This window comes from Protomyctophum bolini, assembly GCF_963924005.1.
Source record: "Protomyctophum bolini genome assembly, chromosome: 24".
Classification (NCBI taxonomy): Eukaryota; Metazoa; Chordata; class Actinopteri; order Myctophiformes; family Myctophidae; genus Protomyctophum; species Protomyctophum bolini.
The window spans coordinates 13,733,669-13,877,847 of record NC_137885.1 but is presented as its reverse complement, the minus strand read 5'-3'; the positions used below and the strand labels follow the sequence as shown (position 1 = coordinate 13,877,847).

General features: G+C 43.5%; 6 protein-coding genes across 7 annotated transcripts; all 6 read right to left on the bottom strand.

Annotated features, from left to right (window-relative positions):
- Positions 1 to 23,978: 23,978 nt before the first annotated feature.
- On the bottom strand, positions 23,979 to 36,294 carry LOC308311764 (augurin-A-like; the record flags this gene model as incomplete). The annotated part of the gene is made up of 3 exons (XM_080758546.1): positions 23,979 to 24,128; positions 32,008 to 32,165; positions 36,210 to 36,294. 3 exons carry the CDS (start codon positions 36,292 to 36,294, stop codon positions 23,979 to 23,981), a joined length of 393 nt encoding a protein of 130 aa, XP_080614672.1.
- A 4,542-nt stretch (positions 36,295 to 40,836) lies between these two features.
- Positions 40,837 to 43,209, bottom strand: otos2 (otospiralin 2; the record flags this gene model as incomplete). Its single annotated transcript, XM_080758545.1, has 3 exons — positions 40,837 to 41,033; positions 41,156 to 41,182; positions 43,140 to 43,209. The coding sequence occupies 3 exons, from the start codon at positions 43,207 to 43,209 to the stop codon at positions 40,837 to 40,839; spliced, it is 294 nt and encodes a 97-aa protein (XP_080614671.1).
- Positions 43,210 to 52,445: 9,236 nt separating this feature from the next.
- Positions 52,446 to 87,564, bottom strand: LOC308311342 (cytoplasmic protein NCK2-like). 2 transcript variants are annotated; one of them, XM_080758028.1, is made up of 6 exons: positions 87,341 to 87,564; positions 61,952 to 62,274; positions 58,284 to 58,543; positions 57,572 to 57,841; positions 56,998 to 57,276; positions 52,446 to 55,563 (listed from the first exon to the last, which is right to left on the bottom strand). In XM_080758028.1, the coding sequence occupies exons 2-6, from the start codon at positions 62,235 to 62,237 to the stop codon at positions 55,315 to 55,317; spliced, it is 1,344 nt and encodes a 447-aa protein (XP_080614154.1). In that variant the 5' UTR covers positions 62,238 to 62,274; positions 87,341 to 87,564; the 3' UTR covers positions 52,446 to 55,314. The 2 variants fall into 2 exon arrangements, with proteins under 2 accessions (XP_080614154.1, XP_080614155.1); XM_080758029.1 differs by having other exon boundaries at positions 61,952 to 62,271.
- Positions 87,565 to 88,890: 1,326 nt separating this feature from the next.
- On the bottom strand, positions 88,891 to 92,689 carry dph3 (diphthamide biosynthesis 3). The gene is made up of 3 exons (XM_080758290.1): positions 92,468 to 92,689; positions 90,658 to 90,732; positions 88,891 to 90,160 (listed from the first exon to the last, which is right to left on the bottom strand). The coding sequence occupies exons 1-3, from the start codon at positions 92,573 to 92,575 to the stop codon at positions 90,086 to 90,088; spliced, it is 258 nt and encodes an 85-aa protein (XP_080614416.1). The 5' UTR covers positions 92,576 to 92,689; the 3' UTR covers positions 88,891 to 90,085.
- Positions 92,690 to 99,974: 7,285 nt separating this feature from the next.
- Positions 99,975 to 120,049, bottom strand: mlpha (melanophilin a). Its single transcript, XM_080758544.1, has 15 exons — positions 119,995 to 120,049; positions 117,520 to 117,685; positions 114,551 to 114,775; positions 113,403 to 113,515; positions 111,846 to 111,887; positions 110,874 to 110,932; positions 110,355 to 110,447; positions 109,486 to 109,812; positions 109,283 to 109,363; positions 108,810 to 109,055; positions 106,403 to 106,579; positions 104,520 to 104,681; positions 101,658 to 101,717; positions 100,980 to 101,022; positions 99,975 to 100,641 (listed from the first exon to the last, which is right to left on the bottom strand). Exons 2-15 carry the CDS (start codon positions 117,627 to 117,629, stop codon positions 100,592 to 100,594), a joined length of 1,788 nt encoding a protein of 595 aa, XP_080614670.1. The 5' UTR covers positions 117,630 to 117,685; positions 119,995 to 120,049; the 3' UTR covers positions 99,975 to 100,591.
- A 15,863-nt stretch (positions 120,050 to 135,912) lies between these two features.
- Positions 135,913 to 137,677, bottom strand: trim63a (tripartite motif containing 63a). Its single transcript, XM_080758351.1, has one exon. The coding sequence runs from the start codon at positions 137,505 to 137,507 to the stop codon at positions 136,461 to 136,463; it is 1,047 nt and encodes a 348-aa protein (XP_080614477.1). The 5' UTR covers positions 137,508 to 137,677; the 3' UTR covers positions 135,913 to 136,460.
- Between the last annotated feature and the right edge of the window lie 6,502 nt (positions 137,678 to 144,179).

The window sequence follows — 144,179 nt, the reverse complement described above, 5'->3', positions numbered from 1 at the left end:
CCTGTTGGCTGCATAATTCTACTCGGTCTTCAGGTCCCTATATATATCCCTTTCTTGTAAACTTTAGATAGTTTGTATGACCAACATGAAACAGAGCTCCTGCCTCCTGCAGAATATGCACATTACTGTTTGTTGATTGATAATGCAAAAGTCCTGGGTGAAACCAAGACCCTTCAAAATAAAAGCATATAACTTCACAAAAATATATGAAATCATGTTTTAACATTTATGTGACTCAACTATGATGTTCTTAATTATGAGCTTATAGGACTAATACTTATGAAACTTACTACTCTATATTTGGTCATGCCTGTTAAATAACTATAGATGTATGTAAGGCTATGTAGCCTCCTATATGTATCCTATTATGATGGTATCAAGGTCTGCAAATTACCAAAAGAAGGCAATGTTTCTCAGTTGGAACTTGGAAGAAACATGATTGTACAACCCTTGTCAGATGTCAGTGACAGTCACATGACCATTGAAGGCAATGGTCATATTGTCGCTGTTGGGTGGAAATGTATTAATTATTAATACTTTTGTTGCTCTGAAGTTGAAATGTCTTTCCTTCTGTCTGTCTGTCTGTCTGTCTGTCTGTCTGTCTGTCTTTCTTTCAGATACATGGGTAGAGGAGCCAAGGTGTTGCAGAAGGGCACCCGCCTCACCCCCTTCCTCTCCATTAGGGTAGGCAAAATAAGCTTCGGCTTCAGCCTACACCTTTTCGGTGCTAAACTTTACTTTACAATCTGTCTTTAAAATGTAAAAAAGTACAGAAATAAAGTATTCATTCATTCATTATAGTACTGCATGTGGAGGCGAACAAGAACTGTATGGGATGGGTGGCCACCATGCCATGTGTGAAGAAGATGGCATCCTGAGAATGCTGTTGACACCACCAGGAGCTGACTGGAGACGCCACAGGAGGCCTTGTCTGAGGACGAACTAGAGAGAGAGAGCGGCTCAAAGTAGGAACCTTAAACCTTTCCTTTCCTTTTCTTTGCTGCTGCTGCTTGTTGTATGTTGATATGATTTAAGCTGTCATTTGGGTCCCAATGACTGGTATGCTTGGCAGTTCAGTGTCTCACTGACTGTGGCTGTGGAATTTATGTGAATTCTATTCTACAGTGTGTATGTTGTGCTGTTTCTGCTGAAAGTGGTGTTGTCATATTGTGTTATATTATATGTTGTGTACTAATGGGATTTCAGGCTGTTGCTCTATTGCTTGCTGTCCTGTCATATTACTTACTGTAGGCCACATGGTGACTGGGTGGCAATGTATCATGTTCAGTAACATCATGTTTCTGGCTCTTAAATGAAGACTGATGTGATTCTATAGTCTGTGTTGTTGAAGGTACTGTAGTAGTGAGTTGTGTACTGTCTGTACAGTACAGTACAGTACAGTACAGTACAGTACAGTACAGTACAGTACAGTACAGTACATGTCACTTATTGGAGGAGTCCAAGTTGGAGGTTTTGGGCTATGACAGCAGCCGTCAATGAAGACTAGTGTTGTGGACCTACATGTGTCTGTTGTGTTGAAGCTTGTGAGTTGTGACAGGGTGACGGTATTAGTTCATTTGCCTAGAAGAAAGTGCATACTGTCTAAGTTTAATGTATTTAGAGTCTCAAAGCGATATATCATGTTCAATTGAATGCTACCCTTTTATGGTTGTGAGATTAATATATTTTCGTTTTGCATGACTACACGCTTATCTTTTTCTAGCCTGTGTGTTCTGTGTGTCATGGATTTCCAATGGGAGTCACATGGTTTGAAGACACAACCTTGTTGCATGGGGGGGGGGGCAGAAGACAGCCATGCAACAATGTTGTGTCATGAAACCATGAGACTCCCATTGGAAATGCATTGAGGCGGCCATAGCACAGTAAACACACAGAAGACACAGGACACAGGTGTGTCTTAATTGCGTGTGTCTTAGGTGTGAGTGAGGCCATAAACAACAAAAGGACTATAGTCTATACGTTTGTCATACAGGAGTTCGGTCAACTTATATCCACGGACCGCGTCCCTTCATCTCCTGCAGACAAAAATATACATGATTCACACCTACGCAGAAAAAGTTCAAGTTCTAACTGGAAACAAATACTGCAGGTCTGTGCCGCCTTTCGAGCGTGTGGCGCTGTAGTATGGTCTAGTAGGGAGTTATGGGGGGGAAAAAACATGGAGATAAGATGTTTCTGCCCGACAGCACGATACTGTATATATAAAGAATGTCACCATCAACGTCTGCATTCATCCATTCACACACACACACACACACACACACACACACACACACACACACACACACACACCTTGGCTCGGCTCAGTGAACTCACATCTTAAGCGAGGTACAATCCTAGCTGAAGGATAAGGGACGTTTTGATAAGACTTTGGCACCCGTTTTTATCTCAGACAGACAGCAATACAAATGGCAAAAACGAAGCGAACGGCACGGGTGTGTTATTTCACATGGATTCATGTACGCCACGGCTTGCCTGCAGATAAGGTTCTGAGCTAAAGTCCTAAAGCTTTAGGGGCTGCAGCCGGTCCAGCCAGAATCACTTTTATTGTTACTTCCATAATACACTATAGACATACTTGGGAGCAAAATAACGTTCTCCACCACAACTCAAATCATGGTCACACTTAAAAACAACAGACATTAAAAAGAGGCAAATGCATTTAAAACATTACATTAGACTAGAGAGAGAGAGAAAAACCTGACTATTGCAACAATGGCGGCAAATTACTGTCGACCACTCACCTTGCTGATGAAGCAACAATTGTCGTTGCATTTTTTGGGCTGGCTATATCTCTAAAACACTGCTGTTAGCTGTTAACAGCAGTGTTTTAAAATGCGATCTAAAAATAACTAATTGGGGCAGCCGATAATAAATGTTGGAAGGCAGCAGCGTTTAGGTAACATAATGTATAAATATAATCATCGGCAGGCGCAATCTGCCTGCGTCACGTGTCTATAACAGCCTGTCACTCAAGACGGACGTGGGGGCGTGCTTTGGTGCAAGGCCACGCCCTCCGCCAACTTTTGCTGTGCGGAAAAATGACCACTTTCAGGGGAAGTTCAAAACGCTAGAAGCAGTGTTGTTTTTGGCAGTACATGTTGATTTTAGCTTTAGTTGTAGTTTATTTAGTTTTAGTCACATTTTAGTCACCCAGAATGTTTTAGTATTAGTCTACTTTTAGTCAACTCAATATCATAAGATTTTAGTCTAAATTTACAGGTGATTTAGTCGACTAAAATGTATTTTGGCGGGCCTTGATGCCGTGATAATGACTGATTTTACACTTGCTGAAAATAGCAGATCTACAAGCTCATGTGTCACGCTGTGATGCGTTGTGAACTTGTAGATCTGCTATTTTCAGCATGAAATCAAGTGCAAAATGACTTGTCTTTTATTTATAATGGATCTCTTGTCAAATTTTGTTTACAAAATCGACAGTATACTTAGTCATAGTTTTAGTCATCATAGCTTAGTTTTTATTTCGTTTTTATGTAGTTTTTGTCAGTGAAAAAAGGTAGTCGACAAACATTTTTCGTCGTAGCATTAGTCGACGAAATCAACACTGGCTATAAAAGCCCTGATACCTCAGGTCGTGACCAGGCTTGAAGAGTAAAGCCAGGGCCGAGGCTATGATATTTGGAGTCCAATCTGTGCTTCACACAGCTTGAGTGCTGCCCACTGGAGCGCCGGGTTGGGGAGCAGCTGGGGATTAAGTGCCTTGCTCATGCAAGGGCGCGCCAACACATTGCCGAGGCCTGGAAACCGAACACGGGACCCTCCGGGGAACTCCGTCTTCCCAGGCTAAGCAGTCAGCTATACGGCCGTCCCATTTATCTTCCATCCATCCCTGACCCCCCATGCTATACCGAGGAGGACAGGCAATCGGGTGGGCACACAGACATGCTACTGGAGCCGGAATGCATGTGATATATCATGTCGCCTCTGTCGAGGGGAAAGCTCATATGTCCAGGTCAGGATTCATATCCGAAATGTCCAAGATTTAAAAATTCACAGAATAGCAAAAGATCCGCCGCTGCTACTCCACTATCCAACTACTGGCAAACGAGTGGAATGGATTTGATAACTGCCCATCGGTTTGTCATAAGCACACAAGAGTATGTGAAGAAATGTGACTTTGCAGGCGTAAAAACAGCAGCAGACGGCTTTGTGAAGTGCAGGGCGAACGAGCAGTTAGATGAGGGACTATGAGGACACAGAGGTGGAAGTTGCTTTGCCAGACCTGAGACCAAAAAAGAAAATAAATATGCCAGGCGAATCATGTGGTGATGTAACCATGTCAGATGCGTATCAGAAGTACAAGATCACAGTACTGTAACGAAGTGGTCCTCCGTTACTTATATTTAGCACATTTATGCTTATTTTGCACACATATTGTACCAGTGTTTGATTTAAGTATTTATATTTACACAGCATATGAACTTTAGTCAGTTGTATTTGCACACAAAGGAAAAGTCATGAGTTGAACTGGTTTATTGAAAGTATTATGAACATGGGAGTTGTTTCCTATCCGGCACGATGGCCACTCAGCTTTGGACAGTATCACCTGGGGAGAACAGAGGGATGTTTTGTCATGATGGGCAGTGCAATATAGTTATAAATGCAATATGTGTCAGGGCAATATGTACAATATGTCATATGAGACTGTGTTATGGGTAATTGAATACTTACTGCTTCTGTTCTGTCTGTTCCAATGTGTTCGGGCTACCAGAGCACCATATATTGGTCTGGACTGGACCACAGTGAAATGGCCAGGGGGTGTTTGAGTTATGCATTGGAGCTGCTAATAATAGCTGATAATGGGATATGTGGTTTATCTTGCAATAGTGGGCATAATTTATATTTACTTTCCGGGGTAGTGATATAGATTTATATAGGCTCATGTGATGTGGGTTATGTGGGGTTCAGAAGTGTTGCATGTTTAACCGGTAATGGTAGAGTCTGCACTGATTGTTTCAGCTGCCTATAAAAGGCTGCCAGGAAGCACACACCCACTCAGTGTTAGATTCAGTGAGAGGGCATGGTGGAGCTGCACACCAACATGCCCTATTTGTTTGCTGTGTGTGTCATGCCATTTCCCAAGTGTAAACCTTCTTTTGGGAATAAACCACGATGTGGCTGCATTTTACCTCCTGACTCTGTGCTCATTAATTAACTAAGTCCTAATTGGACTCTGCTACAAGTTTCTATTGACACTGTTGGTAACGCAAGTTGCTTGTGAGCGATGCTTCTCCACCCTGAAGTTTATAAAAAATCGACTAAGGAGCACAGCATCACAGGAACACCTCGAGGCCTTTATGCTGATGGCAATTGAAAAGGAGACTCTATACTCGTTGGAAGCACGGGAGCAAACCTAAACCTAACCGCAAGCACGGGAGCAGTGCATGTTCGGACTATGGGTAGTTCCCCATTAATTAAGGTAGGACATAAGCAAATAGTTTAATATTCTATTCTATATCATTTCTATTGGGCATATATTGTGCTTTCTTTTTCTTGTCAATTAACACATAATTACGTAGCATGCTGTTGTGTCACTTGTGTGCGTATACTATACGCAGTGCAATGATGGTGTGTGCGTTAGTGTTTGTTTTTGGCTGCTGCTGTGCCATGCTCTTGCCTCTTTGTCTGCGTGTGAAAGAGTAACTATTCAGGTTTGATGTAATTGATGATTATGCGTAAAGCCATGCTCAGTGGGAGTATGGTGCCTGCTGACTGGATGAAGTCAGCAGGCAGTTGTTGACCGTTCTCTGTGGAGTATGATGAAGCTGTAGTATTAATGAGTACAAGTAGATTTGATTATAGATAAGTGAGTGCTATAAAATGGACTGAGCTGTAGCCTACTGCGCAAAATGGAGTCGGCCGGTGGCCACTGGCCTATTATGCCTATAAATTCACATCATGCCTGTGAATATATAAACATCTAAAATGGTTAAAACATCTAATACTATTTTAAATTGGTCTAGTAAAGTTGGTAACTATTCAGAAGCAGCAACCATGCAGAGTGGAGACTGAGAGCGAGCGTCAGCCTAAACATTTCAAGCCTAGCTCAATGAAATGCAATGCATTTCTCCCATAGGATTTTCTTTAAGTATTTATTTAAAGACTGTTACGCCGCGGCATTTCCTGGGCCACTCGTCGTTCTGAAAGGGGGAGGGACTGCGACGCTCTATATAGACAACTATGTGTGTCCCTGTGTCTATCTGTCCGTCCGTCCGGGTACGGAAATAGCGTTTGTGTCACTGTTGCGCAGCCTCACGCACACAGGGAGGAGGGCTTGTACAGTACAGTACAGTACAGTACAGTACAGTACAGTACAGTGCAGAAAATTGCCGATCTACAACCTCACAACGCGTCACATCTGCTATTTTCACAACTGTTGTGCCGCCTGTGCGACACTTGTAGAAGCACGACATAAATCTATATTACAAAAAAACATTAAAAGAAAGTGATATGGAGATACAAGGTTTCTACCCAATGGCAACGGTATGTTAATGCATGGTATTTCATATAACCCTGGTATTTATTCATTGCACTTGCTATTCAAGTGATAAATCATTTTTACATGTGGGGACTTAGGAGGCTCGATGAAGTTTTAATGCTCTCTCTTCTTTTAGATATTTTTTTCTGTGAGAGATGTGTGTGTATGTGTGTCTGTGCGTGAGTGTGTGCGTGCATGTGTAGTTTCTAGATGTAGTTTCTGAAAGTGGGGTCTCAAGTGGGTTCTAGGGGGCTCTCAGTGAAAGTAGTCAGTTTAACCCTATAGACAGGCCTATATATACACATCGACTATTTGATAACAGACGATCTACACAAAACGTCATGTCAAATCGCGAGCTTGTGGTTGTGCGCTTGGTCCCTGGCTGGCTGGGTATGTCCGTGCACGGAAATATCACAACAAAGTGTCACTGTTGCGCAGCCTAGCACGCACACACACACACACACACACACACACACACACACACACACACACACACACACATACACACACACTATATATGGTGTGATATATTTCGGGTGTGACAGTAAGTACAGTGACAGTGCAGTACAGTAGATGGACCCCCTGGGGACCCCCACACGGTAACTCCGTCATTTCTCAACCGTTTGAGAACTGCTGCTCTAAATATCCTGTTTCATAAAAAATAAATAACATCTTGAGGTTGAAAAGGTTGAGAAAACACGACCATTCCTCTCAAACCCAGATGATTAATGTACAGTAATGTACAGTACATATCATCTGTATATCAAATAAAGCCACGGTTTTAGCTGCATTCTTGCCTTGATCTCTGTAACCCTAACAAAGAAGCCCTCTTAGCATCAGAGCGCATAACATGTACAATATATTGTTGCCGTCGGGCTGAAAGCTTTTTCCTCCATGGTTCAAGATTTTTTTTGCTCTATCCTAGCCTATGTTTCTATAACAGTGGTGCTCAAAACTGTTGTATGCAACTATGCATGTATTTCTTTTAAATAAATTTTAAAGAAAGAAGCAAAGATTTGAGTTAAAAATCATCGCTTTAAAAGAATATATAATGAAAGATTTTCACACATTATCAAGATTTTTCTAAAATAGCAGGGGCTCCATTTTCGTCACCGCTAAACCCCTTATCCCTAAACTTTTTATTTTATTTTGAAAAACATTTTTGAATAGTTCAACTAGCCAATCTACATTGACACGTTGTGAGCTTGTAGACTGGCCATTTTAAATATTAAAAAATGTTTTGCAAAATAGTAAAAAAGGCTAAGAAGTTTATGGGATAAGGGGTTTAGCAGTGATGAAAATGGAGGCCCAGATCTACAAGCTCGCAGTGTGAATGTTGTTACTTTTACTCCACTGCATTTATTTTAAAACCTTAGTTACTAGTTTCGTCCATTTGAAAATAGCAGATCTACAAGCTCACCGGCCCGCCAAAATACATTTCAGTCATCAAAATCAATCAAATCTTCTCTCCTCCGCATCACCAGTGCCCATACCCATACCCGGTTGGTGAAATGGCCTTTCTGTGTGGAGTTGGCATGTTCTCCCCCTGTGTCCCCTAGTATACCCTCACAAAAAACATGCAGTAATCCTGGTCTCTATAGAGGGGAAAGGAACTGGTCGGAATAACGTGTTCCTTCCACTCGCTATACGTCCCGTTCAGGTGAAAAGAGGCAGCTTGGACTCCTCATGCATAGAAGGAAGCATGAGGTCCCCCAGGATTACATTAGATAATTGACACTGGGTGAAAAAAAGGGTTGCAAAATCGTGGGATAAAAATCTATCAAATCAAATGTCATGGCATTTAGTCGACTAAAACACACACACACACACACACACACACACACACACACACACACACACACACACAAATTACTAAAACTAAATTTAATTGTATTCAAAAGACCATAACTATTAAAACTACATTTTTTCTATGATGCAAGAAAGATGTATTTTGGCGCTGCACTGTGGCGACATGGACTAGGGCTACGCTTGCATGCGAGCCCTTTGTCTAAGACAAATTTCTTCCTCGGGAGACTAATAAAGTATATCTATATCTCTATCTCTATCTCTACATCAAATTTGCTATCAAAATTGCCCTGAGGAACAAAGGCTGGGAACGAGGCTCTGTTCCATTCGTGGCTTTATAACCCATTTAGACCTGGGAACGATTCTACAAATGTCTTCTAAATCATGAGTGAAAAACCCTACGTTTGTGTCGGTGGTTCTCAAACATGTTCATGTCAAGGACCCCCAAAAATATATGTAATTGGCCGCCGACCCCCATCTGAAAATATGTTACCAGAAGCAAAGATTTTAGTTAAAAACGTTCGCTCTGAAAGAATATATATTCAAAGCTTTGCACTACATTTTCACGATTTTTCAAAAATAGCATACCTACAAGCTCATAGTGCGGCACTCGGTGCCGCGCTATCAGCGTGTAGATCTGCTATTTTTCAATAGCTAAAGTACTATAACATATAATGCTGAAAACACCAAAAGCGGATTCCGCCCAAATGGGATAAATGGGGGCTTGGCTGGATTGGACCCTATAGGCATAATTTGTCTGCATATTTCCCCTCATATCACGGTGATCTGCAGAGCTGCCTTTAGACGGCGGATTAGCCTCCTTTGCTGCTCTGTCTGCCCATGTTGCTCTTGAACACCGTCCAGGTTGTCTCCAGTGGTGTAAAGTAACGGTCCCCAAACTTTGTTTTTGGCCGTGCCTCCTGACCTAGATGACGCACACCGCCAACGCTAACAAGTCTTGTTGTATTTGGCCGAACATGATACATTTTTTTAAAATGATTATTATTGCAAATAATCACAGAATGACACCGCACTGAGAGACATGCAGCTGCTGTATTACTCCCGGCGCAGCTGCTCATACTGTATACAACTCCTTACAACAAACAGTGGTTTACCGGATTTTGCAGTTTGTGGTAAATAACGCCATAAAACCGCCATTACACTTTTCATGTCACGCTCCCACATGCAGTTAACTACTGTATATTGTTACACCCATAATATTTTGGTCTAGTTTTAGTCATCACAGCTCAGTTATCATTAAGCATTCGTCAGTGAAAAAGGTCAGTCGACGAACATTTTCCGTAGTAGTCGGTCGACGAAACCAACACGGGTATACTATAAACACATGAGCCAAAGATAAGTGCCTTTAGTAACAAATGTAGCCTCGGAAACCCAGACATTTTTATTTCCAGGGAGAAAAAAAGTCTGGGGCCGAGTCCACTTCAATTCGGCATACAGTAGCGCAAACGCTACTGTACTCTCTGCTGATTTCTGATCGTCTGCACCTTTTGTTAAATTCACACACACACACACACACACACACACACACACACACACACACTCCTCTCACTCTCTGTCGCCCTAATGAATTAGTCTGATGTCCAGCAGCTGTGCTTAGTTTCTCCCAGTGGATCCTGCCTATTATATGCCATAAAAAGCATAAGTGAGTTCCAGTCTATAACAAATGTGAGTTAGTGCGTATCTTCCAACACGGCGGGTGGGCTCCTAGCTGTGTGGTCCTCACAGAGTTGTGAAATTCTCAGGTTTTCAATTCAATTCCATTTTATCAGTGCCAATTAAATCACAACAAAGTGCTCTTTCAACTCTCAAGACAGCTAGACCGCTTCACGGCACAGATCCAAGGTTTTCTCTATTGACAGTGGCCATGTGCCGAGGAAAGGAAGCGGAAAAAAACAACATCCACTTTAAGAAAACGTCAAGCAGAATGCCCTCTAGGGTGAGCAGCCACCTGTATGGAACGAGAGAGAGAGAGGAAATGACGCTTCTTATGTTCTGTTATCCTTTCACAGTACACCTATGTGAACATAATCCTGTACCCATGCCTCCTAAGGCCTGGGCTATACCTATATGGAACTTTTGCAAAAACGGATAGTTTCGTCCTCCAAAATCCATGCCCATACAATATTTGCCTCTGACATCTCAGAGGCAAATATTGTATGAGCATGGATTTCTTTTTGTGGAGTAGCAGTAATAGTATTGGAAATTATATTCCAGTAAAGTACAAATACATCAACATTGTACTTGAGTACAGTACTTTACACCACTGTATACACTTACACTGCGTGCAGCAGAAGGCTATGTGATTGTTTACCCTGCCACTCACACTACGCAGGGGGGAGAGAGAGAGAAAGAGAGAGAGAGGGGGGCAGTGTAGTCCATGGACTATAGTCCATAGTCCATGGACTATGGACTATAGTCCATATAGACAGTATCGTGACATCTCGGAACTATAGTCCCCCCCCACACACACACACACACACACACACACACACACACAGTCAGGGATGTGAGCTGTGATGGTGATGATGATGGTGGCGTGATGATATGAGGCTTGATGTCAGCCAGTGTTGTTTTTGGCAGCAAATTTCTATTTTAGTTTAGTCATAGATTTTGGAATGAAACTTAATTTTGTTTTAGTCACATTTTAGTCACTTGGAATGTGTTAGTGTTAGTCTAGTTTTAGTCGACTAAATAGCATAAGATTTTAGTCGACTAAATCTACAGTTGATTTAGTCGACTAAAATGTATTTTGTCGCACGTTGATGCCGTCATAATGACAGATTTTTACTATCGATTTTTACTACCGATCTACAAGCTCAACCAAGTGTAAAATGACTTGTCTTTTATTTATACTGGATCTCTTGTCCACTAGTCCCTTCCTAACATTTTAGTCTAGTTTTTATTTGTTGACGAAATTGTCAATATATTTATAGTCTTACGTTTTAGTCATCATAGCTTAGTTTTCATTTAGTTTCCATTTAGTTTTCGCCAGTGGAAAAAGGTAGTCGACAAAAAAATTTCGTCTTAGTTTTAGTCGACGAAAACAACACTGATGTCAGCCTTCATCATCTGCGTGTTCCGTTTTGCTCCCTCACACTGAGCCAGAGCTTATAGACCAGAGAGAGTCCAAACTAAGGGAAGTACGCAGTGCGCACATCTCAAAACATTCCACAGGTGCTGGATGAAAATTATACGTAGGCCTACAATGAAAAAGGAAAGAAGTCCGCACACTGTGTCTCAAGCTCCCCTAGGCAACTTTATTACTATAGAGAATCAGGATAACAACGTTTCGACCCCACTGGGTCTTCGTCCCCAGTTGCAATATGCAACAAAACACAGCAACTCAAAATAAACCACAAAGAAATAGTAAATTAAAGAGACAATGGCATTACCACCACCACTGCACGGCTGTCAACTGCTCCATCTCCTCAGTACCGGTCCTGTAAGAAGGATATATATACAGTATGTATGATATATATGATATATATCAGCACGTCACAGTGGAAGGTACTGTATTCTCTCCAGCCGGTTGTTGGCCTACGGCCCAGTCTTATCCAAATTACAATGATATAGAATTCAATATAAATATACGAGATATAGCACAATATATGTAAGCCAAGATAATAAGGAGGAATAGATTGAATTCCGAGGGCTACAATAAATGGGCTACAATAAACCAAGGCCCAGATTCAGGTGACCAACGATCCAACAGCGAGGACCACTCGTGGAGTCGTGGCCATGTGATTGAGCCCTCTCAAACACGGCGGTACAAGAGTGTGTGGAATGGTTAACCTCTGCAAAGCAGCAGGTGTGGTGCTGGCCCTGAAAGCACAACGGCCGTATTACTACCCTTATACTAATATTCGCTGAGACAAGAGCAGGGAGACACACAAGGGAACTTACCAGCTTTAATGAGGCCAACGTGCACAGTCGCTGGAAGCCAGGTAAAAACACAACTGTAAACAACAAGAGCCCATGTTTATATTCCCATGGCATCAAAGACACCAAATGAATATAAATACTGCGGAGAAGAAGGACCACCAACCACATACCTGGGTGGCGTGGTGTCGCCAAACAGGACCCAGGAAGCAGTGAGTCAGGGGTAGCCCCGAGGCTAAAAACACAACAAGCGCTCACAGTCAAGTTTACAGTCAACTATTAAGTGCATGCGATTGTAAAAACAGCAATGTGTAGAAACATACCTGCACCGATGTGCGGACCAAACGCGCTGTCACCCGACACGTCGCCTTTTATAACGCCACCGTGCCACTCATCAAGCCCTAATCAGTGGGCGGAGGATGGGCCGTGACAGCTCACGCCCATCCTGCCAACTGTCAATGGTCTTGGATAATGCTTGGCAGTGAAGTAGACCCCCCCTCTTCTCTTGGTGTATAATTGGCGCCTATAGGCTTTTGTGTTGTTGTTTAATATTGTATATGTGAGCATTTGCTTCCTATATATATATATATATGGGTGGTGAACTTGAAAAATAAAGTGCCCCCTTTGAAAAAACTGAAGGCCCCCCTGCTGATTATTCCCTGGAGACGGCACTGTATACTACAGTGGCTTGTACTGTATGTGGGTAGGGAAATACAAGGTTCCCACTCCTATGCCACTTTTCATGTTGGGCTCACCCAGAGCCATAGTTACGATATTGAGGGGGCAGAAACCGAGCGCTGTTCATGCAGCCTGAATTGAGACAAGCTGGAGTTGAAAACACATTGTTTTCAACGAGGGCGGCGCAAATAAGAGCTATTTTAAGCATGTGTGCAACATGACAACTGTATTGTACAGTAACAACTAAAGTCTCTTTAATGTTTATGTTGTACTACTATTACTAAGAGAAAATTACTGGCGTAGCAGACAACCCGCAGCACTCCAGGTTAAAACAAAATCCTTCTAGGTGCAAGGCTCGAAGATATAAGTTGAGGTGAAGAAAATGCCAGCACTCATTGTACGTCCTTTTACATGATTTTATTTACCTCTGAGAATGAAAACGTACGCGTTTCGGCCTGTATGACACAAACGCTGAGGAAGGCCATATACTCGAGTAGATCCAGATTTCAATGCTCTACACTTCTACTCCACTATACAGCAAATGTTGCTCTTTTTGTATACTGACAATATATTTTGACTATATGAAGATAAGTAAGTATCGGTATCAGTCGGTATCAGCCAGGGTGCAGGAAGATGAAGATAGTATCACTTTAATAGTGTACATTAGTATACATTGATGAAAAATACTTCATTTATTGCCATAAATTGATTGACTGACTGACAGACTGAATCAATACTTTATTAGTCAGAAATGTAAACGGCACGTGGTGCAGTCAGACATACATGTAACACAATTTTTCTTTTTTAAACATCCTTGGGACATTTTTCCATTGTGGTGGAATTCATCAACATGGCATACATAATTAACACATGAATACATGTCACGAACGAAATACAAAACACTAAAGGAGAAAAGTGGCAATTTACATTCACCTCCCCCTATGTCTTTTTTCAGGCCAATTCTGAAAGAAACCAGTGTTTCCCAGCCTCTATAGTCTAATCCGATGCATACATGGGCAACTGGCATCCAGCTAGGGGCCACATGCTGCCCCCACCATCACTTAAGACCTGAGATCAGATTCTAAAAATGTCTTCTACATCCTGACAGTTTTCTGAAAAAGCTGTTTCTATCAGTCAGTCGTTCTTCGACTTAAAAAAAAATAGCAGACCTACAAGCTCGAAGCGCGCCACTCGGTGGCACTATGAGCTTGTAGATCTGCTGTTTTGTTGTTAAGTTGGAAATGCATGCCCCACCCAGATATTATGTCTGTGTCCCTTTGTCAGGCATGCCCAAATATGGAGTCTATGCAGACGTCAGAATGATGTCAGAGCAGGCCAGCTCCAAATATGGAGTCTCAGTCTATATGGACCCAAAGCAGTGGCCCTGTCCAGAGCCCGCACAGAGGCCTTTGGGGCGGTTCTGGACAACCGTGGGTCCGACCGTCTCGACACAGGGCACTGCACCCCCTGCGGTGGTGTGCACACGGACAGACTCCATGGTGCATTTATAGATATACGTACAGTAGAGACTTTTCAAAAATTCAAAAATAGCAAAAAAAGAATTCAGGATTTCAATTAAAATGTATATAGTGTCCCTACTCCATCGTCAAAGTTGCCCACCTCTGGTCTAGTGGATGGGGTCAGGGCATACATAGGGCCACAGCACACATTGCCTCTGGATAAGCAGTTGTTGAATTATTGGTGTGACTTTGGTCGGTCTCTCTCTCTCTCTCTCTCTCTCTCTCTCTCTCTCTCTCTCTCTCTCTCTCTCTCTCTTCAGAGTAGCGGTGATATTATGCCTAGCAACTTTGAGCAGGCTATGGATTTTTTCTTTTTTGCTCTTTCACGGCGAGGTCGTACTTTGCAAGTCAAAATGAACGAGGTCAGAAAGAGAGCCTGGTGGGGGATCAAATGCTTGACAGGTGGCCCGTTGTCGCCGATCCGCTTAGATTTTCAAATATCGTCGCTGTCGGGCATAAACCTTGTAACTCCATATACTGCCCACACTTTTTTGCCTCGAGAGCTACTTTAAAAATCACCAACTCAACAAGACCTATACCCACCGAAAAAAAAGTATTATACCATTGCTGAAAATAGTTTAAATGTGTACCTGAGGGGGCTTTGGTGTATATAGCGGAGCTGGCATAAGACAAACGCACTTGGAATGGGAAATAGAGGGGCAGAAATGGAATAGGTATGGTTTTTGAGTGGTGCAACCACTCCAAGGAACAGCTTTGTCCGTGTTCACTGTATGAATGTGACGTTCACATTCAAGTGTCATATAATGAGTACCAGTAGGGGCGCTGTTGCCTGCTAATGAGAGAGAGAGAGGAGTTGCACCACTCGGTTCACATGGGTGTGATTTTTTTGTATTTCATTTGCTACAGACATTTTTGTGCACAGCAACACTCAAGCAACACTTCAAAACAAAATATGTCATTGTGGGTTTGAGCTGACAGGCCCTTTTGATGTCAATCAATCAATCAAGTCACCTTAATTCAAGTGGCAGATGCCAAAAATAGTTTTCTGGCATGTCATGTACGTGATCTACCTGCACAGCCTATGTCCAGAGCCGGTGCAGAGGCCTTTTGGGGGCGGTTCTGGACAACCGTGGGTCCGACCGTCTCGACACAGGGCACTGCACTCCCTGCAGTGGTGTGCACACGGACAGACGTACAGACAGACTTCATGGTGCATTTATTGATATACGTACAATAGATTTTCAGGATTCCAATTCAAAAATAGCAAAAAAAGAATTCAGGATTTCAATTCAAATGTATATAGTGTCCCTACTCCATCATCAAAGTTGCCCACCTCTGGTCTAGTCATCTAGTGGATGGGGTCAGGGCATACATAGGGCCACAGCACACCTCTGGTCTAGTCATCTAGTGGATGGGGTCAGGGCATTCCACATTTTGGTGCCCAGTGCACGGCCACAACACAATTGCCTCTGGATAAGCAGTTGTTGAATTATTGAAACTGACTTTGGGTGTGACTTTGGTCTTATTTTTTTCTCTCTCTCTCTCTCTCTCTCTCTCTCATCAGAGTAGCAGTGATATTATGCCTATCAACTTTGAGCAGGCTATGGAGTTTATTCATTTATTTTTTGCTCTTTCAAGGCGAGGTCGTACTTTGCAAGTCAAAATGAACGTTGTCGGACGAGGTCAGAAAGAGAGCCTGGTGGTGGGGGATCAGAAAGTGCTATTGTGGTCTTTGTACAGTATGTATACTGTATCGCCAAATAAAATCAATAGTCCATTGTGCAATATACTATAGCCTCACACACAGAGAGACAATCCATACCTATTGGAGAGATACATCTTGTGATGACGGGTGCGGTATGCAGGTCAATACTGTCATCTCACTGAAGACGAGGAGGTTGACTGAATGATCATTTTCCAGGCGTTGAGAAAGAAGAAAAGAGGGAACTGACGGAGTCATCCTCTCGGTATGTCGTTATGAGACCTATAGGGATGTTAAAACAAATCAAGGAGAGATACAGTATGAATGAAAATGTGATGAAAATGTGTGCATGCGTGCGTGCAGTCCCAGGCCAGATTATTATAGCATCACAATCACTTCCAACCACGTTGGCTATATATTCAAACGCAGCAGATCTACAAGCTCACACCGCATCATTTTGTGCCACGCTATGCACTTGTAGGTCAGCTATTTTTGAGGAAAATCGCGAGGATTTGTGCAAATCATTTTTTTTAACATAACTATTCTCTTCTGGGGGTCCCTCCCTGGCACAAAACACATGCCTGAAGCCTTGAATTAATGGAGGCAGGGGGGAGCAGGGTGCATCACAAGTGAGACTTCAAGGCAGCAGCACATCACTCATCCATGGGCTATAGACCGTAAGGCTATGAAGCAATATAGAACTGGGCATAACGGGCAACGGATATGGGATCTCCTAAAGGCAATGGCACGTGGAATTGGTTGTAACGTCCAATCCACACCTATGCATAATATAACGGGTGACGGAGGTGTTTTAGGGGTTTAGACAGGTAATCAAAATACCAACTGTAGTGGGGGAACACCCCTTCCCCACCGCTAAATCCCAAAACAGTGTATTTAGAAAGATCGAATGAAAATGGAGCCCTGAGTATCCTATACCAGAGTCGGGAATGCGACAAAAACTGGATCCGCACGTAATTCCGACAGACATTAAGGGCCTTGCAAACGGGGAGCAATAAAAACGTGCCTATAGTTCATTTTCAATGAGACCTGCGTTCCCGTGCTTGAGGTTATGTTAGGGTTTGAGGTGTATAGGTTGTCGTTTGTCAAAGCAAAATAATTATCTCCATCCATTCGAGGCTTCATGTGCTGTGTAACTGATAGAAAAATATTTTTTCGGATTAACTACAATCTTATAGATTAGATACAGTCGATAGATATACGCATAACTTGCCTGACAACATTGATTGATTGATTGAAATATGTATTAAGTTTGCAGAATTACAGTACATTTCAAGCACAACTCAATACAAAAACACAAGTGAGTGGACGACCCAATAAAGCATTACACTTCTTTACAAGAGGGTCCACCTTGTTCAATTCATCAAAACATTTAGAGACAAACAAATAGACACATTCTACTGTATATAGCCAAAGAACAGAACAGAAATTCATCCTAAAGGATGTAAAAAGGGAAAAGAAACGTATGCAGTGAGGGGAAAAGGGGGTGGTGGGGGATTCCGATTTTACGAGGGCCAGTTTCGAATGCAGCCGTCCGTAGGTGCCCTTTGAGAGCGGTTTTGAAGGAGTCATGGGATTTGCATGTCTTGATGACTGTTGGTAGGGCGTTCCACATTTTGGTGGCATAGGAGCGAAAATAATTTAGTCCCTTGTTTGTGCCAAATCTGGGTTGTACATGGTTTGTTGCACTCCCTCTGGTGTTGTGGGTGTGGACGTCGTTAACATTAAGGAAGTATATCTAGACAGGTGCATGGGTACCTTGGTGGTGTATCGAATCTTGTGGACGACCCATTGCAAGAACAAAGCATGGTCTACTGTAGTGTTTGTAATTGAAGAGCATCATTGATTTGCTCGTGTTCCTTTGGGACACTGCAATATTCAATATACAATATTCCTCTTCCCGTTTCCTGCTCATCCATTGGTAATGAGCCGTTCTTCTCTGGCTCAGCAGAACAAGATGTGTGCCCCGTTATTGTTCTCCACAATTGAGGCCGATTCTACAAAAAATACTATGCATTATTTAGAGTAGTTCCAGGGACACCCAGAAGCAAAAAAAGATCTGACCCGTCTCAAGTGAGCTGTACTGTACTGTACTGTACTGTACTGTACTGTACTGTACTGTACTGTACTGTACTGTACTGTACTGTACTGTACTGTACTAGCCCTCCTCCCTGGCCTGTGTGTGTCTGTGTCTGTGTGTTAGGCTGTGCAACAGTGACACTTGGTGGTGAACAAACGCTATAACGCTATTTTCGTGATCTGACATAGCCAGGGACACAGGGACAGACCCAGGAACACAGCCACACACACACACACACACACACACACACACACACACACACACACACACACACACACACACACACATAGCTGTCTATATTTTGGTGCAAAATGTTGCACGACTCAAAGAAAGAATACATTGTCAAGATTTTAAAAAAATAGCTAATTTTTAAGCTTGCATATCCAATATTTTTAAATATCAAAGTATACAATATGATTAACGTGGTTAAAATGACAGCGTTGCTAATTGTAAACGTATCTGTAAAAATCCCTTTGAACCACACACACACACACACACACACACACACACACACACACACACACACACACACACACCCCTCTGACCCATTGCTTCAGAAAGGGATTAGAGCTGAACATTAATGACACAATTAAGAACCATGATTAGTGGCTATATTATTGAGTGTGGAGGATTTCATGCTCTCGTGAATATGATTAATCTCTGTGGGAACTGGAGACTCATAATTAGCAGCACAGTTTGGCTGAGAAGTCTGGTTGCTTCATCGTCGACATTTTTATCTTCCACTAACACTCTGTATCTCTTACTCTGTATCTGTAACAAGAGGAGTATATATAGTTCACCCAGAACAAGTATTTTGGGGGCTTTTCTGAATTCTGTATTTATAGATTTCAGTGTAGATAGATACAATATCTACATAAAAAAACTATACATAATATACTATACTTTACTATACTCAAACCTGCGATGCACTGTGTGGGGCAGCGGTGGCCTAAGGGTCAGAGGAGCGCACTTGTTGCCGAAAGGTTGCCGGTTTGATTCCCCGGACATGCAGGAAAAACCTGGGTCGGGAGGTGATTGGTCATCACTCACCCAACACTGCTGAAGTGCCCTTGAGCAAGGCCAGTGGCGTAAATATCGACGGTGCAACCGGTACAGTGGCCCAGCGCCCGGGAGCCCATGAACGGGGAAAAAAGTCAGGACGACGGTGAAAGCCTGGTTTCAGGGGCTATCGGTCGCAGGAAGAGTAACACCAAGGATTCGACAGTGATGTCACTTCGGTTTATAAACGGCTTAAAGTCCATACTACTTCCGTGTTGTGACATCACTGTCCACACTCCTTGTTATCTTTACCACCTTGTTTCAACGTGTGTGTTACTGTGTTCATGGCGAGCTGCGCTGCCTGTCATCAGCACAACAAGCTCAGCTGTAGACTTATTTTGTCGCACTAATGAAACACTAGATGGGATTATTATGTCATGTCAGCACTATCAGAAGATGTAACCCAGGTAAAGTAATCTGTCACTCTGCAAGTTTAACTAAAGTTTTTCCCATCTGTCCAAAGTCATTTCTGATTCCTACAGATACAGATTGATTGAAAGTGAAACATGCAAATTGATGTAAACATATTGAATGAATATTTTACTATCAGATCGCTTGGGTACAGTTCCAAGACGCGTTTGGTACAATGAAGCGTGCCACAATAATATTTTAGAGGGCCTAAACAAAATATCTGCACCGGGGCCCATTGCCAGGTACTTTCACCCCTGAGCAAGGCACTGAACCCCCAACAGCTCCAGTGGAGCTGCATGCTTAGTGGCCAACAGTATAAGACTGTGGTTGTACTGGTCAGCTCCCAGGTTTTAATGTGTGTTTCTATGGCTGCAGAATATTGTGACTTTTAGATTTGTGGGGAGGGGGGCTTAGGGCCGGGGGGGGGGGGGGCGAAGCTAAATCCCTGATGATGTCACGTGTAATAAATGTAGTCTAGCTCTTGACTTCTATGACATATAGTATTTGGAGTTCATTCATTATCCTCCTACGGCCCTGAAACTGTATACACTCACAACCTTCAGAAAATGACAGCCCAGCAGCAAGCCTTTTTCATATCAAGCACCCCCAAATTGTATCTGGTCGGACCCCCAATCTGTAAATACCTTGTGCCAGGGACAGCCCAGAAGAGAAGAAATTATTATTATTATTATTATTTTCTTCATTTCATCAATTTTTTAAACTTCTGTAAACCTGTGATGCTTGACAATAAAGCTGATTCAGATTTACTCGTGCGGTAAAATACTGTTCAAGCCAGCATTTCCAAATGCACCCCAAGTAAGCAAGTAAATCACAATCAAAACATAATTATTACAGCACCTCAAAATGTTCAAAACCGTCTAACAAAATGGAAAGCACCATAATTCAACAATAAACCTATAATCTAGTCGCTTTGGTGAATTTCTGATCAGTGTTATGTCACGAACAACTACCATGAAATCCTGACATTCTGCATAACTATAAATGCAGGACATGTGCGGTGCAGTGAATGTAGACGGACAATAGTTCTGTCCGCCTCGGCAGGTTCTGTGTTATCGCTGGGTCGGCGGCAGGTTTCAACGGCAGGCATCGCTGTTGCCTATACAGAGCATATACAGAGTACAGTACTGTATTGTATGCATACCCTACCTGCAGGTGAAAACAAGAATCACAAGATTAGCATTTGTATGCCTGATCTCCATGTGTACAGGAGGACAGGCAACGCGATTCAAAATGGCCATTTGATATCTCACCGTTGTTGTGAAGTTGTAAATGTAACTTTTAACCATAACAATCAATGTCATGAGGACGATTAATGTTTCCTCACAATGCTCCCCTTGACCTTGAGGAATAGGCAGTGAGAATACAAATAGAAGAATGTGTTTCGTTCCATCCTATTAGTGCCGGTGCAAATCAATGATTGATTTTTGTGCCTGAGGCGGCATTGGCCGTCCTCACCCCTAGATGCAACCTTTGACTGTATAGTGGACACACACATATGGTGCAAATTAGGGATGTCCTGATACCAGTTAGGGATACAGAATACCGATACCAGTGTCGTGATCTCATGTTGTGTTTATAGCTATCTAGCTATATATCTCGTGTTGTGTTTATAGAAGACTCCTCACTCAAATGTGTTTGGGCAACTACCCCTGCGTCGGATCGACTGGCATATTCGCCGATACCGATATGACCCGGTATGACAAATAAGGGCCGATCCTGACACCGATACAGTATCTGGACATCTCTAGTGTAAATGAATGCCACATAACGTCAAAGTAACTAAGTGCATGTAGCCTACTCAAGTACTGTACTTTTTTCAAAAGATTATTTGTATAAATTCTGAGCTGAAATGGGACATTCTGCACAATGATTACTTTTACTTTTGGTTAAAGGGCTCCATTTTTGTCACCGCTAAACCCCTTATCCCTAAACTTCTTTGCCTTCGGCCTAAAAAAAAATCTTCTCTTCTGGCAACATACACATCAATTTGGGGGTCCTTGACATGAAAATGTTTTGAATTGAACCAGCTGCTTCATGCATATACTACGTCACTATAGTTTTTCTCTCTTTTGGGTGCTGTAGTAACCTGATATTTTAGACGCGTGCGTGTGTGTCGTCGGGGCAGGTCTGTCTGGCGAGGAATGATGATGCGTTGACCTTCTGCATGTTGACCGAGCTGTGAGCCCGGGCTTTGGAAGCAATAATGTACAATCTAAATATTTACCTTGCCAGCACTCGAGCAGCACACTGCCATGTGTGCGCGTGTGCGTGCGTGCGTGCAAACCTACTAGTTACACTATAAATGATACAGCAGATATACAAGCGTGGCATCACTTCAGATGGGGGTTCCGTGATCAAATGTACTATACATCAATTTGTGAGGCCTCTGTACGATAAAGTTTGAAAACTACTGATGAAGAGGTATATGCTTTGGGGGTTGGGGTTGTAGTTACGACCATGCCTGTGTCGTGTTGCAAAAATTGCCGAAAACATGTACACAACTCGGGAGTGTGTACATCTCTGGGGTTAAAAATGCAATTAAAATGGTAGGCTATTCATAAAATTACCGCCCTGACAGCCGTCCTCGCAACTGTAGTAATACCGAACGCACGTCCGTGCGTGTTTGAGAGAGACGAAGATAAGATTGTGGGGCAGAATTCAGCAGAGAGGAAAAGACATGCACAGCTGTGTTTGATTTCTCTTTATCGGTTCATGCCTGATTTTTGTGATTACGTGTGTGTGATGTGCGTGTGTGTGATGTGCGTGTGCGTGCGTGTAATCCAAATGGGTTTGGATTCCAATTTGTACGTTTCCCGTATAATCTTCTTCCTCTGTTTTCTATACATTTATATGTAAATGTCTCTCTGCTCATGCAGAACTCATGCGGATGCCATGTATAACACCGTATGGAAATATATATATATAGCCAATATGTGTGTGTGTACTAGGCCTATACAGTATTTGTATTGAGAGTTGAGTCAATGAATGAAAATTAATTCAATTACCCATCAATTGATTGAATAATCAGCACAGCATAATTTGTCAGTTAAATATTTACTGAAACACCCACATCAGGAACGTGACATCCATGATTAAAAAATGCCAGTCATTTCGTTATATGTCGTAGCTCTGATAGCTGCGGCCTATATGCACATTCTTTTTTTAATTGCGAAGCCTAAAATGCAAACAGAAATTGAATTTCTATTCATAACGTTCATTAATTTCCAATGCCAAAAACACAATTATTTGTGACAATCGACTCAACTTAAATGTGTAATCATGACACAAAAGCAGTGAAAATAGCCGGTCTGACCGGGCTTGTGAGCTTGCACCACTTTTGTTTTTGGCAGCAAATTTAGGTTTAGATTTTTTCCCATATACATTTCAAAAAGTATTTATTTAAGCGTTGTACGAAGCCAACTCGAGCCGTGACAAATCATGACAACAAAAACAAACACAATATTTTGGACCAAACAAATAATTACAAAGAAGAAAAACAACAATTCTTTGTTTGGCCAAAAACATTGTGTTTATAACTTTATTGTCATGATTTGTCACAACAACAGTTTTGTCCGCCTGCGTAAACGTCTTTAAATAAATACGTTTTGAAAAGTCTGAGGAAAATGAACGGGGAATTATTTTCGGGTCTCTTGAGGGGGCGAGACTGCGACGCTCTATATATACACTATACAAATCCACAATCCATCACAGAACGTTGTGAGCTTGTAGACTTTCTATGTCTAATTGTTTTGTCCCTTTGTTTTATTTGTCAAACAACAAAACTCTTAACGTAGTGGTTTTCAACCAGTGGTCCGGGGATCACCAGTGGTCCTTGAGGGGATTCCAGATGGTCCCCAGCTAAATGATGGAGTTGCAAACCCAAATGGACCCATACGAGTCCATTTGGTTTAATTTTTACGCTCTCAAGAAGTATAGAAAATTAGAGAATGTTATTTTTGATAAACGTTTGCCAAAAAACATTAGCCTCACACTCGTTTCACTCCATCATTCCTAAATCGCCTGAACATAATTTTTTAATGTGGCTAGCGATTCAGGTGCTAGAGCCAGGCTAAAAAAAGCATGGCATCTCAGACAAAATCTTATCCAACGACAACAAAATCTTCTTTAAGTTTTGGGTCTGAGAGGCTAAAAATGTCATCAAATGGTGGCCCGTGGGTCAAAAAGCAGAATAAATAATCGGCCAATTGAAAATGAACTGTCTCAACGGATCAAGATCATTCAGAATCCAGCAGCAACAAGGCGAACGTGGCAAGGGGGGCGTGTCCCGCGGGATGGCCATTATCAGTAGTAGTCATAATTGACATTGGCGCCGTGTCGGTAATTGGCGGGATCCCGGGGACCGATGGGAGCGTCCTCGTCGTAATGATGCTGCCGTCCTTGATCACTGGACCGCGAGCGATCCATCCAATAGGAGAGGTCCATCTCCAGCCTCTGTTACGGACGGGGAGGACAGGGACAGGAGGAGAGTCAATGATGTCAATGATGATGCACAGGGACAGACCATGAAGCACGCACGTGTTGAGCTATTTTCATCATTGGCATAATATGTGCCCACACCATTAACAACCATTAACCATTAACAAATCAAAATGTCATCATGCTTTATGTAGCATGTGACATGTCAAACTAGGGGGTTTTGATGATGCTGAATCCATTCCAAGCATTAGTTTTGCACAAAAACACTCGTTGGGCTATGGCTATGGCCGTTTTTAGCCCAAGGAGTGTTTATCTTTTTTACAAAACTAATGCTTAGAATGGATTCAGCATCATGAAAACTCCCTAGTTTGACATGTCACATGCTACAGAAAGAATGTAGCAATGTTTTCCCTTCTAAAGGTTGTTAACACCTTGAGGACCCGGGCCTATTTAATCCATTAATAAAATGTGCCCATCGTCAGCAAGCGCCTCTAGGCGATGCGATCAGTTTTCATAGCACTAATTTGACGGAGATTATCAATCTCCGTCTCGGGCACATGACCGTGCACTTGAACTTGACTGTGATTTACTTCATGGGCCCCAATGGTGTTTTAATGGTGTGGTCACATAGTATGGCATTTATGAAAATTGCTCAACATATGCAAGTTGAAGTTAGCATCCGGCAGTTTCTACATGCTGGGGACCCATACTCAACATTTCTAAAATAAAACCGTGGTGTACTCAGCAGCTCAACATGTCCGGGTTCACAATGGGGTAGTTCCAATGTTTGGAACTATAGCCCATATCTCGCCACTCTCTTACTAGATTACTCTGGTGGAATGTACTAAGTAAATTCACTCAAAAGGACCACTTCACCATTTTTCAACCTATCTTCATAGAATAGGTCCTCTAATCATGATAATATAGCACAATTCTTTTCTACTGGCAGTTCAGAAACCCGTCCACCAGTGACATCATTGTTAGACAGATTATTTACAAAAATGTTTAGATTTTTATTGTTGTGAGAACGAAGGCTTCCATTTTCGCATTGCAACTTTTCAGGACTTTTCAGGACTATAGAATTGTTATGGTGATATAGATGTTCCTCTTGGTTTGGACAGTTGGTTTGGATGGTATATATAGGGTATGCATTGTACCAGTGTTGTTTTTGGCAGCAAGTTTTAGTCGTAGTCCCTTGAATAGTTTTCATTTAGTTTTAGTCACGCACACCAATGGATGCACTTTGCAAGTAACCTGCATGGCGCATAGCCAGACTTCCTCTGCCCCTAATGCATATATGCAAATGCCCCCACGCAGTGCAGCGCAGTGGTATATTAGCATCGCAACGTGAGGCTACTTTGCAAGCGTTGTTCATGTGTTGTTCAATGTTCATCCTTCAATGTTGTGTACACAGTACAGTACAATACGTGTGGGGCCAAGGGAAAGGCCCTGGCCTGTACACACACAGGCATACTAATGAAATACATGTCTTATAATGAGAGCAAAGGTTTATGCCAAAACGTGATGGAGACACAAGCACTCTATCACAAATGTATATCCTTGAACTAAACTCCCACACACCCACACAAACACACCCACACACACCCACACACACACACACACACACACACACACACACACACACACACACAAACACACACAGCCCATTCAGACAGTAAGGTCGGTCTATTCATTGCGTAAGATTGACGTGCGGAACGAGAGCTTTGACGACATTTATTCTCCCCGACCGTGTTTCGTCCACAAAGAATCCACACTTATGCTAAATAATATTCTGACACGAGTGTCATCAACGCTCCAAGGCCAAATCTATAGGCACATTCATACATATACCATACTATTCCTTACACACCTGCTCTCTTTATATTCTGGGTGATCCATCGCCATTAAAACACCTCCCCGCACCTCTAGCTGACTCATTCTGATTCATACAGCATTAATGGTGGGCAGGAAAGTCTGAGGATTTGCCACCAGCACATGTATGGTTCACTCAGTTTGGTATTGTGCCTTTGGTCGAAAAAATAACCCTGGTCGCAATGACTATATGCAATCAGGAAGCTTTGAATGCAGATTGCGTCCCCTAGATGATGTGTCACAGAGACTTATTTTTTTGGGAGCGTTCTACCCATTGCTGGCTGTCTGAATACCAAAATAAAAATATACAAAATAAAGTAATTGAAATTATTATAGCAGCTTTAATGCGTCCCGCAGGTTGTTATGGGAATACTGATATAGTATTGAATTTGATTTCAGCTGTTATACGTGCAAACATGACCCTCTTTAATTACTTTAGTCTATATTATCTTAATGACTATAGTATTAAATTTGTATTGACTTTTGTCCAATATATTTGTTTTCATGTTAACCTATAAGTATAACTAAATGCATTTGAAATAATTAACTTTTCATGATCACAAATAAAAATAATTGCAAAATAATATTTGGGATTCCAATTAGAAAGTAGCAAAAATAGCAGATCTACAAGGTACTAGATCTGTAATTTTTTGCTACTTTTGTGTAACATAGAATGACGAAGTATACAAGGGCATAAATTACGAAAAATAAATACAAATAAAAATACGTTAAAATAAGAGGTTTCTGCCCAACAGTAGGCTATATAGCAGTGTTGTTTTTGGCAGCAAATTTTGATTTTAGTTTTAGTCATAGTCTCTTGAATAGTTTATTTAGTTTGTCACATTTTAGTCACCTGGAATCTCTTAGTGTTAGTCTAGTTTTAGTCGACTAAATCTACAGTTGATTTAGTCGACTAAAATGTATTTTGGTGAGCCTTGATGCCGTCATAATGACTGATTTTACACTTGCTGAAAATAGCCGATCTACAAGCTCACAAGACGTCGCAGCGTGAGCTTGTAGATCGGCTATTTTCAGCATGCAACTAATTGTAAAATGACTTATACTGGATCTCTTGTCCACTTCCTAACATTTTAGTCTAGTTTTTATTTGTTGACGAAATTGTCAGTATATTTAGTCTTAGTTTTAGTCATCGTATAGCTTAGTTTTCATTTAGTTTACATTTAGTTTTCGTCAGTGAAGAAAGTCGACGAACATTTTTCGTCTTAGTTTTAGTCGATGGAAACAACGACCGGAAATAGGCCAATATAACGACATAAAACCGCCCCAAAACGGCCCAAAAAAGCAAAAATTTGATTTACGTGATGTATGTGAAGGGGGGCCCTTCGAGCTTCAGTGCCCAGGGGCCCTCAGAGGTGTTAATCCGGCCCTGAATAATTGATAGCTTGATTAGCCTATAGGCTTGCCGCAACCGCGATGCCCGCAGCTTTGCTCTACGATAATGATGACAGCGTCCTTGTACGTCAGGGGTCTTCATCAAAGGGGGCTTCAGCCCCTGCCCTTCTACCCGTCTGTAAAACAACTGCCCTTTTCCAGACCACCAATGCAGCATTTATATACTATGGTGAAAGAAATGTGAAAGTGCCGCTCCTTTCCATGCCAGCATTCAGGATAATTGCTTTTTTCCCCCCTGAAGTCTCCATACATACATCTCCACTAGCTAAAGAGTGCTGGGTTGCGCCCCGAAAATAGCTGATCTACAAGCTCTCTATTTTTTGTCCAAAAGTGCCCTCATTATATGGGATTTATTTCAGCCCCTGCCCCTCAAACACTCTGCACGTCCCTGCCAAGGACCCCTTAGCTGAGAGAGAGCAAGGATCCTCACTACATTTTGTATAATTTGCATATTAAACATTTTCCTAGATTTCATGAATAGCTCCATATAGACTTGATTTATCCATCAGTGATGGATTCATGTTTGTTGAATGAGTACAGTTCAGCGAAAAAATACTTATTTTCTATCAATTACACACCCCATGAAGCCTTGAATTTGTGCAGATTTGTATTGGTTTTTGCCGCATGATTCCTGAGCCAATAATTGGCCTATTTATTGGTCTCTCATACTGTATATCATACCAGCCGAACGCTTTCTATAAGATCCATACGCTCATGGCCATACCATTCAGGGCCCTCCAGTGCCTTCCTCACTTTAAGGATCTTGCTCCGTTGAGTCGACCCATGAGTCCAGGTATACTTGTAGTCCTTGAAATCCTTCAGAGCAGTGCCTCCTGTTGTTGTCAGAGGTGGATCTTCCGAAGGGATATCGTTGATATAACTTCAGTTTTCTTGGCATTCAGCCGAGGGCCAACCCTGGTGGCACACTCCGCCTCCACTTTGGTTAGGAGTTGCCCTGAGCTTGTTCCACCTGGTCGGAGAGCAGACGGATGTCGTCCGCGTATAGTCCAGGTCTGTTAGGACTGCTGTGGGGTGTAGTCGTCTTGACCTCCTTCATTGGTGTTATGATGAAGTCAAGATTGTGCTGAACAAAATGTGTAGGAAACCAAAAATAAAAAGGACCTATAAAAATGTGTCCACGACCCACAGATGGGTCCATACCCACTGTTTGGGAAGCAGTACTCTGGAGTGTGCGTTGTTGTCATGTCGGAATACGTTAAAAGTCTTGAGCTTGACCCCCGGGGGGCGGAGCTGCAACACAAGTGCCAGCTGAGATCAATGGAACGCAGCTGTCTGTATACAGCCAATCGTCATCCAGTATAGCCTTGGCATGCTGCCAACCCCCCTGGCCATGTATTGTACGCACGCACGCATTTACTATGAAAACCTGCATGTCCGGTCCGTTAGTTAGTCACCCACGCCATATATGGTCACGCCTCGTGGCATCACGCCTCCATAATATATGGTCACTTTATGTATAAAGTAGAGTATTTACGTATAAGCACTCCACACCCACACACACACACACGATGGGTTCCTAAGAATGATTGCGTGGCATTATTGCGCTGACCTTGGTTCAGCGGCTGGCGGCTGGCTCCATACGCAACAGAACAGGCTGACCTTTTCAGGAGGACGTGATATCACGTCACGATTCTACAATCGTCTAAATCCTGACAGTTATCTGAAAAACTGATTCTATATGTGGTTCTCAAACCATTTCATGTCAAGCAGCCCCAGAATTATATGTATTTGGCCGCCGACCCCCCCCCCCCCATCTGAAAAGATGTTGTTCCAGCGCCCTCACCTTGCGTTGGGGCCCGGAGTCATTTGGGGCCCACGGCCGCCCACCTGTCGGACATGCGGTCGAACATGCGCTGCTCCCGTGCTTGCGGTTAGGGTTTGAGGTGTAGGTTGTCAGTCTAATGACAGTCGGACCAATAGTATGTCTAAACTAAAGCCTGTTCCCCTCCGTGCCATCGGTAAAATAAAATAATAAATACCGTACATACTGTGGCATTAACAACTTGTTTTGCAAATTGCAAGTAGTCGACTTTCTACAATGGTAATCTTTAAACGGCCACAGAGTATACAAGTAAGAAAGTACAAGGGGTTTACGTTGCTTTCAGGTCATTCAGTTCCAGGAAATGTACTGTAATAAGTTGAGATGTCCTTGCTGTGTATAATAATGCTATATCTGCTATCGGAGGCGTTGAGGGCAGGCTGGACACTGCCGCGCAGACATTGTGGCTGCTATTCCTATAAGCATGTGTGCTTTATTTTTGCAAAGACAGATGCAGACACAGATACTGCCGTTTCTAAACACGATCGACACTGTCGTGTGGAAACCCTATATTATGTCCAACAGACGGTATTCTTCAAGTGCATAAAGTGAGTGGAAAATCAAGTGGCAAAGTGTGTAGCTAAAGTAAGTTTAATGTTTAACGTTGTTTAGTGCGATCAGATAGGACTTTTCTGTTTGGATGTAATGTATGGGCTGTCAAGGCCAGAAAATAGTTTATTTTCCACTCAGTATAGGCGCTCCCGCATGCACTCCGGGTATGATGATGATGTCACACACATACCGTAAATAAATCGTCGTGGAGCTAGATATTCTGTGCGTGTTGAAAGGTTCGTAAAGAAATGCTCGACAATGTTGACGTACGGTATAGAGCATTCATTTACAGGAAGAAAAATATAAAAACATGAATGGGCGATACAAGGATTCTGCCCGATGGTGAGGGTATAATATGTGCATTATTTGTACAAGGACGGATGCAGTTGTTTGGAGAGACATTGCAGTTCTCGTTTTTAAAAGCACGCATCCTTGGAGGAAGCTGCGTGAAAAAAACTGATTATGATCGGTGAACCACTGTAACCTTTGAGCAGATGCACGCACTGTACACATGCACGCACGCACACATATCATATTTCATGGTCATTATATTCATATCCTATAGCTCAGTCAGCGGGCAGGGCACTAGGCTCTGTCATGAACAAAGTTAAACACTGTGGACATTTAGGATTCAATGCTTATACACAACTTTACGAATCAGGCGTACGGTATGTCCGGTGTCGGACCATGCTTCTGGTGTTTGGGGTTGCCGAGAATATGCAAGCTGTAGCAACGTGCACCATAGAGCTATTCGATCCTTTCTGGGAGTCCATAAACTGACTCCATTCTAAGCAATAAACGGGGATATTGGATGGGAACCTCCAAGCATCAGACACAAATGTGAAATGATACGACTATGGAATAGACTTGTGAAGATGTCTGAGGAGAGACTCACCAAAAAGATCTTTAACTGGGATCTTAGAGGTGGTCACCCCTGGACAAATGAACTGAGAAGTTTATTTTATTCAAATGATTTGTTTTTTATTTATCAAAATAGATTACAATGTAATGTTCAACAAATAATAATAATAAATACAATGTTCTCCAGATACAAAGAAAACTGGTGTAGGGACCTATGGTACAAACCTAAGTTGCGAACCTACTGCCTTATAAAGGACATATACACTGTAGAACCTTATGTGAAGTATAATTTAAACAAAAGACAACGATCTCTTTGTGCTCAAATAAGGTCAGGAACATTACCATTAGCACTGGAGACTGGTAGGTTTAATGCCACCCCTGAAGATGAGAGATATTGTGATCCCCTGAAGATGAGAGATATGTTCTGTGATCTAGATGAAATTGAAAACGAAGTTCACTTTTAGTTTTACTGCTCTAAATACGATGACTTAAGGGATATTTTGGTTAGTAAGATGTCTTCTATACGTGGGGATTTCCTAGATTTAATGTAAAAATGGAGATATGTTTTGCCAAAGGGACTTTCGTTGTAGCAGATTTTATTTGTCAAGCTTGGGAAAGAAGACAGAGTACTCTGTATACATCTGAGGTGTAATATAATGAATTATGTAATGTAAAACATGCTGTAATTGCAAATGTGAAATGGTGTCTTATAAACCCATGGGGGTTGGGCACAAGGTGTGCATGACACGAAAATAAACAATCAATCGATCAATCATGGTTCTAGGGGGGCAGGGGTGGTACGTGGCACCAAAACATGTCTTGCCCATCCAATCAAAGATGTATCATTTCTGATTAATTGGGTGGTCATAATTTTTGAGAAAGTTTTAGACCATCGTTTCAGTAGGCCTACTGTAAACCGGTAATTCGGTTACTGTTGGTCAAAAAGGAGAAGCTAGAATAGAACTGATATGATGATAACAGTCCCTTCTGTCTGTGGTGTTCACATGAGCCTGAGTAGACGATGAAATGAAGGGGTTTTTTTTAAGTGAAATATCCATTTTTAACCCATTTTGGTCAGGAACCCCTTTTGGTGTTTTAAAGCACCCCCTCGCATTATGTTATACTTTAGCTATTGAAAAATAGCAGATCTACAAGCTCATAAACTTGTAGGTCTGCTATTTTTTTTTTTAATCGTGAACATTTTAACTCAAATCTTTGCTTCTGTGGGGAGGTCCCTGGAACAACATATTTTCAGATGGGGGGGGTGGAGGCATATCATTTCTGGGGTCCTTGACGTGAAGCATTGAGCACCACTGATACAGAAACATAAGGTTTTTCAGAAAGATATACCCATACCGCCTCGTCGTAGCCCATGCGCATGACCTGCTGGATCCACTGCTGCACGTCGGGCCTGCTGCGGTCCCACACGGCGTTCCTCCTGGGCCTGCTGCTCCGCGCCACGGCCAACAGGAACTGCTTGGCCCGCTCCGGAGCCACCGCCACCGTATCACGTCCTGTCGCCCCGACTGACACTGACACACACACGCACAAACACACACACACACACACACACACACATGCACACGGGCACACCGACACACCGACAGACAACGCAGAAAGACATGTTCAGGGTAGGTTCAGTCATCAACGTCACCCGTGCGTGACAAATTGTTGCCGTCGGGCAGGAACCTCGTCTCCATATTTTAACTTGTGAAGGGCCGTGTTTCGTGCTGGGGTTTCCGACACGTTTGATGCCTTTGCGTTTGAATCCTGAAAGGTTTTTGGACATACAGTATGAGGCTTACACACCCGACAGACTTTTACATAAATCTTCTCTTCTGGGGGTATCCGTATACCATGGGGGCCAAATCCATATCAATTTGGCAGTCCTTGACGTGGGAAAAGGTTTGAGAGATAGAGATAGAGATATACTTTATTAGTCTCCCGAGGAAGAAATTTGTCTTAGACTTGAGAAGCACTAGCTGCATTATTTATCAGTCGGTCGACATGAAGCCAGCTGCTGCTCAGCAGCGGATTGAAAAGGTGTCACTCGGTGACTTGTTGTCAGTGCAGTTTGGACGTCTGTCCATCAGACAGACAATGCGTCGAGTGAAGAGTATATACAAAGCAACTTGTAGCCTCGCCGCCTCTGGCATGGTCATCTGGTCTATAAAGAGAGGTGTTAAACTCGCCCCAAGCGTTTTTCATCACGAGCAGCAGCAGCCAGCAGGGTCCCGCGGGTCATAGTAGGGGCCACACCGCGACAGTTGGAAGCTGGGAGATAGAATATTGGCTCTATGCACACTGTTTAGTGACAGTTCCCTACACTGCCTGAGAACACCCTTAAAAAAAATGTGTTGTGCAAAAAATGTGAGAATAGGTGTCCAAGATATAGTAAACAAGCATAGTTGTTGTCGGGCAGAAACCTTAAAAAAAAAATTGTTTTGTAAATGTAATACCCTATACTTCATCATACAAGATTGACGCACAAAAGTATAGAAAACAGCATAGGCCCCTATATGTACAAGCTTGCATTGTGGGCTTATTTTTGTCAATTGAGAAAATATTTTTTGGTACCAAAAGTAGTCAAATATGCAGGATGTCCCATTTCAAGTAATCCAATGTATAAACAATCTTTAGAAATTTGTCATGGAGTAAAAGTACAATATTTGCCTCTGAGATGTAGTGCAGTAGAAGTAAAAAATACAGAAAATTGGAAATACTCCAGCAAAATCAAACCTCACGCAAAATTGTTCTTAAATACAGTACTTGAGTAAATGTACTTAATAGTTACTTTACAGCACTGACAGTATATGCCGTGTGATTTTATGAACATGTTCCACACGCTGGCGTGCATGACCCATGTATAAGCATATAGGGCTAAACATTGACCGTTGCACTTTGACCTTGACCGCTCTGAAAATCTGTGGCGCATAGCATGTCCGGACGGAGGCGTCGTCACATCAGATGTGATCAATACAACGGTCAGCGTACCCCGCTGAGACAGACCAGATACTCTAATCAATACACGTTGTACCAACACGATGCAATATGTCATGTAATGAAGTACGCTGTTCTACTTCTTCACAACACTGCTGCTATGCTATGACACCTGAATTATGAATTATTATACTTACTTATTAACTTATTCTAACGTGATCTCTTAGTTCTTATGTATCATAACTTTATATTCATGAGAAAATCTCACCTAAGGCTCTCTCTCTCTCTGTGTGTGTTGAGGTTTCTTTCTAGTTTTCACATCCTCAGATATCTCACCTACACTCCACCCCCCTCCATCTCACTCCTGCTGAATTTGTCTCACCCATTTGACCCCTTACTCTCTCTCTCACACATTCTCAAACCCTTCTCCTTCTCGTCTCACTCTCTTCTCTTCTGTGTATAGACTTTGTTTTGCTGTCCTTGCAGTACAATACATTTATTAAGCCCACAAGAGCTTGTAGATCAGCTATTCTCGGGGCGCAACCCAGCATGCTTTAGCTATAGTGGAGATGCAGTGTATACAACATGAATTTCGACCATTAGTAAATGCTGCATTCGTAGTCTGGAGAGGGAAGTTGTTTTACAGACGGGTGAAAGAGCAGGGGCTGAATTAAGCCCCCTTTGATGTATGTGTGCACGTCCCTGCTCCTCTCCTCCGCTTCCACCTCTCCTCTCCTCCGCTTCCACCTCTCCTCTCCTCCGCTTCCACCTCTCCTCTCCTCCGCTTCCACCTCTATCTCTCCTCTCCTCCGCTTCCACCTCTCCTCTCCTCCGCTTCCACCTCTATCTCTCCTCTCCTCCGCTTCCACCCCTCCCCTCTACCTCTCCTCTCCTTCCACCCCACCCCCTCCCCTCTACCTCTCCTCTCCTCCGCTTCCACCCTCTATCTCTCCTCTCCTCTCCTTCCACCCCCTCCCCTCTACCTCTCCTCTCCTCTCCTTCCACCCCCTCTCCTCTCCTCTCCTCTCCTCTCCTCTCCTCTCCTCTCCTCTCCTCTCCTTCCACCCCCTCCCCTCTCCTCTCCTCTCCTCTCCTCTCCTCTCCTCTCCTCTCCTTCCACCCCCTCCCCTCTCCTCTCCTCTCCTCTCCTTCCACCCCCTCTCCTCTCCTCTCCTCTCCTCTCCTCTCCTCTCCTCTCCTTCCACCCCCACCCCTCTACCTCTCCTCTCCTTCCACCCCCACCCCTCTACCTCTCCTCTCCTCTGCTTCCACCTTACTGAATGATACAGTATGCAATTTGCATATGAATGGATTAATGGATGGAGACATGAATAAGCGAGTAATATAATTGCTGAATCCGGTGTGGATGAAGTACATGTTTTGTACGGCATTGTATAGTGGAGTGAAAGTAGGCTACAATATTTGGCTCTGAGGAGAAGTTGTGCTGTTCCTGCCAACGTGTATGCTGAACCTCAGCTCAACAGTGAGTTAAAATCGAATTCCCCATAGAAAGAACGACAGAATCGTGATGTAAGATTGGTTCATTTACTGGTGATTCTTCTCCTTTTACAAGGTCATGGAGTAAAAACTGAAACAAACAAACAACATGAGATGTTGTCCTGTTCTTTTTACAGTAGCCATGACATGACCATAAAATGCTCTTTTTTTTAACATTAACTTTTTAACTAAATAATGCAAACATGAAATTGTCACAACATGCAAATGATTACATCCATATGAGTTCTAACTTACAGCATTGCCTCCTGGTGAAAGTACGTAGAAGGTGAGAGGGAGAAGCATCACATTAATTTATTGTTGCACACGGAGAAGAAATGGATGCTTCTAAAGCCCTATAACCACCACCAAAGGGTCACGGCGCTTTTAGCGTTGACTGCGATGTGATGAATGTCCTGTTGCACGTTGACCCACGTTGAGCCTAGTGATTCAACGCATGGAATTCAAATGGCCCAAACCACTCCAAAGGGTCGAGACGGTTTTAGTGTTAACTCCTTGCAACCGTTTTGACCCAAGGAGTTGCATGGTGACCCTTTGGTGTGATTAGGGCTTAACACAAAGGGTATGTTTTCAAGCCCACACAGCTGATTACTATCCAGTGCAATCATCTAAACTCACACACCTGCCTTTACTAATGTCACAGTGACTGAAGTCGAGTCAAAACAAATACTAAAACTCAAAACTATGCTAATCAATAACTAATCACTCAAACAAATTAGATTACAGTTACAGTAAGCGGCAGCCCTATTTTACATTCTGTCGTGTAACATATTGCAGCCAAAATAGACGGTCTACAATGTTAAACGTTGAGGTAGTTTTACTTTACTTACCGGATTATTTCCAATTACTTCCACTCCACTGTATACAGTCCAGAGGAAAATATAGTAACTTTTAACTCCACTAAAAATTATTTGAAAACTTTAGTGACTATAGTTACGTTGGAGAATCTTATATTTTTTATTGTAAAGAATATATACATTAACCACTCCATTATGCATTTCGGCTATTTGAAAAGATTGCATATCTACAAGCTCACAATCACGCATTGTTTGTGAGCTTGTACATCTGCTATTTGCACCGATGTTGTTTCGTCTCGTCTTTACCTGAGTCCACGTGGCAGCAGCAGAGCAGCACAGCTGCAGTAATGAGCAGGCTTCTCACACAGACAGAGAGCTGATGCGGAGCCATGTTGGTGTCTGTCTTCTTCTGAGAGAACCAAGCATGTGAATGATGTCATCCTACCTCACTGCTCACTGCTCGGGGTCACTGACTCGGAGAGAATAGGGCCTCCTCCGTACGCACGCACACACACATAGACACACACACACACACACACACAGGCCCTCACACAGCAAACATTCCGATTCCTGCCACTGCTCGTCCAGGAATGCCCTCCTGCGTGTGCAGGAGGGCCTTTGCCTTTGCCCCGGGTTGTTAATCTGACTCCGCCAGATGGGGGCGGTATCGAGTTCACAAGTTCACAATATATACAGCATCCATCTGGGATCTCTCAGGGATTTGGTGTTGAAACCGCCGTCCTGTGCCCGGGTTGAACCAGTTGCAGGCGGGTTGAACCAGCTGCAGGCGGGTTGAACCATTACAGCGTGACTGTCAAAAAGGACATTTCATATACACCCATGGTGCTGGTAAATCATTTTGTTATAAGTTGTTTTGTTTGTGTGGTTTCATGTATAGTTTTGGGTGGGGTAAATAAAGAGCCCTTGTTAACATCAGTTGGAGCGTTGTCTATTCTGCATCAGGTGAAGATTGTTTAGGAGCAGTTTATTTATCATTTATTTGTGGTGGTACTTACATTTGTAGGTCGCGGTTTCCATGCGGACAGAGAGCAGGGCTGCACAAGGCAATCAAGTCTAGATCGGCACAGACTCTCTCTTGAGGCCTTTATAAGCCACTTCCACTCAAGGCTGCTTGGGTTCGGACGGCACTTAATATGGCACAGCCTCGCGTGAACGTGCATATCGAGGGCAAGTGTGTAGGGCGGTTTCAAAAAGGGCCATAGAGTAATAAAAGGATAGAGGCATCACTCCAATATGGTGGCAACGCTTTGTCTATGTAACGTCTCAAACACGCACGTAACATGCACGGTCGCACGTGCACGTGCATACATGCATGCGCACGCGTGCACCCTTAAATTCTGAATGAATACTTACTTACTATTTTATGCTTTGATCCATTCATAAATGTGATAAATAAATGGGCAAATAAATATATTAGAGTAGAATAGGATTAAAACAAGTTCTTGTTTTGTACAGCGTGACTTTGAAATGTTTTTTAAATCAATCGGAAGTTACGTCATCACTCTAATATGGCGGAGGCACTGTTACTATGGTGACTTGGGAGTGTCGCCTCTTTACATAGAATCTCTTTGACTTCTTTGAAGTATGTCCGTCCTCCGTCCCCTTCCCCACATATACACTCCTCGGAGGGCATTATCCCATGCAGAAAATGCAACAAACATCTCCAGGGGCTCAGACAGATGTTGCTGCTGCCCCCCCCCCCCCCCCCCCCCCCCCCCCCTCCAAACGCATTCCCTTTCCTTTAGAGAAAAAAAAAGGAATTAATTTCTTTGCTCTTGACTTTGATGAAGCGTCCCAGAGGACACCCCAGAGGACAGTCAGTGAAAGCATGCAGGGGGATAATCATGTATTGGGATTCTGGGAAGTACACATCAGGGCGAAAAGTAACTGAGGACATTAATACTCACAAGTACTGCGGTTTATTGGGGGCGGTTTGTTGGGTTCATTTATTTCCGTTCTCGTAGCGCGCGGGCGTGTGACGTAGGCCCGTGAAGTAAGCCTGTGACGTAGGCCCGTGACGTAGGCACGTGACGTAGGCACGTGACGTAAGGTAGTGCTCCCAATCTTCCGCCGTAGTCTGAAAAACCCTCCTCTTCAGACTCCATCATGGCCCGTAGCACGACCATACAGGCAGCAAAGGCTCAATTTATGTAACTTAGCTAGCACTGATAGCATTTTACACAGATTTATAGCATTTTATGTAGACAGCACTAGAATAGCATAGCACTTTATAGTATATACAGTATGTACAGTTTCATTATATAGATATTCCACTGTTACGTTCTTAGTTTACGTTTATGTTTCATGATAACTACTTGTTATGTATATGTGATTTTTGCCATGCTTTTTTGTTCTTGCTTAATATAAGTCACTCTGGATTAAGAGCGTCTGCTAAATGCCTAATTTGTAAATAGCAAATTTACAGTGTTAGGCGCAGAGGGCCACACTGCTGTACTACTTAACCACTTAATCCAGGGGATTTCAGCCCCTTTTCCGGAATAATCTGAAGTCAAATTGACACATTTCAAATATCAAAGTATTCTGCGGCATGCCGTCAGTGCACCCCTCTGGACATGCGTCACTATATGCACGGCACCCACTTTGAGAAGTGGAGGAGAGTGAGAGGAGATGTGTGCGTCGCCTGTGGAGCTGCATTCTCGAGTGGGCAATGTTCACTATCACGGTCCATTAGGCTTTTGGAGGGTCCTTCTATGCGCTTCACGCTGAGGGAGGAGAGCTGATACGCCGTCCGTGCATCTGTCAGTGATGAACTAAACGGATGTGCCTGCACAGAACCTCAGCTGTCCCAAGTGTCACACCCCCTGCAGGGCTCCACGGACAGAACACACAAAATCAGGGACGTGCAGAGAGTGGCGGGGGCTTAGATCCCGTAAGAGGGCACTTTTGGACGGAAAATATATAGCGAAAATAGCTGCGACGCGTTGAGAGCTTGTAGATCTGCAACCCAGCACTCTTTTGCTAGTGGAGATGTGGTGTATACGACATGGATTTCTAAACAAATTAGTTCAACGCAAAATGCTATATATGTTCAAGTTCAGGAGACTGAATGCTGCCTTCCGGTACGGCATGGAAAGGAGCCCGGGCATGTGCATTTCTTTAACCATAGTAAATGCTGCATTCGTGTTCTGGAAAGGGCAGCTGTTTTACAGACGGGTAAAAGGGCAGGGGCTGAAGCCCCCTTTGATGTCTGTGCGCACGTCCCTGCACAAAATGACCGGGCGATAATGTTACCATAAAGTAAAGCAATAGGGCATAGCAGTGGTGGACATTTTTTTACATTATTATACTGGTTGAGGGCGTCGCCCCACTAAACCTATAGGCCCCTCAGTCAAGACTGCCAGTTAAAAAATTAAATAACAGCTAGAAGGTCCTGGGTTCGATTCCCACTGGGGACGCTGTGGGTGCTGGGGGGCGTGTTCCCTCCTCTGCGTTCATCAGTGCCCATACCCGAGGTGGGGTTAATTGGCGAAAGGGCCTTTGTGGAGTTTGCATGTTCTCCCCTGTGTCTATCATAGAGTTATATAGAGACTTCACCGGATTTCTCCTCCCATCCACTTGCATTGCGTTGCTCCCACTGTTTATATTGTGTTTAGTTTCCAAGATGGCCACAGCACCAGGAGGGGGTGGGACGGAGGTGAGCGGGCGGGGTCGACATGTGCCCTTACTGAGCTGCATTCAAGACACTTGACTTGTGTCTGACACCTGACTTGTGTCTGAACACAGCTTTGATGGATGTGTTCTGCCCCCCTCCCCCCTGCATCAAACAAAATGTTTGGTCAAAGCATTATGGGCTTCCATTGGAAATGCATTGGAGCGGCCATTAAACACAGACACAAGACAGGCACAAGACAGGTGTCTTGAATGTGTGAACGCAGCCCAGTTGGGCATGTCAACCCCACCTGCTCACCTCCCCCCACCCCCTCCTGGTGCTGTGGCCATCTTGGAAACTAAACACAATATAAACTATTGGAGAGAGGTGGTGCAGAGAAAGGCCTTATTGGTCCTCTCTAATGTTCATGATAAAATACCACCATTTCATTCATTATCATCGAATGGGAATCCAAGCTAATAGAAACAGAAGGCTTTCTATTCCTGAAAAGTGTGAAATGTGAAAATCGTTCTTACAATAATAAAAATCTGCCTAATCATAATGTCACTGGTGGACGGGTTTCTGAACTGTCCACAGCCCTCCTATGAGACACAGACTGAGTAGAAACAAATGGTGGTATTTTATCATAAACATTAGTGAGGACCAAATTATATGAAGATAGGTTGAAAAGTGGTGAAGTGATTTTTTAAGTTCTACTGGATCTCTTTTCCACTAGCCCTTCCCTGACATTTTTTAAATTTGTTGACAAAATTGTCAGTATCAGTCACAGATTTATTCATCATAGCTTCATAGCTTCATAGCTTGTTTTTATTCAGTTTTCGTCAGTGAAAAAAAGGTAGTCGACAAACTTTTTTTTTCTTTTGTCATTTTAGTCGACAAAATCAACACTGATGGATTGAGGAGTACTGGGGTCAGTTGAGTACACCAGTGGTTCCCAAAGTGGGGTCAAATTAACAGTTAAATTAACATTGATTTTACAATATAAATTGGGGTCCCAGAGATAGAAATGCCATTAAATGGGGGTCCGTAGACTAAACTGGAGGGGTCCTTGAAATTAAACGGTTTGGGAATCACTGCTAGAGCCGTAAAAAGCTTCTCTTATGGGGGTCTCTGAGCATGTCTTTTCAAATGGGGCTCCGCGGGATAATGATAGTGTCAATTTGGGGGTCCTTGACATGAAAAAGTTTGGGAACCACTGGAGTACACAGTACTTCTCCAACACGAACCAGCCATGAGGTGGCGAGCTGCGAGAACCGCGCTGCGTCCTCCTCGCTCCCTCCCTCACTCCTCGTCTTCGTGCGTGCCGTAGCCGAGGCCGCCGGCCGACGGGAAGTGGGCCCAGAAGGTCCTCGCCAGGTCCTCGATCTTCTCGTAGCCGCCGGTCTTGCGCAGCTCCTCCACCCAGCCGAAGAAGTCGGACGAGGTCAGAGCCCAGTTGGGGACGCCTCGCTTCTCCCTGGTGGCGGCGGGCCCTGCACCTATAGCAGCAGCGAGGGCGGGATGAGGACATATAGCATTTATTTTAACCCGTTTAGACGATTCTAAGTTAATTAACCACTTCTTGGACCACAGCATGGGGGGAGGGGGGGGCATACTGTACCTTCACTGGCCTCTGTGTCCTCTGCTCCTGAAATGAAAAAAGAAAGAGAAGGGAAATTATTTTAGAAAAAAAAATATATATACATGGGACTGATGCTGACGCAAACGGATTTGACGTGCGGTCCTGCGGACGCAAATCGAGTCACCACCGTTGAAAAATTAATTAAGTGGTGTCTTTTATTCAGTGCTTCACCGCGAGCCTCGTTTGAGTCGCTCAGCATTTATATATCGTTGCTGTCCTGTCGGGGCAGAGAAACCTCTTACCTCCATGATACTCTAACCTTTTGTGTTTTTATGCGTGTAAAATTAACGCCCAACTTTAGCATAAAAGCATAAAGTATAGCACATCCGCAACGCGTTGAAACACGTCGCTTAATTGCGGCTTGAAGCAATCACAGTCACAGTTTTGTACATAATGAGTTTTCCACCCCTGACAGAGAAGATGATACATGAGCAGAAAGATCAGCTGTACGTTTCCTTCAACATTCACAGGTTTCAGGAAAAAAGCACACGGGTCAATTCCCCACACACCACACCTCTCACATACCCATGTGTCAGAGCCTAATGGCCATTGGCGTATCTACAATAAGACTAGGACAGAAATCCATTTCTGCCTGTCCAATTATCCATACACTGAGTAAAAAGAGAGGACAAACACCAGACCTGAGAACTATTAGTGGACAGCGGACTGGCCGTTGCTCGTATTAAGCAACCCACAAATCACCCATTGAAATGCAAATGCATGCCTTTCGGCCTAAAAGCCTATACTCGCCTGGGGCTGGCAGGTTTATCTCTTTGAAAACCTTTAGTGCTTCTGATTGTGCGTGTGGGGGGGGACGGGGTGGGGGGGGACGATGACGACGACAACACACACAACACATCTTGCCTGCCCAACATGTAATTCCTGGAAACTCCTCTGCTAATAGCCCTGCTCCAATGTGACTGACTGACTGACTGACTGACTGACTGACTGACGGGCTGACGGGTAGCTCAGTCGGTAGAGCGCCACAAGCTCATGGGTTTGATCCCGGGCACTGCCAACTCAGCGTATGACTAGCACGGCTTGGGGTCTAGCGCATTGTAACGGGGGCCGACTCCATCTCCCAGGGGTCTTGGTGCATTGTAACGGGGGCAGACTCCATCTCCCAGGGGTCTTGGTGCATTGTAACGGGGGCAGACTGACAGACTCCATCTCCCAGGGGTCTTGTATGTAAAAAAAACAGTTAAGTCTAAGACTTAACTTTAAGACTCCCTTCCATTGAGACATGGAAGGGAAAGGTTGGGCAGGTGGCGAGATATAACAGCGTGTCAGAGCTGAAGGTGACCTTGTAGCGTCACGGACATCATGACACGACAGGGCTAGCTGGCTGTGACACGTGTGTCTGTAAATGGAACATTCATAGACCCGCCATGGGCTCTGTGTGACAGCGTGTGAAAAGAGAGAGAGAGAGAGGAAGGAGGGGCGGGGAAGAAAGAAAGAGAAAGAAAGTAATGTATTGTATCACGAGACATATGTACAGTAGGCCTATTTTTATTATTAAAAGGTGCAGAGTCGCGGCACCGAGCATTGCAAAGTCACCTTCAGTCGACTCAGCGCCGTCCAAAGTTAGATTCAAGACTTTATAGCCAATGTCAACAGAGTTGATTGGAATTTGTTTCAGTGCACTAAAAACAGACATACAAAAAGACAGATATTCACATCACATATTGAGACAGTGGAAAAAGATACAAAAGTACAAAGGACCAATAAATAAGAAGAATGCAAAACGTTACAGTTCATCGTTCTTACAAAGCAGCTTCACGCTGTAAAGTGTGAGTGAAAAGAGGGTCAGCATTCAGGAGGCGAACAGCCTTGGGATAGGTGCTATTCTTAAAGCGGGAGGTATTGCACTTTAGTCGACGGAATCAACACTGCCCATCACCGTGATTTCTATAGGATAATAATTCTCCATTTAACAAGACAACAAAAGGCTCTTCCATCTTACCGGCATGCAGACACAGCAGTCCTAGCAGCAGGACACTCAGGAACAGGGTGCGGAACAGATGGACCTCCATGGCTGTCTGGCTGGCTGGCTGGGGAGGGCTTTTTTCTTATTTATTTACTAGATAACATAGAAAAAGCAACACGTCACTGTCTGGTGGAAACCTTGTATGTGCAAAACAATAAAGTACCAAATACAAATCGCATGAAATTCACACAGAGAAGTCCCTGCCTGGCACGAAACCTTTTCAGCCAGAAATGCCAATGCCAATTTGGGTGCTCCTTTACATGAAATCGTTTGAAAGCCACTCGCATAATTAAACACAGCAAAAATGACATTTCCATTTGATCGGGCAGCTTCTAGTGTTGTTTTTGTCGACTAAAACTAAGACGAAAAATGTTCGTCGGCTTTTTTCACTGACGAAAGCTACAGTAAATGGTAACTAAATGAAAACTAAGCGATGTGTAAGTATTGACAATTTCGTCGACAGATAGAAATTAGACTAAAATGCTAGGAAGGGACTAGTGGACAAGAAATCCAGTATAAGTTATTTTACAATTAGTTGCATTCTGAAAATATCTGATCTACAAGCTCACAAAAATGTGCTGCCAAAAACAACGCTGGCTTCTACAAATAGTATATAGTGTCTATAGTGTTCTCAGTATACAGTACCTGCGTGCGGTGTGTCCCTGGGGGTGTAATAGAATCCTGGAGGTCTGCGTCCTTCTCAGGATGCCAACTGTTGTGTGTATGTATGTATGGTGGAGCCTGGCTTGGAGTCCGGACAGCTTGACGCTCCCACGGATCAAGGCCTGGGTTGACCTGCAGTGTTTGTTTTTTACGCCTACCTTCCACATGCCTGGGACACAGTGAGTGGACACATAGCATACGGGCCCGATCTTGCGCTCCACCCTTATCCCAAAACTTCTTCACAATTTATTTATTATTTAAAAAAAACGTTGACACCATGTCGATCAGCTATAGTTGAACAATTTCAAAATGTTTTTTCAAAATGGTAAAATGTGGATACTATAAGTTTAGGGTAAAGGTTGGGCTCGCAAGATAGGGCCTCATTGGGCCGCCACGAACTCCATCAACCTTGCCCCGGCGGTCATTCCTCAATCCTCGCACCTGTGTGCTGGACGTAGCCCATTCCACGCATGAATCAACGTCTTTGTGTCCAATGCGGAGTGGAGCGACGAAATGTTGCAGTCAAACTGAAATACAAATAAAAGGCTTTACAACAGAGCGAGAGAGAGAGAGTTAACAAACTACCATCTATAATGTGTTAAAACTAACTAAAGGCCTATTGGCACAGAATTAGTATTACCCCAGGGCCCAGAGACAAAATGTTTTTTATAATCGTCATGGGGTCCCCCCCACAACCCCCTGGTACTTTTATTTACAGTTTCACACTAAACTCAAGCGTTTAGGTTCTAAACAATTATTTGTAACACTTTTTAAACGTGTCACAGTGTTTAGATTATAAACAGAAGAGCATGTACGGTCCAACGCGTGGGGCACAGAGGTTTAGAAGACGTCGCGCTCCTCATCTGGTAGCTACTCTTTAAACCAGGCTAGTCGCTTTGGTGAATTTGGTGAAGTGTTATGTCACGAACTACCATGAAATCCTGACACTCTTTGATGTTGTGGTCCACTGCCAGGACCATATGCAAATATCATGGAGGACGTCTGTGTTCTTAATCCCGTGCAAAGCGACCATGTCAGTGATTTGGGCTGTAATAATTAGGCTACAGGCCAGCAAACACCGGGGTCCCTATATAATACTAATCCCGTGCAAATCTACATTTCAGTAATTTGGGGTAGAATTTTCTTGTCTTTTTTCTAGTATTCAGTACAGAGACAAACAATGAACTATAGAGGTATAGAGAATATTGTTGCTGTCGGGCAGGAAAAATGTCCATATTCTAACCGTTTGTATTTTTGCGTAAATGAATGCTCCATTTGATCACAGTGCTGTGTCACATGAAAGCATCCACATGTAGGCGAACTGCACTTGATCCGAGCTTGTGGATCAGCTATACTTTTGTATAGCTGTGTTTGCTGTGTTTTGAATTAGAGTCCTGAAAAGTCAGTTTTGGACTTAATATGAAGTTTCCACAGTCCACACGACGACAGAGACTACAGTATATATATTTTTTTTATCCTTTTGTAGGCTATATTTGTGAATCCTGTGAGTCAGATTACAATGTCATGACGTCTTGTGTTCAATACAGACAAGTATTTCATTCATTTACGACGTCCTTTTGTCGCCCCCAGATACTTTATACGCCTAGACTAGTAGTCTACTGGCATTTGCATTGTCACTACAATGTCACATCTGACGTAAGTATAGTGCATGTCAGTGATCTTCATGGTGTCTCTGTGTGTGTGTAACCTCGCCTCACCAGGCTTTCCACCGCCTCGGAGGAAAGCCTGGTCTCTGTTTCAAAAGTCTGTATGATCCGGGCTTGAGCGGATGATATGGTTACGTCATGTTGTAGTATTGTTTTGTAGTCGCCAGACAGGACACCAGGCGGCGGCAACTTTCTTTTCCCTCTCAATAAAAGCTACAGGCTACGAGAGCTTTTATTAAGAGGGAAAAGGAAGTTGCCGCCGCCAAGGTGTCCTGTCTGGCGACTACAAAACAATACTACAATATGACGTAACCATATCATCCGCTCCCTCTCGGATCATATACCGAAAAGAAATGGTGCCCAGGCTAGTGTGTGTGTGTGTGTGAGAGAGAGAGAGAGAGAGAGAGATAGAGAGACACCAATGAAATGACCTCGGTGCAGATATATTGTATATTGAGTGAATGCATAACATTGAAATACTGACGTCAACATTCAAAAGTTTACATCAGTGTCAAGTAAATACAAGTACATTTACTTAATAAAGTACAATTTATTTAGTACAAAGTATTTGTAATTTACTTGAGTATTTCCAATGTACTATACTTACATTTTAATGCCAATACTTTTGCACTTTTACTCAAGTAAATTTTTAATTCCGGACATTTACTTGTAACAGAGTAATTCTACATTGCTGCATTGATACTTTTACTTAACTAAAACATTAACTGAAAGGTTATACCAAGCTTTCTTACAGTATATGGATGGACTTAAAATGAACTTTCCACAGTCCACACGACTCCTTTTGTAGGCTATATTTAATTAATATTACACGAGAGGGGGTGGTTTATTAATGCATTAATGCATTAGTGCACACCTGCGATGCTGCAGCAACGAAAGCAACGCAGAAGTTAAACCACCCCTTCGAGTGTAATATTGCAATTATACAACAATTACCCTTAAAACTAAGAAAAGAAGAAACAACATACAACAAGAAAAACATATTTTTTTAATGACAGATGTACGTAGGCACTACGACCACAAATGTCCCAAGAATCTAGCTAGCCTAGCCACCGAGTTTGCTGCGCTCTGGGAGAACAGAGGAGCTGAATTCTTTGTTTTGATTAGGTGTGGAGTGGTGCTCGTTTGGCTAGAAGGCTGTTTCAATCAGATTGCTTCCTCGAAACAACCTGTTGTGAATCCTGTGAGTCAGATTACAATGTCATGGCATCTTGTGCTCAATACAGACAGTTGACTCATTGCGAATCGTTGTGTAATTTCAATTTGTCATTGTTTGACTTTCTCTTTGTCCGTCTTTGTTTGGACGTTGTTGTAATTTCCTGGTATTAAGGAAATAAGTACAATACGTATACTATACTAATACCGCAATATAAAAAAATACTCGTAGTAAAAAAGTAAAAAAGCCTGTCTTCAAAATTCTAGTACAAAAGTATACTGCCATCAAAATATACTTAAAGTACTCATTATGCACAATATCCCATTTCACAGCTTTTTCAAGATGTATTAAAAAAACATATTTTGAAAATAAAAACTGATCTAGATCGGAAAATCTTCAAATTGACGGTCAATTTGAAAAAAGTGCCAAGTACACTTTTCACAGTCAGTTTGCAGTCTTCAGACACAGGCACATGATACACAGATCTCCATGTGGGACACCGGCTGACAGTTAAAACGGGTGCTATAACAACGTACTGTATGTCATTAGGTTCCCAAGTTGCATCGTTCCCAAGTAGGCCGGTGGCCGATTGCGACGGGCACGTACGTATGTCTAGTGTACTCAGATACAGTACTTGATTAATAAATGTAATGAGTTACTTTCCACCACTTCCTGTTCTCCTATAACACAACGAAGACCGATCAGGAACGATCGAAGAGCGACTGTTGCTTTTCTTTCCTCCCGGATGAGGGAAATAAATCGATGAAAGGACAATATTGCATTGAGTGTACAATACATGGCTGCTTTCTTGTTCTCGCTCTGCTGTCACAGCCAGTGTTGTTTTCGTCGGCTAAAACTATGACGAGAAATGTTCGTCGACTACCTTTTTCCACTGACGAAAACGAAATGGAAACGAAATGAAAACTAAGCTATGATGACTAAAACTAAGACTAAATATACTGACAATTTCATCAACAAATATATGGATATATGACATTCCATATGTTGATTCTTCCCCATCCATCCTTCCTCTTCGATGTCTTCCTTTTGACTTATATACCTGTCCATTCAAACTATAGACGGGCCCGCCCCAAAGTTATTAGTGCAGCCACGCCCGGCCTGGTCTCAACAGGCACGAAAATTAAGGCCCGGCCCTACCTGGGCCCTCATCAAACCCTGTACACTGAAGAGAATGTCCCCGCTAGGCCGCTACCACCCTTAGATCTCCATATACTGTATGGAGCTGACCTGCTCTGACATTCCATTATGTTGATCTGACCTCATCAAACCCTGTACACTCAAGACATGCTCCATATATGGCCAGTACAGAATTCATTCCATGTTGATCTGCATGACCCCCCCCCCCCCATGCCAAAGCGCCAGTGCTCGCCCAGCAGTCTGCCGTCAACGAGGCGGATGCTTGTGAGGTCGCTTCTCGCCCTCAGGCGTCTTACTGGTTATTATAGTGTGTGTGTGTGTACATGTGCGTGCATGCGTGCGTGAATAATTTCATTAATTTACGTCCTTTTGTCGCCCCCAGATACTTTATAAGCCTAGTAGAGAGACAAAACACACCAAATGACCTCGTGCAGATGTATATTGAGTGAATGCATAACATCGAAATACTGACGTCAACGTTCAAAAGTTTGCAGCGGTGTCAAGTAACTACAAGTACATTTACTTAATAAAGTACAATTTTACCAAGATTTCCTACAGTATATGGATGTATAACTATTTCTGACAGGAAATGCACCAGTGTTGTTTTTGTCGACTACCTTTTTTCACTTACAAAAACGACATAAAAACTAAGCCATGATGACTAAAACTAAGACTAAATATTCAGTTGATTTTGTCATGAAAATGTTAGGAAGGGACTAGTGGACAAGAGATCCAGTATAAGTCATTTTACACTTGGTTGCATGCTGAAAATAGCCGATCTATACAAGCTCACAACGTGTTGTGAGCTTGTGGATCGGCTATTTTCAGCAAGTGTAAAATCAGCCATTATGAGTAGGACGGCATCAAGGCCCGCCAAAATATATTTTAGTGGACTAAATCACCTGTAGAGTTAGTCGACTAAAATCTTATGATATTTTGTCGACTAAGACTAGACTAACACTAAAGCCTTCCGGGTGACTAAAATGTGACTGAAACTAAATGAAAACTATTCATTCTAAAACTAAAATAGACATTTTCTGCCAAAAACAACACTGAAATGCACAGAGAGACAGACAGAGACAAAGAGAGAGACAGAGAGCTCTGGAAAACGCCCTCCATGTATTCGGAGAAAAATGACGTCGTAATGGGCTCGCATGCGCTCCAAAACATCCAATGTCACGCTAATAAATGATGTGACAGTGTAACCTATACACTAGAGGAGAGAACTGGTCCCCCGGCAATGATATATATCCCATTCTTGGCGGGAAGTGGGAACCCCCTTTGGTGTTTTAAGCATTGTTATACTTTAGCTATTGAAAAATAGCAGATCTAGAAGCTCATAGCGCGGCACCAAGTGCCGCGTTACGAGCTTGTAGATCTGCTATTTTAGAAAAATCGTGAAAATGTGGCGCAAATCTTTGAATATATTTTCTTTCAAACTCAACTTTACTTCTGGGGGTGGGGTCCCTGGAAAAACATATTTTCAGGTGGGGGTCGGCAGTCTATTACAAATATATTTTTGGGGGTCCTTGACATTGAAAATGTTTGAGCACCACTGACATAGAAACTGATTTAGAAGGCATTATGTAGAATCGTCATCAGGTCTAAATGGGTTAAATATAGGCTACTGCACTGCAAAAGTCTTTATGTATACAACCTATAACAGACAAACAGAAACCACATGACGGGAACATAACCACCCCATGGAGAGTTTAGCATGCACACACACACACACACACACACACACACACGCACACGCACACGCACACGCACTCACACTAAACATGCACATTTGTATTGGGCTACTATACTTGTGAGGACGTTAGCGTTTTCGAATGGCATTTTCTTTTATACACGTTTACGATAGTGATCGAAGGTGTGTTTTTGTGTTTCTAGTTTATATTCTGGTATGATACATCTTCCAATTCAGTAGCTTAATGCCAGACTTGCCAGTTATCACCATGACCATTGTGTGACCATACATACCATTAACAACCTGTATAAGGCAAAATGTTCAACATTTCATTATGCTTGTAATAGCTCGTAACGTGTCAAACTAGGGGGTTTCCATGATTCTGAATCTATTGCAAGCATTAGTTTTGCACAAAAGACACTCCTTGGGCTAAATTTGGCCTTATAGCCTCTTGCCCAAATGTGCTGACCTCATCACATTTGTGCTGACCTCATCACATTTGTGATGACGGCTATATGGCGTTTTTTTTGTTTGTTTGTTTGTTTTGTTTTGTGTCACGGTATCACCCTGTCATCCACACACAGGATGCAGATTAAACGTTTCGAGGACGCAATCTGATTGGTTGAAAGTCATCATGAGTTGTCCTGTTGTCTGTCTCAAACTCTACTATACTTTGGGGCCTCACAAGTATAGCAGGCCAATGCACATGCACGGATTCAATCTCAGCACAGCTACAGTATACAGGTCTACTGAGAAAACATCTGCGCTCAATCATTACTTTATGAGTTAGTGCTGCGCCTGCAGGCTCTTCCTCTCCGACTCCCCGGGGGGAGAAATGTATATCCCTCAGTGTTAGGAATCGGATTCAAGTGTACCAACCTCTTCCAGTCCTGACACGAGAGAGACAGAGCACGCACGTACACAATCACACGCATGCACACGCACGTGCTCTCACACACACACACACACACACACACATATACACTGACACGTACGTTATCGTCTCTGTGATTCATATACACATGCCTGCCTCTCTTGAAGCGCTTTATGTGTTGTTGTTGTTGTAATCATATACCGGCATTTCTCTGAATACACACAGCCTGTCTTGACTGTTTTATTATGCGCACACGCGTGCAATGGTCTGTCTGTGGGATAGATTTAGTGTTGTTGTCATGTATGCTTATGATATTTTGCAACTGTGACAGACAGACAGACATGAAGCAGAGACATCATGGCCAGGCCATGATGGCCATGATGTTGGCAAATGGCAATAATAGCACAGTAAAGATAGTATAGTTCTTTTTAGATCTAGCCTCTTAATTTGTATGTCAAAGTGCACCAGATTGAAGCATTTTCATTGCAAATTTCATTGTAATAATAAATGTCTGGACCCCCCCTGGCGGGGCAGTGCTGTATACCATTCCCTCATTATTTTCTGAAGCCTGGCTACGGCCCTGGTGGTGGGGGCTCACCGAAAATAGTCTTGCCTCAGTGGTCAACAAATACTCCTTGAAGACCCTAACAGGAGCCCTCGTACAAGGTTTTCTTTGACAGCACCTCAAAGGCCCTTAAAACAAGGCTCCAGACTTCCCGCAAACAAACTGGTCAGGCTCACCCCCCGAACCCACCTCACCCCTGCCTACTTCAACAGGCTGGAATGGCTTTGGGTTGACAACAGAGTACAGCATCTTGCAATGGGTCTGGTCCACAAGATTCGATACACCACCAAGATATACCCATGTACCTAAATACTTCCTTAATGTCATGTGCAACCCAGATTCGGCACAAACAAGGGACTAAATTAATTTCGCTCCTATGCCACAAAAATGTGGAACGCCTTATCAACTGTCATTAAGACATGTGCATCTCTTGACTTGATTTCCTGTGTTTGGCTATATAGAAGTGTATGAATTGAAAACGGTGGACCCTCTTGTAAACAAGTGTACTGCTTTATGGTCAATATGGTGTCGTCCACTCACAGTTAACAGTTTTTGTATTGAGTTGTGCACAACTCAAGCTGTCAAGCATGCTTGAAATGTATACTGTAATTCTTCAAACTGTTAAAATCAATGAATACATTTTACCATAAATACTTCAATCAATGAATCAATCAATTGCATAGGTCTGAGTCCTATAGAACTGGCACTGCATGCCTGTTTGATTTAACAATGCAATATGTAATAAAACATTTGCACCCTCTAAAATCTAAATTGAACCCTCAATCATTTCATCCTGCAGCCGGCTCTGCATGGCCTGACAAATTGGGAAACCTTGTCTTACCAAACATGTCACAGTGTTGAACTTACCAAACTGTTGCATCAGCGTCACAATGTCTCCATCCATATTGTGAAGTAATGCTGCCATCTGCTGGACACTCATGGAACCACACGCATCAACTCTGTTCCATCTTTATTCCTTGCATGACAGCTTCGCTCTCGACTTTTTCCAAGTCAAGGACCCCCAAATTGTCACTAATCAGCCCACGGACCCCCATATGAAGAGATATGCCAAGGACCCCCAGAAGAGAAGATTTTTACTGCTCTAGCAGTGATTCTCAACCCGTTTAATTTCAAGGACCCCCAGTTTGACATGCATTAGTCTACGGACCCCCATTTAATGGCATTTCTATCTCTGGGACCCCCAAATTCATAGTGTAAAATCAATATTAATTTAACTATCAGAGTTACAGACCCACAAGGGTCCATTTGGTTAGTTGCTTTACACCACTGGACAGATCTGATGAGTGATGAGTGACAATGTGGGGGAATAAAGAAAACATGCCACAGATTCCTGTAGGAAAACCTTTAATTTGACAAAAGTATTCCAACTTTCACAGCACAAGCCTATAACCACTCTCCAAGCACAGTACAGTACAGTACAGTACAGTACAGTACAGTACAGTACAGTACAGTACAGTGGCGCCGTGACTGAATTTCAAACATCTTAATTATTCTTTGTTTCTTCCTTTCGCATTAAATAGACATTATTACAGAGGAAATCATATTTAAATAACAGTGCTCAGTAACATTAAGACATCTTTAAAAAAAATGAATAAACAAACAAACAAAAGAAAGAAAAAACGCTGAGGAACTGAAAGGTTACATTTTGCACCTAGTAGTTTTTACGGTATGAACCGGTAAAGCGTCCGACGTCCGTGACCTTTTACATTTTAGCGTTGGCCGTTCAAAAACAGCAGATCTACACAAGCTCGCTTGTACATAGATGCCATTTTTTAAATATTGAAAGTGTGAGAACTAGTGATTTAGATTTTAGAAGGCATTTTGTAGAGTTTAAACTGTAGGGCCGGTCATGCAGCGAGACATTTCCCCGGGGTCGTATAGATGAAGGACTCTTCAAGGAATAGATGCAGAAAACGCACGTACAAGCCGCACGCATATAACTTCCCATTCTGGATGGGAACCCCTATTGGTGTTTAATGCATTATGTTATACTTTAGCTATTGAAAAATAGCAGATCTACAACATCATAGTGCCGCGCTACGAGCTTGTAGATCTGCTATTTTTGAAAAATCGTGAAAATGTGGCACAAATCTTTGAATATAATATTCTTTCAGGGGGAACGTTTTTAACTCAAATTGTTACTTCGGGGGAGAAAGAACAAGGGCCTTTCTGCGTGGACTTTGCATGTTCTCCCCGTGTCTCCTAGGGCAGGTACCCTCACAGAAAAACATGCCATAATCCTGGTCTCTAAACAACCTCCCCCTGGCCAGCCGGTGGGCGCCTTATGGAGGGGAAAGGAACTGGTCGGAATAACGTGTTCCTTCCACGCGCTACGTCCGGCCGGGGAAACTCCCCCCTGTCAGGTGAAAAGAAGCAACTTGGACTCATGCATGGAAGGAAGCATGAGGTCAGTCCGCTGCCAGGTTGGGAGAGGAAGTGTAGCGCGGCAGCGCCCAGGATTACTTATACTTATTATTAGATAATTGACACTGGGTAAAAAAATGGGTTGCAAAATCGTGGGATAAAAAAAAAGAAAGAAAGAACAAGAGGCCGCGAGACAAGAGAGAGCAGTGGTTCAATAAAAAAGACAAAAAAAGAGGAACAAAAAGAAAAAAGAAATGCGTAACTGGTCAAACGTGTAAATCAGTTCAACATCAAAGGCTGGCCTTTCATGCTCCATGGCTCGTGTTGGACGAGAAACCAACGCTGGAAGAAAAATGTGTAATGTGTGTGTGTGTGTGTGTGTGTGTGTGTGTGTGTGCGTGTGTCTTTACAGACAGGATAGGTTTAGCTGTTGGGGTTAGAGTTTTCACTATTGTGCACAAACCGGAAAATAGCCGATTTGCAAGCTTGCAGCTTTAGGCTATTCAGCTTTAGCCTTATCGTTAGAAATGGCAATTTGGAAAATAAATGACATTCGTTAAATCGGCATCATGATGTACATCCAAGTATAGTAAACGTGTGTGTGTGTGTGTGTGTGTGTGTGTGTGTGGGACAGAGGGTGTTGACAAAAATAAACTCACTGGAAGTCAAGGCGTTTGGGCGGATCCGCGGGCAGCAGCAGGCCTCATTGTCAACCCCGTGCCCCGATTTGCACTTAAATGGAACAGAGCCTGAATTAGTGTAATTGGTAACACCTGTGAAGGACGTAATTAAGGAAGAGGCCAAACTTCTTTCCAGTATGACCGCGGCGCATCATCGAGCCCCATTATTCATTCAGTTAGTGTCTATATATTAGTAGGACAAACATGGCATCATTCTTTGACATTATTCTTTGTTCATATGTTCACTAACAGTGTTCACAGTCGTATTGACATCTGAGCCACTGTCACTCCTATTCAGAGGTAACGTTATGTTATCAATCCTTGAGAACTGCATCTATCCACCCCCATCCATCCATCCATCGCGACTCAAGCGCAGCCGTTCTTCGTTGTCTTGCCAGGTGGAGAGATATGTACGTCACACCTCTTCAAAGTTCAAAGAAAATGATGATGATGCACATCCTCCGTCTTTTTGGTGCTGAGCCAAATTGCCAAAAAAACAGAACCATGAAAAAAATAAAATAGAGAGGCTCGCAATTCACTTTTAAATGCTATTTTTTTTAATTCAGGGCAGCGATACGATGTTTCTACCTGTAAGTCACCTTTGCGGTCTGGATTTCTTTCAAAATAGAAGCTCGGGGTGCCAGGAAGATATGGCCGCTTTTACTCTGTAAGCTCCCCCACTTCCGTACCGGGAAAAAAACGGAAACATATTTTTGCTTGCTTACCTTTAAAGATTACGATGAAAGTCGCTGATGATCGCTCGCTTCATATTTTGATCGAGAGGCATGTTGAAGCCAGAAAGAGCTTAGTATATCCATCTGGTCAAAACCACGGAGAGCTCCTTAGATTACGTGCGCTGAGCCTTTCTTTGTGAACGGTAAACAGGGAAGTGAACAGGGAGTCGTACGGTCTGAACCAGTTAAAAAAGATGACGAAGATCAAGACGTCGTATTGTTGAGCTGTCAAGCGTGCGTTTAAGAGTTCTGAGCCTTCCACTTGTTTTTCACACCTCTTTAACCGAAGTGATTATGATTTTTCAAAAATAGCAGATCTACAAGCTCATAGTGTGGCACCATGTGATGCTCTATGAGTGTGTAAATCAGCTATATTTGAATTGCCAAAGTATAAAATAAAAAAACAACCGGAACCAACCTATATTAGCTCAGAGCATACTTGTATTTTAGGCTCTACCGTCGATCCTGGGCCGGTATACATAATTTATATATAATTATGTAAATTCTAAGTGTAATAATTATTGTTTGTATACAGTGTTTTGCTCCTCGTGATCCTCATCAGTGCAGCGGTCGCAGCAGGTACAGTTTGTCTCCGTGCTCGCCGGTGAAGATGGGCGCCTTGCGGTAGTGCTCCACCAGCTCGTCCAGGGTGGAGAAGCGCCGCTGGCCGATGCAGTAGACTCCGCCTACCCCCGACTCCTCCCCCCCCGGACCCTCCCCCGGCTCCTCCCCCTCCCCCAACAGCTGCTGCACCTTGAAGTGCTTGTTCTTGCCCGCCGCCTTCAGCGACACGGAGAAGTCGTTGGGCTGGAGCGGAGAGAGAGAGGGCGAGAGAGGTATGGCAGAGAGAGGGAGAGAGGAGAGAGAGTGAGTAGGGTTGGTGACTCGGAGCCAGTTCTGTTTCAGAACCAGTGTTGTTTTTGTCGACTAAAACTTTAAAGACGAAAAATGTTCGCCGACACCCTCAAATAAAAAAATGAATCTATGATGACTAAAACTATGCTAAATATATTGACAATTTGTCAACAAATAAAAACTAACTAGACTAAAATGTTAGGGAGGGACTAGTGGACAAGAGATCCAGTTTTATGCTAGGTTGCATGCTGAAAAGTGCAGATCTACAAGCTCACAACTTCTGGGGGGGGGTCCCTGGAACAACACATTTTCAGATGGGGGTCGGCAGGCCAATTACATATATTTTTAGGGGTCCTTGACATGTAAATGTCGACTCACATGAGGTTGTTCAGAACACTGTCACCATTTAGAAGACATTTTTTTAATCGTCCTCGGGTCTAAAGTAAGTTCCGGTAAGGAACCGGAACCCTAGACTATCCATAGTCTTTTGAATAAAATTCCATCTAGTTTTAGCCTTGATGGTGTCGTAATGCCTGATTTTACACTTGGTTGCCTGCTGAAAATAGCTGATCTACAAGCTCACAACACGTCACACTGCAGAGCGCAACACCGGAGCGCAAACAAACATAAAAATGACTTATTCAACACTAGTCCCTCCCTAACATTTTAGCATAGTTTTTAATTTGTTGACGAAATTGTCAATAGTCGTACTTTCAGTCATCGTAGCTTAGTTTTTTTTACTTCGTTTTTATTTAGTTTTGGTCAGTGAAAAAAGGTAGTCGACGAACATTTTTCAGTCGACAAGTTTCAGTCGACAAAAGCAACACCGAAGAGAAGGAGAAATGACATTCTGAACAGTGTGAACTTCAGCCAGAACACCAGTGGAGGGAGCCAGGGTTCCACGGTCAAAATTCTAATTGCTTCACCAGCTATTGACAACTTATTTTTCCAGGATGGGTTTTTTTTGCTGAGAACTACAGAATTATGTGGAAAAAGAGAGAATGCTTTCCCAGACGTTCACATGTGAAACATGTGTTCCATTACAACCACAATCTCCAGCAGTGGAAATTACAATTTTCAGATACTTTTACTCCAGAGTATTATTACAGTCTTTTTTTTCCCCTTCAATACTTTACATTTCTACTCCACTCCCAGGCGTGTCACAGGGTATCAGTTAAAGGTCTATAAGTTTCTATTTGGTTACCAAACGGACCCATTTATCAACCTATCATTATCAACCTATCATTTAGCTGGGGACCCTCAGGAACTCCCTCAAGGACCCCTGGGGGTCCCACCACCACGGACCCCACACTTTTTGGAACCACTGGACTAAAATGACTGATCCGGCAGCAACACTGTGACCCCGTGACCCCGTCCGCGACTCACCGACGACTCGCTGTCGCGGACCAGGAAGTCTCCCTCGGCGCCGCGCTCGTTGAGGACGCCCTCGGCCTGCTGCCGCGTCACGCCGCCGTAGTACCAGGCCTTGCCGGCGAACTTGCCGACGCGCGCCGGGCCCGCCGCCGCCGCGTAGAGCGGGGGGGAGGGGGCGGGGGCGGGGCCGTCGCCCAGGACCACCACGTAGTTCTTTGGCACGAGTCCCAGCACGCCGCGGGCGCTCCGGCAGCGCCACCACTCGGGGTCGTTCTCCGGCTTCTCCACCACCTCCGCGATGACAGAGAGAGGCCCACAGAGACAGAGAGAGAGAGAGAGGCAATTTTCAGCATGCAACCAAGTGTACAATCAGCCATTATGACGCCATCGTCGTCATTTTTGTCGACAAAATCTACTGTAGATTTTTTCGCTTTATACTGCTTATTTGTCTAACTTTCCGAAGGAATTTTCACAATACAAAAATGCCCAAAAAAAATAAACTAAATGGAATTTCATTCAAAGGACTATGACTAAAACTAGATCAAACAGTCAACAGAATGAAACACTGATCAACAGAGAGCAGCACCTCCATGACCTCGCCCTTCTCGAAGTTGAGCTCCTCGTCCGTCACGGAGCTGAAGGGGTACAAGGTCTGCACCGTGTGGAGCACCGGGTCCCACGCCACGCCTCCGCCACCGCACGATTGGCCGTTGGGCACCGGCGCTGCTGTCCCGCCCACTCTCTGGTAGGCGGGGTCACCGCCGCCGCCGCCTCCTCCGCGGGTCGACGGCGGCTCGACGGACGCCGCATCCCCGTCGCTCTCCTCCAGAACGTAATTGGACGGGAACCAGCCCACCTGCGACAGTGGAAGAATTAAGCACTTTATACTTTATTCTTCACAATACAAAAATGCCTAAAAAAAAAAGAAACTAAATGCCTGGTCACAACCTAAGGCAGAGAGAAAAGCCTCATGGTCACAACCTACGGCAGAGAGAAAAGCCTGGTCACAACCTAAGGCAGAGATAAAAGCCTGGTCACAACCTAAGGCAGAGAGAAAAGCCTGGTCACAACCTAAGGCAGAGATAAAAGCCTGGTCACAACCTAAGGCAGAGATAAAAGCCTGGTCACAACCTAAGGCAGAGAGAAAAGCCTGGTCACAACCTAAGGCAGAGAGAAAAGCCTCATGGTCACAACCTAAGGCAGAGAGAAAAGCCTGGGGAGTTTCCATTTAATTTTCGTCAGTGGAACATTTTCCGTCTTAGTTTTAGTCGACGAAATCAACACCGTTGAAGACCCACCTGGCCCGCGCTGCTCCCTCGCCACCAGCCGTCGCTGCACTTCTCCATGACGACGACCTTTGACCCCTTAACAAGGGTCAGCTCGTCCTCGCGCTCTGCCACGTAGGCAAACTTGACGAGTGCCGGCACACTGAGGTCATAGACGCGCTCGCCGGCTCCACCCCCTCCGCTGCCATTGGACGACGGGTACGAGTCGGCATCCGCGCTGGCCGTGGGAGAGACGTCCCGCGCACTTGTCTTCCTCTTCGTCCTCCCCAAGCCTGGGAGGGAGAGAGAGAGAGAGAGAGAGAGAGAAAGACTTATAGATCTTCTATTTTCACTAGTTTGGGCAAACGTCTAATCTCTCTTTTGGGTCTCTCTCTTTTGGGTCCCGGACTTGCCCCAGTTTTAATTTGCCCCTGATAATTTTGGGGGGTCCTCCAACTCAAATATGATTATTCTGAGTGGTCCTCCAACTCAAATATGATTATTTTGAGTGGTCCCCAGCTCAAATATGATCATTTTGGGGGGGTCCTCCAGCTCAAATATTATTCCTTTGGGGCTGTCTGTCGGTATTGTGTGATTAGTTCAGAAGTGGCCAGGACTAGCACGGTATAGGTATTGATTATCAATGCTCATTTGCAACAGCTCTGTGTACTACAGCTGGAATACTAATGGATATCTCTGTGGCTATGCATGGTGGCTCTCAAATGCGCCCAATAAATAATAGGCCTTGATGTTAAAAAGGTTGAAAACCGCTGGATGTATTGTGTATATTGTATCTGTGCGACTGAGATTAGAACCACTCTTCCACCTGTCTTCTTTTGTTCTCGATTCCTTTCTCTCTCTCTCTCTCTCTCTCTCTCTCTCTCTCTCTCTCTCTCTCTCTGTCTCTCCCCTGTTCATCTCTCCTGGTCGTTTCTCCTCCCGGGGGAGCGCAGGCAGTGGGTGCTCTTACAAAAAGGTCACGAATCAAACATTGCCCCACCCATCCCCCCACCTCTCCTCTCCTCCAGTGCACGCACGCACACACACATACACCCACACACGCACGCACGCACGCACGCACCCACCCACAGTGATTTATAGAGCAAGGCAAAGAAGAGGTAATTCATAAACTATAGGATGCCCCGGTGATGAATCCGTCTATCATGCTATCTAAGTTACATTTAACCTTTGCATAAGACTGCAAGGTCGTCAGGGCTATACGACGACAACAACTGCTACATATGTTAATAGAATGCAAACGTGTGTGTGTGTGTGTGTGTGTGTGTGTATTAGTGTTCACACATCTGCATTCATGTCAGCCTGTGTGCATGCTATGGGACTGCCATGCAAAGCAGCATGTTCTGCTGAGCACCACACACACGCACGCGCACGCACTCGCTCTGCAGGGATTTATATACAAGTGTGTATTAAAGAACACAGCAAGGCAGAAAAATCTGTAACTCGGTATTAATAATAAATAGGACACATATGCTGAAATAAACCCCTATAGAGCTGAAAATAAATATCAGCTAAATGCATCCGTGAACCGTGCCAGTAGTAGTAGTATTGCTTTAATATGTAGTTGCAACATTTCTGAAAATACACATGTGTCCCTGTTTCATCATGAAAAATGTTGCAGACAGGGTCCATTTGGTTCCATTTGTACACTCGGGGATTCAATAATTTTTGTCATTTTTTACATAATAGGTATAATTAAACAACTAGTAAACTAGGCAATTACCGGTAGTCAACTAGTGTAGTAAAATCCCTAGAAGTGAAGGCCCTTCTACCCTGCAGTGCCTGCGCTCTTGGGCTGACAATAGTTGGTGCCAGTCTCTCATGCACATCAACAGGTCCACAGTCCACCTGAGAGCCTCCGTCTGCGGGGTGGGACGCTATTCTTAGCGTCCGACAGGAAATTAAGCAAAAAAAAAAGAAACGTAATAAAAACCAAAAACAAGTCAAGCTGTGCCTGGGCATACTGAAAGGACTGGCGGCTTAATGACGGAAAGGCCTTTATCCCCAACCTCTACATGACGACTGATGCATGGAGGCTGGGCGCATGCACGCACGCACGCACGCACCACCTCTTATTGTTCTCTGACAGTGTCTTGGACATGCACACTAATTAACCTGGTCTCTCTCTCTCTCTCTCTCCCTCTCTCTCTCTCTCTCTCTACCCCCCATGGCAGAGCGAGGTCTTGACCGTGACAAAGGAGCGCTAATTGCTTTCGGAGCCAAACTGCATCCATCACTAACGCTGCCGAAGAGACACAGCAAAGTGCATCACCGCATTCACACACACAGTTGTTGCTAAGAGACGAGAGAGAGAGAGAGACACCCTGGGTAGGTGAAGCACTTTTTAAAATGGTAAATGCTACCATTATCCAATGCACGTTACAGTCATCCAATACGGCTGTGTTTCTCAAACTAAAAACAAAACAAATTGTTGTTCTCGGGCAGAAACCTCACACACACACGCACACACACACACACACACACACACACACACACACACAGGCCACACTGATATAAAAAGAGTGTCCGCCATAGGATTAAAAGTAACGCACCGATTATGACGTATACCCAATACCACTTTTGTGATGATGGCTATGGCCGTTTTTAGCCCAAGGAGTGTTTTGTGTGCAAAACTAATGCTTGGAATGGATTCAGAATGATGAAAACCCCCTAGTTTGACATGTCACATGCTTCTTAAAGAATGATGAAATTTAAATGATTTTGCCTTATACAGGTTGTTAATGGTATGGTCACATATTACTCAAATTGCTCAACATGCAACTTTTAGCAACCAAGCTGAATTTCATCCATTAGGCCTATAGATAATATTTCTATCATAAAAGTTTATACTAATCACCAGTTCTGGGTTTATAAAAATTCCAGTAGACTGTGGTGCATCTTAACCTGCTCTTCATCAAAAGCATCTTTGCTGTGTTAACTGTCTTTGTATAGGAAGACCAACTCATGTGGATGGAAATCACTCCAGCCTCCTCTCTCTCTCACCCCCATCTTTCTCTCCCTCAATCACTCCCCCCCCCCCTTCTCTCTCTCTCTCTCTCTCTCTCTCTCTCTCAGCTGCGTGCGTTCCATATGCTCTCAGTCATCACCGTCCCAGAGTGCCATCAGGCGTGAAGGAAAATCTTTGCCGCAGCAGACGGAAGGTGACGCTGGAAAACAAGGGGCGCTCAACGCTGAGATCAATGACCAGAGCGCAAGGCACCAACACAGCGGGGGTTAGCGGTTCGGCCGGGTATAGGACAGGTCAGTGCCTGCTGGTTGTCTATTCCTATGAGTCACTATAAATAGAATAACTACAGTATAACAAGAAAACATGATAACATAAAATGTTATTATGTTGTGATTATTGGTGTGATCCATTTGGTGTGGTTTGGGTTTAATGCTCATCATAATTTCCTCTATGATATACAGATAGGCCTAAATATAAAGCTTGTAGATCTGCTATATTTGAAAAATCGTGAAAATGTGGCGCAAATCTTTTAATAAATATTCTTTCAGAGCGAACGTTTTTAACTCAAATCTTTGCTTCTGGGGTGTCCCTGGAACAACATATTTTCCGACGGGGGTCGGCAGCCAAATACATATAATTCTAGGGGTCCTTGACATGAAATAGTTTGAGCTGCACTGACATAAAAACATATAGGTTTCTCACGCGACTGACTCACCCAGCGTGTCCTTGAGGTTGCGGACCAGCGAGGCTCCGGCGCCGCCCTTCCTCAGGCCGTTGCTCCTCCCCCCCCCGCCGCCGCCGCAGCGCTCCACGTAGTTGGAGGGCACGTAGCCCGTGAGGTCGCGGGCGTTGCGCACGCGCCACCACGTCTTGGAGTCGTCCAGGAGCCACAGGCGCTCGTTGCGCCGGATGTCCAGCTCCTGGTCCTGCTGCGCCGCGTAGTCCCACTTGGCCACGACCACCACCGTCGCCGCCGTCGTCACGCCCTCCTCCTCCGTCATGTCCTCCAGTCACCACCCGGGGGCGCCGCCGCTACTGCTGCGTGGAGGAGGAGGAGACACCACGTGCATGGGGTCAAAGGTCAAAGGCAGTGTTGTTCTCGTCGACTAATACTAAGACTGAAAATTTGTTCGTCGACTACCTTTTGACACTGACGAAAACTAAATGGAAACCAAATGACTGAAAACCAAGACTAAAGGTCATTACACACTGGCGAATTGGCGACAATTGAAGTCCATGCAAGCTTCCACATCAGTGGTGAATGTGCGAAAGTGCGGAAATGCGACCTTTTTCGCTCTTTATTTGTTCGCTCTGGTGTCGTATTTTGCAGAGATTCGCAGGCGAACTGCAACATGCAATATTTCGCATTTTCAGATCGCTTATTCGCATCGCGTCGCTAATTCGCCAGTGTGTAATGACCTTTAATATACTGACAATTTCGTCAACAAATAAAAACTAGACCAAAATATTAGGAAGGGACTAGTGGACAAGAGATCCAGTATAAGTCATTTTACACTTGGTCGCATGCTGAAAATAGCTGATCTACAAGCTCACAAGCTTGTGAGCTTGTAGATCGGCTTTTTTCAGTGTAAAATCAGTCGGAGGACGGCATCAAGGCCCGCCAAAATACATTTCAGTCGACTAAATCAACTGTAGATGGTGTCGACCAAAATCTTATGATATTTAGTCGACTAAAACTAGACTAACACTAAAACATTCCGGGAGACTAAAATGTGACTAAAACTAAATGAAAACTATTCAAGAGACTACGACTAAAACTAAAATCGAAGCCACCAATGACCGTCACCAGATGGTTGTTGTCAGTGTCACTGACCTGTCATTGAGGCCATGCATTACACACACCCACACACGCGCACGCACACACACACAATGAGTCATTAAACAGTGGTTTGTTCGACAGAAAGGGACTGAGACTGGCAGCTGTCTCACGGCGTGTATGCTTCAAGATATGTGTCTTACAATTGCATGCCAGACAGCTGTTGTGGGGTATCCGTCTTCATTTCCTCAGGCACACAGTCCCTCACGGCCACTACTTACACTGTGTGTGTGTGTGTGTGTGTGTGTGTGTGTGTGTGTGTGTGTGTGTGTGTGTGTGTGTGTGTGTGTGTGTGTGTGTGTGTGTGTGTGTGTGTGTGTGTGTGTGTGTGTGTGTGTGTGTGTGTGTGTGTGTGTGTGTGTGTGTGTGTGTGCATGCATGCATGCGGCATCATGGATGACGAACGTAGGAAACCTTTTCTCGCTCTTAAGACCCCAGCAGGAAACTACCCACTGTCTTCACACGCCATCACTCTCCTCCTCCCCCCCCCCCCCCTCTCTTTCCCTCACACACACACACACACACACACACACACACACACACACACACACACACACACGCACAAGCCATGCGTGTGTTGCGTGTTTCATTTCCCCATCCATAACGCTGCATGTCGTACTCCTCTCTCAACTGCTATGCATTATGCAGGCCCTTGCAGGGCTAAGCCTATATGGAGCTGTTGTGTGCCTGCATGTCGCCTGGGTTAAATGCACCTATAAACGCTATACCGCATGGAGGAGAATGGAGATCTGTAGTATGACTTTAGTTTAGTGATGCACCGAATATTCGGCCGCAGAAAATGGCTAAGAATGTTTTTTCGGCCTATTCAGTGTCGGCCCGAATAGGCAGAAATAAATATATCACTTAATTGTGTCGTTCCCTGATGTCACCACTAGGGAGTCGGGACACATGCTGGGGATGGCAATGAAGGACCGGAAAGTCTGGCGTGGCATTGTGAAAGAGAGAGGGGGAGAGAAGGGGGAGGGAGAGGGGGGAGAGGGGGGGGGGGGCGTAATGGAGCGGAAGTAGAGATAGATAAAGGAATGCTGAGACATGGTCATTAAACTAATGGTAATAAAACTGCTCGTTAAAAAATGGAAGAGATCAGCTGAATACACAGAGAGAGAGAGAGAGAGAGAGAGAGAGAGAGAGAGAGAGAGAGAGAGAGAGAGAGAGAAGGTGAAGAAGGAATGGGGGAGATATTGAAAGATGGAGAGAACATGAGAGGCATCGCCTCAGGCGAGACAAAACAACAACAGAAGACGAGTTCTCCTCAACTCAGAAGAGGTAAACAACATAAGGTCTAGCCGAGAGAGAGAGAGAGAGACAAAAGAGGGACAGATGGGTGACGTGTGGAAGTGAAAGGAAGGAACACAATGAGTTGCGATAAATAAAGTAAGGTGCAGAAGGAGAGAGGAAAAGAGGAAAAGTTTCAGTGCTGGCACAGAAAGAGAGAGAGATGGAGAGAGATTATATATATATATATATATATATATATATATATATATATATATATATATATATATATAAGAGAGAGAGAGAGAGAGAGAGAGAGAGAGAGAGAGAGAGAGAGAGAGAAACGTAACCCAACACTGATATGGTGCGGAATTCTCCTTTAAGACTGGCAGCCCAAATCTAATGTGTGAGTCTAATCTAATGTGTAATCCAGAGTCTAGATAAAAACAATGTTGTTTTTATGCAGTCACGTTCCATATAGCCTTGTTCAGACTGCATGGAACTGATCTGGTAGCAACAAACTCAGATTTGGGCTGCCAGTCTAAATGAGGCTTTTTAATGGCTCTCTAGCGACCCCTACAGGCCATGCTGCTGCTGCACCCGATCAGACCAGAGTGGTTTGTACAGCTATATACTGTAGGAGTCCCATGTGTTCTCACCTGGTGTGGCTATTAGGCTAAGGTGTTACAGGTGTGCATAAGACTTTGTTGGCTACCAAAAGTGCAAAAACTCATGACAAATGTTTGTCAAACGTTTTGTGAAAACAGCTGAGCTACAAGTTCAGAAGTTGCCGCAGCTGAAGTATTAAATTGGGATTAAATGATTTGAAGAGTTGTGAGCTTGCAGATCTGCTATTTTCGCTATTTCTGTCCAAAAGTGCCCTCTTCTTTATATAGGATTTCAGCCCCTGCCCTTCTAACACTCTCTGCACGTCCCTGGCTCCTCCACTCGTATTTACAACACAATGCTCGCATGTAAGCCCGTCTTATATTTACAGTATAATTCTCGTATGTACGGTAAGCCCGTCTCTAAAGCCGTGCAAATATAGTGCTCAGACATTGTAGACGGATGGGACAATGCCAAGCGTGGCGACTTCCTTCACCATACAAGAGAGCTTACAGCAGGATGTGGCAAGGAACCAACCAGGTGGAGTCAAAAAAGACCTGCAGGTATACGAAATATAAAAAATAAAAATTGTTAAAGAGGTGCTCCTGGGATCAATCGGGGGGGGGAAAAACATCTATAGAAAAGAAAGCGGAGATCTGCACACAGTTAATAGTTAAAAAGGAGGAAAGACTTTATTAAACCAACATGTTTCGACCTATATACACCGGTCTACATCAGGGCTGCAGCAGGATGTGTTTGGTGTTGCCAATGCCTACACACACAGAGAGAAAGAGAGAGAGAGATAGAGATAGTGAGAGAGAACGGAGCAATACCTCTAAGTACATTCGAATGAATGCTGCTCTTTGCCATGGAGGTTTTATACATGCAAAACATTGAAATAATGCTGTCAACTTTCTAAAGTGTACCTGTATACCAAACTAACCTTTTCCTATATGGATGTGTATAGCCATTTCTGACAGAAAATGCACAACTTTTATAGATTGAGTAAGATAGTCTTCCCTCTAAGTTGCAATGTAACGCCTCCCCTAGTATTCAGGGAGAGAGATACAGTAGTTAACTGAAATCCATTCAGTTTCATTCTGCCTTTTTATCAGCATTTGAGTTGGAAACATTCACCGAGCGAACTTCCATGAAATATCTTAAGGGCAAAATAAAACATAAACGCCTCTTTAGTAGTTGTAGAGTATATGGGCTGCTGGGTGCAATAACCGCAATGCGATTCCAAATAAAAATGACAGTGTTTGAAATGATTATTTCCAACCCGATAGACCTACCTACCTAACCTCTAAATGGTCAGTCAAAAGATAAAAACAGTTTTGTCCGACCCGTCCGTCCTCTTTTCGTAAACCTTTCCACAAGCGACCAGTGGTGGAACTGATGTCTCTGGCTCTCTCCTTTTTCTTTTTTCCCTCTCTCGCTGCTCGCAGACACTGCACGAGTGCGGTAATTACCGCAATACCGTCGGTAAGGGACAAAGAACAAAGAACAAAGTTACACCTGACTCTTCCCTGCGCGGAACTCAATCTAACAGAGACCAAATGTTAGCCTTCCAGCTCGTTTTGATGAAAATTGGGAGAGGGGGAGAGAGAGACAGAGAGACAGAGAGAGAGAGAAAGATACAGGCAGACACAGAAGAGAATCAGACATGCTCTGGTTGGCACAGCTGAGCCAACGTGCGCTCAGGTGTGTCAAAGCTGTGCAGTTATTTCAATCAGCAGGGAGGAGCAGATTAAACTGACACACTAAAGAGATGAGGGCCCGAGGCAGACAATACAGACAACAGTCTGCTGATAACATTCCAAAATGAAAGACCTGGCTGAGTTGCAGAAAGATGTGAGAGCGCATGCATGCGCGCACACAAATATAAAAAGCAGGTCCCAATGGGAGAGTGAATGTGAACACGGCACCAGTAGACATTGGACGATCGCGAGATCAGCCGGCGCCCACTTAGGAGAACATTATAGGATTTGTGTAGCGTTTGGCCTCTAGTGGCTCTGATTGGGACGTCCTGTCTTTTTAAAAGAAACATCTTTGCCTGGAACAACAGCCAGAGAGAAGCTCTAAGCTGATACTTCCTCTGTGTCGCTTTTAACTTTCACCAGGGTCCCTGACCACGAGCTGACTCCGCCTCCTGCCACTGCTGGTGTCACATCACGTTGCACACACACACACACACACGCACACATACACACACTATAGAGTCTCACGTGACCGGCCCCTGACCAATGTGACCTCGTCACTGGGAATTTCTTGAGTATTATATCCATAAAATAATGTGTAAAAAACTATACAAACTGTAGGATGCCAGATCAACTGACGCCCCCCCCCCCCCCCCCCCCCCCCCCCCCCCCCTTTCCGGAGGGATCTGTGAAGCAGGAAGTGGCTTGTACACACAGGAAGTGGGTGCCCTGACCTCTGACCTGTGCTGTGTGCCCCTGTTGGGGAGGGGGGGGGGGGGGGGAGCCCAGCCACCATGGAGGCTGTCAAAACAAACGCTGTGAAAAATTCCACAGCAATGTGGAGGAAAAAAATACTGTACTGTCACTGTCACTTTCCCTGTGGGGGGGGGGGGGGGGGGTAGCAGATTTACAAACTGGCAGGCTTATGTGTCAATACAAACTGGCAGGCTTATGTGTCAAACACTTTCTGTGTGTGTGTGTGTGTGTGTGTGTGTGTGTGTGTGTGTGTGTGTGTGTGTGTGTGTGTGAGCTTGTAGATCTGCGCAAATCTTTCAATATATTCTTTACGTTTTTGAGTGGTGCAACCACTCCTACAACCAGCAATGTCTGTGTACACCTATGTATGTATGTTCACCTATGTATGTATGAGCACCAGTATGAGTACCAGTAGGGGCGCTGTTGTGCCATGCAGAGAGAGAGAGACAGTGCACTGTTGCCTGCTAGAGAGAGAGAGAGAGAGAGCGAGAGAGAGAGAGGAGGAGGAGGGGGGGGGAGAGAGAGAGAGGGGAGTTGCACCACTCTGTTCACACGGGTGTGATTTTTTACACAAATCCTTGCTTCTGGGAGGTCCCTGGAACAACATATTTTCAGATAATTCTGGGAGTCCTTGACATGAAAAAGGTTGAGATTGTTCAGGAAACTGTTAGGATTTAGAAGACCTTTTTTTTAATCGGCCTCAGGTCTTAATTTTGTTTAAGTTGATTAATAATAATAATTTAAAAAAAGGTGAGATTCAGCACCCATATCTTCAGCTGCTGTTAACGTCTAACGTCTAATTACACCCCACTTTGAGATCCATATAATATATTATCTCCACCCACCCCAACACGCTGTAACTTATGTTAGGCACTCAGTCACAACCCTTTATGGGCTTCTTAAGAGCTATAAGCAATGCTCGCTTCAATTATGAAATTACCTCACATAAGAGAATGGAGGGCGGGGGGGCAGAGGGAGAGGGAGAGGGAGAGGGGGGGGGGTGATAGGAAAGGTCAAGAGGGATAGGAAAGTAGGGCGAGATGGAAAGAGAGAGAGAGCGAGAGTCTCTCGGACCCAAAACGAAAGAGTTTTTTGTCCACAATTCTACGCTGTATTTAGGAGAGGCAAATGGAAAACAGTCTCGTACATGAAATAGTTCAGAGGTTTAACAATAATGTGACTCTTGAGAGTGTCAAATGTTTTTCGCTCTGAAGAGTTAAAGATCCATAAGGGTCCATTTGGTTACCAACTCTCCGTAATTTAGCTGCATTGGGGACCACCCGGAATCCTCTCACGGACCACTGGTGGTCCCCGGACCACTGGTTGAAAACCACTGGGGTATAGCTAATCAATAAACCAGCCCATGTTATTTTTTTCTCTTCTCTTCTTCCTTGCCTCAAAGGCCCTGGGGGGGGGGTGTCTCTCTCTCTCTCTCTCTCCGTGCGGGTTGGATTGATGGCCTGGATGCGTGTGGCGGTTAACAGAGGGCCCTAGACGCCACTTCTATCAGCTCCAATGTGGAACGGCCATTAACTATACAGGTCTTTATCGTTATCGCTCTGGGCTGCTGCTGTATGGCCGTAGTCGCTGTCAGCTGTTTCTTAGCCAAAAGGCTTCAGTCAGACTTCAGACAGCTATCAGGTGGGTGGTGGAGGGAGAGGATCTCAGTCAGACTTCAGACAGCTATCAGGTGGGTGGTGGAGGGAGAGGATCTCAGTCAGACTTCAGACAGCTATCAGGTGGGTGGTGGAGGGAGAGGATCTCAGTCAGACTTCAGACAGCTATCAGGTGGGTGGTGGAGGGAGAGGATCTCAGTCAGACTTCAGACAGCTATCAGGTGGGTGGTGGAGGGAGAGGATCTCTCAAGAGGAACCAAAACAAAGCCTCCAGAGTGACGTACCAGAGCATGCACTGTTGTTGATTTCGTCGACTAGAACTATGACGAAAAATGTTCGTCGACTACGGACAAGAACTAAATGGAAACTAAGCTATGATAACCTAAGACAATATTAGGTTATATATTTTTCGTCTTAGTTTTAGTCGACGAAATCAACACTGCATGCAGGCCTGATGTGAACCCAGCATGCAGTGAGAAAACGCTTCCGAAATAGAGGCAGCGTTTCCTTTAATCCCCTCGGCCCCATCTGGCCTCCCCAGACCCAGCCAAGAGAGAGACGGCTTTCCCACGAACCCGGCCTGAACCCAGGCGTGTGCGCGCGCACTCACACACACACACACACAGCCAGCTGGACCGAACCAAATGCTGCACCGGAGTATCAAATCACACACACGCATGCACGTGTCGCACGTTGATTATGCACACAGACACATGCACATCACGATACACATCCAATGCGTGTGTGCATGCACGCTCGCACACACACACACACACACACACACACACACACACAGGCACTAATAATGCAAGTGCATGTTTGTACCCAAATGTACGTGGGATACATACACACACTCATGCACTCACATTTCCTCTCACTCACTACACAGTACGCACGCACGCACACACAGAGGGCATCAAGCAAGCAAGCACTCGCACACACACACACACACACACACACAGCGCCTCATGTTACCGTTGTAGGAATACCAATCAACACAGATTAATTATGCATAAGCCATTCACATAGCGATGTGCATTCCATGCTGCCATATTATCTGTTTGATAGCCGAGATGGAAGAAACATCTGACCTAAACACAGCGCAGAGCAGGCAGCAGTACGACAGTATAATTATGGCAAGTCCATCACACATAGGCTATATGGCAGAGGTACAGGGCATTCGTTAAATTACTACAATTTGGGCATTTAGCAGACACTCTTAATCCAGACCGATTTACAATAAGCAAGGACAATTAACACATGGTAATACATTGAAATACATAGAAATAGTCATCTAGGATCATAAGTAAACCAATAGGATGCTCTGTCAATAACGACCTGTCATCTGTCTAAATAACATGCCATCCAAATAGATGTTTTTGCCTTTGCGATGAGCCTGCAATTAAGGTCGAGGTTTTGCCGTGAGCCCCCAGCACCCGGCCGGGCCTGTGAGCACAGAGCACTCGCGTTGTACCACTGCAACATCAAGGCTTGCTCCGTCTCACGCCCAAAAGCAAGTGCTCCTTTTACAATCTGACAGATTTTCTAATCGTACTGTAACATAACATATAGGCATGTTTGTATAGGGTGTGTACTATAGGGGCATGCCTGCTATGTGTGCATGAGAAAGGGGGAAAGAGTATGAAAGAGAGAGAGAATGTGCACGCGTGCGCGCATAGAAGTGAGTGAGAGAGAAATGAAGAAGCAGAGATAAGGAGTAGAAGTCGATATATGGCGGGGTTGAAGAGATGCTCTAACTAACTGGAGGCGTGTTGCTGATCAGCAGAGGAGGGAGAGACAAAACGCTGATTCAAGCAAATTAAAATAAATGATGGACGCTGCAGCGCGTTTTCTCCAGCGCCTAGAGGAGTTAGGAGACGATTGAAGCAGTGTTGGAAAAACTATACTCACATTTTGTACTTCAATAAGTATCAGTAAGTATGCAATAAGTCTAAAAGTACAGATAGACCTACTGCAAAATTGCAGAGTATGGGAATTATGGTTTAATTTGGCGGTGAATTGGATCTGCTTTTTATAGATACTCAGATCAAGCGCATCAGTCCCAACCAAAGGGACTCCGAATCCCCCGTACCTAAACAGCAGATCAAAAACGACGGGTGAGACAGGTGGTAGCTGGGGTGGAGGAGGGTGAGACAGGTGGTAGCTGGGGTGGAGGAGGGTGAGACAGGTGGTAGCTGGGGTGGAGGAGGGTGAGACAGGTGGTAGCTGGGGTGGAGGATGGTGAGCAGCAAAGGTTTAAGCAGATAGCAGCGCTGCAGTATCAGTGTGCAGCAGCAAACAAACAAGCAGGATGAGCAGTGCAGACTTCCAGTTTAAATAGCCGGTGTGAAGTGTCCAATCTGGTGTGATTGGATGAAGTGAATCCCGTGAACGAGAACATGACGCCGGGGCACTGCGTCAGGCACCCAGAACTTGAGGCAAGTCAATTGACCCTATGTGAGCCAAACCAGGGCAAAGCCAGGAGGGGAAAGAAGTGTATATACCACCTATGTAGATGTGCTGCGGCGCGACAGCTTGGCTGACAACACTGCAGAGCTCAAGAGTTGGATAGGAAATTGTACAGGGCAGCGATCCAGGAATCCCGAGTTCGTGTTGGCTAGACCTCACTCTCGCAGCAAAAACATATAGTACTTTTACTCCACTGCTATGTGCCATCTTTATTTACTTACTTTGTAGATTTTGATCAGACGATGCATGGCCCACTTGCAATATCCTCCCGTCCAACCAGTGGGCCCTGGCCCACAGGTTGGAAACCGTCGGCTCATATTTCAAACAAGGCCTGTTTTCCACATCTCTCGTGGAAACAAGTTATTTTCTGCCTAGTTAGGCGGGCAGGCAGGGAGATTAAACCCTGTGTGTGTGTGTGTGTGTGTGTGTGTGTGTGTGTGTGTGTGTGTGTGTGTGTGTGTGTGTGTGTGTGTGTGTGTGTGTGTGTGTGTGAACTCCAGACAATGATAAAAGACGCTCACCACCGGCGTGAAAAATATATGCAGATGATTGCAGCGGCACTGTTCTGTTTTTGTATACTAGACTAGTGTGTGTGTGTGTGTGTGTGTGTGTGTGTGTGTGTGTGTGTGTGTGTGTGTGTGTGTGTGTGTGTGTGTGTGTGTGTGTGTGTGTGTGTGTGTGTGTGTGTGCGCGTGCGGGAAGAACACAATGAGACAGGTAGAGGCTAGAGAGAGTAAAAAAAAAACAGGACCTCAGTCCAGCATGTGCCCTTGAGAGGCACACACACACACACACACACACACACACACACACACACACACACACACACACACAGTCCCAGCATGCAGCAGCAGCAAGCTCTGTGGGCTTTTAATAAGATGTGGGCTGGCAGCAGGACGAGCTAGACTGCTGTGTTACCATCCTCTCATCATCATCATCACTCCACAAAGCCCCACGTACTGCATTGAAAAGAACACATCTATAAGCTTCAAAGTAGAGATGTCCCGAGACTGTATCGGTATCGGCCCTTATCTTTCATATCGGTATCGGCGAATATGCCAGTCTAACCACCGATCCGACACAGGGATAAGGTGTTGACACTATGGCAGGTAAATTAAATGTTGGGGCATGTGGAGTTTGCTTTGGAGTTGCCCAAACTGCAAGTGCGAGTGTGCTACAAACACAACATGAGATATACAGCTAGATAGCTATAAACACAACACGAGATATATAGCTAGATAGCTATAAACACAACACGAGATATATAGTTAGATAGCTATAAACACAACACAAGATATATAGCTAGATAGCTATAAACACAACACGAGATATATAGCTAGATAGCTATAAACACAACACGAGATATATAGCTAGATAGCTATAAACACAACACGAGATATAGCTATACACACAACATGAGATCATAACACTGGTATCGGTATTCGGTATCGGCTAACACATGAATTGATGTGTCAGGATCGGATCGGGAACGAAAAAAGTGTATGGGGACATTCCTACTTCAAAGCTTGTGAGCTTGTATACATCGGCTATTTTCAAATAGCCCATGTTTTGTAATAATAATCAAAGTCCACCAAGTGACTAACTAATGTTGTCAAGTAATTGTAGTGGAGGAAAAACCTACAATATTTGCCTCCGAGACGTAGTGCAGTATAGGTAAAATATTGAACATCTCGGAAACACTCCGGTAAAGTAAAAGCAATCCCCAAAAGTGTAATGAAGTACACAGTAGGCCTACTTGAGTACTACTTTGCACCATTGTTGTTTTTGACAGAAGTTTTAGATTTTCATAGTCTCTTGAATAGTTTTCACTTAGTTTTAGTCACCTGGAATATTTTAGTGTTAGTCTAGTTTTAGCCGACTAAATATCATAAGATTTTAATTGACTAAATCTACACTGGATTTAGTCGACTAAAATGTATTTTGGTGGGCCTTGATGCCATCGTAATGACTAAATAGCCGATCTACAAGCTCACGATCTGCTATTTTTGTAAGTGTAAAATGACTTATACTGGATCTCTTGTCCACTAGTCCCTTCCTAACATTTTAGTCTAGTTTTCATTTGTTGATGAAATAAATATATTTAGTCTCAGTTTTAGTCACCATAGCTTAAACATTTCAAACAAACATTTCTCGTCATAGTTTTAGTCGACGAAAACTACACTGCTTTGCACCACTGGTACACACACACACACACACACAGACTTATTCCTATAGGGACCTTGACTGATATAGCAATATTCAAAACAATCTCGAATCCCATCACAATAAAAAAAAACGAATAATACAATTTATAATAAACATCCTCCCGAGAGCGACAGACAGAGCTGATTTGTGGTATTGCATTTACCGCGTTCGTTCAGACTTCATTATTATTCCCCGCATTCGTTTTTATTACTGAATTATGCCATGCTATCATCATCTGTGAGCATGCGTGCACCTGGCCTCCCTGGTGTACCCCACGTGCACTGAGCCCTGGCTGGCTGGCAGGACACGACCATATGAAGGAATAGGATTATTGAACACGTCGTGCTCACCGCCAGCAATTTTCAATTTCCTTCATTACAAAATCAAAAGGAAATTAAGGCGATTTTTTGACCACAACGCTATAATTAGAAGCCGCTCCAGATAAAAGTGTCTGCTACCGCATGCAGCCAAGGACCCCCAAAATGATATGCAAGGACCGCCCCCGCGCCATGTGCTGTGCCAGGGACCCCCAGAAGAGAAAATGTGTGCAAAACTATTTAAAATAAATATCTTTATTAGCAGTCTACCAGAGGGTCACACAGAGAGCCACTGTCCTCCTGACACAACACAGACAATGCTGCTGCTGCGCCACTCCATGGCTCTGTGTGTGTGTGTGTGTGTGTGTGTGTGTGTGTGTGTGTGTGTGTGTGTGTGTGTGTGTGTGTGTGTGTGTGTGTGTGTGTGTGTGTGTGTGTGTGTGTGTGGTACTATTTATAAACCTACTGTTTTACTGTCTGTACTACAATAAAACCTGAAACATAACATGCTGAGTGAGACAGACGCACGGAAATCGTTCTATTGCTCGCTCTCTTTCTTTGTCCGTCTGTGAGAGAATGAGAGAGAGAGAGAGAGAGAGAGAGAGAGAGAGAAAGAAAGAGAGAGAGAGAGAGGGAGGGAGGGAGAAACTCTTTCTATGTATCTCTCTCTTTCTTTGTCTGTGAGAGACGGAGAGAGAGAGACACACACACAGAGAGAGACAGACAGAGACAGAGAGAGAGACACAGAGAGAGACAGAGAGACACACAGAGAGAGAGAGTGTGAGAGAAAGAGAGAGGGACCGGCGTACAGTCAGTCACACATGTGAGAGACTGCATGTGTACATCAGTGTGTGTATATGCGGGTCCAGAATTGACATTATGAACCATTCCTAACCCTAACCAAGTAAAACGTATTAAACACATGCCTAACTTTAATTATAATGAATCAGTTAAACCTGCACTGTGTGTATGACTGTGTGTGTGTGTGTCTTTTCTGATGTCACTGAGGTGACAGACTCTGCTACTGAATTATAGAATGAGGCAATGAGCGGTAATGACCATGCATCAGCAGGCACGCGCGCACGCGCGCACACACACACACACACACACACACACACACACACAAGATCTCTGTAAACACGGGGTGCTCTGCTCTCAATCAAACCAGCATCTACCCCCCCCCCCGTTCCCCACGCGTATATCTTTTCTACGTCAGAGCATAGACATGGTAACGCCCCGCCTGCCTCTGATTGGCCTACCGACACTGCCGGCTTTACCAGAGTTTCCTCCGAGGTGGAAGATAGTCAAGATACATGATGCATAGTCTGCCGCGAGGTTACTCTGTGGTGGGAAATAAATAAATAATACAAGTACGATATGTCAAGAGAATGACAGCTTGGCACACGCGACAGTAACTTTTGTAGAAGAGGCTAACTATCGGTGACAGACAGATAGCGCCTCATCGATCAGCCAATCAATCACATTCCTCACGTACAGACTAGCATGCTGCTCATATCAAAATGAGAGGATAGAAGGGAGATTGAATTTGACACCGAATGGCACTAGATGTCACATGCAGGACGCATCAGAAATGTGGACCGTCCTCTATGGGGACCTACCAGGGGTCAAAGTCTGAGAGAGACGGATGAGGCTGGCAGGGCACTGCGTCAGGCACCCAGAACTTGAGGCAAGTAAATTGACCCTATGGGAGCCAACCCACGGCAAAGCCAGGAGGGGAAAAAAGCGTACCACCTATGCAGACGTGCTGCGGCGTGACAGCTTGGCTGACAACACTGCACCTGATGTTGGATAGGAAATTGTGGAGGGCAGCAATCCAGGAATCCCGAGTTGGTGTTGGCTAGACCTCACTCTCGCAGTCAACTAACTGTGCTTTTATTATGAAATATCCAAGACTATTATTAAGATATTATGTAAGGTGCTTCTGAACATATTGCTAGTTTGTTTGACCTCTTCAAATTATACTCTAATCTTAAAATAATTGCCTAAAGATTGCCTGTCTTACAAGCCTGATATTGGCCTTCTAATACATGAGGGGGCTGTGTTTTTTCTTTTCTTTTTACTGTTATTTTATTACTTATTTTTAAATAAACGTAATTGAAAAAGCACAGTGCTTTTTCAAACAAAACAAATCTGGATCTTGTCAGAGCAGGGCTATATTATAGTATATGTCCCTACACAATTACACAACAAGTAGGCTACACTACATAAGTGAATGTACTGTAGGCTTACTTAGGTTTCTTCCCACAGCTGTTAGAGAATGCAGAGTTTCCCAAACTGCCTTCTCACACACAGAAGTTAACTCATATCAGTTTTTGTCTGTGTGCTGACAACCTTGCCATGACACAGCAGGGGGGAAAGAAATATATACCGCCCCATACTGCAGTTGCTTTTTAAGTTTAGGAAATGTCTGAATCCTCCCCATGGGGGGTTTGAAGCCTCTCAACTCTTTATAAACATGTCATCACTCAACAATTGAAAAAACAACGTTTGGGGGTGGGAGAGGGGGGGCGGTTGGAGTTTCTTCCAAACAAACTCTGACACTCCAAGAAAAGTCAGTCAGCAGGGAGGATCATTCTTTTGAAGCCTTTTGGAGAAGGGAAATTATTCAGTATGGCATCACATGACCTGGCTATAGCCAGTGCTATACTTCAAATCTTAAGGTAGAGGATTGGGTTTGTGAACTTTACCAAATGCCAAATACTGTCACAGTCACAGACTTTTGTCATTTTATTGTACAGTCTAGGTCTTGTATTTCTATGTGTTGTTCCCTGGTCTAGGTTTCATGGTTCTATGTTTGTTTGCTCCAGCTGTGTCTCATTTTGTAATTAACCCTCATGTGTATATCAGTCTTGTTCCCCAGTCAGTCCTTGTTGAGTCATTGTATCCTGTCACCTGTTTCAGTCTGTGTAGTAAAACTTCATGGTTTTGAACACTACATGCCTGGCTGTCCTGCGTTTGGATCCTCACCTACACGTGACAGATACACATTGTCTGTGTCGGGAGGAACCCTCATATGTCCAATTCAGTCAGACAACTCTTAGAATTAATTTAGTAGAATATATATTTATTTATTTATTTATAAAGCATAGATTGGCGTCAGCTGAGCTCTGTCCCTATTAATTCCCTGTAACATTAACACTTTAGTTAAGTTATAAGCCAAATAGAATTACAGGGAATTAATTAAGACCCCCATGCAGGGGGATCTGTTAACGGAGTCTACAGGTGGATGCTGGGGAGGCGATGCTGGGATTTGCAAAGACTTCATGAGCAGCAGGTTAGCAGCAAGCGAGGCAGGGAGACAGCAGCAGCAGCAGCGACGCACGTCCGCACGGCACGAGAGAAGCCAGGAATGAGCAGGTAGGCAGAGAATATTTTTGAGCTTGTGGATCTGCTACTGTTGATGCTTTCGTCTGACACTATAGTATATGATCAGGTGTGGCGTAATGTTACGATATATATATATATATATATATATATATATATATATATATATATATATATATATATATATATGTACTGTATATGTAGCCTAACACAACATGTTAAAATATAGAGATAAGAGGTTTCTGCCCGACAGCAACGATATCAATGTGCAGCAGTGTTTCTTGACATGAAAACCGACTGCTTTACACCACTGGAGAGGGAAAATGACTAACTATGGCGTCACACCGCCTAGCCGTGCTATGGCAGACTAGCCAGAAATAACCAGCAGCCACAACAGCTACAGTATCATGAATCATTCATTCAACAGAAGTCACAAAACCGTGAATGTACTATTTCCTTAACTCATTCTGTACGGGAAATAGCAGATCTACAAGCTCATAGTGCGGCACCGAGTGCCGCGCTACAAGCTTGTACAGTAGGTCTGATATTTTAGAAGAATCGTGAAAATGTGGCACAAATCTTTGAATATATATTCTTTCAGAGCGAACGTTTTTAACTCAAATCTTTGTTTCTGAGAGGGTCCTGGAACAACATATTTACAGATGGTGGTCGGTGGCCAATTACATATTTTTGAGTGGTGCAACCACTCCAAGGAACAGCAATGTCCATCTTAACCTATGTGACTGTTACTATGAGAACCAGTAGGGGGGAAAGGGGACAGAGGGGAGAGTTGCACCACTCAGTTCACACGGGTGTGATTTTTTGGGGTGTCTTTCACATGATATATTAACTACCACTGATATAGTTGAGGTTGTTCAGAAAACTGTCAGGATTTAGAAGATTTATTTATAAATTTTTCGATGTCAGCCCTAATTGGGTTAAAAAAAGAAATTCCGGTCACATCTCTGGGGGTGTAGTTCTGTTCTTGGCACCGCCGTCCGGCCGTGTAACAGTGTCTCATCCGCTCGCTGCTGTGGGAACAGCCTCCGTGGTGTTTTGGGCGGAATTGTGCCCAAAAAAACAAAGGTTGTGTGACTCAGCAATGACAAACAAATGGCTTGTGGGCAGCAGTTGCCAGATTTGTTGCGAGAGAAACAAGCAGCCAGATCTATGAAAACAAGCCAAAAACAAGCCACTACATGAGTAAATTGTAACGTTTAGCACTCTGAGCTGGAGTCGAAGACCAGTGTTGTTTTTGTCGACTAAAAGTATGACGAAAAATGTTCGTCGACTACCTTTTTTCACCGACAAAAACTACATAAAAACTAAATATAAACTAAGCCATGATGACTAAAACTATGACTAAATATACTGACTCCTCGAGTAGTCCCTCACGTCCCTCACGCAAGGGCACGCTCCAGCGGTCCTCGACACCAATGTAACGTTTAGCATGCACCCTGAGCTAGGAGTCGAACCCCGGTCTCCAACTCAGTAGACGAGGCAAGCAACAAGCCACGCCAAGAGAGAGCTCGGTTGGAGGGAGCAAGTTACGGCCGGGTCTTTTGCAGAGTCATTACAATATGATCTCTCTCTCTCTCTCTCACACTCACACTCACACTCACACACACACACACACACACACACACACACACACACACACACACACACACAATAATACTATAATAGTGGTGTTAAACCTAATCTAATCTAACACAAATTAAATAAAATAAAAACCTTGACTTGAGGAGGATTCTAAAAAGTCATGACACGTTTCTACGTCAGTGGTGCTCAGAATTATCTGTATTTGGCAGCGGATCCCCATCTGAATATATGTTGTTCCAGGGACCCCCCCCCCAGAAGCAAAGATTTTAGTTAAAAACGTTAAATAATAAATATTCAAAGACTTGCGCCACATTTTCACGATTAAAAAAAATAGCAGACCTACAAGCTCTTGTGTGGCACTCGGTGCCCCGCTATGAGCTTGTAGATCTGCTATTTTCCAATAGCTAAAGTACAACATAATGCTTAAAACACCAAAAGGGGTTCCCGCTGATATGGCTGAATTTCTGACACTAAACGCATGAGACATCAACTTCCCTTGTAGATCTTTATTTGACGTGCACTCAGTATACACGGATGCCACTGGCTCACAGGCCGGTCCTCCCAAGAAGCATAACATAACAATCACAGAGTTATACCTTATATACAGTCTTAGTCCCACCCACAAGGCGGACCAGAATGAGAGCAGACAGGATGGGGAGGTGAATGAGCAAAGGACCATTTGTTTACACACAAAGGAAGAGGAAGAGGGGGGGGGGGGGGGGGGGGTGGGACGGAACAGGTGAGACGGGAAGGGGGGGGGAACTTGCTCTCCCAACATGGACAGGAAGAGACGGGGGTTGTGAGGTGGAGGTGTGGAGAGGATGTAAGTGACAACCGCCAAATGTTGCCCACAGGTTACAGCATGGTTCAGTGTTCCAAGGCCCGTCTAGACTAATTTAGTGTATTCAATTACCATGGTACTATAGGCTCATTTAAATGTATTCCAATGAGCTTTTGGTGATGGTAAATTCCTCGTCAAATCCTTCCTCTTGTTAATTAAACAACAGCTTAATTAAACAATTAATTGTGAATTTCCCATCAATATCAAAATAATACATCATAATACATTTGAAGAAAATACATAATCTCACTAGCTGTCACTCATTCTGGGTGAACTGACTTAGGGAAAAATACCCCCTTTGATCACATTTACATCTATAGAACAGTGCCACTGGTTTTGTCAAATAACCCAGAAAACATCATATATTTCAAACAATATTTTCTTTCCAGGTATTGCATTTAGCTTTTTTAGCAATGATATCAAACTGGCATGCTGCAGGTGTCGATTTTCACACCTTACACCTACCTCCCTTAACTGAAGGAAAGAAGTTAACATGGTATAGACATTATTTTCCATTTCATCCTATGAAACCATCAGGTCATCTTTGGTATGCCTGATTTTGGTTAGGAGATTTTGTACTTGGTAATGTTATTTTCTATATAACACAATTTTCACAATTTACATAATGCAACACAGATCAATCCCACTGCCTCCTTGACAGCTGCAATGGGACATCTTTTCCCCTGGCTGCATCGGCGGCCATCTTCTGATAGGGGTGTGTGTGTGTGTGTGTTGAGGCGGTGGGCAAGTCACATGTCTGTAAATCATATGTGAAGTTCAGTCCTCGTCACGTGCTTCCTCTTCCGCTTACTCCCACTCTGCGTGTTTTCAGAGTGTCCAGTTACAAACTCACTCAAGGAAAACATTTACATATATTCCAAACAACATTTTCTTTCCAGGTATACGGTCAAGTAATACCCCCACTTTTTTTTTTTTTTTTTCTTTTTTTTCTTTTTGTCTTTTGTTGGGCTGTCTGCTTTTTTAGCAATGATATCCCCCTGGTTCATTCCTGTGGTCCCCCTCGGAGTCATAATCTTCTTCATCCATGTGGTCCCCCTCGGAGTCATAATCTTCGTCATCCCTGTGGTCCCCGTCGGAGTCTGAATAGTCTCTACTGTCCACTCTTTGCATGTGATGTCTTTTTGACAGCATAGTAACCGCGCTAATCATTGCAAGCTGAAGGACTTCTGCCTTGTTTTTGTCCTGTTTCTTCTCTTTTTTTTTCATCTCGTTTTCGACGTCCTCTGCATGAATTGCATGTTTGATGATTTCTGCCGGATCAGCGGTTCTGTAGCCAATGAGAGATTGTTTCACACGTTTAGAGAGTTTGTCATGCATGTTGCTTATTAGCTGGCTGGCCAGGAATGCTTTTGCAAACGGGTCGTTGGGGTTTTCCCCTCCCCCGTTGGTCAAAATGGATTCCTCCAGGCGGTGGCGGAACTGACTGATCGTTTCATCTTTGCCCTGCTTACAGTTCTGCACTTCAGTCAGATTTAATATCGTTGGGAAGAGTGTCATAACCTTCTCACACACTGCATCCACAGCAGTCATGTATCTGCGATTGTCCTCAAATTGTACAAGGACAGGCCTCTCATTTTGATACATTTGGGCGACATCTAGGACTGCTTGCATTTTCGAAGGTTCCATATTCTTGGCACAGATGTCAAGTACCTCTTTCATTGTAGGTCTGTATGTACGGCAAAAGGCCTGCAGTTCTTTAGTCCAGCGGCATCCTCCCACTTCAGTAGGCGTTTTCAGTGTAGCTGCGTATTGGCCTATGTCGTCTGGAGACCACAGGCGTTGTACCATCATTACATCGCCGTACGGATTGGCTACTTCTATCATGGGGCACTGTATGTCAGCCAGCAGTATGTTGTCCCCGTCCTCCTGGTCCATCCATGGGTCAGAATAAAGTCCATTTGGGGTGGGGACCCCGCCCGGCAGGCGACAGTACTCTGATGCACCCTGTGTACGTCTCGCTGTCCCAGGCCCTCTTCTGTGTGGCGGTGTGCTGCCCTGGGTGATGGTGGCACTGCTGCGATGAGGCGTTGTCCTCCTATGTTGGCCAGGGGTGGACAGATGCATAGATGGGAGCAAGGTCTGTGGTTTTCGAGATCTTGGCTGTGTCGTGCCCGCATCGCCACTGTTGGCCAGCTCTGGGCCAGAGATGCCAGTGCAGGATGGAGCTTCTTTCAATAGGCCCAGTGCAGCAGAAACCAGGATCGTCGTTGGAGTAGTCAGGCTTGTAGTAACATTCTCCAGGCTCAGCGCAGCGGACACCAGAATTGGAGTAGAGACCTGTAGACCCCGACTGGCTTGCATGGGGGACTGCTGTGAGGGAGACAAAAAAGAATTCTGAGGAGCCAGTGGTCTGTCCTCTTCCCTCAAAGAATATTCAGGGGGAGCAAGTAGCTGGCTCTCTTCCCACAAAGAATCAAAGTTTGGTAGTTGTCTCATATCACTTTCTCGTTGTCTAAATTGTGCTTCCTCCATCCACAGTGAAAATACCTTTTTGTGGCGGTCACATTTGTCAAGTTTATGTGTCTTTACTGATTTTTTCTTTCTCAGTTTCTTCTCCGCTTCTTTTAGCAGTCGCTCTAAGGCAAGCAATCTTATTATACTCAAAGAGCCTTGTTCCGGAAAGCCCATGCGTTTCCACTCATCAATGCAGCATAGCGCTTCTGTACCATATTTTTCAAACATGTCTTGCATAATCGAAGACCATCTCTCTTTGTTCTCTGTGGCCGAAGGGGCACTTTTTTTATTCCCCATATTGAAATACTGTCAGATAAATGCTTTACAATACATACAGAGATCTAGTCTATTTAACACGGTTTTCTTAAATGCAACGCGGTATTGTTGTCTTGCTTGACGTTCTTTTCTTTACTTTTAAGCAAGCACTGTATCTTTATGTCATTCTGTGACGACAACAAATTGTATGTTGTATTGTAACAGTTAAACAAGTTGTCTTTGTGCTTTCAACTTAACTTTCTTTGCAAGCACCTTTCTTTATGTTGTTTCAACAAGGTTCTTTGGCTTGACTTATCTGGCGTTCTTTCTTTACTTTAAAGCAAGCACTGTATCTTTATGTCATTCTGTGACGACAACAAATTGTATGTTGTATTGTAACAGTTAAACAAGTTGTCTTTGTGCTTTCAACTTAAATTTCTTTGCAAGCACCTTTCTTTATGTTGTTTCAACAAGGTTCTTTGGCTTGACTTATCTGGTAAGCATGCACGGTTCTTTGTGCTGCAGCTGACTTAATGCAAACAAGGTGTCTTTATGTTTTACAATCTTGACGTTAATTCAAGGTCTCTTTTCTTTTCTGTCCACTAGGCTAGATTTCTGTATTTTGTGAATTTAAGCATACTTGACTATTACAATAGATAGGTTTGGCAAAATATGAGAATTAGCACTTAAATTGTCTGGAAAACTGGAAGGTTCTCACCGTTTCAGTGTAGCCACGGGGTTTTTTTAAATCCTGGCGTTTTGAACTCCGTAGAATGCAGCATTTGACTCTTCTGTAGATCTGTCCGTTTGTTGAGATGATGGATAAATCAGTCAGTTTTGATCTTCCGGAGTTTTTAGACGACAACAGGATCCCACTTCTGACACCAAACTGATATGGCTGAATTTCTGACACTAAACGCATGAGACATCAACTTCCCTTGTAGATCTTTATTTGACGTGCACTCAGTATACACGGATGCCACTGGCTCACAGGCCGGTCCTCCCAAGAAGCATAACATAACAATCACAGAGTTATACCTTATATACAGTCTTAGTCCCACCCACAAGGCGGACCAGAATGAGAGCAGACAGGATGGGGAGGTGAATGAGCAAAGGACCATTTGTTTACACACAAAGGAAGAGGAAGAGGGGGGGGGGGGGGGGGGGTGGGACGGAACAGGTGAGACGGGAAGGGGGGGGGAACTTGCTCTCCCAACATGGACAGGAAGAGACGGGGGTTGTGAGGTGGAGGTGTGGAGAGGATGTAAGTGACAACCGCCAAATGTTGCCCACAGGTTACAGCATGGTTCAGTGTTCCAAGGCCCGTCTAGACTAATTTAGTGTATTCAATTACCATGGTACTATAGGCTCATTTAAATGTATTCCAATGAGCTTTTGGTGATGGTAAATTCCTCGTCACCGCCCAAAATGAGTTATAGTTAAGCCTACATTCCCAATCCAACACAAATAAAATAAAATAAAAACATTGACTTAAAAGAGATGATATAAACTAGGACACTGGATAACTGTGTCAGAGCCTCAGAGGAAGTACATTTTGAATGAATCGAGTCAGACTTGGCTCACCTTGAATACCCTGTTGTCCCTTTTATTTCCAGCCCGCGACAGCTCATTTGGGAGGGGTTGGGTTGAAGCTGTATTGATCTTCTATCCCCTCGTGATAAAAAGATCCTATTTCTGGCACCACCATGGGGCTGGAGAGCCGGAATGCATGTGGCAAAGCAAATGTCTCGTAGCCTACTGCCACCCATGTGGAACATAACTAATGCATGACTCACCACATTGCAATTATCTATTATTCTATCAGCCCAGCTGAAAGTATAGTGTAGTGCTGTGAGAAGGCGCTGAGTTAACCCATTCAGGACAGGAACCTGAAACCTGAAAACACTGGTGTTTTAAGCATTATGTTATACTATGAAAAATAGCAGATCTACAAGCTCATAGCGATTTTTTAAATCGTGAAAATGGGGTGCAAATCTTTGAATAGATATTATTTCAGAGCAGGGGGGGGGGGGGTCCCCTGGAGGCTGGAACAACATATTTTCAGATGGGGGTCGGTGGTTCAATATTTTTGGGGGTCCTATAGACTCATATATGGAACTTGGCCTACCAGTGTTTGCTTAATTGCCATAGTCAACTGAGCTTTTGTTGTTGGTCGTGATCGGTGTGTTTTTGTAAGAACATACAGTAGATGGATAAAGAGAGAGACTGGCCCCGAAACACGAACATAAGAAACCGGGGGGGGGGGGGGGGGGGGGGTTGGTCACATTAGCCTCAAATCAAAACCAAAATCAAAGAACGTGACAAAGTAACAGAAACGCGATAGTCAACGTCCAACAATCAATGGTGTCGGATTACAGGCAGACGCCGGCCGGGGCTTGCCGTCAACGGTTTATTATCGTCGTGTCACAGTGTGTCCGCTTGCAGTCCATTGTGTGATGTGCCCATTGTCCGCGTGCCATGTGTGCCACTGTGTACTGTACTGTGTCACCATGTCACTCGTGTATACCCATGATGTGAATGAAGTGATTCTTGCCTCCCGATGAAAAAGGATCAACTCTCTGGGAGAGTGGGGGACTAAAGTCTGATACAGTAACAGAGAGTATCAGTGTTCTTCTGCAAGTCGTATATCAAAGCAGAGAGAAACTTCATCCTCCCCTTATTCTATCTTAATCTTTTCTCTCTTTCTCTCCGCGGCGACTGCTGCAGTCTAAATATATATATCGTAATGTCCCAGATAAGTCTCAGCCGATGGGACAAGTACAGTACGTAAAAGTGAAAAAAGGAAGCCAGACCGCACACTGATCATAAGCTCCCAGGTAGATCGGGTGCGGACTTGCTTTTTCAGAGAATTGTTTGAGATGTGCGTGCGTTCCCTTTGGATTCTATTTCACAAGTAGGCCTACATGAAAGTAAAAGTATGCACACTGAGCCACGGTCGGACTCGGAAGGAGGTACGAGAAGTCGGTGACCGCGATGCATCCATTACGATGTGAAGATGAATCACGGACCGTGTGTCCTCTCGCCGAAACACACTGGGTTTGAAATTTGAATGCATGCAGGTCACCAGTGTTGCCAGAGAGAAATAACTATAAGCAACATAAATGTAGACATGAAAACAAGCCCCAAAGAAGCCACTATTATAGGCCACAGGAGCCATTTAAACCTCCAATACCTCCAAATAGCCAATGTACAATCTACAAGCTCACAACATGTTGGGCAGCAGTGGCCTATAGGGTTAGAGGAGCGCCCTTGTTGTCGGTTCGATTCCCCGGACGGGCAGGAAAGATCTGGGTCGGGAAGTGATTGATCATCACTCCTCCAACAACACCGCTGAAGTGCCCTTGAGCAAGGCACTGAACCCCCACCTGCTCCAGTGGAGCTGCTTAGTGGCCAACAGTATAAGGCTCCCAGGTTTTAATGTGTGTTTCTATGTGCAGGGCGTTGCTGAAAATGAGCACTTGTGCTCAGCTACTACCCTGTAGCCATGCAACACGTTGCTATGAAGCCACAGAGTCATCATAAGACCTCTGACTAACAAAACAGTTGTTGTTGTTGTTGTTGTTGTTGTTGTTGTTGTTGTTGTTGTTGTTGCTGCTGCTGTCGGGCAGAAACTTAATTTTGAAAATGAATGCCCTACTTACACAACAGCATAATAACTACGGTATATTCGATCAATTGGAACAAAAAACGACAGAGGAGTTGTGCTTCTCGGCCATCCAAATTGTACGACGTCGTCAGGACTTTAGAAAAATCAGGTCACATTTTTATTTTCCATGAATGGAAAAAAGCTTTGTGTGGAATGAAAGGCCTAAAATGAACTGGAAATAGAGTCCACAACACTGTTAAGGGAATAACTCAGCTCAACCGGTTTATGAATTATTATTATTCAACGTTTCGATCACTGGGATCTTCTTCAGGACTCATTCCTGAAGAAGATGCCAGTGATCGAAACGTTGAATTACTACGATGTGTTTCCTCCAACTGCGCCTTGGTCTGCCCCGGGGTCTCCTCCCAGTGGGACGTGCATCGAGGACCTCCCTAGGGAGACGCCCGAGAGGCATCCTAACCAGATGCCCGAACCACCTAAGCTGGCTCCTTTCCAGGAGAGTCTCTCTCGTGTGACTGAACTTCTCACCCTATCTCTAAGGGAGATGCCAGCCACACTGAACAACAACGCGCTGCCACATCAGAGTGTGTATAGAGGCAGTGCACCTGCACAGATTACAGCATCAGTGTGCATTGGTATATAGACATAGGCATACAGGCTGTATGCATACAGGTGTATGGACATACACAGGCTATAACTGTGGATGAAATGGAATATCTCTATATACTGTATAGCCGCTGTTGTGATAACAAGTGATTTCGTTTCAAAGTGATTCACAAACCCAACAAGGTTAGAATGATTATGATGCTATTTTAATAAGGCGAGGAGGACCCAGAGGACCCTGACTTCACGGGTTCATTCACGCGTGTAAATGCATTCCTACGCAAATAATGGCACGATTATAAACGCGTGCTCGTTTTCGTGCGTAAACAATCAGTCTCTCCCTCCCTCCCCTCGCATGCAGCCCCGTGTGGACAAAGAGAATTACAACCCCGTACGCTGCAATAATCCTCTCATCATCATCATCGTCACAAATAAACACACCTCACACTAAAATTATCTGTGGAAACAACATAATTAAGCCGCCAACAAGTGATACATAGCCAGCACGCGCACACACACACACACACACACACACACACACACACACACACACACGCTCAACTGCGCTTTCTTTCTTTCTTTCTTTCTTTCAGCAAATTAACTTTACGCTTACCTTGTGGTGGAGTGTGTGTCTGTCATTCAGCTCAGAGATGAAGTGAGGTTATAGTGTTACATATAGGCCTATAGTAAAGCGGCTATAGTAAAAAATAGTAATCCTTATTATCCCAGGCTGGAGAGTGAGTGACCGTTTATTCCCCTCCTGTTGATACTAGTTGTGTTCAGTTCACACAATAAATACAGACAGGACCAGCATGCATGCATGCAGCTGCGGCGTCTCTCTCCTCCTCCTGACTGTAGCCTACTACTGTACTGTCTCTTTCCCATTATCTCTCTCTCTCTCTCTCTCTCTGGCGGTGACGTCAGACCTGCCATGAGGGAAGACACGCCCCCTAGGGCCCTATAGCTCAGTGGTTCCCAAAGTGGGGTCCGGGGACCCCCAGGGGTCCTTGAGGGAGTTCCAGGGGGTCCCCAGGTAAATGATAGTTTGGAACCAAATGGACCCGATTAACATTGATTTACACTATAATTTGGGGTATCAGAGATATAAATACCATTAAATGGGGGTCCGTAGACTAATGCATGTCAAACTGGGGGTCATTGAAATGAAACGGGTTGAGAATCACTGCTAGAGCCATAAACATCTTTTCTTATGGGGGGTCCCTGGCATATCTTTTCAAATGGGGGTCCGAGGGCTCATTAGTGTCAATTTGGGGGTCCTTGACATGAAAGAGTTTGGGAACCACTGCTATAGCTTATCTAGACTGAGTGTCAGAGCATTGCAGTTTGGACTTTTCTGTTTGGATGTATTGAATCTTGAATCTCAACTTAAAAGCTCAGCCTGAGTAGATGTTAACATGACCCCGACCCATGTTTGAAAGTGAAAAACCCCTTTAAAACAACTTTCCGTCATTTAGGCCGTCATCAGGATAAATGAGCCAAAAAAGAAGAAAAAGTTGAAATAATGTAAAAACAAGCTAGGTTTCTGCCCGGCAGCTTTTCCATGACCAGTTCTGACCACTAATGTCCATTTGAACTACGGCTTTAAACAGACATCAAAGTGCTTGTCTTAAACCTCTCTTAAAGCTTTTTTAGATTAATCAAGCACGGCTGAAGAATTGCACAGTTGTCGAGACGAAGAACCATCTAAGTCCATACTAATTAATTAATCATAATGTATACATTATTGATAAGTGGTCAGGACAGATACTTTTCAGGGAGGGGTCAGAATAAATGATGGACTTAGTTGGTTATTCGCTGGTTAACTTATTTGTGCCAGGGACCCCATGAGAGTTGATTGTCTTCCTTTTTTTAAATTATTATAATACAAAAACACCTGAAAATGTATTCCTGTTAATTAGAGCTGGGGAGACATACCTGTTACTTGTTCAGTGATACATTCAGGTGTTTTTCTTTCCCCTCCCTCCCAAGTCAAAATCAATTATTTCTATGTGAATATAGAGCTTTCACTTAAAAATAATATCACTTACACTACCTTTGAGGAATCCTTTTCTTTGCAGTGCAACTTATCCTTGTCCAAGTGCTCCCTCTGCTGAACACATTCCGCAATTACAATTAAAACCCAAGCAGTGTAATCTGTCTCAATGCAAAGTTTTATTGTGTTCACCACACAAGCATGACGAGTCACACAGAAGATAAAGTTTAAAAGACAAGACCTATTTACATTATGTTGTGCGCACAGTGTTAACGGAACCAACTGCAATTCAAAATAAATTCCAAAAGCAGGGTTTGGGAAACTTGTTGTTGGTACAGGCTGAGGCTGAAACAAAAACTAGCTTGTGTTATGGATATGCATAGGTAGGGTTGGAAGCCACTTCTTTAGGATTTTAAAGTGGTTCCTTAACAGTTCCCTCTTAACGGTCCTATTCCTATAGGGGGGTCCAAGCGGACCCTTACAGGTCTGTAACTCTGTGACAACCTTTTCCACCGGTTGGTTGGGAACCGGTTCAGTTCTTTGTGGTTCTTAGCCAGAGCTCCAAAATTGGAACGTTAATTATGAATTGAGTGGGCAAAACCATACCTATATTAGATTGTTATCACCATAACACTTGACACTTGACCAAGACAATGATTTATTGTATTACAAATTGTATTTATTTTTTAATTTGCAAATGAGGCATTATATAGGAAAATACACAAGAAAATAGAAAATATGAAAATATTAATTTACTTATATTATCGATCCTATAAACAATTTATGTATGGTTTTGCCCACTCAATTCATAATTAACGTTCCAATTTTGGAGGTCTGGCTCATGGACTAAGAACCAAAAAGGAACTGAAGGTTCCATTTGCACACTTTTACAAAATCTACAAGCTCACAATCGCATTGTGACGCATTGGAAGCTTGTAGATAGGCTAATTTATTTATTTATTATGGGTTCTGAGTTCCAGTGTTTCCAGAATTCATGTTCATACCACCGTCTGTGCAGAGGGCCCAAATTAGGTGCTCAGACAACCTAATCTGAAACCGAACCGTAGTGTGGACAAATCCAGAACCCGCAAAACATGTCGACACAGTTCTCTTCTGTTCTTGTAGTCAGGCGAGAAAAAATATTTTTTTGTTTCATTGTCAATGGCGAACAGTGTGTGCGTGTGTGTGTGTGTGTGTGTGTGTGTGTGTTCACAGCAAACATTCCTTATGATAAATAATAAACTGTTTGGGGGGGTTTCTATTGCACCACATTAGTGAAGAAAAGGCCTGTGGGTTTTGGTCATGCATAGCGTGTGTGAAGGAATGCGGCCTGTGACCAGGTGAAGGCCGCAGTGTCCCGTTTGGTCATGACTGAGCCACCTCCAGCTTGGTCTCCATCGACGACGGGGCTTCCACCATCTCTCCGGACATGAACATCTCCTGGAACACACAGCGGACAATACAATGAATGGCAGTATGCCCCTGTCGTAAATATTAATGATAATTTGATAAATTCAATACTTGCTTTGCAATAATCTAAAAGCTTGACTTTCTAGTTTGGCAATTTCAACTATTTTTTTGTTTTTTTGTAAAAAGTTATTAAATTATGTATGTTATTTGCCATATCTGCCCCATGCAACTTTTGTTTACGAAACCCTACAAGCCAAACAAATGTAATTGTCATTCGTAATGTTTAACAGAAACGCAATCGCGACTAAACAGGAAAGACACTAGTATATGCGAATCAAATAAAATAGTCGATCAAATAATTAGAAAGAAGAAGAAAAAGGCAGGTTACAACACTTTTCGTTTAGTTTTTCTTCTTACAAAATTATGTTTATTGTCATGATTTGTCACAACTCGAGTTGGCTTTGTCCGCAGCGTAAATGTCTTTAAATAAATCCATATACAGCCATACAGGTATGTTGATCACCCACCTTGTCATAGATGACTTTAACTATCAGTGAACAGCTGGGACACGTGGCCTCTTCTTCACCGTTCTCCAAGTCCTCCTGTTGAATGGAAGGAGAGCAATTAGGGTGACTAGATCCAAAGTGTTCATTTGAGGGGCAGAAGTATCACTTGTGTGGGACAGGGGGGACGGGACGGGGTTAGCGACTTATTACTTAAAACCTTTGATTCTAACATGTAAACTACATTAAATAAGAAGGTTGCCTTTGGCTATCACATTTTTCAGATTTTTATTCTGGAAAGTTATGCCAAATCTGTCATGTTTTCCTATATAATGCCTAATTTGCATATTTAAATGTACAATTTCAGAAAACTGGGGAAGTTTCATGGTGATAACAATGTCTTAAAATGTGTCATCCAATTCACCTAGGTGAAAATAACAAAAAACTCCTGTGGAAGGGTCATCATACGGTACTTTACTTGAAACAGTAACCCATTTATGCCTGACGTCAATTAAAAAAATGTCTTCTATGGCTTTGCCTACTCATTTGGTAATCTCGTCTCGAAAACTCTTGGGAACCCAGATTAGGTAATCATAGCCCACATTTGGAGCTCTGGCTCATGGACTTCTGTTGGTATTTTAACACCTGAATGCAGCCTGACCACTGACCTGACCAGTAATGTAAACCAACCAGAATCTCAACTGAGAATACAGGTTCTGTTTCAAGCTCCGTCTATAAAGAGACACAATTTGGCCATGCAGTTCAAACCTGTCACTCTGCACTGAGCCACTATAGACCTCATAGACAGCAGCTACAGAACAACAGGAAAGCCCTCAATGCCATTTTAGTGACCAGAATCAGATCCAAACTGATGTCTCACATTTTGTTTTAAATGCAAATTTTGGTCATGGGTGGTATGGCCGACTTGGTACCATAGCCTAGGGCAGTGTTTCCCAACATATTTCTCATGTTATTTTAACAGACATAATAATAATAACAGATCTTGCAGGAAAGAGAGCCAACTATTAGGGGACTAACTATTAAGGCATTTCAGCAGTGAGGCCTGCCAGTCACAATGTGGGACATGGTCTCAATTTGTGGGACATGGTCTCAATTTGTGGGACGCCTGAAAAGTCCTGGCAATGAGGGACTGTCCCACACAAAGGGGGACATCTGGTCACCCTAATTAGACCCTAATTTGCAAGGGTCTTCTTTGACTTGCATCACTGCATTGAAAGAGTCCAGAATGTGTAGTCAGACTCAGAATGTGACCATATGTAACTATGTTGCATCATTCATCACTGCATTAAAGACGTAAAGGTTGCATTAGTATAATTAGTATATTGAAATATATAGTGACTGACCAATAATAGACAGTATTGCATAAGTGAGTATTGCATCACTGCATTGAAGTAGCCTTGGTTGGGTTGGATCTAGCCCCTCTCGGAACCCTCCATAAAGCTTTTATGAAATTTGGATGATCGCTTTAAGTCTACCAAATGCCAGAACTTTAGTACCATTTGGGTTCTGCTTGTGGGGCTAGGTTGGATCAGGAGTCTATTATTTGATCGAGTCTTGACTCGATAAAACTACATCTATGATTTATTACTACTATAGTCAGCATTATCAGCCTTAATTGGACCAAGAAAGACTATATTGTGTATGTTATATAGAGCATTACTTTTACTTTCAGATCATCGATATATTTTGATGAAAACAAAATAGTAGTGGCCAACAAAGAAGCTGTCACTATAAGAGCTGCATTTATACAAACATGTTCTTAAACAATATTGTTTTTGAGAGACAGACAGACTATACCAGTGCCATCACTTACTTTAGTTATGGCGAACCTGTCTCCACAGGGACACGGGTAGTAGTACGTCTCCGTCTCCTCGTCGAACTCAAAGTCCTCTATCTCCACCTCGTCGTGAAACACCGACATGATGATGGGATGGTGATGATGTCCGAACGAAAATTATTGATAATAAACTGTAAATACAGCATTCAATCACATTCAGAAGGAGAGAGAACTCCATGCGCCGCCTGTCAGTGCCTGACTGTGGTGGTGACGTAGTAGGTAGTTGGTTGTCTTGTCGCACATGTTTGACGCGTCCCTGTGGCGCCGCACTTCAGCCGCTAGATGGTGCCGGAGCCACGTTGCCCAGACAGTTTTTAACTCCAGCAGGGAGAAAAAGGTATTAAGCAAGGCGTGGTATTATTATTAAGGCCAGTGGTGGCCTGGACAACGCCAAGTATTACATGATTAAGGTACAACACATTTACTAAAGTATCAGGAGAGTTGAGACGAATTCGAACCGTTTTGTCCATAAAAGATATCCATAATGTGATGAATAAAGCCAAGGGTCAGGACAGGTACGTAGCGCTATAGCCCCTCTCGGAACCCCCTGGGTCAGCCCAATCCGAACCGAACCGGGCTGACCCGTAGGGTTCCTGGTCAAGCTAAGATTTTTCAATGCGATTGTTGGGACGCGGATATACACACACTCATCGTTTAGTCCATCGGCGCGGAATTAGGACGCTTTTTATTGTGTTTGTTTACGGATGTGCGAACTATAAGTACCTTACATACCTCTGATAAAATCTCCTGTGTCGCGGAAGCCGTTAAGTATTTTTAATCCATGTTTGATTAAAAATGTCGCTTTGATTTCTTCTTGTTTATTTACCGTTTATTGTTCCGCCTCCCGATGTGCGGTTGGCTTTGCGGGCTATGTCCCTGCCTTTGATCTGCTCCGTCATAGCTGTAGCACCACTAGCTAGCCAGATAGGCGGTACAATGAGGTGTCAATAAACAAGGTAGGAAGAAGCGACATTTTTAATCAATCATGGATTAAAAATACTTAACGGCTTCCGCGACACAGGAGATGTGTCGGTATGGTATGTAAGGTACTTATAGTTCGCACATTCGTAAGTCAATACATGAATAACCATGGTCAAAGCGCGCAGAAGTCCGTCTCATGGCGTGTTACATTGTATTTGTTTGTGCGTAACTGGCGACAGCCCCACTTGAAGCAGGACCCAATGCAGTAAAGTCATAAAAGTGTCAGACACTTTACTACATTCGGGTTCTGCTTGCGGGGCTAGTAGCGCTAGTACGTAGCCTGCATGGCTGACACTCAGTCTGAATTTTCATTTCGTTTCACTTCGCCAGGAGTAGGACATCTTTTTTTAGACAGGTAAGCCTTTCGGGTCAGAATATATGGTGGACAGTGGACACGTACTGGACTTAAAAAATGATTCTTCGCCTCAACTCTTGTGAAAATATCCAACTTCATGTGTTTATTTAATATTCATAAACTAGTTTATTTTCCACAGCCTGTGTGAACACAGAGATGCATGGCTAACTATATATATGGGTCACCATTTTTACTATAAAACAGCGGGCTTCTCGCTATCAGTCGAAGCAGGCGGCTGTATGGCTGGCGAACAGGTGTTCGGTACTGTATGTATAACAAACAAACAAACAAACAAACAATGGACCTCCTCACTCCAGAGTTACATGTAGCAGAGCACAGGTAGCCCCTTTACCTTTTCTGTATTTGGGGAGACAGAAAATGTAAACAAAAGGAGCAACACATTATGATGTTCCAAACGGGGCTATACTATGATTTATCCTTCAATACATTTACATCACAATTAAAACGTCTCCTGTTCTGCTGCTCGGAACATGACGTAGTGTAGGTAAATTGTAGTAGATGAGTTAAAAAAAAAAAAAGTATTTATTTAATTGAAGCTGTTGTGCTTTGATTTATTAAGTGTAAGTTAGCTAGTCATATTGCCTAAGTGGTATCCTAACACAATAAACAAATAACTGTAATTTACCCATGTGTGCTCAGGGTGGAAGATAGAGTCAAGCAATTAAAGATGGGCCTGACTTTCAAAATTGTAAATGCAACTTTACCCTCCATGCCCTCAGTACCCACTTACTTGTCTAATTACATTTATAAAACAAATATGGGCAAATTCACCTTCCAAAGCACTGCCCAGGTGTGGAATGCCCTCCCCCATCGCTCAAAACAAACAAATCACTGGCTTCCTTCAAGACAGGCCTAAAAATTCCTGTCAGCAAGTCAAAGGGAGAGGAGGTGATCGCATCAGCCGCTTTGTGCGAATAATAATCCCCTTCCGATTAACCTTCGGCCCCAACCTGTGAATACTGTATATTTCATGTTTAGAGGAAATGTATATGTTGCTGTGTTAACTTATTATTCATGTCATGTGTGAGTGAATAGGACCCGAATGGAAACAAGGCTGCAAGGTCTTTCTTCGGTGAAATCCTTTTTTGGACAAAAATGCCTGACTGTACATTGTGCTGTTTGCATTTATGTTGCCTAATAAAGTATTCAATCAATCAAAAGGTGTAGGGAAACGGCTCTAGTGCCCACTCTTTCTAGTGTCCAGTTTCCCTAGTGCCCACTGCCCACTGTTCCTAGTGTCCAGTTGCCCTAGTGCCCACTGTTCCTAGTGTCCAGTTGCCCTAGTGCCCACTCTTCCTAGTGTCCAGTTGCCCTAGTGCCCACTCTTCCCTAGAGCCCAGTCCTTTCAGAAAGTTGGTGCCCATGGAGCCAGCCACCATAGATATGGTAATGGTGCCCACCTTTCCTGCATTCCTTTTAACGATGCCCATTTACCTTAAACGTTATGTGTCTCATAAACAGGTGGTGTGCGCTCTTTCTTGAAGCCAGCCTTCGTAAAGAAACCGAGTGAGATCCAGGATGGCTTCAAGAGCAGCTTAATCACCTCACCTGTGTCCACTGAGGGGGATGACACGGAGTTCACTGACTTGATCAAAGACGTTTCTGCACAGAAGACGGTTAAAGGTAGGAACCGTGTCTGTCTCTGTGCCACGGGATGCTTATTAATCCAACTATTGCTGCTGTATTCTGGCCCAAAGACTGCGTGACAAAAGAGTCATGTCCAGTTCAGTTGTATGACTCTGTTTGTGTCCATGGTAACGAGGGTTGACGACGTGAATCAAATTACTTGCGCAAGAAGAGCGCGCAAGTACTGTGGTCGGCTGGCGGCTGTGTATGCATGGTATGTATGTATGCATGCATGGTATGCATGGTGTGTATGTATGGTATGTAGGCCTGTCCTCGGTGGTCCCTAACTGGCTGTTGATGGTGACGTAACTATGTTTCAATGTTGGTATGGCCAATAACGGGTCTAAAGGTTTAAGAACAGCAGTTGTAATAGACATTAGTTAGTTGCAGTACTTGCACGCTCAGGCGCTCTGCTTGTGTATGGCCATACACATACATACAAGCTTAGTTTGCACCTCGACAGAGTGCATAATTTCTAGTTTAATGTTTAGTGTCACTATTTGTTTTGTGTGTGTTGTGGCTTCTGTGGTGTTTGGAAGGTTTGGAGTTGAGGCAGGATCCATGTCTGTCTGTTCATTGTAGTGGTTTATCAATCACATACTGTAACTACTATGCATGGTATGAAATGTCCACCAGGGGACAACATTTCACACAAGACCCAACAGTGCAGCTTGTGTGTGTGTGTGTGTGTGTGTGTGTGTGTGTGTGTGTGTGTGTGTGTGTGTGTGTGTGTGTGTGTGTGTGTGTGTGTGTGTGTGTGTGTGTGTGTGTGTGTGTGTGTGTGTGTGTGTGTGTGTGTGTGTGTGTGTGTGTGTGTGTGTGTGTGTGTGTGTGTGTGTGTGTGTGTGTGTGTGTGTGTGTGTGTGTGTGTGTGTGTGTGTGTGTGTGTGTGTGTGTGTGTGTGTGTGTGTGTGTGTGTGTGTGTGTGTGTGTGTGTGTGTGTGTGTGTGTGTGTGTGTGTGTGTGTGTGTGTGTGTGTGTGTGTGTGTGTGTGTGTGTGTGTGTGTGTGTGTGTGTGTGTGTGTGTGTGTGTGTGTGTGTGTGTGTGTGTGTGTGTGTGTGTGTGTGTGTGTGTGTGTGTGTGTGTGTGTGTGTGTGTGTGTGTGTGTGTGTGTGTGTGTGTGTGTGTGTGTGTGTGTGTGTGTGTGTGTGTGTGTGTGTGTGTGTGTGTGTGTGTGTGTGTGTGTGTGTGTGTGTGTGGGGAAAGTTGAGAGTTGGCCTCATTAGGCCCACTGGCAGAGCCTGACCAGAGCCTTTTTATTTGTGAGTACAAGTACAGTATTATGCAACATTGTCCACATGAACTATACAGTATGATTCAGAAAAAAAGGGGGAAAAAATGAATAGAGCTATTGCATACAGTATATCATTTCCACGCATAGTTACACAATTTTTATTTGATGCAGTTTTTAATGGCTTTGCTGAGACAATGAGCAGGTATGATGGATTCCTGTTCTGTTCTTTGACTATATAGAAGTGTCTATTTGTACGTCTCTAAATGTTTTGATGAATTGAACATGGTCAACTAGTCGACTAGTAAATCCACTAGTCGGGGGGGTCGCCAAATTATTATTAAGTACACAGAGTACATGCATACACTTTCCTTAATGATTATATCTGGTTTCAGTATTTATTTATGATATATTTTCTCTATTATTAAGATTATTTTTGCAGTCAGTTTGTATTGGTGTTGCGGAGGGGGGCGGGGCGGGGGTCCTGAGACATGGCCAAAGCATTTCCGGGGGGTCCCCAGCCAAAAACGTTGAGAACCCCTGGACTAGTTGATAAAAATAATAATTAAAAAAGCCAAAAAGTTTTTTTCTCACCAGTTTCAATCAGTCAAGATCAGCTAGAATGCTAGATTACACAGTTTTTAAATTAACAAATATATATATTTATTTAAACTTTTTTTTCATAATGGGTAGTTAAACAACTAGTCTACTAGTAAACTAGGCAACTAGTAAAAATCACTAGAAGTGAAAGCCCTATTGTAGACCCCACCAGTGGTCCTTCCAGAGTTTCCAGGTTGGTCCCCAGCTAAATGACGGACACTACAAGCTCATAGCGCGGCACCGAGTGCCGCACTATGAGCTTGTAGATCTGCTATTTTTTGAAAAATCATGAAAATTTAGTGAAAATCTTTGAATATATATTCTTTCAGAGCAAATGGTTTTGACTAATTTATTTATTTTTGCTTCTGAGGGGGTCCCTGGAGAAACACATTTTCAGATGGGGGGGGGGGGGGGGGGGTCCTGTGGCCAATTATATATATTTTTGGGGGTCCTTGACATGAAAATGTTTGAGAACCACTGACACAGAAACATAGGTTTTTCAGAAATCGGTCAGGATTTAGAAGGCATTTGTGGAATGAGTTGGTGTTTTGTGGTGAAAGTCTTGTGATAATAATCAAAATCTACAAAGTAACTAGAAACTAGTTTCCATATACCTATACAGTAATTGTAATAGAGTAAAAGTACAATAGGCCTATTTGCCTCTGAGATGTAGTGGAGCAGAAAGTGCAAAAGTATGGAATATTGGAAATACTCCAGTAAAGTAAAAATGACCTCAACAAAAATGAGACGTAGCCTGCGGAGTTAGTTCAGTCAGACATACTCGAGGAGGTTCATGCCATGCTCAAAGGCGCATACTATACTCAAGGGTTAACATGTCGCATTACTATGTGGGTGTACAAGTGTGTGCAAGTCCAACACGTCATTCGCCGATGCGGCAGTCAGCTGACCAATTGGGTGGGCTACTTAAGCTCACTAGACTGCATGCTCTTCTTGCCTTCCTCTGCATATGGTTCCTGGTTGTATGTGATGTTTTTTCCCACCACCACCCCAGCACCACCGGTGGGTTCTGTTATTTATGCTCCCCACGGGGGTTCTATTGTATATCTATCTACCTGCTCTTAATGTTTTATGATGGTGCTTAATCGTGCCGAGCAGGGAGAAAATCCAGCAGAGCCGAACGCCAAGTCAAATTCACACTCATTACTCATTCTGTAATAAATATTGGTAAATCTATTCGTGACTTGTCTGACTGAACTATAGTCTTTGGCTCATTAGATGAACACTTCAACCCTTGAGTGTATTTTATACGAAGAGGTGATTTGTTTATTTCAAGGCAAAGAGGTGAGTGCTCATGAAATAAAGTCCTGTCTTGCTACGAGTGCTGCAAGTGGACAAATTAAAGGAAGGCATTTGAATCTGTAGTTCTGGACGACATTTTCGGAGACCAGCTGGGTCTTAATCCTCATTATGGTTAAAGGCAGAAGTAAATATTTGTGGGGCGGTGTGTGTGTGTGTGTGTGTGTGTTAATTTACTGTACTTCGGGCGTGTGCTGGGTGCAGATTCGAGGGGGACATGTAGAAAGAGAATAAAATTGCGCATTTCGGCGCGCAGGCCTTCGTCAGTGTCAGAGGCCTGCGCGTCGAAACGTGTTTGTCTGGTCTGACTGCTGCTGCGGATCCTTATTAAATAAGACTCTTACTACAACTGAGAATGCGGATTTCATTCTCTTGCCAGATATTTACACAGACTTCACTGTGTGATCTATTGATGCATAGTGGGAGAACCTCTATATACAGGGTATGCACATGCATAAAGTGAGTGTGAAATCAAAAGGCTACTGGCTAAGTAAAGTGGCAGAGTGAGTCTAACGAGCCCTGGAAGTCATCAGTAACATGGCTCTAAATGCAACGCATTAGAGCTATGGACCAGAGCTAACTGTATAGGGTAGAGTCAGTGAAACCTAAAGATCTAAATAGTCACTGACTGTCATACATTTGCCTCGTCGGGTTAACATCTGGCCTGTGAAATTAAATACTGGACCCCACCAGAACCCCATCGGGATCTCCGCCGGGCCCCACTTTTCAGAACCTTGGTACCCCGTCTTCTTGCATTGTCTTGTGCAGTGCCATTACATTGTCCCTGTGCCACAACTAGCGCACTCCGTAGAAACCTGAGGTAGTCTGAGTAGGCTCCTTGCATACAGTAGCAGCCATATTGTAAATAAATCGGGCCTCTTCCTTGCGTCGCAGTCTGCTACACCAGTGCAGTGTTGTTTTTGGCAGCAAATTTTGATTTTAGTTTGTCATAGTCTCTTCAATAGTTTTCATTTAGTTTCTAGTCACATTTTAGTCACCAGGCTGGAATGTTTTAGTGTTAGTCTAGTTTTAGTCGACTAAATATCATAAGATTTTAGTCAACGAAATCTACAGTTGATTTATTCGACTAAAATGTATTTTGGCAGGCGTTGATGCCATCGTAATGACTTGTAGATTGTAGACCTGCTATTTTCAGCATGCAACCAAGTGTAAAATGACTTATACTGGATCTCTTCATTTGTTGACAAAATTGTCAGTATATTTAGTCATAGTTTTCGTCATCATGGCTTAGTTTTTATGTAGTTTTTGTCAGTGAAAAAAAGGTAGTCGACGAACATTCTTCATCATAGTATTAGTCGACGAAAACAACACTGCACCAGTGGGTCTCAAAGTGTGGTCCAGGCCAGGGACCCTCATGGGTCCTTGATGATGATGATAATGATGAGGATGATGATATAACAATACATTTTATTTATAATGCACTTAACATTCTTGCAAATCTCAGTGCTCCTTGAGAGGGGCTTCCAAATGGCCCCTGGCGGTTGTGTGTAACTCTGAGTGTATACATAACTCAAGAGTTATGGGGGTCCTTGAACTTAAAACAAGGATGTCCTACACTACACTAAATGAAACGGAGCCTTCATTAGTATCATTGGCAAAACCTGTGAAGGAAGTAAGGAAGGGGCCCAATTTCTTTCCAAAATATGACTGCTGTTGCTAGAGCCTATTGCTGCGTTGTGGTTGACATAGCTTTGGGTTGTTGTTGTTTCAAATTGCAATGTATCGCCTTTGAACTTAAAGCATTGTTATGAATTGACTAGTCAAAGTGTACTGAAGTGTAAGTTGTGAATATGTTTCTGCATACGTATACACATCCAAGTATGCTGATTCTGAAAATAGGATCAAAATGCATGGCTGAGGTCTTCTGAGGAGTCGAGACCATGTTGAGAGTACACAATACACATCCAGTGTGTTCGTGCAGCGGTCCGGGGCGGGAGATGAAGTTTGTTAGAAGATGTTGTTGGACTTCCATTGAAATCCTGAGCTGCTGCTGTTTCCTGTGATTTGAATAAGGTATCAGGTTATTTGCAAAGACACGCAGGAAAATGTACATACTTGACTTGGTTTTTTAACCACCAAATCCAAGAGTAGGCTACTCCTATATTTCATTCATTGTGCATGACATTGTGAAAATAGCCCGGTCTATAAGATCACAACACGTTGTCATATGGCACACCGTGAGCTTGTGCTATTTTCACATAAAGTTCAGCTATTTTGACTGAATGTTCATGAATTTCATGGGTCTATGAGTCATAAGATCTGGGTGATCTGTGGTCTGGGTGAGACATTAACCTCACTGCCGTAGGCCCGTGTAGCAGAGAGTTTCAAGCCTTACTTGCGTCAGGAGTAAATCTTTTCCTTTGCTGGGGACCAGACATCTGTTGGAGCAGATGGAGATAATTAATGAAAAACACGATTGCATGTAAATTAAAAACTAGGAATAAAATCCCCAAAGTAATTATTGTTATATCACCACACACACACACACACACACACACATCAAAAACACAGGACTGAGCTGAGCTATTGTCTAACCCCAGTACAGTAGAGCTGAAAGATACTAATCGGCACATCGACTGCAGTTAACCTCGGCATCACCAGGCTTTCCACCTCGGAGGAAAGCCTTGGTCTGTGTTAACAAAATTGCCGTGTGAACCGGTCTGGAGCGGATAATATCGTCATGTTGTAGTCATTGTTTTATAGTCATCAGGCAGGAACCATCATCTGCAACTTCCTTTCCCTAAAACCGGAAGAATAACAATAAAAGCTCTCGTAGCATGCAGCTTTTATTGAGAAAAATTGGTTTGAGGGAAAAGGAAGTTCCAGATTGATGGTTCCTGCCTGAAAACAATGACTACAACATGAGTGACGTAGCGATATCATCCGCTCCCGAGCGGATCATAAACCCGAAAAGGAATGCTGCCCATGAGGCTAATCTACAGTAGATATATCTGTTTTCATGTTATGTTCCAGTGACACAGTCAAATCACATTATATCAAGGATCCAGCTTGCCTTTTTCTTGGACTTGTCCATGGCACTAAGGGCCGCAATCTTATTTTCTATATCGGACACCTGCAACAATGAGAAAATGATGGTACGTTATGGAAGCAAAACTGTCTTAATAAAACAAATAACAGTATAGGTATAGGTTTGCTGCAAGAATCTTCTTAACCCATTTAGACCTGAGGTCGATTCGAAAAATGGCCTATGTTTCTATGTCAGTGGTTCTCAACCTTTTTCATGTCAACTTGTCAAGGATTCCCAGAATTATCTGTATTTGGCCGCGGACCCCCATCTGAAAATATGTAGTTCCAGGGACCCCATCCCCCCCAGAAGCAAATATTTGAGTTAAAACGTTCGCTGTGAAAGAATATGTATTCAAAGATTTGCGCCACAAATTTTCAATAACTAAAGTATAACATACAGTAATGCTTAAAACACCAAAAGGGGTTCCCTTCCTAAATGGGTTAAGCATTGACTATATTCACACACGGCTGCCGCCACTTTTCTCTTACATCATATTTGCGGGTTGGGAAGAAGAAATGACACCCCGGGTGGTACTCTTTAAGTATGAAATAAGTGCAAAATGGCCGCCGTATGAATATGGTGAATTAGAGATGAGATTAAGAGATTCCAAATCTCAGACTGACATACATACAGTAATAGTTACTGTATGTTATGATAAAGAATACTTGTATAGGACTCAGACTTGTTTCTTGCAGTCAAATTGGTATGTTGGCCTGCCCATTATGGTGGTGACACTACATGGTAAATGGTGCATTTATTTATATAGCACCTTTATCCAAGGCGCTTTACATAGATTGTGCATTACATTCATTCACACACACACATTCATACACCGATGGCAGAGGAAACCATGCAAGGCACCAACCTGCAAATCAGGAGCAATTAGGGGTTCAGTGTCTTGCTCAAGGACACTTCGACACTAACTCTGGGGGAGCCTATAGTGATTGAAACTGGGAACGTCACGGTTTTCCTACAGCTGTTCTACCGGCCAGCTAGGCGGCCACTCTATCCCTGAGCCACTGCCGATTTTTATATACATGTTATACAAAACATGTGAACAATGGGACATTCTGCATGAATGAGTACTTTCTGCTTCTGGGTACTTTTAAGTAGTACATTTTCATGCAAATAATTTTGTACTTTTACTCAGGCAAATTTTGAATTCCAGACATTTACTTGTAACCGAGCAGTATTGATACTTTTACTTGAGTAAAACATTGCTGTGCTCGCTGATATCTATTTGGTTGTTCATACAATATTTGTTGCTGTCAGGAGGAAACCTCATAACTCAATTTTTGAGGTTTTAGTTTTTTTTGGCATAAATCAGTGCTATTGAACACCCTATACGTCTGTGTGTTGTTTCGAAAATATTGAACCAATGGAAAGTAGTAAAAAGTGCTTTGGACAAAACCTCTTAACTCCATTGGACCCTCAAAATGTCTGCTAAAGCAACTAACTCCACCACCTCTCCCCCTCATGGATGTAATTGGCAAGTTACGGCAACTTTGATGAGGCTGTATTGCTTTAAAATATAAGGTTTTCTTAATTTCCTGAAAATGTTATATTTTTCATTTCCTGAAAAATTAACATTTTGGAGTTATGAGCAGAGATATGGATACAGGCTTTAGTTCCGACATACTATTGATCCGAAACCTCAATCCCTAACCATAACCGCAAGCACGGGAGCAGCGCATGTCGGACCATCGCATTGCAAGTCCCCGCGCTTCGGACCTTTTGTTGTGTCGGATCTGCGTGTGCACCCCAGAGATATATGGGTTGGTGACCAGTCCACCCACCTCGCTCTCTGGCAGTGGTCATACTATATCATATCTATGGAATATAGAATACCATATGGGTTTTTCATATACAGTATATCATACTGTATCTATGGGTTACTGTCGAGTCCCTCCCAGTGCCGTTTATATGAGAGAGTTACGACAACTCCGTTCACTTCATAGGGCCAGTCTCTTCTACATAGAGTTTACGGAATGCATTCGAGTGCATGTGGGCTCGTGCGAATGACAAACGAGTACCTGAACCACGTGACCGCGCTGTTTTCTGCCCCCTCAATGACAGCACTCTCTCTCTCTAAAAATCTCTGTTCCCAGTGTTGTTTTCGTCGACTAATACCATGACCTTTTTTCACTGACAAAAACTAAATAAAAACTAAGCCATGATGACTGTCTAAAACTATGACTAAATATACTGTTGATTTTGTCAACTAATAAAAACTAGACTAAAATGTTAGGAAGTGGACAAGAAATCAAGGCCAGCCAAAATACATTACACTACACTGTACATTACACTAAATCAACTGTAGATTTAGCCGACAAAGATCCTATGATATTTAGTCGACTAAAACTATAGACTAACACTATAACATTCCAGGTTTGACTAAAATGAGACTGAAACTAAATGAAAACTATATTCAAACTATTCGACTAAAATAGAAATGTTGCTGCCCAAAAACAACACAGGGGTCCTCCCTGCACCTGCAGTGTTGTTTTCGTCGACTAAAACTAAGGCGAAAAAGGTTCGTCGACTTTCCTTTTTTCGCTGACGAAAACTAAATGAAAACTAAGCTATGATGACCGAAACTAAGACTAAATATATTGACAATTTCAATATTGACATATTGACTAAAATGTTAGGAAGGGACTAGTGGACAAGAGATCCACTATAAGTCATGTTACACTTGGTTGCATGCTGAAAATAGCTGATCTACAAGCTCACAGCGCGTCGCAGTTCGGCTATTTTCAGCAAGTGTAAAAACAGCCATTCCAAGGCTCCGCCAAAATACATTTTAGTCGACTAAAACAACACTGGGGTCCTCCTCCCTGCACCCACCTCGCTCTCGGTGCTCTGGACCCGGGCGGCGGTCAGAGCCACCACGTCCTCCAGGTCAGACAGGTCCGAGTCCGTGGTTCCTACCAGGCGGTTCTTGGTGTTGTGCTCCAGCAGCCGGAGCTTGGACTCCAGCTCAAAGGACTTTCCTGCTGTGATGTAGACCTGCCGGGGGGGGGGGGCAAAAGGGACCCAAAAAAGGGTCCATTTGCTTACAAAATGGACCCTTTTATGGGTCCCTTTTTTGCTTACATTTGCACACTTCTCTAGAGTTGACAAATGGAGAGGGTTTTGACTGTGTATAGGGCTGGGTATTATGGGGTGAGTTTTCATACTTCTGACTTGTTAAATGGTGCATTTAGCGTTTTTATCCAAAGCGCTTTACATAGATTTGTGGATTACATTCACCCATTCGGGGCGGCGGTGGCTCAGGAGTAGAGTGGCTGGATGGTAACCGCAAGGTTGCCAGTTCGAAACCGGCCTCCCCCAGAGTTTGTGTCGAAGGGTCCTTGAGCAAGACTCTGAACCCAAAGGCTCATTCTTAGTCTGGATTTTCAGTGGTGAGGTGACCACCGCCCCGGTGGTGAGGTGACCACCGCTCCGGTGGTGAGGTGACCACCGCCCCGGTGGTGAGGTGACCACCACTCCGGTGGTGAGGTGACCACCGGAGCTGAAATAACGTTGAGCGGTGGTGAGTAAAAACAGAGAGAAGGGCTGGGGCGGTGACGGTGGTTTGCTCTTCACCATGGCTCGTGACGTCATGTAGTTCGGTGGTCACCTAATCACCGAAAATCCAGACTATGAATGATCCTTAATTGCTCCCGATGTGCTGGTTGGTGCCTTGCATGGTTTCCGCCGCCATCGGTGTATGAATGTGTGTGTGAATGGGTGAATGTAAAGGTGCTATATACAGTAAATGCACCATTTACCATTCACACATCGATGGTGGGGGAAACCATGCAAGGCACCAACCTGCACATCGGGAGCAGTTAGGGGTTCAGTGTTTTGCTCAAGGACACTTTGACACTAACTTTGGTTAGAATTTGATACTAGTTTGACCGCAGGGTTTATTTAATTATTTTACTGGCCTGCCTAGAACTTCACTATGTGATAGATTAATCGAGATTTGTTTTTAAAATACCCAGCCCTATTTATAACAAATTCCACACAAGGTAGCCATTAAGCACAAACAAGCACTCAAGCACAGGACGGCATGGCATGGCTTAGTTGCAGCTCCAAACGCAAAAGGTCAAACTAATCGTCCAAAACATCCCAAAACTACTCCATAGAACCCAACTCATGCCAGTAAAGCTTGGCGTACTTTTGGGTGCCTGATTTGGCTAGTTTGGGGTTAATTTGTGTACTATATTTACTTGCATGTTTTGGGTAGTTCTGTGTAATTTGATATAGTTTTGGGTTGTTGCGGATGAATAGTATATGACCCAACGGAAGTGAATATTGGGGAGACAAGGAAAAAAGATGTTGTAGAAGTCCCCCCTTTCATTCAACCCGTTTGCTCTGCATTGTAGTGCAGAGGACTCTATTCAGAGAGTTTATAGAATAATAAAGAAATTAGTTGGTTACAGCAAGCACTATAGTTTTCACTTTTCAGCCGAACGCATATCATTTGAAAGTACAATAACATTTATCTTAACTTACATTTTATTGTACAGGTCATAATGCCATGATATAGTACAGTGGGCAAAAAAGAAAAAGACTGCAAATGACTACAAATCATTGACTACAACATGACGAAAGTTACCATCCGCTCCCGACCGGATCATGAACCCGAAATGGAATGCTGCCCAGGCTAGGTAACAAGAAAGCAGCTGGAGCAGTATCTAAAGAGGGACTTCTACACCTGTTAACGTCTGAATTAAGCTTACATTTTCCTCAAGTTCTCTGTAAGTTTCCTCTGCTTGCTTAACGTCATCCACTGATAATAAGTGGGTTCTGACACTAGGCCCAGAGTGGCCGTACTCTTCCACCAGAGCGTTTTCTGTGGCGTTTATGGTTCTGAGCACCTCTGTGGTGAGGTCACAGAGGGCGGTGGCCGTGGATCTCTGAAAGCCATATGGAAAGGGAGGAGGACGCGTGTTAGTGGTGGGTGCTCTGACAGGTGTTGATTTTGTCGACTAAAGCTGAGACGAAAAATGACTCGTCGACTACCTTTTTTCACTGACAAACTAAATAAAAACCTTTTTCACTGACAAACTAAATGGAAACTAAATAAAAACTAAGCTATGATGACTAAAACTAAGACTAAATATACTGACAACTTCGTCAACAAATAAAAACTAGTAAATGTTAGGAAGGGACTAGTGGTCAAGAGATCCAGTACAAGTCATGTTACATGCATGCTGAAAATCTGTCATTTCGACGACATCAAGCCCCGCCAAAACACATTTCGACTGGATCAACTGTAGATTTAGTCGACTAAAATCTTATGATCTTTAGTCGACTAAAACTAGACTAACACTAAATCATTCCGGGTGACTAAAATGTGACTAAAACTAAATGAAAACTATACAAGAGACTATGACTAAAACTAAAATCTAATTTTGCTGCCTAAAACAACACAGGTGCTCTGACAGATGTGCGTCACCAAGTAGCTATAAGTTACGCAATGTAGCTGACGTTTAGTTTTCTCTTCATTTCTCAATTGGAGTTCAGCTATATATTTGCATCGAGCTCATTCCAGCGTATCATAATAGTATATTAATGGTGGGAAAAGTACTCCATTGTTTTAATTAAGTAAAATTATCAATACTGCAATGAATGTAGAACTACTCTGTTACAATTAAAAGTCAGAATAAAAAAGTAAAATGCAGAATGTCCCATTTCAAGCTTTCAAATGTATAATTCATTGTCTTCTGAAAATAGATAATTATCTCCCTTGTAGATCGACTACTTTCAAATAGTATATACTGTATGGCTGAAGTGATTAATGTATGTTTTGTAATAGTAATCAGAATCTACAAAGTAACTAGTAACTAAAGTTACATCTGAGATGTAGTGGAGTAGAAGTAAAAGTATTGGATATAGTGCACCGAAGTCTGACGTCATTATTGGTAGAGGGCGCAAATGCACGGGTTCATGTACTTTGAATTTGCATTGTAATCCCCATAGGGGGATTTTAGACCGCCTCATATAATAACTGTGTTTGAAAAAGAAACATGTCATCCAGGCCGTTTCACTCATATGGATATGAAGAATCAACTGACTGAGAGTAAACGCTATTGTTACTTTACATTTTCGCTGGAAACAGATCACATATCATATATGACTGACTGACTGACTGACTGACTGTCATAAACGATACAGAGACACCTCCCTGACAATAACGCAGAGACAGCTTGTTTATTTTTGGACCACAATATGAAACGATTTTAAGATGACCCCATGTTATTCTCCATAGAGAAATGACTTCCGTGAACAAGGCAGAACCAGGGGATGAGCGAGTGACATCAGGACTTCGGCGCTCTATTGAAAATTCTCAAGTAAAGTTCAAATACCTCAAATGTGTACTTGAGTACAGTACTTAAGAAAATATACTTAGTTACTTCACAGCACTGCTTAGTAAAAGACAGGTTTCCTGAAAGCAAAACTAACCAAGGAGGAATGCTGTTAGCATAGAAGCAGTCAGATTGATTATTGTTTTGTCTTAGTGTAGAGAGGGAAAACACACAAGATTGTTGGTTGTTAATTTGTTTGAAACAAAACAACACTGCTTTCAGAGAAGGGCTGAATAAGTGCGTTATCAAGTTCAGATGGCAAATTGTAAACTTGCTACCCTATATGCCCCAAAACATCTTACATTTCAGGTAAACAAGACTCACCAGGTCAGAGCTGTGTATTTGTAACTGCGTTGTTTACTGTGATAATTAGGTTCATGTAGTAATTTCTATCTCCTGTGAAATTCTATAGTTGTGCTGCAGTTCTAGGGCCCCTGCAGCAAGAGCGACACATTCCCCAGCTCAAAGCCAGCCCAGTCAAACTAGACAGCTCCCCATCAAACAACCCTCTGACCATCCTGAGACTAAAGGTTGTTTTACATTTTGTTTTCCTTCGAGGGAGTTTGCAGGAAAGGGCAAATTCTTTATCATAACCACACGACTTTTACGCAGTGTTGATTTCGTTGACTTAAAACTAAGACGAAAAATGTTCGTCGACTACCACTAGACTAAAATTTTAGGAAGGGACTAGTGGACAAGAGATCTACTAAAAGTAAATGTAAACTATCTGACTGACTAAAACTAAAATAAAAACAACACTGCTCCTATTCGGCCATACCTTCTGGGCGTCGGTCGGCAACTCATCGGCGCTGGAGGAGCTGAGGTCGGGGTCGTTGGGGGTGTTTGTGGTCCTGGCAGGGATCCCCCTGGGCAGGGAGTAGGGCGGCCTCCTACCACCGGGGGCGCCGTCCTCGTCCGAGGACGCGCCTCCCTTGCCCTCGCTGAGGTGTCCCGCCAGCTCGCTCAGCTTCCTCCTCAGCTTCGCCTCCTCGGCCTTGGCGTCGGCGGCCGGAGCCGCGGCGGCCTGCGTGGAGGCGTGGAGGAGGCGTGATGTAAGAAAGACGTATACAGGCTTGGTTGATTGTTATCATTCGGTGATGTGGTGGCTTGTTTTGAATATCAAACAAGCCAACATTTCTTTGATATATACCACCCGCGATTCAGTCTAATGTCCATCACCGCTTGCCATAACAGCGGTGGTCTTTTATTTTGAATAATCCGTGCCAGTTTCTTTCCCTTTCTAATTCTTACCTCATCTGGACTGGTCATCTTCCCCTCCAGGCGGTTCAGAAGGCCCTCAATGGCTGACATGCGCTTGTTCAGCTCAGTAATCTGCAACGTGAATCCCACGAGACGAGACCATTAGATATCATCATGAGAACCGCACACAATGTATTATGTAGTTGGAAACTGTTGGTTACTACCACACAGAGAGAGAGAGAGAGTCAGGGTACCGGCATGGCTTGTCCCAGGTTCTCCTGTGAGGACGCCCGGCTGGGTCTTCGTCGGTAGGCTCCCTGCTGGAACGTGGGCGGGTACCGCTGGTAGTCCTCCTCGTCGGAGGTGTCCACGTACTGCTGTCTGGCCATCGTCGAGCTGATCTTGGACAGAGAGCGAGTGCGCACCATCCTGTTGTCCCCGTGGTCGTCTGCTAGTGAAAGAGAGACCTGGCTGTATCCGGCCAGGCTCTTCCGGCGGCTGCCGCGCTGTGGAAGCACGTCGTTGTGGTGGTAGTCCATGTCATTCCTGTAGCCTCGCTCCTCCTGGATCTGGTTATGGGACTGACATGACGGTGGAAACGGTCTGGTTATGGGACTGACATGACGGTGGAAACGGTCTGGTTATGCGACTGACATGACGGTGGAAACGGTCTGGTTATGGGACTGACATGGCGGTGGAAACGGTCTGGTTATGGGACTGACATGACGGTGGAAGCGGTCTGGTTATGGGACTGACATGACGGTGGAAACGGTCTGGTTATGGGACTGACATGACGGTGGAAACGGTCTGGTTATGGGACTGACATGACGGTGGAAGCGGTCTGGTTATGGGACTGACATGACGGTGGAAACGGTCTGGTTATGGGACTGACGGAATTGAACAGGAAAAATGCGTGTGCGCGGTCGCTGTTGGGTGCAAACCTCGATCATGTCCGAAACTGTTACTTTTGAATATGGTAAAAGTAGCCGATCCACAACTTCAGTAGTTTGCAATACTTTGTAGTTGTGTACGCGAAATGTATGATGCATGCATATGTGTAGGCCTACTGGCGTGTGTGTGTGGGTGCGCGCACTACCTGAACGCGCACGCGTGCGTGCACTACCTGAACAGACTGACGTCGGGAGTGTGAGAAATAGTCCTCAGCGGCATCAAAGTCCATGGGATGAACCGAAAGAAGCCTCTTGTTCCTTCTCGTCTTGAACAACATCAACAAAACGGCAAGAACAACAGAATTCAGATAAACACAATACTCAGTCATTATTACAGTGCAATAGACAAAATTCAGTGTTGCTCTTGCGTCACCTCTTACACCACCCTCTGTTGCATAAGTTTTGTTATTTCCCTGTTTCACATCTACTGCATAAGGCAGCAAGTGAGTAGTTTGCATCATTGTAACACGATGCAAGTTGGCAGCTCGACAGAGTGCATTTCTAGTTCCATCTTGCATTGGATGCATTGTTGATTAAAGCGCTTGAGAGACATGGAGATCTCTGTTACTGAACAAACACTCACACAACAAACACTATCAATGAGTACCTACTATCAGAGTATAGTGTATTTATTTACACTTCATTTAACAGAAGAAAATTATTTTCCCTAACTTTAAACAATTAAGTTTTACCATTTTGTAGCGTTGAGCTTCAGCCTCGCCATGTTCGTCCTCGTGACAGGTATAAACACCTGAGATGAAAAAGGTGACTCCAGATCAGTTACAGAATGACTTTAATTAGGCTAATTGTGTGTGTCTTTATCCATTTATATGTTGGCTATTCAATGATTTACATTTTATAATAAAAATTTCCAAACATTTATTTTATTTTAACGATACTACTGAAACAAATGATGTAAACAATATCGTCTATTGGATACCTCTTACTTTTCAGGATTAAAATAATCATTAAAATAGAAAAAGTATAGCAGATCTACACGCTCCTTTTATATCTGCTACTTGTAACTTGTATGTGACGCTGTCATTATGTTCAAGTAGGGTAATTTACGGAAATACTCCCGATGAGCAGGTGGGCGGGCTGCCTTGCATGGTTTCCTTCACTGTCGATAACCCCTAAGGGTCCATTTGGTTCCATTTCTGTCAGTTACAGTATGTGGGTCCTTGAAATTCTTATTAAAACATTGGAGGACCACTGTGCCACACTAAAGGGAACAGAGCAGGACCGGCCAATCCAATCAGAACTATCCATATAGTATAGGGATACTGGTATAAATATTGTAGACACATTTTAAAACTGGAAGTTACAGCCAAAATGTGAAATGACTCTTTAGTGAGCAACAACTATATAGGCAATGCCTCTCTCATCTAAGATGTTAGCAGAAACTGTAAATCAAGATTCACAAAAGAAAAACATGTCACTTCGAGCTTGTAGATCTGCTACTTCTGAATTTGAATCCTGAAAAGTAACAGCTTTCACCAGACAGACGAGAGGTGTGTGTCTAATAAGCTTATAGAACATGACTCGGCACATTGTAATCACGAATTGGAACTATTGAATTTCGTAAGAGAGAAATATTTGAATGTGATGATTTTAAACGTTTATTCGTGCCTAGATGGGTGCATAATAACATTATAGTTACTCACTGCGAACATCCGGCATGCTTTGAGTGTCTTCGTCACGTCCACCTGATGGAATAAAAAACAAAACATGCATTCATATTTTCCAGTACATACAGTATGTACTTCTCTCTAGTTCATCGTTCAATTTTCCAATTTCTCCTGGACGGCGCCGGCCAGCGAGCCATGTGCATATATACCATGCCACGTGGATAATTGGCCACACGAGTGTGGACTTGTTACTAACGTACTGTACTACAAATAATTAGGTCAAAGGACATAGTTACAACAAATAACAAACATAAAAACAATGCTAAAGTTGAACATTCAGTCGTTGGTCCTTAACACGTATGACTGGGTTTTGTGTCCATCATGCCGTGAATCCGGCTTTGTCGAGTTCGGGGAGGGCGAGGGTGACATCACTGTACGTATTCCTACAGGCTGGGAGGCCTGTCTGTCAGCAGGGAGTGTTGGGTGGGGGGCAGGACTATGACTACGGCTCTGTTAGGTCCTCCCGGTGGGGGCTCCTCACTGGTGGGATTCGAACCTGGGTCTCCCGTGTGGTAAGCCAACTAGACCTGTACGTGCCCGTCAGCCACCGGCCTACTTGGGAACGATGCAACTTGGGAACCTGATAATACCCGTTGTCATAGCACCCGTTTTTACTATCCGTCTGTCCCTTTTGTGCCCATACTTTAGTATGCAATACCTGACCTGTTGTCATACCACCCATTTTAACTGTCTGTCTGTGTCCCACATGGAGATCTCTGTATCTGTCTGTCTGCCTGCGTCTGAAAAGTGCAAACCAACGGTGAAACATGGACTGGTTAAGTAATCTTATTGGCAAGTGTGGGGTTGCCATGGCAATCAATTGGCTGAGGCATAGAGGCTGGAAATTGCACAGGTGAGGGGATTTAGGCTCATTAGGTCCTGCACTGGCAGAGCCTGACCAGAGGCTTTTGTGGTGGTTCTGGACAGCCGTGGGTCCGACCGACTTGACCCCCGGGACTGCACTCCCTGCGGGGGTGTGGAACGTGTGTGTCGAATTTGAAGTTGGTGGGGCGAACGGTTCTCGAGTTACGTGCATTACAACCGTACACACGCAGACAGACAGACACACACACACACACACAGAGACGTGGCGCATTTATTGTAGGATATCTTTCTTGACCACTAAGCCAAAGGGAATTCCCTTATGACTCGGCCTCTCAGCAGGGAGTGTCTATGACTATGGCTCTGTCCTTCCGGTGGGGGCTCCTCACTGGTTTATCGCCCTGAACTCTAAGCAGTCTCCCGCGTGGAAAGCCAACATCTCAGCCACTAAGGCCATACTACAGGGAAATCCCTATGACTCCACGGAGATATTACACTTTTTAGGCCCTCAGGCTGAGGTTGTGAGTTACTCTCCGCTACACTCTGATCGGGGTCACGCCACAAATGCAACGCCCGGGCTTCAAACCCGGCTGAGGTTGTGAACCCACTCTGCACACAACACACAACAGCAGTGTGTGTGTGGGTAGGAATTCATTGGCTAAGTTGGGGAGAAATGGGGGGGGGGAAAGGAAAAGTAAAATCTGTTCTCACCATCTCCGTTCAGCCTCTTGTACAGTGACCTCATGACCTTGGCACTGCCGAAGCGCTTGAAACGCGTCCGCACGTTGTCATGGTACCAGCCCACCGTGCCCACCTTCAACACCCTGCAGAAACACATCACCATACTGTACCTTACACTGGCACAGGTTGACACTAAAGGTCTCAGAAACACATCACCATACTGTAGCTTACACTGGCACAGGTTGACACTAAAGGTCTCAGAAACACATCACCATACTGTACCTTATACTGGCACAGGTTGACACTATAAAGGTCTCAGAAACACATCACCATACTGTACCTTATACTGGCACAGGTTGACACTAAAGGTCTCAGAAACACATCACCATACTGTACCTTATACTGGCACAGGTTGACACTAAAGGTCTCAGAGGCACTTACCCGAGTACAAGTACAGGCAGTGGTGGAAAAAGTACTCAATTGTTTTACTTGAGTAAAAGTACCAATACTGCAATTTAGAACTACTTCGTTACAAGTAAAAGTACGGAATTGAAAATGTACTCATATTGCAAAATGTACCCATTTCACAAGTTCAAACTGTGTACAAAATCTATTGAAAATAGCAGATCTACAAGCTCACAATGCGTCGTGTTGCAACGCATTGTGAGCTTGTAGATCGGCTCAAAGTAACTAGTAACTAAAGTTTTCAAACAATTGTACTGAAGTAAAAGTACAAATGTTGGCTCTGAGATGTAGTGGAGTAGAAGTAAAAGTACTGGAAATTGGAAATACTCAAGTAAAGTACAAATACCTGCCACGCCATCTGACGGGTTAGATATCTGAAGGTTAGTGTTGAGCTTCGGCTGCATGGTATTGATATAACCCTTATACTACACGCCATCTGACGGGTTAGTTATCTGAAGGTTAGTGTTGAGCTTTGGCTGCATGGTATTGATATAACCCTTATACTACACGCCATCTGACGGGTTCGGCGACCTCCGGGGTTAAATCTTAACCCGTCATCTGACGGGTTGCGAGGCGTTGGCGTCCATCGTGTTAAGTGTAAAAAAAAAAGGGAAAAAAAGGCCATTCTCCTGCAAAAAGCAAAACTTAACATTCCATGAAGACATCAAATGCAAGCGTCCGTCCCTCTCTCTCTCTCTCTCTCTCTCTCTCACCTGGTCATGCGGCAGTTGTCGCACACCCATCCGTGCTCCTTCTTGTTGTAGCGGCTGCAGGACTTGCAGGTGTACATCCTGCAGTCCAGACACTGGCGCTTGCTGTTCATGATGAACTTGAACGGCTGCAGGCAGCGGATGCAGTGCGAGTCCGCCAGGCTGCAGGTCTGAGAGCCCAGCAACTCTGTCTTCGTGTCCTCCTTCTCTATCGCCACCTTTAGAGTCCTGGGGAGAGGAGAGGAGAGGAGAGGAGAGGAGAGGAGAGGAGAGGAGAGGAGGACAATTTTATTTGTACCGGTATAGCACATTTCAAACAAGGAAATGCAGTGTGCTTTACACCGAGCATCAAACAATTGAGGGTGACATAATTGTTTAACCCATTCTGGGGCGGGAACCTCTTTTCGTGTTCTAACCCTCTTGGACGGGAAGCCCTCTTGGGGTTCTGTACTTTATGTACAGTATTCAAAAATGGGTTTTTTTTTATGCTGCTATATAAATATTTGAAGTTTTCCAGAAAACTTAGGTCAGGATTTAGAATCGTATTTTTAGAATCGGCCTCAGTCCAATGGGCACAATTACAAAAGAGAAACAAAAAGAAAGAGCTAGAGGAGAAGAGGGAATGAGGGGAATCATAACAGGAACATAACATGGTTGCTGTCGGGTAGCAACCTCTTATCTCCGTTAAAAAAACGTTTTTTTGTACAGTATGGGGAGCAGGGTGACATTGATTAATTCTTGATAAAAAGCTTCTAATATATTATTTAGGCCCCAAAATCTATAAATCTCACGCTATTAGGGCAACCGGACGGTTCCACGCGCTGCACAAGGTGCCCTTTTTTCACAAGAGAGAATTGAAAATCAACATCGTTCTATAACAAGATGACATCATTAATACTAACCCCCGTTAAAGAAGGTTACGCCAACAGGCCTGGGGGTCGAACTCACAGGACCCTCATTCTGAGAAGCACTCAAACTAATGACATATCTCCTGTTTTTCTTCCCTCCATGTGACTCGCAGAATCCAGAGCAACACTTCTAGCCTCAAGCACACACATTAAAAAAACACGAACATTGATTTAGTTTTTTCTATTCCACATGCTTTTTTCCGAATATGCCTGTGTCTCATGAGAGATCCGTCATCGTCAAACCAGTTTGAACTGAGAACTCATTCTTAGTTACAGCAATATAGCCCTGAGTGACTTGCTCAATTCAGTGCAATCTCGTTGTGTCCTTGTTGGTGGGGGGGATTTTAGTTTGCAAGTTTAAAAGGACACAAACCATGGAATATGGACATGACACAGGATGCGTCTACTTGAGTGTACTTCTTGCAGTACGTAGCCCAATGATTATATGGATATAATGTCTGGTATTGCGCAAAAAGCATGGAATACGGTTATGTATATTACAGGAAACTCCCGTTAAACGTATCAACAAACTCCGGTAAACTCTGGTAATGTACCATCACACCTGTATATTACCGTATATTACTGCCTGCTAAACTTGCCTGGTTTACAGGCATATCCAGTGCCCATAATTGCTCGTTAACTCCTCATTTCACGCAGTGCATGCATGGGGTACAACAACTACTGAAAAGGGTTTGACCACTTTTTGGTGTCTAGCAATTCAATGTTTTGACTATTCATTTGACAGAAGGCCGGCATTATGTCCACTTTGCCGAACCAGCTGAGCTGGAAGTTCACTGACCCCATGATGACTCATGGTCTCAAGCATCAACGAGCTCAGTTTCTCAGGAGGACATTGTTAGCTTCTGGGGGTGTGTTGTTTAACGGATGTAGGCCTATCGTTTAATTACGCCGCCTGTTTTTCTCCATGCGGCGTGGAGGCAGCAACAGGCGGCGGCGGGCGGGTGGGGGACAGAGGGGTCTTTATGAGCGCAGAAGAATGGGCCCCTCACGGCAGACACTGGCTCCTCCACTGAGAGGCTCAGTGTTGCAGACGCAGCCTTGTGACCGAGCTGTGATCACCGTGAGGGTGGAGGGAGGAGGAGAGGAAAAAAAACAACTGCAGGCTTTCACACATTCCTCTCTCACGCACACACACAAGGAGGCACCGACATGTAACTTCACCACTTATAGGAACTACACTCAAACAAAATGAATACATGAAAATGAATAATCATAGATCAAGAGCGTGTAATTTACGTGAAATCTTTCACAGACTTTCCTATAGGCTGAGGAATATATCCCACCCTTTTCACATTGGCCTGCTATAGCGCCACCAGGAGGCCATAACCTGACCTGCCCTGGTGGAGACCTGTGCTCCGAGGGACACTTTTTTCTAGTTCCACATGAAACGATTACGCCGATTATGCAAAGAATATTATGTAATAATTAATTATGACACTGTCCTTGTATACTTCTTACTATATGCAGAATATAGGCTATCTTAGTCACTTGGTCTCATGTTTTTGTAACTTAGATTGGCTTTTCTGGAGCACATGTTTCAACCTGATGTTATAGGTTTAGGTTCATTTAGGTTCATGTTTTCTTGGTTTATTTGAGGCACTGCATTGTTCTCTCCCTGCACTCTATACTTACTGACTGACTATATTTACTAAGTATTTACCTTGCGGTTTGTTGACCGTACTAGTGTTACTGCTTACTCTGCTTATTCCAATCATGCACTTGTAAGTTGACATGTCAGGCCGTGACCCTGACAAGCATTTGGAATGTGTATGCATTACATTTAGATTGACTCTGTTCCACAGATATAATATTGTGAAAATAGCCGAACTACAAGCTTGTGTGAGTCGTTGTGAGCAATGTTTGCCTCTTTCTTACGATTTGACATTTGACAATTTGGCCAATTAAAAAAAACGTCTTAAAAGTGAGAAAATAATGTCACACATTACATTAAGCTAATCATCTGGGGACCACCTAAAGTAATTTGGGGTCTGTCTGACCCTCAGTTTGGGGACCGCTGAGTCGAGGTGAATAGAGGTGACCCACCCCAGCCTGTCCTCCTCGGCCTTGCGGAGGTTAAAGTCTCGCTGAATGACGTTCCATACGTGTTTGGCCTCCTCGTCCGTCAGTCCAGCTAGGTCCAGCTTGCCTGCCATGATGGCTCCACACACACACAGACACTCCTCTTCTTATTGGATGACAGACAGGAGCCCTGGGACCAATGGGAGAAGTATCAGGGCAGTTAGTGTGTTAGTGTGTGTGTGTGTGTTGACCTGATCATCATGTCTGCGGCAATTTTCATTTTAAAGATCTACTTGGAATTCCACATTGCGACACTTTGTGAGCTTGTAGATCAGCTTTTTGTGCGTGACACGCTGGCACTCGACTAAGCATGAACTGGGCTTCACAGATCAGTAAAATACCAGCTATTTTGTCATTAATATTATTGATCCCAGCACTCGGCCTTATGGAAAAGCTTGTCAGAACAAAGTAATGTTGTGTTGAGTCTTCAATCAATCAATCAATCAATCAATTGGGGCAACAGTTGGAAGCAATAATGTCTGCTGTCATTCAGCAAGACTTTGGGCCTGTCTACTTTTAATAGAACTAGACCTGTGTACGTGCCCGTCGGCTACCGGCCTACTTGAGAACGATGCAACTTGGGAACCTAATAATACCCGTTGTCAACTTGTCACAGCACCCGTTTTAACTGTCCGTCTGTGTCCCACATGGAGACCGACTCGAGTCCGGGCACTGCACTCCCTGCGGGGGTGTGGAACGCGTGTGTGGAATATGAAGTCGGAGGGGCAAATGGTTCTCGAGTTACGTGCATTACAACCGCACACGCATGCACGCACGCACACATGCACACACAGTATACTAGTCAGTACTGTCCTATAGTAGGATAATAGGATTGGATGCTTTTTGTTACCAGCCAGTTTTAGACTGCATTCTGTACTGTTGCTTGTTGCTGTGGGTTCTGGGTGAACTGGGCCCAAATCTGTATAACCAATGTATAATTAGTATAAGATATGCAGACATCAGACATGTAGTGTCCTCTAAAATTGGTCTATTTTGGTTTACATGGTCCTTTTTAGATGGCTAAACATTGGAGCTAATAACGAACGACAGTGTGTAAATATAAAACCTCAGGCAAATGATTGCAGCCTGTTCTTTTGGATACAATGGATGTACAGTATGGATATGAAATACTGTACGTAGTCAAATGAAGGCCTACTGTAGCTTTGAAGACCTTTGCTTATTTATATGCAAAGACTAAAATGTGATTTAGATAGCATATTTCATAGACATACCGGTATGCCAGGTCATCTGTAGATGGTGTGTAACACTGTGTATAGTTTCAACATACCGGTATATACATATTTATTTATTTTTAATCTTGTGTTGTTTAGACAGATCATAGGTTGAATTGGTTTACCTATGATCCTAGATTACTATTTCTATGCATTTGATGTATTTATTACCTTACCTCATATTTTCTTTGGTTACTGTAAATGGTTCTGGATTAAGAGCGTGTCTGCTAAATGTCTAAATTGTAAATTGAGCAGGCTAACTAAACTTCATCTCATTCTCTCTCTGCTTGAATCCGCACCGTTTTCTTAATGACATCATACAATATTACCTGAGATTATTGTGACACGCTACTTGGCAGTGGTGGAAAGTAAAAGTACATTTACTCAAGTACAATTTTGAGTTATTTGTACTTGAGTATGTCCAATTTACAACACCTTAACTTCTACTCCACTACATCTCGGATCCAAATATTGTACTTTTTCTCCATTACATTACATTTATTTGACAACTTTAGTCACTATAGTTACTTTGAAGATTTTGATTATTATTACAAAACATACATTAACCACTTCAATTTGAAAATAGCCGATCTACAAGCTCACAATGTGTTGCGATGTGATGTTTGCTTGCAAAGCTTGCTAGTTTCAAAATATCTTTTGCGCATTTGAAAACTTGAATTGGGACATTCTGCATAATCAGTACTTTATACTTTTGGTACTTTAAGTACATTTTGATACCAATACTTTTGTACTTTTACTCAAGTAATTTATTTATTCGCGATTTCATTTGTAACAGAGTATTTCTAAATTGCAGTATTGACACTTTTTACTTAAGTAAAACATTTGAGTACTTTTTCCACCCCTGGGTTTTCATTCATTATAAATGATCAGGCATGCATGTAATCCGCTGCATTCTTCCTACAATCTATTGAATTACTGAACCGCACAGTGAAATCCTCTGTGTTAAATTTATCCATTTGTATAACTCGCGAGTGTGTGTGTGTACAACTGTAACCAAATGGACCCTTATTGCCGCCGGCCCAGGTCCATTTTGGTCACATTTGCACACTGTAGTTGGGAGTTAAATGAACACTGATGATTTCACAGTGTGTTGAATGAATCCACATCAGACGGGTTGATAAACAATTAGATTGCGCCGCGTTATGCGGTTAGAATTAAGCCTTTATTTAGTTTTGTTTTCTCTTACCTTTGATCTGCTGTTGATGTCAGACGGCTGGCAGTGTGAGAGGAGAGCAGTCCGGACGGAGCCTGTTAATTCATTTCGACCTGACGTCGATTCTACAAATGCCTTCTAAATCATGACAGTTTTCTGAAAAACCTACAGTATGTTTCTATGTCAGTTATTCTCAAACATTTTCATGTCAAGGACCCCCAAAAATATGTGTAATTTGCCACCGACCCCCCCCCCATCTGAAAATATGTTGTTCCAGGGACCCCACCCTCCCGGAGAGTAGAGTTAAAAACGTTCGCTCTGAAAGAATATATATTCAAAGATTTGCGCCACATTTTGACGCTTTTTCAACAAAATAGCAGATCTCTGAGATATGAGCTTGTAGATCTTCTATTTTTCAATAGCTAAAAGTATAACATGTAATGCTTGAAACACCAAAAAGGGTGTTCCCGTCCAGAATGGGTTAATTCCACAAAACTCAACCCCAGACGAGATGAACTAGAGCTAAGTTAATCACATGGCTGGTATTCAGAGCAATGATCATCATCCCCTCCTCCAGGGCGGTTGGACACACACACACACACTCTCATACGCGCGCACACACGTCGCACACGCACACACGTCGCACACGCACACATGTACTATTAAGACTAGACATTATGTTTTCTCACATGCAGGCACCCATATGATACCACGCACACACACACACACGCACACACTATTAAGACTATAGACATTATGTTTTCTCACATGCAGGCACCCATATGATACCACGCACACACACACACACGCACACACTATTAAGACTATAGACATTATGTTTTCTCACATGCAGGCACCCATATGATACCACGCACACACACACACACGCACACACTATTAAGACTAGACATTATGTTTCCTCACATGCAGGCACCCATATGATACCACGCACACACACACACACACACACACGCACACACTATTAAGACTAGACATTATGTTTTCTCACATGCAAGCACCCATGATACCACGCACACACTATTAAGACGGGACATTATGTTTCCTCACATGCAGGCACCCATATGATATGATCCATGTATATATGGCGTATTATATGCCATAGCGGTGACTGCCATTTTGTGGTTCTATTACACACAGAAAGCCCGTTATTTTTTTCCCCATAGTGGTTTGTACTGAATATATTTACATGAATTATTTGTAAGCCTGCATGAACAAAGTCATCCAGTGAAAAACTGTGACCATAAAACATTTGCGTCTGTGTCAAAATATATATCTGCAAACCGCAAAAAAGGGTACATGTGTACAAATGCACGCACGCACGCACACACTCACACACAGATAGATACAGACTAGTACATTCTTCATACACATAACACATACTGAAGAAGTACTGCAATACCTGGACTGAGTCATACAGTCACATCTACAGTACTACGCCTCGGTCACAGAAAACGGCACTACTCCAAAACAAATATGAGTTCATGTTTCATCAGCCTGTACTTTATGTCAGTGGTTCCCAAAGTGGGTCCTTGGGGGAGTTCCAGGGGGTCCCCAGCTAAATGATATAGTTTGGAACCAAATTGACCCTTGTTATGGGTTTGTAACTCAGAGAGTGTACACATGGAACCAAATGGACCCATTAGGGTCCATTTAGATAGAAATGCCATTAAATGGGGGGTCCGTAGACTAATGCATGTCAAACTGGGGGTCCTTGAAATTAAACGGGTTGAGAATCACTGCTAGAGCCATAAACATCTTCTCTTATGGGGTCCCTGGCATATCTCTTCAAATGGGGGTCTGTGGGCTAATTAGTGTCAATTTGGGGGTCCTTGACATGAAAATATATATGGAGGGCAAGGGTTAGGGTTACCTTTCCGTATTACTTATATGATCTATTATGCTATAATAAATACTACTTTATCATTTTATGTCAATTTCTGCTGCTGGCAGAAATCGGCAGCAATTATAACAATCGGCACCCTTACCAAAAGCCCTTCACCCCATGCACCCCCCTTTTCATACAAGCACACCCAGTGTTGATTTTGACAGCAAATTTGGATTTTAGTTTTAGTCACATTTTAGTCACCCGGAATGTTTTAGTGTTAGTCTAGGTTTAGTCGACTAAACATCATACGATTTTAGTCGACTGAATCAACAATTGTTTTAGTCAACTAAAATGTATTTTGGCGGTGCCTTGATGCCGTCGTAATGGCTGATTTTACCAGCCCGAAACATTACCACCTTTTAAAAGTAAAGAATTATTGGGAGCTGAAATTGGTGTATACCAACCTTTTTATTCTTCTGCAAATTGTTGAATGTACACACTCAAATCTTTGCTTCTGGAGGTGCTTAAATATTTTCAGATGTGGCGTCCGTGGCCAAATTCATAATTTTGGGGGTCCTTGTTAGGATTTAGAAGACATTTGTAGATATTTGCCTTAATGGGTCAAGCTAATCGTCTGGTGGGTCCCGGTTCGTCTGGTGTTCGCCTCACTCCCCTCAGAATCCTCTAGGATCACACCTAAGACACACGCAAGACACACTTGTGTCCTGTGTCTTCTGTGTGTTATGGCCGCCTCAATGTATTTCCAATGGGAGTCACATGGTTTCACGACACAACATTGTTGCATGGCTGTCTTCTGCCCCCCACCATGCAACAAGACTCCCATTGGAAATGCATTGAGGCGGCCATGACACACAGAACACACAGGACACAAGTGTGTCTTGCGTCTGTCTTAGGTGTGAGTGAGGCCATATCACACAAAGATTTGACCTCCTGAGGACCCTCTGGGGGGTCCCGGACCCCCTGTTTAAGAGCTCTGCCCTACACCACAGTCAGCAGCCAATAGACCTGTCTATTTATACCGCTGGTAAGTGGCAGCACTTTAGGAAAACAGTCCAGTCATGAAAGGGCCTCTCTCTGTTGGCAGGGTCGAAGTTTCTGCTCACAGAGGTGTCTCTTTTTACACAGTGGCAGTTTTGTTGGCAGCTAATTTCTATTTTAGTCTATAGTCATAGTCTTTGGAATTGAACTTTAGCCATATTTTAGTCACCTGGAATGTTTTAGTGTTAGTCTATAGTTTTAGTCGAGTAAATGTCGTAAGATTTTAGTCGACTGAATCTACAGTTGATTTAGTCGACTGAAATGTATTTCGGCGGGCCTTGATGCCGTCGTAATGACTGATTTTACACTTGCTGAAAATAGCCGATCTACAAGCTATTTTCAGCATGCAACCAAGTGTAAAATTACTTATACTGGATCTCTTGTCCACTAGTCCCTTCCTAACATTTTAGTCTATTTTGTATTGAATTGTTTGTCAATACATTTAGTCTTAGTTTTAGTCATCATAGCTTAGTTTTCATTTAGTTTCCATTTAGTTTTCGTCAGTGAAAAAAGGTAGTCGACGAACATTTTTTTGGCATAGTTTTAGTCGGCGAAATTAACACTGCACAGTGGTAGACGAAGTACTTTTTTACAAAAGCAAAAGTTAACGTAAAGGTCCCCACACACCGGGCGCGATTTTCGGATTTCTAGCCGCGTTTCTCCATCGGTTTTCCTAAAACTGCGTCCAGTGTGCAACCACCTTTACAGTTTGCAGAGAAAAAGCACAGGAAAGTACAGTTCAATACAAGGTCTGCTATAAGAGGACCAAGAAAGCACTACAATGGCTTGTTTCCATTCGGATCCTGCATACTCAATTCATCAAGGAATACTTGTTACTAGTGAAAGTCCGGTATTCAAAATGTACTTAAATATATGTACTGAAAATATACTTAAAGTACCAAAAGTAAAAGTACTTATTGTGCATAATGTCCTATTTCACAAGAGTAAAAAATGTATACAAATAGGAATATGTATGGCAATGTAGTTAGTGGTAAATGTATGTTTTTGAGTGGTGCAACCACTCCTACAACCAGCTTTGTCCGTGTTCACCTATGTATTCACCTATATGTGTTCATGTGACTATGAGCATCATATAATGAGTACCAGTAGGGGCGCTGTTTGCCAGAGAGAGAGTCTACCAAGTAACTAGCTTTTCAAATAATTTGCCTCTGAGGTGGTATTGGAGTAGACTGCTGAGGTGTCTTTACAAATGACAAGTAGAACGCTACAGTTATTTATGACCAAATATGGTGGAACTAAATTAGGCACACACACACACACACACACACACACACACACACACACACACACACACACACACCATCTATCACCAGATGTCAAGTGAAATGTTATTTATAAAGACATTTGTCACGCGCACACACACACACACACACACACACACACACACAAGCCTTCTGGAAGAATAAAGGACTTGAATGAAACTAGCTTTGGTGTAAAAGTAACGTAGGGTTTTGTACTGGAATGGCAACCGGTATCAGATAACGTAGGGTTTTGCCCCTACTGGTACAGTATAGACTATAGAGCGTAGCAGTCCCTATCAGAATGGCACCGGAAGAGAATTCACCATTCATTTTTCCCATAGACGTTTCAAAAAGTATTTATTTAAAGACCTGTGAGCCTCGGACAAAGCCAACTCTTGTTGTGACAAATCATGACAATAAACACAATGTTTTGGGCCGATAAAATAATCCGTAAGAAAAAAAACTAAACTAAAAGTGTTTTTTTCTTCTTTCTAATTATTTGATCGGCCCAAAACATTGCGGTGTCATGATTTGGCCCAACAAGATTTGGCTTTGTCCGAGGCAAATAGATTTTTAAATAAATACTTTTTGAAACATCTATATGGGAAAAATGAATGGGGAATTCTCTTCCGGGCCGCTCGTTGTGGGCGGGCACTTATATTATTTATTATTTCTTGTCGGTCTGTTGGTCTGTGGGTCTGTCTGTTGGGCGGTGGGTGAATCCAGCCCTATAATCCAGCTGGCCAGCTAACTAAAGCCCTGGCCCCATTCCTCCTCTCTCCCTAATGAGTGCTGTGGTAAACGTGCATCCCCCTGTTTGCGCGCATGCGTGCATTCTTATGTGGACGCGTGCACAGCGTGTCCATTCTTATGTGGACACGTGCACACGGCGTGCACAGCGTGTCCATTCGTCCGTGCATACATAAATGTGCAGTGCGTGTATTGTATATACACACCTATACGCATGCATGTGCAATGTTGTGCACCAGTGTTGTGCTTCTAGTATGTGAAGAGTCTGCCTGTGCAATTAACCTCATTTCGGATAAAATAAAAATCAGTTTATCTCCTCCTCTCATGAACAGTTTATCTTGCCGCCATGACTGTCTCTCTCTATATCAAAAAGAGTCACAAATGGCAGGGGTTCTCAACAAGTTTGTCTGGGGACCCCCGGGAATGCTTTGGCCATGTCGCGCGACCCCCAATCCCCCCCTCACCCCCAATACAAACTGACTGCAAAGATAACCTTAATATTAGAGAAAATATATGTCTTAATACTGAAACCAAGACATACTCATTAAGGAAAGCTTATGCATGCATACTATGTAAAGTCTCCATTTCCATTTTCCAGCCATTCCGTTGCAAAAAGCCCCCCACGGGTTGAGAACCCCTGACATATGGAGATGTCTTTTAATAGTTTTTATAGTTCACATGGGCCTGAGAGCGGAGAGCCTCTGACATAGTATCTCCATACCGGAGCTGATGTTCACTCTTCACTTCACCATGTTTACACGTCGTGTCAGTGCATTGCATCATTATTCACTGTAGAGGGGCTTTACCAGCACATGTGAAACAACTGTTCACTTACCATTTTGCCAAGTGTATTAATTACAAATACTATAAGCTGCATAGTCTAAGACCACATTTAAGGGCATTAGTTGATGCTCTTAACAACACTGACCAAAAAAACAAACACAATGTAATCCTAATCTGACAGTAGTGGGCCTATTACATGCAGTCTAGAAACCATTTAAACCCTCTATACTTAGTAAACTAATACTTATATAGTTGACACTGTGCGTGGTGTACCCTTTCCCCCCTGTTCTACAACAAATCCCTTTCTCGAGTTTGGGTCGTGGGGGAAAATGCCTATCATTTCTCTTGTGGGTCTTGAGGCTAAAACGTTTGGCAACCAGCTGCTCTACGGGGATCTACCGCAGGTCACAGACGAGGTCAAGGACACTGCGTCAGGCACCCAGAACTGGTGGCATTGTGGCAAGCAAACTGACACTGTCGGGAGCCAACCCAGGGCACAGCTAGGAAAGGCCATGGGGGGACGCATTATAGCACACTCTCCAGCAGCACCACACTGCATGACATCATGCAATCACACACACACACCTCATACTGAGTCTCAAGCTTTCATTGCGTTATCCTTTTGATTATGGTGCACGGGTCAGAAGTGACATATAGTCGTAGCATAATTGCATAAGTCATATTATTTAGGATCCCTGGCTAATAAGACAAATATGTCTTAAAACATTATACTTGCCCTCTATAACTAAAATAAACTAAATAAAAACGCCTTGAATATTTTATTTCTTTCATAAATAAAGAATCTTTCACTATCTTTCACAATAGGAACTGCTCCTGTCGCAAGTTGATGGTGTCATATGTCAATGTGTGGTCCAGCCCTATGGAATATATATGGAATGCACATGCTAATAAAAAGCATTTACAATATTGCTTTGATGCTCATATTAACCTTAGGAAGTATTAAAGTGTTTTTATTAGCATATTAGAAGCTTTATGCATTCCATAGGTCGACTCTAGACCATAATGGGCATATGACATGATCATCAACTTGCGACAGGAGCAGTTCCTATTGAGTGAAAGATTCTTTATTTATGAAATAAATACAATATTCAAGGTGTTTCTATTTTATTTTAGTTGTAGAGAGCAAGTATAATGTTTTAAGGCATATTTGTCTTATTAGCCAGGTATCCTTTTAAGGTGTACAGAAGAGGAAAAGAAGGAATGACAAGTCATCTATGAAGCTACAAAAAAGGTTGAGTTGGTTTCAACTTCAGCTACAAAGACACAAAGCTACGAATATGCTGCGTAGCTTTGAATCATTGTGTATTTTGCATCTGCCAGTGTGAACGCAGCATAAAGTTACTTTCAGACAGGCAGCGATTAATGCAGACGACGTCGCCTGGATCAGCGACAGGTCTGCTCTAGGTATTGTGTGCACCAAACGAGCACGCACGCAACAATTCCACGGCACCGTGCCCATGTAAAGTACGCTTGCGTTGTTGTCGCCCCTCGACTTCTCCGGGGCGTACAGAAAAACAACGCAGGTCTCATTGAACATTTAATTACTAGGCGCATTTTGGACCTAAGGACCTTTAGTGTGTGGCGATCCAGTCTGCTGTTGTCCCTTTGCCTTGACCATAGCAGCGGGACGGTGGGGACTTCCCCTGGCTCTCGGCCTGGCTCCCAGACAACCCCCCCCCCCCCCCCACCACCCCCCTCTAAATTTAGACCCATGACTCAGCCTGTGGGGGCTGAGTCTCATGAGTATCTGCACCTCGTCCCCCACGCACCGAAGGACAGGCTGACGTCTGACTTCCACACAACGGAGGCTAAAAGCAGATCTACCAAGTTCAGAGTTAACTTTTGGTACCTTGAATTTGGGGAAATACAAATACAGTATATATAATGACATTTTAATCCAATCATTTAAAAAATAAGTTTCTAAAGAGTGACAAAGTAAAAAAAATAAGACAAAAACAAGCAAGAAAAAAGAAAACATCAAGATGAGAAACATAGGCCTACACAGACATCCAAATGAATTACGTTATGTTTGAACAATCTATTAAAGCAGGTGCATGGCATTGGGAAGCACTCGAAGCAGATTAACATGACGGTGCGCACAGCGCGTAACTAATGTACAGGCTGTGTTTAATTGCCGAGTAGTGTTTGGGTTGACAGAAATACACCTCCGAAACAGGAGAGTGTGTGCTAGAGTTACCACAGCGTCGTAGCACTCGCTAACACATCACGACATGTCTCCGTGAGCAACAACCAGACATACTGTATAGAGTTGGAAAGCTCTACATCAGTGGTTCCCAAAGTGGGGTCCGGGGACCCCCAGGGGTCCTTGAGGGAGCTCCAGGGGTTCCCCTGCAGCTAAATGAAAATTAGGAACCAAATGGACCCTTATGGGTCTGTAACTCTGAGAGTGTACAAATGGAACCAAATGGACCCTAACAGGTCCATTTGGTCCATTTGGTCCAAATGTGCTCCGTTGCTGCAAATCGCTGTGCGCTCTGATTTAATGGTCCTAAATACCCCTGGGCGTTTGATGCCTATATGATCCACTGACCGTTTGATAGGACAGCGTGCAGAGAGCACAGCTAACACCACACTGACCATTAGATCCAACTGACCATGCGTGTTGTCCCAAGTCTCATCTGTTATGATGATGAATACACATTTGAGAATTGAGATGTGTATGATTAGCCAATCAGTTAAAAAGGCCAAAGGGATAGAGAGAAATTGTCAATATATTTAGCCTTATAGTTTTAGTCACCATAGCTTAGTTTTCATTTAGTTTCCATTTAGTTTGTCAGTGAAAAAAGGTAGTCTATAGAGCCGTCACTGAATAAACTAAAGATGACCAACAACAACTCTTGTCTTCTTCACTTCCCAAAATAACGTCATCAGTTTCCGCAGAGACGATAAGAGTGTTTCAGTGGCTACATTCCAAGAAGACAGAATCGTTATTAATATTGCACAGAGGGTGAACTCCCTGACCTTGTCTATTGTAAGTGTCTGGGCTAGACACTCTGGGGGTACAGTGTGAGCATGCTGGGTCCTTCTCCTAATATAGCACAGTGCAGATCACAGCTGTCTTCAAGGCTTGTGTTTCTCCTCTGCCATGCCGAGACAGATTGGGCTACTTAATACACTTGAACACACGGACACGCACAGGTCAGGTGCACACACGCACACACACACACAGACATGCTGCAGCACACACGTTTTTGGCAAAGAGTTTTGCTGTAGAGGAAATACTCGTGGACATGACATAGAAACCTGGGGACCAACTAAGGGTAAAAAGCAGCACTATGTCACTTTTTTAACCCTTCAAAGCCCCGATATGTTCTTCTTGCTAAAAAGAGATTTCAACCTTACTACTACTTTTACTTTTAGTACTAAGCAGAGGAAATTATGTAAAAATAATTGGGGGATATCTTTCACAATAATAAATAAAACATGTTCTAGACATTCTAATGATCACAAAGAAACATATTACAGGCATTTACTTTTTCAGGGTTAAAGGTCAAAGGTCATAGGTTAAACAGTCCAGATATTTTGACGTTTTCTGCCTCTGTGGGGGACCGAAATTGATATGCAAATATCATGACAAAAAATGTACATTAAATTAACACACTATAATTATAGTCTTTGATAACATGCGAATAAATTAACTTATCTACACCGACGGGGGCCGGCCATGAGGTAAAGTCACCGCATGTTCATAAAGTCTCGTGTGTGCGCGCGCGCACACACACACACACACACACAGACACACACTCTCAGAATGTGAGACCCAACCTGCCACATCCAGCCTGTAGGAAGTACATCATCACTCATTCCTACATACTTTATATCCTCTTTTAAAAAAGAGCTAAAACAGTAGATCTATACAAGCTCGGCGGATCTGCTACCTTTGTGTGACGCTGTAATATGATCAGTGTGATCAGTGTTGATTTCATCGACTAAAACTAAGACAAAAAACACTACCTTTTTTCACTGACAAAAACTAAAAAATAACTAAGCTATGATGACTAAAACTAAGACTAAATATATTGACAATTTTGTCAACAAATAAAAACTAGACTAAAATGTTAGGAAGTGACTAGTGGACAAGAGATCCAGTATACGTCATTTTACACTTGGTTGCATGCTGAAAATAGCAGATCTACAAACTCACAACGCGTTGCAATGCGACGCGTTGAGTTTGTAGATCAAAATACATTTTAGTCGACTAAATAATTTTAGTCGACTGAATCAACTGTAGATTCAGTCGACCTAAATCTTATGATATTTATTAGACTAAAACTTATAAGACTAACACTAAAACATTCCGGGTGACTAAAATGTGACAAAAACTAACTGAAAACTATTCAAGAGACTATGACTAAAACAAAAAATTGCTGCCAAAAACAACACAGAGTATGATTCTTTTTTTTTAAGACAACATTTGGAGATGAGAGGTTTCGGGCCCTGACTGACGACGACGATATGTTTGGCATGGACACCTGAGACCACAGCAGCCTGTACGGAGTATGGACGTATAGATTGACCTGCTATTAGCAGCAGGCTCATCAGCTGTCTGCTTTTGTTGGAGGCAAACAGATAAACACATAGGGATAGTTTTTATGCCTTCTGGTCCCGACACGGGTACTGTACCTGCTGAAAGCACACGTGTGGAGGAGTCAGTTTGATTGTTATTTTTGGACTGGGGGCAGGAGGACAGAGGGTGTCCTTCGTTTCCTCATCTGTTGAAGGCCCTTAGAGAGACTGACAGGGATTAAGGGATTATACAAAGACATTTGGAGCGGAGCTACTTGATCCTCATTTGACATTTATCTCGGGGTGTGTGAGCGTGCGTGCTTGTGTGTGTGTGTGTGTGTGTGTGTGTGTGTGTGTGTGTGTGTGTGTGTGTGTGTGTGTGTGTGTGTGTGCGCGTGGGTTTCCAAGGGTTTCCAAACTTTTCAAGCCACGACCCACCAAAAGAATCAAATTTGAACTGAGGAACCCCCCCACCCACCCTGACTGAAATTTTAGGCATTACATTTAGTTTGACTCGGTTTCCAAAGATAAATATTGTGAAAATAGCAGAGCGTTGCGAGCTTGTACATAGATCGGCAATTTGCACAATGTTTGCCTCTTTCTTACGTGATGTGACAATTTGCTCAATTGTAACTTTAGAAATGTGCAAATGCCATGTATTGTATACATGGCATGTACATAATTCACTTATACTGTATGTTGGTTGGTTTACTGTTGAGTGAGAAAACAATGTTGCACATTAAGCAAATCATAATGGGGATGCACGCCCCAAAAGGGCTGCCATTGGATTTTTTTTTTTTTATGTCATATGAAAGCAGGGAATCATAGCTTCAAATTGACATTGGTTGTTCAGTTTGACCCACCAGTTTTGGAGATATGGCTTATAGAGTAATGTCTTGCAGAGAGTTGAGAAAACAGGCTTGAAAGGTTCACTTCTGTGGTCTTTAACATTACACCTAGCTGCATGTTTAAGCATTTATTTCATATTTCCATGTCGATTTCAGCTCTGACACTTATTTCAGACATGCTCTAGTATGTGAAGAGTCTGCCTGTGCTATTAACTAATTTAAAAAAGAAAAACGTTTTTCTCTGGTGAAAAGCTGGAATTTGCGCGATGGCAGGCTCTCAGTCAAATTTGGTCACATATATCAGGCATCTACAGGCGCTATAGTTTTTGTTTTAATCCTGTATTTGTGACTCGTTGTGAGCTTGTAGATCTTCTATTTTCAAAAGACTTTTATCCATTTGAAAACTTGTAAAATCGGGACTTCTGCATAACGAGTACTTTTAATTTTTGTACAAAGTAAGTATATTCTGATGCCAATGCTTTTGCACTTTCACCCAAGTAAATAATGAATACCGAACGTGTACTTGTTAACAGACCAATTTCTACACAATAGGGTATTGTAAAACATGTGATGTGAGTCCTCCTTCCATCACTGTGTGACTGTCATCTTGAGAGAATAGCCTGCGTATAGGACTCTCATAATGTGACAGTTTCTGACCATTGATTTTGACCATTGATTTTCTTTTCATTTTCGCTACGACTGAAACTAAGATCTCAATTTGCTGACATCAGAAAAATAAATAGACGTACAGTAGCAGAGGGAACTGGGATGCAAAACAGCGTGCCGTTCCCTCTCTCTACCTACAAAGTTTGATATTGTCCGTTATTTGTCACAATATTGTCCGAGATCACATCCATTCACACTGCTGCAGCTGATAAGCGTCCGAGACATATCACCCCGTCATCCAATCGCTTTGCAGCATGTCACGAGGGTGGACTTCATAGGCTGACAGCTGACACCTCTTTAGTCGATCCATTTGTATCGCCGTTGGCACGACCAGAGCCTTTAGATATAGACAGAGTTACGCAAACTGCGTTCACTTCATGGGGCTTCAGTCCAATGGCGGCTCTCCTACATAGACTTCTATTGAGCGTGGGGACAACCAACTGGGACAAGTCCTGGACCGGAAGTAGGCAGAAATGAATTGGACTCAGGCAACAGCCCAGCTTTAATGATCTTAAATCCCTTTATTTTAGATTGTTTTGTAGTAATAGTACAACAAACATTAAAGATATTTTAGTTGTTACTGTACAATATTTTAAAACAGTTGTCATGTTGCACACATGCTTAAAATTGCTCTTATTGGCGCCGCCCTCGTTGACAACGATGTATTTCCAACTCCAGCTTGTCTCAGTTCAGGCTGCATGAACAGCACTCGAGTGCTCGGTTTCTGCCCCCTCAATATCGTAACTCTTCTATTAGAATGCTCTGGCCACGACTAGACTGCACCGTTCCCCAACATCTGGGTCGGGGACCCATTTGCGGGTCGCTGGACATTCGGACAAGTTGCTGTGGGTCGCGACTCGCGAGTAAATAAAATGTCCCTTTTTAAATTCTCAAATTTCCATGAACTCAAAACTAATTCAAACATTCCTTTTTAAATGATTTCATAAATACATTCCATTTAGAAAACGGCAGATCTACAAGCATATACACCGCGCATTGTGAGATTGTAGAGCAGCTATATTTTCACTAGTTCCATATTGTGATGGTTCTCTACATCAGGAATTCTTAACCTTTTCAGGCCGTGAAAATAATCCCCCTTTGAACCATATGGGCCTGACGTCGAAATAAAAAAATGTCTTCTAAAACATGGCAGTTTTCTGAAAAGCCTATATGTTTCTATATCAGTGGTTCTCAACATTTCATGTCAAGGTCAAGGACTCCAAAAACTATATGTATTTGGACACTGACCCCTATCTGAAAATATGATGTTCCAGGGACCCCCAGAAGCAAAGATATAAGTTAAAAATATTTGCTCTGAAACAATATACGATTTTTCAAAAATAACAGATCTACAATCTCGTAGCGCGGCACTCTGTGCTATGAGCTTGTATTTAATAGCTAAAGTATAACATAAAACACCAAAATGGGTTCCCGTTCAGAATGTGTCAAACTAGGCTGCACCCCCACCCTGACAATAAAGCAGGCCTTACATTTAGTTTGACCTCGATCCGTTCCACAGATGCGTATTGTGTCTCCGTGTTGGGCATGTGGTTATTAGAGGCGACCGGTATGTCGGTCAAGCACCAAAATAGCACATCTGCAAGCTACTGCAAGGGAAAGGACACCTTTATTTTTTGTATTCCGCAGCTATCACATGGAATGGGTCCCGTACGGTCACTGAAGTTGATGATTGGGACTATTACTTGCTCCTAAAGTGTTTTCTAAATACCACATGGTACTGGTTTAACAGGGCAACGTTGTTGTTGTTGTTGTTGCTGTTGCTGTTTTCCCCGTGGCTGTGGTTGGTATACTGTCAAATATATTATCTACAGCTGGGGTAGGCAACCTTAGTTGGCACCCGTGGCACACTGGCATGAGAGTGAGACAGATTCTTTTAAAATTAAATATTCCAAAAAAAGGTTTAGTCTGCAGTTCAAATAAGTCCACTGACACATATACAGATTACATCCTGCACATAATTGTACATTCATTCAAACTTCTAACTCATGACTGGGGAGGAATTCTGGGACATGGTGGGCTACTGCTCTGAGTTTAATAATCATTACATCTTGATGTGAAAGAAAACATTTCTAAGGTTATGTGTAGGGAATCAGTTGGGTATATTTACTTTTCATGTGGTAATAATTATATATGGCACACTGACTATCACGAAAATGAAAACAGGGCACATGTGAAAAATGTTGCAGACCCCTGATCTACAGTACCTCCAGTCCACTATCGGCTTGCGTGCCACCCTGCCATCCTATCATCAGCCCACATGCCCCCCTCTCTCTCTCTCAGTCTATCAGTCAGTCTATCAGTCGGGCAGACAGAGTGTGTGTGAGCTGCAGCCTGCAGCTGACAGTGTGTCAGTCTTTTATCAGCCTCTTCAGTGCAACCATGTGATGCATGATGGGAGCTCTGAGGACAGACAGAGAGAGATAAACTCCTCCTCCTCGTTGTTTCCATTGTTTCACTGATACTATGCTGCATCTTTTCTGCACCGTGTTCCGGATAACAGCCATAATCTTCACTCACACTCACAGCATTTGTTTAGTTTAGACTTCTTATATCCTGTGTAGGATAATTATAAGTCCCTATAAATAACTTGTAGGGTTAAAGACTGTAAAATGTGTTTGCTTCAAGTCTTTGACTTTGTAGCAACGATCCAAATGGACAATTCAAGCCGCTGTTAGCGTGACTTTCTTTTCTCCTCTGACGTGTTGCATCAGAAATAGCGGTCGTCCGTGACCCCATTTTGGACAAGTCAAAAAAAAGAAGAAAAAAGACAAGGTCAAGAGAGCTGATTATGCGGTTCTGTGAATGAACTTTGACCCTCAACGCTCCCTCGGAATCTCGCTGAGCAACTGGACAGGCACGCACACACACACACACACACACACACACACACACACACACACACACACACACACACCACCCCCCTCTGCAGTATCTGTGTAGTATCTTCTACATGTAGAAACACTGTTACAGCTAAAGGTCTGGAATTCAAATGTACTTAAGTAAAAGCACAAAAGTATTGGTATCATGATGTACTTAAATGTGTCAAAGGTATAGAACGTACTCATTATGCAGAATATCTCATTTCACAAAAGTCTGAAAATAGCAGATCTACAATGCGTCAGCTTGTACTATAGGCTATTTTCAAATGGCCTATATGTAGACGTGGTTAGCCTACTGTGTGTTTTGTGATAATAATCAAAATCTACAAATTTCAAATAATCATAGTTTTTTGCCTTTGAGATGTAATGAAGTAAAAACACTAACATTTGAAACAATCCAAAATTCTACTTAACACATTTAGGCCAAACGTCGAAATTAAAAGAAAATGTTTTCTAAATCATGACAATTTTCTGAAAACCTCATGTTTCTATATCAGTGGTTCTCAATATCTTATGTCAAGGACCGGAAAAATTATATGTAGGCTAATTGGCCGCCGACCCCCATCTGAAAATATGTTGTTCCAGGGACACCCTCCCAGAAGCAAAGATTTGAGTTCGCTCTGTTGGAATATATATTCAAAGATTTGCGCCACATTTCCACGTGTTTTTTAAAAATAGCAGATCTACAAGCTCGTAGTGCGGCACTACGAGCTTGTAGATCTGCTATTTTTCAATAGCTAAAGTATAACATAATGCTTAAAACACCGCCCAGAATACAGTGAGTAAATGTTGGTGACTTTCCACCACTTGGCAGTAACACTCGGCGCGCTATTCCAGTCCAGCTGCATGGCTGCCTGCCTCACCCATTCAGACCAGTAAAAATAGCCTCCATTTCTTTTCACAGGCCAATAGGTCTAAGTAAGGCCTGCAGAGGAGTTTGGTGACCCTCGGGTAAATATAGGTGACATTCTCCCAATGCCAGATGGGAGAGGTTTGAGCGTCTGTTTTTTAGGGGGGGTGGGGGGGTTGTTGGCCTGCCAATGCTACAAAGTAAAATGTTACATTTTTAATGAAGAAGAGTGTACAAAATGTAAACATATGTACCCCTTTGCGTCTGTGCGCTCCTCTGAGTTAAATTAACACTAAGAGTTTGCAGTGCAACGAACGAGACTGATTTAAGATATGAATGAAAGCTGTCAAATGTATGTTACATTTTGACACTTTCATTCATGTATTATGTTCCCTGAGCTCAAGACAGACAGAGAGAGAGGGAGAGAAAGAGGCAGAAGTATATCATTGAAAAAAACTTTATTTTTTACAATGAATAAAACAAATAACAGCAGTGTCTTTCAGTGCACAGATCACATTTCAAGTTTTCAGTTGTACAATGTACAATGTACAATGTACAATGTGTATATGTGTGTATATGTGTGTGTGTGTGTGTATGCAGTCTCGACTTGAGTGACCCGCATGAAAAGCATTCAAGTATGAACAATCATTTTCCTGCGATATCAAGTTGAACATTATCAAAATGCCATATACAGTACGTTAGAAACACAGGTGAATATAGAAAAAAAAAAGTATAAAAAAACACCAATGCAAGTCAATACAAAATGTTTCATTTTGTAAAAACATTCACAAAACATTCATATAACGTCCAAAAAAAAAGAAAACAACATTCGAAAAATTGCACGTTTCCGTTTTCTGTCCTGGAATACCCATCGGTATACACTTCCTCTACAAAGCAGCGTGTCTTGTCAACCTTATGACTTCTCTCCGCTTCTCACCTCACTCAAACCTGTCCCGCAGTGTCTTTATCTCCCCACCAAAAAAACAGTTATTCCTCCTCTTCCTCATCCTCCTCCTGTTCCTCATCCTCGTCCTCCTCATCGCCAGCATCTCCAAAGTCCATCTGCGCGAGCAGCGCCTCCACGTCCCCCGTGTCGACGGCCAGGTGCTCCATGCTCTCGTAGCCCGGCTCGGGCCTCTCCAGGCGGCCTCCCAGCGCCGTCTCCTTCGCCTCGCTGATGAGTCCCTTCGCCGCGACCAGGAACTCGGCCACGCCGCTCTTCTCCATGCTCTGCGTCACGCGCTCCTGAAGCGAGGCGCTCGTCTCGAGCTGCGCCTTGTACGCCTCGGCCAGCGAGCGCAGCGTGGCCACCTTCTCCTCCTCCTCTTTCGCCACGCGCTCCACCAGCAGCGCCTTGCGCTCCTCCAGGATGGCGTAGAGCAGGTCGAAGCTCTCTCCGAGGCGCCGCTTCTGCAGCGCGCCGTTCTCCTGCACGGCCTTGCACGTGTCCTCCATCTGCGCCATGACGGCCTGCAAGCAGGCGTTGCCCGTGGCGAGCGTCTCCACGGCGCCACGGAGCTCCGTCTTCTGGGTCTGATAGACGGCCTGCAGCGGGGACACCTCGCAGTCCTTGTGCTGGCCGAACACCTTGCACATGGAGCACGTGGGCGTCTGGTGCGTGACGCAGTAGATGTTGATTTGCTCGTCCTCGTGCTCGGCGCAGCGCGGCGCCTTGGCCGCGTCCTTGTCCTTGAGCGGCGGCTCTTCTGGCCGCGGCTCGTCGCTGCCCTTGCGCTCCAGCTGCGTCTTGTAGATGTCAATGATGTTCTCCACTAGCAGGTTGCGCTGCAGGCCGTAGACGCCGTGGCGGTCGAGCACCACCTCGAAGCGGCACGTGGGGCAGCGGAAGACCCCGCCCGAGTAGTGGTAGGGGTTCTTGGAGTCGTAGAGGTCGCTGGCGCAGCCGCGGCACAGGTTGTGCTGGCAGGGCAGGATGACCACAGGCTTGCTGAACATCTCCAGGCAGATGGGGCAGCTCAGCTGCTTCTCCAGGTCCATGGGGCTGGGAGGACGCATTTGTGCATTGATGTCCATTGTCCTTTGAGTTTAAGTCCTTTGAAAATAATCCTGTTTCGGGGTCTCTGATCCCTGGGGAAGAGGGTTGCGGATGGTCGTTTCTTTGTGTGTGTGTGTGTGTGTGTGTGTGTGTGTGCTTATCTCCCCTTGTGCTACAAGTGCTGTAGCTGCTCTCGCTCGAGTTTGTGTTTATCTTGGATCTGCCCCAGTGGGGAGACAGCTGAGAGCTTATATACCCGCCCCAACGCCGGCCACCCGAAAACCCCCCCCCAAAACCATCCGAGGCAACAGTCCCGCCTTCGGCTTGTTTGCGAGTCTCGTTTCGGAGAAGATAGTTCCCACCCCTTCCCCCACCCCCCTCGCTTTCTTTGGCACATGCCATACTTAGCCTCGACACCCACCCCCCGCCCCCCCTGTCCCTCTCTCTGCAGCGGTGAGGTGTGAAGGGGACGACACGAGGCGAGAGGGGGGGGGGGGGGGTGGAGTACTCAGACTCAGACTACACAGAACAACAAACCACCGCCGCCTCATCTCATGACTGGAAAATAAAAGTGTCTAAACATGTTTACAGTTTGCACTGGCGGTGGCTCAGGGGTAGAGTGGCCGGATGGTTGCCAGCTCGACCCCGTCTCCCCCAGAGGTAGTGTTGAAGTGTCCTTGAGCTCCTGATGTGCTGGTTGGTGCCTTGCATGGTTTCCGCCGCCATCGGTGTATGAATGTGTGTGTGTGAATGAAATTATGAATGGGGGAAAAATGCACAATCTATGTATGTAAAGCGCCTTGGATAAAAGCGCCATATAAATGCACCATTTACCATTTATTTACCACAGTGGACTGTGGTTTATGTATAAATAAAACGCGTGGTGAAACCGATCACCCCACGTCGTTGATGAATGTGAATGTGTCGGAGCGCCGCTGCACATTCAGTAGATTACAACATGCCAAATCTTTGTGTGATGGGACTTTTGTTTTGTTTTGTTTTGACAATAATGTGAACCCTCGCATCCCTATTCTGACGATAACTTTAGCCAAATTTTATTTCTAGAGCACAATTAAAAACAGCCAAGGCTGACCAAAGTGCTGTAGGCCTACACCAAGAGAAAACTACACATTGCACAATATACAAACTCAGTTCGCAAAAATATCACATATTGCTCAACACATCATGGTTATAAAAAAACATAAAAAAACCAAAGAATAATGGCAGCAAATACAATTAAATAAGTGCATCAAATACAATAAAAATTAGTGCATCAGGTAAGACAGTAAAAAAGTTTCCAACCAATTTCCAGATAAGGATTAAAAGGCCTGGGAGAACAGGTGTGTTTTCAGTCTGCTTTTAAACGTGTCTAGAGAGGAACTTCAGCCAAAAGTTGCAGATCTACAAACTCACAATGGCTCGTGCTGTGAGGCATTCTGAGCTCGTAGATCGGCTAATTTCGGCAAAGAGATTTTCTGTAGAGGGAAATAAGAGCAGACCAAGACAAGTACAGAGCGAAAGGACAGTAGTATTAAATTCTGAAAATGCACATTAATGTGACTCCAATGATATCAGCACCTTAGAAATACCCCCAGTATACGTGATAATCAACATACTGGGAAATCCGGAAGAGAAACTATGGGAGCGTTTGCTTTTTGTGTCACCGATGTCAATGACGGAGGCGCGCCGTGTCTGGTGGCCTTGAGCCACGTGAGGCACCGCCGAGCGAGGCGAAGGCCACCAGACCCGACTCAGCGCCGTCCGAGTTACGTCTCGATAGGCAGAGAATAGATTAGTAGCCCCTAGTTTCCATGCGCCGACAATAGAGGAAATGACACGTTCAGCAGGGGAGTCCTTGACCAGGCTATGTCTGCACCACCCTGCATGCGTGCAGTCCGGGGGAATACAGCCAAACACCACAATGTCTAGGACGCCAGTATGGCCATATTGGCCGTATTCCAACGTCCTGATAACGGCTGATTTTGTATATTTAATACAGTGATAAACGGGTGAATCGGCTGGGCTTCCTGTGTCTGAGCACGGAAATTGCATTTGGTTGGATTTCAGGTGTATCAGTACAGTACAGTACAGTACAGTAGAGGGACCCCCTGGGGACCCTCACATGGTAACTCTGTCATTTCTCAACCGTTTCGGATGTGGGCCGGCACACTGGGCCACTGGCCTGGGGGTCTGGATGTTCCGGGGAATCACGGGTGTGATTTTATTTATGTTATTATTTAACGCGTAGGTGTCATTTTTTATTCTTGCCATGCATTAGCCAGACTGTTAAATGCTTTTACATCATAACATTTTCCCAACATTCTATAAAAAAAATATTATAAATAATACAATTTTAAAATACCAAAATCGTGTCCTTGAAATTAAAAATGGTTGAGAATCAATATGTTGTGTTCACCGGTATTACACAACACTGTCCAGTACGTCACGGTTTGTTCCGCTGTAAACATTGGAGCATGTGCAGCTGGAGAGACATCATCTTGTGCAACGTGTTTCATGGAGTACCAACGGAGCTCGCCAAAATATTGACCTCAGACAAATTCTTAGTAAATTCTTAGTAAATTCTACTAATAGAACAGGTGTGTGTTTGGGGGTGGGGGTGGGGCGAGGGGGCCTGATGGAAGAGGATGTTCCTGCCAAAATAAGACCACAACAGTGGAGTTACTAATCTGCGCGCGCCTGTGTGCGCACGAGTCTATAAGTTAATGTTGTGATGTACAGTATATGTAGGCTATACCATATGAAAATCTAAAGGTATTATTAAACATTGAGACTCTAATAAGTCAAACAGCACTTCCCCATGTTATTACATCTTGACATGTCACTGTAGGAAAATATCAGTGGTGGAAAATGTACTCAATTGTTTTACTTAAGTAAAAGTACCAATACTGCAATTTAGAACTACTTTGTTACAAGTAAAACGGAATTGAAAATGTACTTGAGTAAAAGTACAAAAGTATCGGCATCAAAATGTACTAAAAGTACTACAAGTAAAAGTATTAATATTGCAGAATGTCACATTTCACAAATTCAAAATGTGTAGAAAATATTGAAAATAACCAATCTACAATCTACTTGTAGATCGACTATTTTCTCAATGGCCGAAATGCATAGGGTTGAAGTGGTTAATGTATGTTTTCTAATCAAAATTTTAATCTCCAAAGTAACTAGTAACTAAAGTTTTCAAATAATTGTAGTGAATTAAAAGTACAAGTTTTGGCTCCGAGATGTAGTGGAATTATTCAAAAGAGTAAGAACCGAATGAGTTTGTATTTCATCATTCTGTTTCATATGATTTACAACTTCCACACCATGCATTCCATGGAATGCGTGTGCACACACACACACACACACACACACACACACACGTGCAAGGACGTCATGCCTTCAAATACATGTTTACGTCCCTTTTCCTTGGAAATATGTCTTCCTCTGTTATATAACTCGAGTCTAAATTCCTTCCAATGTTTACCACACAAACAGCCATGTGACCTGCATGCAACCCCCAAAATGATCATATTTGAACTGGGGACCGCCCACCCCTGAACTGGGGACCCTCCAACCTGATAAGCACTTGGAACTGTATAGTTGACCCAGTTGATGCAGTACATTCAATTTGACTCGATTCCACAGATGTAAAATACGTTGTGAGTTTGTGGACCAACTATTTTCTTTTCCCCCCCCCTCTTTTTCATAGTATCATCTGGGGAGTGGGGACCACCCCCCAATTACTGTATGTAGGGTTCCGACCCACAGGTTGAGAACCATTGAAATCAATGAAATCTGCAATGCAAATGTAACCATTTGTATCTCAATGTAACCAAATGGACCATTTAGGTTACATTTGTACACCTTCAGGGTTAAAATAACATTGAGGATTTTAGTAGTGGAAGTAATATACAGTATACACACACACACACACACACACACACACACACACACACACACACACACACACACACACACACACACACACATATATATATATATATATATATATATATATTATATATACACATACATAATTATGTCGTGTATAAAAAATACTAATACAAAAAAGTTTAGTAAAAGCACTAAAGCATTGTGTTCATCACGCTAATGTTACAGCCGGTAAAAGATACATTTTTTTAAAGCATTTGGAAAACTTTTTTTTTCTTTTGTTTAGTTTTGCTATCATGTCATTCATGTGGCGAGAGGCACCCAAATACAAAATGCAAAAGCAGCAGAGGCCAAGACACATTTTGAGCTTGTAGATATGCTACTTTTGCAATGAATTTGAAACTTTTGTGTGACACTAGTATGATCAAGTATACAGTAGTAAGGCGTCAATTTACCCCAAAAAAATCACAAAAAAGTTCGAATATGTAGATGAGAGCAATTTCTGTGCCAGCATCAAGGAGTTCCTCTGTGTCCTGGAAGGCACCCTGTCAGCGTAGCCCGGGACATGCAGAGAGTGTTAGAGGGCAGAAATCCCATATAAAGAGGGCACTTTTGGACAAAAATAGCGAAAATAGCAGATCTACAAGATGACAACGTGTCGCAGCGCGACGAGTTGAGAGCTTGTAGATCAGCTATTTTCGGGGGCGCAACTCGGCACTCTTTAGCTATAGTGGAGATGTATGGATGTAGGCCTATATGGAGACTTCGGGGGGAAAAATGCAATTCTCCTGAATGCTGGCATGGAAAGGAGTGGCATAATTTGCATTTCTTTCACCATAGTAAATGCTGCATTCGTGGGCTGGGAAAAGGCAGTTTGACAGACGGGTAGAAGGGCAGGGGTTGAAACCCCCTTTGATGTGTATATGTGTGCACGCCCCTGTCAGTGTAGCAGTCATAGTGCCACACGTGTATCGTCCCTGGGCGGCGCGCTGCTGCTCCTGATGGCAACGTTTCAGAACGCGCTTCTTTTTTAGAACCTAGACATTCCTCAGTGTCCTGGCAGGGGGTGTACGGTGAAATGTCAAAGTGTGCGATCCTTGTCAAAGAAATGAAAATGAAATGCCGTAGGCCTATATAAGTGTCATGAGAGGAGAGGAGCTGGTCTGGGTCTCTCTGAGTGGACTCGAGGAGAGGGGACCCACATGGTGCGGACCTCTGACCTCTGAAGGTTTATTACACCTGTTTTATGCTCGGTCGTACGATGGTGTCATGTACGTCGCTCGCCGGAAATAGCAATTTCTTTATTACCAGAAGTAGCTAACTACCTTGTCAGGCTGCTGCGTGGAAAAGTGTTGCGATGTGATTTGTATTTAAAACTTTTATTAGGTGTGACACAGATTCCGCCATTGCTTGATTTCTTGTTCTTTCTCAAGAGCAATAGTTGTGGAATTTAAACATGTAGTATTGTCATTTTCAACCACTAGACAATTTAGCTTAATCTGCACCTGCTCCCCTAAATCTCTTCTTCATTTTAGAAATTAAGTGTGTGTGTGCACGTGTGTGCGCGTGCCTGCGCTCGTCCAATAATCTCCGGCATCGTTTACCAATCGGCATGAAACTGCATGTACATCCACACATGTTGTTCAACGAGCCACTCCAGCACACTTTAGATGCCAGTCTAAAGTGAATGTGAAAAATCTAACAGATCCGTCTTGGTCACATGACTGTAGAGATACTGTGCACCGATTTGCGTTTTTTTGTTTGGACAAAATCAGTAGGAGTAATTAGAAACGCAATTGGCAAATATATGCCTCCTGCTCCATGTGGCGCTATAAAAGGAGTTAGCTGTTCACGGACAGGACAGACGGAGAAGTGTTGTTTTCGTCAACTAAAACTATGACGAAAAATGTCTGTCGACTACCTTTTTTCACTGACAAAAACTGCAGATCGGCTATTTTCAGCAAGTGTAAAATCAGTCATTACGAGGGCATCAAGGCCCGCCAAAATATTTTTTTGTCGACTAAAACTAGACTAACACTAAAGCATTCCAGGTGACTAAAATGTGACTAAAACTAAATGAAAACAAGAGACTAATGTACTAAAACTAAAATAAAGAAATTGCTGTTAAAAACAACACTGGGACGGACAGTGGGCAAAACATAGTCTCTGCCATATGATGGGTCATCAATGTGTCCTGCATCCTCGTCTGTGGAAATGTTGTTTTTAGCCTAATGTTCAGTCTCAGAATATGACACAGATTTACCATGACACTATGGCATATAATGCCATAGTAAAACAAGGTTTCTCAAACCTATTTATTTTCAAGGACCACCATATCTCTGAGAGTGTACAAATCGAACCAAATGGACCCTATATGGGTCCATTTGTGCGCTCAAACTTATAGACCTGTAATGGTCATTCAAGGCTAGCTCTCATTTACATGTCCATGGCAAAAATAGAATTGACACAAATGTCCACCACAAGCTACAGTGGCATGACTATGACCTCTGTGCTATCGGCTTGGCAGAGACTGACACCATATGGTGTCCTGGCAGTCTTAAAGGCAGTGGCGGAAAGCAGGGCCGGTCCTGAGCAATCTGGCGTAGGAAGGGCAGTTACCTTGAAGGTTGATGAAGGTTCGAGAGACCGAAATGTTGTGTGTCTATTGAAGTGAAGACAGTGTGCGGAACTCCCCCCTTTTATTTTATTTTGTATTTATTTACAAATAAATACAACAGTGAGCTGTTCCCACTGTACAACCAGTCTCTCTCTCTCTCTCTCTCTCTCTCTCTCTCTCTCTCTCAGAGAGCTGT

Excerpts from the sequence above, each read along its gene's own strand:
- LOC308311342 (XM_080758028.1), bottom strand. The coding sequence starts at position 62,237 with ATGACGGAGGAGGAGGGCGTGACGACGGCGGCGACGGTGGTGGTCGTG. Across the intron at positions 58,544-61,951 it reads CAACCTCAAGGACACGCTGG|GCTTGGGGAGGACGAAGAGG; the intron begins GTGAGTCAGTCG and ends TCTCCCTCCCAG. Across the intron at positions 57,842-58,283 it reads GAGGGAGCAGCGCGGGCCAG|GTGGGCTGGTTCCCGTCCAA; the intron begins GTGGGTCTTCAA and ends CCACTGTCGCAG.
- dph3 (XM_080758290.1), bottom strand. The coding sequence starts at position 92,575 with ATGTCGGTGTTTCACGACGAGGTGGAGATAGAGGACTTTGAGTTCGAC. Across the intron at positions 90,733-92,467 it reads ACAGGTTCGCCATAACTAAA|GAGGACTTGGAGAACGGTGA; the intron begins GTAAGTGATGGC and ends TCCATTCAACAG. Across the intron at positions 90,161-90,657 it reads TTAAAGTCATCTATGACAAG|GAGATGTTCATGTCCGGAGA; the intron begins GTGGGTGATCAA and ends TGTGTGTTCCAG.
- mlpha (XM_080758544.1), bottom strand. The coding sequence starts at position 117,629 with ATGGCAGGCAAGCTGGACCTAGCTGGACTGACGGACGAGGAGGCCAAA. Across the intron at positions 113,516-114,550 it reads GACAACTGCCGCATGACCAG|GGTGTTGAAGGTGGGCACGG; the intron begins GTGAGAGAGAGA and ends GTGTTTCTGCAG. Across the intron at positions 101,718-104,519 it reads TCCAGAGCACCGAGAGCGAG|GTGTCCGATATAGAAAATAA; the intron begins GTGGGTGCAGGG and ends TCATTGTTGCAG.
- trim63a (XM_080758351.1), bottom strand. The coding sequence starts at position 137,507 with ATGGACATCAATGCACAAATGCGTCCTCCCAGCCCCATGGACCTGGAG.